At 45.5% G+C, this 121896-nt stretch overlaps 1 protein-coding gene across 2 annotated transcripts; it reads left to right on the forward strand.

Annotated features, from left to right (window-relative positions):
• Positions 1 to 58775: 58775 nt before the first annotated feature.
• LIFR (LIF receptor subunit alpha) lies at positions 58776 to 116646 on the forward strand. 2 transcript variants are annotated; one of them, XM_058680145.1, is made up of 20 exons: positions 58776 to 58891; positions 80336 to 80496; positions 82801 to 82915; positions 85235 to 85374; positions 89582 to 89745; positions 92377 to 92551; positions 94576 to 94830; positions 95542 to 95671; positions 96059 to 96228; positions 98377 to 98522; positions 99642 to 99804; positions 101748 to 101818; positions 103579 to 103792; positions 106166 to 106345; positions 108922 to 109023; positions 109592 to 109759; positions 112213 to 112374; positions 113213 to 113306; positions 114718 to 114796; positions 115614 to 116646. In XM_058680145.1, exons 1-20 carry the CDS (start codon positions 58791 to 58793, stop codon positions 116238 to 116240), a joined length of 3417 nt encoding a protein of 1138 aa, XP_058536128.1. In that variant the 5' UTR covers positions 58776 to 58790; the 3' UTR covers positions 116241 to 116646. The 2 variants fall into 2 exon arrangements, with proteins under 2 accessions (XP_058536128.1, XP_058536129.1); XM_058680146.1 differs by lacking the exon at positions 58776 to 58891 and adding an exon at positions 59330 to 59653.
• The last annotated feature ends 5250 nt before the right edge of the window (positions 116647 to 121896 follow it).

The following is a 121896-nucleotide window of genomic DNA, read 5'->3' on the forward strand; positions in this document are numbered from 1 at the left end:
AGCTTGTTGGCTGTTTCCACGTCGGGTGGAGTGAGTGAAAGAAAAGACAACAGGATCCTATAAATTCTCCCCGGGAGCTCATGTGTGTAGATCAAAGTAGGCACAAAACCCGTCCCACCGGTTTCTAAGGTCCTGGGGCTGGCAGAGGCCTACTGCAGGCCTAGCTCCAGTTCCTTGTCTTGATCTAAACCTGTGTGTCCTTGGTAAAGATCAATAATGCCAGACCACGTGTACTGTAAAGGCACATCTCTGGGATCCAGAGCTGCCTGTGTTCCTACTGCTACACTTGGTACTAAAATGTCGAGGTGCAGGACACCTGGGTACCTCAGAGCTCCCGCATCAGCATGTGCGGCTGTGTCAGCATGCAAGTGCAGAAAGGACTGCTTTAAAGGATTTTTGAATATGCTTTGTAGGTGCATGTAAACAGGCCGGCATGAGTGAAAACAGGACAGTGCTCAAGTGCTTTGAAGACTATCGCCAAAATACCAGAAAATTCCAATCCCTCACAAGATGTTTTTGCCTCTGTGATTATGTGCTCCACCATGTTTGAATTAGCCAGATAAGTGGCACACTTCCTTGGACTTACTGTCCGGGAGCAAAGAGCATTGAATCGATTTGATTGACTACAGCTTTGAATTTCAGGTTTGTCTTTCGCCTATTGAACAGGCTGTGAGCAAGAACTGTACAGTCCGAGTAGAGCAGTTATTTCTTGTCTCTGGTTTGGTTTGTTTGGATATTTTTGGCAGTGAACACTTGCATTTGTTTGCATATTTATCAAGAGTCCTTTATTTCACCCTGTGTGAACTTGACATTTCACTTTTAATACAAATAAATTGCAAATAGCACAGTAGTTATTTAACCCCACTGCCAGCCAGGGGGCTCATGACAAAAACTGAATCTAGAAGCTTCCAAGTGATCTGCTTTTGTTGAAGTGACAACCTCCCTAAAGTAGCATAGAGGGAAATGGTTCAAGGAAATGGCAAAAGACAATGGTTTTTTCAGTTTCCTATTCATTGCAACAAGTGGTTCACAGTAACAGCTATCAAGCCAATTTTGGCATCTCAGCTTTGTTCAATGAGTTTAATGACAAAAGGCCGAGTGTTCCTGGTTCTGACCTTTAACACTGGCAACGACTCGGATCCTTTCGCGCTCTCCCTCCCTTTCCTCCTCCGCTTCAGGAAACACAGCATGCTACCTGTATGCCCTTGTGCAGGTGGCCTCAAGTTTTGGAGAGGTTTTTTAGCTGTGAAATGTTGCTAATAGTGCTCTTGTAGCATTGTGAAGACACAGTGCGTTGGGGATGTGTGTGCACAGTATCTGGATTCCACTATATGTCCCTGACACGGGGCATCCGTGCTTCCTCTAATCTGAAGGGCTGACTTCATGGGCATGTGGTGTGAAGCCAGTTAGGGCCCCTTGCAAAGAAAGAGTCCCACTCCTAGCTTATGCCCAGCTGTCATTTTCCTGAAATTCTTAGAATTTTTTTAAAAGGACCATTTTTTTTTAACTTTTTGTGCTAGGCTTTCTGAATTATGTAACTATTCTTATTGTTATTTATGCTTACTGCTTTTTTTCACAGTTTTTGAGCCAAACAGATATCCTCTTATTTAGCTGGACCAGTCATTCAACTAATTGTCTACAGGATCAGAACAGTAATTTTTTTTTAAGATTTATTTGCTTTTATTGGAAAGTCAGATTTACAGAAAGATCTTCCATCTGGTGGTTCACTCCTTAAGCGACCGCAATGGCCAGAGCTGAGCTTATCCGAAGCCAGGAACCAGGAGATTCTGCTGGATCTCCCACGTGGGTGCAGGGTCCCAAGGTTTTAAGCCATCTTTTACTGCTTTCCCAGGCCACAAGCAGGGAGCTGGAAGGGAAGTGGAGTAACCCGGATTAGAACCAACGCCAGCCCGGGAGCAGTTATCTTGACAGAGCTCCATGTTCTTGACTACCTCCTGCAGTGTTATCACCAGGCTTCTGCCTAAGGTACCTGTTAACTGATGAAGAAGTAGCTTTAAACTGTTAAGGCTTCTGTTTTCTTAAAAGAATCAGGTGGCAAAAAAAAAAAAAAAAGATAATAAAAATTGCCCCTAACTTCTAGCTGACTTAATACAAAAATGGTATAAAGAGACCCCGACAGCAACCTGCTTGTAAGCCTAGGGCACTAAGCCCTTATTGAACTTGGCTTCCCTGTTGTGTTCCCAGGTTTTCACCGTCTAGAGAAGAGACAGTTTTTCATGAGGCTGAAGCTTATGTAACTTAGGAACTATCTGTAGAAAAGCACAGCATTGCAAGTACACCGATACCTGAAAGTTTAGTGTGTTGAAGAAAATGTCTCCGCTTTCCCCCTAACCGAATCAGACTGTTATCTGTAATACAAGATTAGGACCTAACTCATCCAAAAGGTATCTAATACGTGCTCATTGATATCATTAAATATCAAAAAGCACTTTTGAATGTTTTTATCTGCTGTATCTTTTTATCCCCAACTACTTGACAATTTTTTTATATTAGTGTAATCTTGGCAATGCAGTTGCTCTTTCTTTGAATTTTCCTTTTGTAATGAGAATTCTTAGCAAATATTGATTAGTTGATAAAGATGATACCGTGTCTGTCATGTACCACATTCCCACAGTTTATGCCGGGATAGAAACTGGGGGATTTCATTTTAAGGAGGGTTGTCAAACCCACTGCTTGCCTGCAAATTCCTAAATGTACAAGGAATCGTACTTTTCGCTTCTTACCTCTTCCTCTTTTATTAAATAAGACTTATTTATTTCTATTGGAAAGTCAGATATACAGAGAGGAGGAGACACAGAGAGGAAGATCTTCCATCCGATGATTCACTCCCCAAGCGGCCTCAACGGCTGGAGCTGAGCCAATCCAAAGCCAAGAGCCAGGAGCTCTTCCAGGTCTCCCACGCTGGTGCAGGGTCCCAATGCATTGGGCCGTCCTCTCCTGCTTTCCCAGGCCACAAGCAGGGAGCTGGATGGGAAGCGGCCTGCTGGGATTAGAACCGGTGCCCATATAGGATCCCAGCGCATGCGAGGCAAAGACTTTAACCACTACGCTATCGTGCCAGGCCCTTGCCTCTTCCTCTTACTGATGGAGAAGCAACCCAGAGAAGCTAACTGACTTTAAATCAGCAGTATCACCTGGAGTAGAATTTGGGCTTCTCAGTCTTGAGTCCAGTGATTATCTTGCTATTGCATGTGAAGTGTGTGGCTAAAGAATTGAAGAAAAAAATACAAGTTAGATTGTATTGGCTTCAGCTACAGAGAGTTTAATGAGATTCCTGAGCTTTGAAAAGTATTTTTACTGTATCATTCTCATCAGTAAAAGCAGGGTAATGATTCCAAGGTTAATGCTACATTAATTTGTCTTGTTAAGACTCCATTGTGTAGAAACAAGGAGGAAATGTACAGATTTAGAGTGGTCATATTTCATGGAGACAGTGTTTATGATTTATGATACTATCCCATTATTTTTAATCAGCCATAATCTATCTCCAAGCTTTGATTTAGGGCTGGCTTATCTCCCTGAAGGAGGAAAGCAGCACTTTCTTTTTTTAACCCTAGAGAAAATAAGTAGCTCATGTGGAGTCCTTGATTATGAAGATTTTATTTTTTATTTGACCCCTTTTCTGATTTTGATAAACATTCTTTCTTTTTTATAAAGATTTGTTTTACTTTTGTTTGAAGTCAGAATAACACAGAGAAAGGACAGGGTTGGAGGGAGAGGAGAGAGAAAGAGAGAGGGAGAGAGCTCTTCCATACCTTGGTTAACTTCCCAGATAGTCAAAATAGCCAGAGCTTAGCTGACCCAAAGCCTGAATCCAGGAGCATCTTTCAGGTCTCCCGTGCAGGTTGTAGAAACCTAAGGACTTGAGCCATCTCTCACTGCTTTCTTGGGGGCCATAAGCATGGCCTGTTTCAAAAATGGAGCAGACAGGACTCAAACCAGCGCCCATATGGGATGCCAATGCCACAGGTAGAGGCTTAGCCTACTGTACCATGGCACTGCCCTTGATAAACATTCTTAATTTCTATATAATATTAAACATAAACTCCAGTTCAACATACATGAAGACTTTGACAATGGGCATCAAATAATCTAGTTGCCCAGACAACCAGGTTAACCACACAGGTAAGAGAGCTTTGACTTGACTTTGGATGAAGGAGCCATGCTGGGCAGTAGAAGGTGCTCCCCGCAGAGACTTTGTGAAGAGATAAGATGCTGCTGCCTGACCTTTGACCAAGGCTGGTAGAGGCAGGGCATGGGCTGAGAGGGGGTGTGGGGGCCACTTTGAAAGGACTAAAGCGTCATGTTTGGGTCGGACTGTTGGAGACAGCCAGTGAGAAGGTGCTGTGCCTGACATGGTGGGACATTAAGTCAGTGGAACAAAAGAAGTGCAGACTTTGCTTTGAAATCTCCCCGACTTTTACTTAAGGCTCTCATTACTGTCTCATTAGTCATAGGTATTAAAGGGAGACCTTGAAAGCTGTGGAGCACTTCCTCCTGCTCCCATAAATCTAGCTATATTTACCCACGCCATTCTCTCTCCTTAGATAAAAGAGGGAAAGAGGGGAGAGAGGATAAGAGGGAGCAATTTCCAAAGCTCATGCGATTAATCCTGACTCCGCGGTTGAAATCCCATAAGTCTACCATTTAGGCTTAGAAGGGACCTGGCTCTGTTCTGCCCTGGGTTTTTCCGTGCCGTTCTCCGCCACAAAAGTGAGGACTGAGCATCACTACAGTGTGAAAGGGAGTTATGGCCTTGGGCTAAAAAGAAATGAAGGTTCATTTTAATACACACATACAACAAATACTTGGAAGCAAATAAAAACAATGCTGAAACACTTCCAGAGTTGTTTCCTGTAATTCACCACTCTTGCTCTCAGAGATCTGTTGGCTTCAAAGCAGAGAATGGTCTTGGAGGCTGTCTGACATGAACCTGAAGGAAAACTCAGAGTGACGAGATTGGCGCGTTACCCAATTCCACCTTAGAAACACATCTGGTTGGGCCCAGCGCTGCAGCCTAGTGGCTAAAGTCCTCGCCTTGCGTGTGTTGGTTCATGTCCCAGCTGCTCCATTCCCCTTCCAGCTCTCTGCCTGTGGCCTGGGAAACCAGTGGAGGATGGCCCGAAACCTTGGGACCCTGCACCCACATGGGAGACACAGAGGAAGCTCCTAGTTCCTGGCTTCGGATCAGCTCGTCTCCAACTGCTGTGGCCAATTGGGGAATGAACCAGCGGATGGAAGATCTTTGTCTCTCCTCTGTAAATCTGACTTTCCAATATAAATAAATAAATAAATAAATAAAACTTTTTAGAAACTAAAAAAGAAACACAGCTGGATGGCTCTGAAGAAGGTCCAATGATGGTAGGGCTCCCCAGTAAGAAAAAATTCAGCAAGCTTCTTGTCTCCCCTACTGACAAGGCTAGCTACCAAGTTACCAGAGCTTCTCCGATCACTTTGGAAATGTACTGTGACTTCAGCATCTTGAAGTGCTTCAGTGGAAATACACCGATGGCCACTTGGAAAAGTTGCTGCGATGCGTCTGGACGGCCATGCCCTGAGGTTTCCCTGGTGGCGTTCCAGCTCTCCTATCAGGTTGCACACAGGCTGCTTTTAGCCGAGCTCGGCTTTCAAGTTCTTTTTTTTTAAGGTCATGGAAGCTGAAGGTTGGGAAAGCAAACATAAAATTAAAAAAAAAAAGACCCATATTTCCTTCAGCTTAGAGATAAGCAGGAAACCCAAAGAACACGCTCTAAACAATGAGACCGCAGTGCTAAGACTGAATAGAAACCCAATCATGTGGAGTTGACAGGAGCCCAGGCAGACATCCAGAAGGTTCTGTGCTGAGCTGCCGACTCATGGCCCCTCTGCGTCCTTTTCCTCATCTGCACACTGGTGGAGTGAACCATGAGGCTGTATCTCTGAAAGCGTGATCTCATTTGTCCATATTTCTACAAATGCTTCCAGATCTACAGAGCGTTTCCTCAAGCAGCATCCTCTTAGAAGTATGGTTGATATGTAAACCCAGGATTTTGAGGGGGGATGGAGAAACCTCAAACACTTTATCATAATCACCTCTAAACTGATCCCAGATGCATAGCCCTTTTCTGTTACTCTTCTCCAAGTAACCAACCCTATGCACTTGGCCTTCCTTGACCTCAGACAAGCCTGCTTGAGTGACATTGGGGACTGTGATTTGCCCTCTCTGGGCACTGCTTCCCATGCCTGTCGCTCAGAGATGGGTAGTGGGTCATCCATAGCACTCAAGCTTGAACATTCCATGGCCAAGATTCCATGACCGTAGTGGACAGACCTGCTGTTGCATTCCCCTTGTATCTGCTAGAAGTAAGAATATGTAAGAATTTGCCATAGGGTCGGGTGAAAGGAAAGGCTGTGTGAGTGTGTGTGAATGTGAGTGTGCATGCGTAATAAACAGCAAGGGGGATGGGGGAATGTGGAGCTTGAGAAAGCTGTGTTGGATATGGAAACACCTGTTTTCAGAGAAAATCCTGACGGGTGAAGATACTGCGCACACACAGAAATTTCAGCCGTTGGCCCCTACTCTGATACATGGATCTGTTGAGGTGCTGGATGCACAAGCAGCATTACGAGGCCCTAAGTTAGACAAGGATGTGAGGCCCAGTAAGACTCTTGGCTCTGTTCACACAGAGGCTGAAACTCTGACCTGGAAGTGCTGCCAGCAGCCTTTCACCAGGAACAATCCTTGCATTCGAAGCATAAGTATTTGTAGGGGGCTAGCATTGTGGCAATGCAAGTTAAGACACTTCTTGTAACAATGGCATCCTGTATGGGTGCCAGTTTGAGTCCTGCTTACTCTGCTTCCAATCCAGCTGCTTACTAATGTGCCTGGGAACATAACAAAGGATGGCCTTGATACTTGGGCCCCTGCTGCCTACGTGGGAGACCTAATTAGAATTCCAGACTTCTAACTTTGTCCGGGCTCAGCTCTGGCCATTGTGGATATTTGCGGGAATGACCCAGCAGATGGAAATTCTGTCTGTCTCTTTCTCTCTTTGTCCCTCCTTGTCATAATGCCTTTCATACAAATAAAATAAATATTTTTTTTAAAGATTTATTCATTTTTTTATTACAGCCAGATATACACAGAGGAGGAGAGACAGAGAGGAAGATCTTCCGTCCGATGATTCACTCCCCAAGTGAGCCGCAACGTGCCGATGCGCGCCGATCCGATGCCGGGAACCTGGAACCTCTTCCAGGTCTCCCACGCGGGTGCAGGGTCCCAAAGCATTGGGCCGTCCTCAACTGCTTTCCCAGGCCACAAGCAGGGAGCTGGATGGGAAGTGGAGCTGCCGGGATTAGAACCGGCGCCCATATGGGATCCCGGGGTTTTCAAGGTGAGGACTTTAGCCGCTAGGCCACGCCGTCGGGCCCTGTGCCTTCTTTTGATTACTTGACACTTAGCCAGACATTTTTAAAAATATTTATTTTAGGGCCCGGCGGCGTGGTCTAGCGGCTAAAGTCCTCGCCTTGAAAGCCCCGGGATCCCATATGGGCGCCGGTTCTAATCCCGGCAGCTCCACTTCCCATCCAGCTCCCTGCTTGTGGCCTGGGAAAGCAGTCGAGGACGGCCCAATGCTTTGGGACCCTGCACCCGCGTGGGAGACCTGGAAGAGGTTCCAGGTTCCCGGCATCGGATCGGCGCGCATCGGCACGTTGCGGCTCACTTGGGGAGTGAATCATCGGACGGAAGATCTTCCTCTCTGTCTCTCCTCCTCTGTGTATATCTGGCTGTAATAAAATGAATAAATCTTTAAAAAAAAAAGAAGGCACAAAACTGTAAAAAGTATGGTGTCATGTCTACATATTATTTTAAAATTTATGTTTATATATATATACCAGGTAAATTTTGAAATATTTTACAGCAGTTTTGGGGAAGTGGGACTAGTAGGGATGGAGGTGGAGAAAAAAAGAGATTTCTGGTTCATTGTTATAGGTAAAGAAAAAAATTGAGTGTCAATTTAACTTTCCTGCCAAAAATACTAGTTAATTCTGGACATACCAGTTGCATAGGATATGAACTGTGTGATCTAAATGATTTGTGAACCACTTCCTGACCAGTACTTATGGAAAAAAACTGGGTTGCCTCTAAACTGAATTTCCCCCTTGGAGAAAATGTCACTTGGTGGAAAAGGAGTGGACTTGGCAGTGGGACAGAGGTGTGCCTGAAGCCTGGCTCCATCACCTTATGGACAGCTGTGTAGCTATGAACACACTACCCTCTAGGCCTGTTTATACCATGAAACACAAAAACCACACCCACATTGTAATTTGTTTTGAGCATAGATCATAATAGAAGTAGTAGATTTTGTTACCATTTTTATGTTTTTTTTAATTACTTTTTTCGAGTGACAGAGAAGCCAAAAAGTGATATTACCATCCACTGGTAATGCCCAAATGCCCACAGTAGTCATGCATGGTCCAGGCTGAAACCAAGAGCAGGAAACTCAGTCCAGGTCTCCCAAGTGGGTGGCAGGGATCCAAGTACTTGAGCCATCATTTGCTGCCTCCCAGTGTCTGCATTACCAGGAAACTGGAACTAGGAGCTAGAGCTGGAGCCAGGAAAAGAACCCAGGTATTTTGTTGTGGGGTATAGGTATCTTCACCAATATCTTTTTTTTTTTTATGGAAGAAAGAAACATCTTTAATATTTTTTTCTTTTTTTTCATGCATTTGCTTTTTTTCTATTCATTTATTCATTAATTACATTGTATTACATGACACAATTTCATAGGTACTGGGATTCTCCCCCCTTCACCCCAAACCCCTCCCCCATGGTGAGTTCCTTCACCTTGATGCATAACCACAGCTCAAGTTCCGTTGAGATTCCCTAATTACAAGCTCACACCATACAGAGTCCAGCATCCCACTTGTCCAGTCAAGTTCAACGGCCTCTTAGGGAGGCCCTCTCAGGTTTGAGGGCAGAGCCAGCAGAGCGTCAACTCGATCAATTAGAAGCTCCAACATATCATCAGCAACAATCCAGGTACGATAAGACTGGTGCAGAGTCCACTGATTGACATAGTCCATCTTAGAATTTCCCCTTGTCCAGTTTTTCGCTGCAAACATATAGCTGAGGTGGTTGATTGATCTACTCCATCTTCTATCTTTTCTTGGTTAATGTTTTGATTCCTCCATTTTGTTCAGGGGAATCCCCAAAGAAACTTTGAGGTGTTCCCAGTCCAGGCTCCTACATGCACTACTAGTAAGCACAGTGCCTGCCACAGTCCATCACTCCGATCAGCTGGTGGTTGTAATCCCTGGGTTGGTTCTATTCTGAGCCCCGACCTCCATTGGAACCAATGAGTATTGCAGCTCTTCCCGGCTCTACCCATCACACACTCGTCCCTCATCTAAACCAGTGGGAGGTGTGCTGGTTGGGTGCTGCATTCCCTATTGGCACAGGCCATTTCACCTTGGCATTTGGTGTTTTGTACTGTTTTTATCGCAACCAAACCTGGCCAGGCCCCCAACCAATATCTTAACTGCTGAGCTAGATGTCTGACCCTGCTACTAGTTTAAGAAGTAGATGCCGATAAACAGATAATTTGTGCTACCTGATCATTACCCATTGTCTTCTTGTGGTTCTGCCTCAATACACAAACTAAAGGTGACTGATTCCATCCACTCTCACGTTGCACTTGCTGCATGTCAGGCAGTCTTTGAAAATCCACCTTACAAAATAGCAATAACAAAAAATAGTAATAACTCATTTCATTCTCATGAGGCTCCTAGGAAGTAGTCACAATCCTCTTTTATAGTTGAGGAAACGGAAGCACACAGAGATCAAACAGTATACCCAGTCACAGAACCAGCAAGCTGTGCCGCTAAGATTCCAGCCGAGACATGGTATACAGTGCTTGCCCTTCGCCTTAATGTGATGCTAGAGAAATATGAGTTCCTCAGAAAGCCTGTGAACAATCCGTACTTGGGGAAAACTACAAAGTATGTTGCTCCAAAATAAACTTATAGACATGTTTCTGTAGGTCTTTAAAGTAAGCAGTCTCACTGAGTCAGAGATGATGCCCCACCGCTTTCTCCTGTCTGCGAGCTTGAAAGTTAAATAGGAGCTGGTTAGTTCACTTTCTTCTGGGTGCAGCATTGAAGAATCAGCCTCCGAAACTGCCATAATGCTCACAGAGCCTCCAAACCCTGTGACCTCGTTGGCATTTCTGTAGTCACAAAGCCAGAGGAAGTCATCAGTGATGCCTGTGTTTACTGCATTCTCTAAACAGTTGTTGAGCACCCACTATGTGCTTAGGATTTTTGGCGCCCATAAGAGAACCATGTCAATGACCAGAGAAGTCCCAGTTATTGTGATTGGAGAGGACTGGGACACAACCAGGAAGACAAAGGCAACAGCAGGACAATGGAGTGATGGTGTCAAATGAATATGGGATATGATTCATCAGTGGGGAAGGCCGGGTCAAAGTTGGGTCTGACCACAGGAATGAATATGAGAAAAGAACATCCTGGAAGACTTGACCTTCTTTTCATAATAGAACCTTTGGATATGCACATGAGATCCCCTGCATGTATTAGGAAAATAGGGAGTTTCCCTGCTGAGGACTCAATCAGTGAAGGCATCCAATATAAATGATGGAGATCAACTCCCCTAGGAATACAAAGAACTCTGGGGTCTGCGTTAGCCTCTTCTCTCTTTCTCTACATCGCTTTTGCCTGGGCACATCTCCACTATTACCTGCTGCCCATCTGTTGAAAGAATCTGCTTAAGGGTCTTTCCTGATCTAGGATTTGCAAAGATGGCATCAAACCAGAAAGATTTCCTGGAGTTCATGTATATGGTGAAGAGGCAGGAAACCGTCCATTCTCATTTGAAGGATACCTTTTAATAACTCATAGGACTCACATTCAGAGGAATGCAGTTTTAGAAGTGCTGGGCTAGCAGTGGAGCAAAGAGAAATCTTTAGACAAGGCTTGCCTAGGGAATTCAGAATTCAGTGACAGAAGAAACTCACCAAGGAGTCACGATTCAGTTCCTAGATGACAGTCTGGTACAAGGGCTGCAGGAGGAGAGGCGCACCAAAAAGAAGCAAAAACCCCAGGAAGGGTTCAAAGGGAAGCTGATTCAGGGGCTGGGTCATGTAGGGCTTGTCCACCAGGATCTTCCTTAGCGAGCAGATAGGGCCAAAGACACACACTTGGGGAAGGGTGGAGTCTGCTCAGGAGACAGCTGTTGGTTCTAGCTGAACTCTAAGGAACTACCAGGAAAATGTCTGTAGGTGAGCCTAGGGAGAGAAAACAGAAGGTCAGTAAAGGAGTTGTATATCAAATGTTGTGCTTGTTATCTGGTAATGACCAGTGGGAAGTCATTGAGCCCTATGGTAAGACTATCAGCTTCCTTTGGCCTACTGATTCCGCACGCCATACCAGAGAACAGGGTTTCTACCTCTGAGTCTGACGTCCTGCTGATGTAGACCCTGGAGGCAGCAGCACAGGCTCAAGTACGTGAGTTCCTGCCACCCCCCATGGGAGACCTGGCTATTGTAGGCATTGGAGAAGTAAATCAACAGTTAGGAAATGATGCTCTTGTTTCTCTCTCTTGCCTCTCTCTCTCTCTTTATCTCAAGCAAAGCAATCAATCACAAAATTTTAAAAAGCAATTTTCCATTTTAAGAAAAGAAATTGTAGAATGGGATGGAGGGGATCCAATGTTATAGCCTTGCAGGTTAAGTCACCTGAGACACTGACACTAAAAAATCCTTCCAGAACACCAGTTGAGTCCCAGATGTTCCACCTCTGAGTTGGTTCCCTCCTAATGCACTTGGGAAGAGAACAGAAAATGACCCAAGTACTCGGACACTTGCTACCCACGTGGTAGGCCTGAATGGAGTTACAGGCTCTCAGTTTCAGTCTGGCCCAGCCATGGCCATTGTCATTTAGGGAGTGAAGTGAAAAACTGAAGATCTTCCTCTACCCATCTGTGTATCACTTTACCTTTCAAATAAGTCAAAATTATTTTCTAGATAAAAAGAATAGCATGGTGAGCTGATGCTCAGAAATTTTCTGCGCTATCCAGATAAATGATGATAAAGGGGAACCAGGAAATTGAGAAAGACAAATGTGAACAAAATTCACAGGTGGTTTAAAGGAAAAATAGGACTTAAAGATGGAGAAAAGTAGATGAGGCAGAGATGACACTGTGGTTTGGTTTGGGTGACCGGACAGAAAGTTCCACTGAAAGAAGTCAGGGGCAGAACAGTCAGTGTGGAGAAGAGAAGACTGGCTTCTGCTTGCGGTTCGTTGCATTTTAAAATTTTATAGCATCTGTAGGGAGACCTATAGGTCTGCAGTTTAGGCTGGAGATATAGAGTTGATAGCTGCCAACCTAAAAATAGTATCTTGGGCCACAGGGATGGATGAGATCACCCACAAACGTGAAAAAGGAAGTGCAAGGAAGTGAGCCAAGTGCAGAACCCTGGAGAACAAAAGTCAAGTGAACCCAGAGGAAGGAGCCAAAAAGGTCCCAGTGGGAGGCCCTGCTGAAGTCTCATGGAACTGTGGTCTGGAAATCTGAATGTATGCATTATTCCTGACCCTATAAGCAGTATGAAAGAGCAATGGGGAGAATTCAAGGTCCAGGAGAGAGTCCTGAAGTGGCAGCAGGGCTACTTGCACCTAGCATGTCTCCCTCCTCCCGTCTTGCTCCAGTCCTTCAAGTGTGGGACATGACCCATCCCTTGGCTTAGCTCAGCATGCTGAAGCAGGACACCACAGACTAGGTAGATTACAGGACAAGCATTTTTATTTCTCATAGCTCTAGGGGATGTGAAGTTCAAGGCCAAGACGCAGCAGGTGAGGTACTAGTGAGGACCTGCTTTCTGCTTCATAGATGGCAGTCTTCCTGCAGTGTGCAGATGATTGAGAGGAAGCAAGCTCTCTCAGGGTTCATATGAGGATTCTCTTGCCCTGTTCATGTGGGATTCACCATCGTGACCCTGTCTCACCTTAGAAACCCTCCAAAGACCTCACCTCTCAATGCCATCGTGATAACGGGTACAGATCAACATGTGAACTGGGCAAAGAGGCACAAGTATTCTAGTCATAACAACCTTTTAAGGTTGGTTTTGCCCTTGAATTCCCTGCCATAACCTTGTCCTTATATATACTCCATCAGATGAATGTTGGCTTCCAGCCTCAACCTTGGGTTACTGGCCACTTTGTTAAAGGGTAGCCTGGAACTCAGCTTTCTCCCCAGTTGCAGAGGCCCCACACCATAAGGAAAGACAGTAAGGCTGGAGTCTTTGGAATTCATCATCACAGCTTCTGGAGCTGAGACCTGGATGAGGTTGTAGAGATGTAATCTGGAAGCGGAAAGGAGAGGGGCAAAGAGAAAAGTGGGCTTTCCTGGGACTGAGAGGAAGAGGAACCAGTGAGGGATGCCGTAAGAAAAAAAAAAAAAAGAGAGAGAGACTCTCAAACTGTGCCATGAGTCCAGCTACCAGATGCAGCTTTTCTGTAAGCTTTTTGATTTTGAAATTTAGCAAATTTCAAAGTTTTATTATATTCATTTTATATGTAGATATGATGTACATACACAGATAAACATGCACACACAATCACATTTTTTAAAACCGAGATGTTAATATCACAAAGTAGGGATTCAGGATAATGATCATAACAGCAAAGCAGAGTATTTTATCATGTACATGGGATGAGTTGGTATTTATATACTAAATGATATACCCATGTAATTTTTATACTAAATGATATGGTACCCATGTAATTTTTATACTCTATATTAACTTCCATGAATAAGGTAGTTATCTTTCTGGGTCTGGCTTATTTCCTCAGCATAACAATTTCCAGATGCAGTCATTTGGCTGTAAAGATTGGGATTTCATTCTTTCTTATGGCTGAATAATATTCCATAGTGTAAACATTCCGCACTTTTTCTGGTCATTGGCACATTGGGGATTTCCACCACAATGATCGTTAGACCCTAAGAATCCTATAACTAACAGGTGGCCAGTTGAGCCATGATGTCAGAACACCTGACATTGAATCAGGGACCACTATATCAAAACTGCTTATTAGCTCTAGAACTTTCACAGTTTACAAACCTGGAAAGTGCCTTTGATTTATCCCCTAGAAAGCAGAAAGTAAGACCAAATATTTAGAAAGCCCTTGTCCACAACTCGCTTTCTGTCCTTACTTTGCTTTTTTTTTTTCCTGTGATGTTTTTCAGTTACTCTCTTCCTGCTGGACACACAGCTCCTGGGAGAAGCCTGCTCATTCTGCCTCTTCGACCACAGGTCTGAGCCAGGCTTAGGACCGGGGAGGAGGCCTGGAAGAAGGTCACACTCCTTCCTCCCCCAAGCAATCCATGCACTTTTTTGTAAGCCATGGATGATATCAGTGCTGTCTTCTGTGGAGACTAAGAAGATGACATGAGACAGTGAGTGCAAATTTTCCCATGCTTTTAGCAAATATATATGTAAGGAACAGTATGCACCAGCCGTGTGCCAGGCAAAGATGGCTGCGTAAGAGGGCCTTGTGGATAAGCAGGTGAATTATTGGAGCACTCTCTCTCTTACTCTCGCCCCCTCACTCTTGTTCTACCTCTCAACAACAGCAAACTACAAAGTTGTTCATACCATCTCGTGAGGGCCAAGAGAAGCCAGTCTTGAACCCTGAAGGTTCTGCCCCTGATGAATTCTTAGGATGGTCCTGTCCTGTGAGTCCCACATGCAAGCTGGGAAAAACTGTTGAATCTGCAATCTAACCTAGCTCAGTGTTCTCAACCTTTTCTTCACTAGCACCTCCCCAAGGGGACTTTGTAGGAATTAACCCCCCTAATTGCCCTGTGGTTTCTTAGGAAATGTGGACATTGCAGGCTTGCAGGCTGCGTGCATGGCTGTGCTGTATGCATAAGTGGGTTGTTTTCCCTGCCTTCACCCTAACTTAAGAATGAATGTTTACCTCAGGAGAAACAGCAGAAGATGGGAAGGCCCAGATCTGACAAGTAACTGCCTGGTGCCTCCTTGTTCATTGCCACACCTAGTCCCCAGCCTGTCATTCATAAATGCCCCAGCTGGACAGCCCTTTTTTCAAGCAGGACAGCCTCAGTGGCCTGTGCCCTCCCTCAGATGCAAGTGGCACTCTCCACTCAGCTGTGACCACCAGGGCTGTCTCCAGACGCCACCAAAGTCCCTGATGAAAGCCACCAGGCTCTGGTTCTTTGCCTCCTGCAGGGCTGTAGTGGCAGCTCTGATAACCCATTGCTCATCCTCAGATAGCACTGCTGGGCTGGAGGAGGGAGGGAAGTGGGGAAGGGAGAGCTTGCCCCTTGCGTTGCAATCCTCACCCTCCACTCCTTGCATCTGTGTCACTTCTTTATGCCAGACTGATCTCTCCCAGTTCCAAGCTGATCATCTCATTGCCACTAATCCTGTTTACCGCCATTCTCTTGGCAGAACAATCTTGCCCAGTGGGCTGATGGCTCCATTGTTCCCAGGGGCTGTGGCCTGGCTGTGCACAAGCTTTCATTGATAGGGTTTATCCTGTTTACAGGGAGTCTGCAGAAGGACCTCATCAAATACTTCCATCCTTTCCTTCAGAAAATGACTCCCTTTGATGTGGGCAAGGCAAAATAGTGCTTATCAGAAGCGGGGCTTCCTCTGGCTAATGATGGGGACATCCTGTCCCAGAAAAGCCTCCCCAAAATAACACTTTCTGAGTTTCAGAATATTTTCAAGTTTCTCTCTAGTTTTTTTTTCCACAATGTCTCTTGGGGCAAACAAGGAAAGGGGCTGATTTTAGATTTTGAAGCCCAGTATTTGACACCAGGTTGAACAGTCACGGCCCAACACCAGCAAAGGACGGGGCTGATGACAATATAAACACTTGGAATCAGAACAATATACAAGATTAGGGTTAAGCAGGTGAAATCCCTTTTGTATTGTCGATTTAAAACTGCAAGTTATCTAACCAGGTGAAAAAAAGGTCATGGGTTTAGTCATCTGAGTAACAGTGTGGTAGAAACAAGTTTAATTTTGCAAATGAGCATGAAGTGGGATTTTTATATTTTTTGAGCTTTCAAGATGTTACCAGGTACAGAGAAATTCTATCTACAGCAGTGGTCTCAAAATGCAGTCCCTAGGACAGCGGTGCCACTTGAGAACTTATTAGAAATGTACATTCTCAGATGGCTCCCCAGATACAAAATTGGAAGCCATAGCAGGTGGGAGCTGGGAAGCTACATAGATGCTGACAAGCTATCCAAGTGTTTGTATTGCACAGTGGAGCATTGAGAATCTTCCAGCTTCCATATATAGAACCACAAGTCACTTTGAAAGCACAGATAATGCAAGTTCCAGGACCCAATTCATAAAACACAGATTGACTTGGTACAAGGCACATCCAGCCAGGGAGGTCTGCGTAGTAAACAAGCATCTCCACGTGATTTGGGTGCAGGTAGTCCAAGGCCGAGCCCAGCAGTAGCAGGAATTTTCCACCTGGCTTTCTTCCTGTTCTGGAGATTCCTTTCCTGGCTAAGCTCAAGCTGCTGTTGCCACTCAGATGCCCTTCCCAGTCATTCTGGGAAGCTGACTGCTAAGGTTACCTATTGTGGCAGGTGGTTCTTTTCAGGATTACTCGAATACTAGAAGGTTGCTTTCACCCTGACGTCTGAAGCACATTACTAACTCCTACCCTGGGCAGGGCTCACACTGCTGGCCAGGAAGCAAGAGTTCTTTATCCCATTATAAGTTCCTTGAACCATCATCCAAGACAAGCTTGGTTTTCCCAGGAGTTTTGTTTTGCACGGCTGACGCATTCCAGTCGTTGTTGGGATGAGTTTCCCTTCTCTCCTTTCCCTCCTGCCTCTGCGCTACACCCTCAGTGCGTATATAGCCTTGCACTGTGGACTTGCTTAGGTCCTAGCCCTCTTAGCCAGAACTGTATCCCCTGCTGGGCCTGGGGTCCTTGCTCTGGGGAACTGCTCTCAGCAAGAACAGCAGCAACTGTGACCTGTTGTCACCTTTGAGGTAGAGTATTACTTAGTTTGCTTCTTTTCCTCCTGGCTCTTTGTTTGATGTCCCTGTATAGCCTTCGATCCAAGTCTGAGGGTCTCCCAGGGCTCTGACCTTGGCTCTTCGTTCTCGTTCTCAGGAGTTTACAGAGATGTTCGCTTGCCCGTATTCATTAACCAATCCTGTCTAGATGATCTTTCTTTGTTATCAGTTACTATAACCACCCCAGCCTGGTCTGGAATCCCACAGATGGTACCTTGCAAGGCCATTGCATAAGGGTGTGGTTTGTGCAATGCACAGAGACACCTGAGAAGGGGGGTGAGGGAGACAAAGATCTAGCATCTGCTTACCAAGTGAGTGTCTGGCGCTGTGCTGTGGACACCTGGAGAAGGGTGCACTGCTTTGGTTTTGTTACATGACAAATAGCATTCAAGTATTTGCATTTGCAACATAAAATTGCATTAGATTATCAGCTAATAAGAGATTACAATGTTTTATTCTTGTGTCATTGATGTTGCAAAAATGTAGACCTTTAGAGTGCCTGAAAATATTATGGGAAATAGTTAAACCAGCGTCCTTTGTGTTTTTCATTAATATGAGTACTTAAGGTAATTTTAGGTTTAAAAAATGGATTAGTAATTGCATAGTTCTGTGTACTCCTGCCCAATTCTTTGTCAACCCTACCCAACTTCCCCTTTTATTAACATCTTGCCTGAGTGTATACTTTTCTTTCAGATGAGTCAATATTGATAGATTATTAGGAACAAGAGTCTATGGAAAATAATAGGGTTCAGTCTTTTTGTTGTAAATTCTGAGTTTTGACAAATGCGTGATGACATATGTACCATTAAAATGTCATGCAGAATACTCTTACTGCCCTAAAATCATTTACCTATCCCTTTCTCCTTTTCAAACCTCCTCAGTGCCCCTCACCACTCCAACCCATCCCACAAATCTCCATTGTTTGGTGGCAGGCACAGTTTTTTTTTTTTGCACCAATCGGCCAAAACCACAGCAATGCTTCTATCCAGCAGGGCATGATTTTCCAAAAATTGCGCATACGTTTTACAGCTGTTGGCAAATGCCTTGAGGGCAAGATCTAACCCAATTCAGAATCTTGCCCTAATTCACTTTATTGTATGCATTTATTTCTTTGTCCTTACAGAGTTTCTTGTAAACATTTCTGACTTGGTCTATTTGAGTTGTATGACACAAATCTCATAGCCAAGCTAATTCTAAAGAACAGAAATTTATTTTCCACAATTCTGGGGGTCAGGAACTTGGAACTACACAAATATTCAGTCAGCAGCAGTTACCTATGCTCCCCTCCCATCCATCACCCATTCAACCATTTATCTACCTAAGCATTCCTTATCTGCTTATCCATCCACACCTACCCATCCATCATCCATCCATCCATCCATCTCTTCTCCTCCTCTGACTCATCTTTTGTGTCAGTGTTGTCCAAAAGAACTTTTGGCAAAAATAAAAATAGTCTACATTCATGTAATCCAATAAAATTGCCACCAGTTGCATGTGACTTACATAACAGTGGAACTCAACTTTCAATTGTATTTCACTTTAAGTATTTCAAATAGTCTCATAAAGCAAGTGGCTATGAAATTGAATAACATAGGTTGAAGTTTTTCTCTGCACTAGAATCTCCATTCTGATAGAATCAGTAAACTTTCCCTCCAACTTCATTCCTCTTCCCCCCGCCAAGTATTGGGATATCTCTTTATCCTTTTTTTTTTTTTTTTTGAAGGTTTATTTGTTTTTATTGGAAAGTCAGATATTCAGAGAGGAGGAGAGACAGAGAGGAAGATCTTCCATCCGATGATTCACTCTCCAAGCGGCCGCAACGGCTGGAGCTGAGCCAATCCAAAGCCAAGAGCCAGGAGCTCTTCCAGGTCTTCCATGCGGGTGCAGGGTCCCAAGGCTTTGGGTCGTCCTAAACTGCTTTCCCAGGCCACAAGCAGGGAGCTGGATGGGAAGCGGCCAGCAGGGATTAGAATGGGATGCCCATTCTAATGGGTGTGCATATGGGATCCCAGCGCATGCAAGGCGAGGACTTTAACCACTACGCTATCATACCAGGCCCATCTCTTTATCCTTTTTAAAAATAATTTTAGTTGTTTTCATTTTATTAGACAGAAAGAAAAGAAATATCTCCCATCCACTAGTGTACTCCCCAAAGCTGGAACAGGCAAGCCTAGAATTAAGCCTAGAACTCCATGAGGTCATGAATAGGAACTCTAGTACATGAGATTTCATCCACTGCCTCCAGGTGTGCACTGGCAAGAAACTGGATCGGAAGTAGAGCAGTTGGGACTCAAATTTGGCACATGCGATGGATCAATGCGAGCGGCTTCCTGGTCACTGCACCCAAGTCTACCCTTGAATTCTTGACATCATCCCCTTTTCATCAAATCTTTCCCGACTAGATGGGAAAAAAAGATCCTCCTCGTATCACTATTGAAATAATACCCAGTCTGTGATGTTGATCTCCATCAAACGTGTACATTTGCTGTTGTTTCAGTTAATATCAATGTGTCGTATAAAATTGCTTTAATGTATAATGCTATGCCATGCTGATTGTTCCTGATTTTAAAGTTTCCCTCTGTCAAAACTTTGCTGTTTTAAACTGTTTCTTCTCAGAAAACAGAGTTGAGTAGCATAACTAATGCTTAATTTGGCAATAATCCCAAAGCCGTCATGGGCTAATAATTTCCCTTGAAGATGACTATGGCATTGAGGCATGAAAAGGGCAGAAGAGAAAAATCTGACATCAAAAGAAACTGAGAGTTTTAGTCAAATACTCAGCCTGGAGAACTTAGGAGCTCTAGGTGTAGAGCTCAGAACTGGTTCTAAGCTCATCTGAGCCGTCAGCGAGTCCATACCCATGGCCATGTCACTTGATCACTCAACAACTCAGCTTTATTGTTCACAGAATGCCCAGTTCTGCTCAGACACCACAGTCGAAGGTGTCTTTCAGATTTCAGTGCTCCTAAGGAGCTATTCCTTGTAGTCTTAGGGCTACAAGGAACGTTGAAACAAACTTTTGTCACACTGACAGTTTTACACAACCACCTCCAACACTCTTCGCTTCTACCCAGCAGTGTTTGTGATGAAAACAACGTCTCTGAGGACAAGACCAAAACAATATTTGAAGAAGCAACAAAACTCATTTGTGAGTGAGTCACTTGTCCTGACTACGGTTGGCTAAACTGACCACAAAAGTTTTTGAATCATCTATATGGTGTTCTGAACACATCTGCCCAAAGCTTTTATTTTCAGAGCTTTGAACAGAAATAAACATGGTTGTTAAGCTAAATTCTACACTCCTCAAAGCTGATGAACAGTTAAAGTATAACTTCAAGTCCAAAGCCCAAGTGTGGACTCGCTGGCTGCACATCTCTTGCCCGCATGCCCCTATGTGTGGTCAGTTAAATGCCTGGCCTCTGTTATGTAACTAGGAGGAAATCTTGGCCAATTAAAAAGTGTACGTTGGGCTGAAGTGAACAATCAGTGTCCTGAGACTCTGGATGTGCACACAGTTGCCTCTTGCACTTGCTAGCTAATGATTCATAATGGCAGTAAAGCTGTGGCATATCCCAGGGTGAAATATTGATTCATTACTTTGGAGGATCTAAGCCAAGTGCCTAAATAGTTATCCTCTCACTGCTGAAACTTTGCCTATGTGTCCCAGTCTAAAACAGGAATCGAGTCATTGTAAAATATAAATAAAACCAGAGCATGTCCCTAGATGCTGTCCTGGAGCTGCAGATTCTTGGCACCACTACAATTATACATTTGTTTCCGTCCTCCTTTGGCTCTGTCTCTCACGGCTGGATTGTAAGTCCAGAAGGACAGGAGTTATGTCAATGTTTGCTCAGATTTTCTTTCCTGCCTCATCTAGAGTCCAAAGGAGAGTAGCAAGTCAACAAAAATCTTTGAAAGAAACATGTTTACCTTTTAGCAGTCCCTGGTATCAAACCCCTGGTTTTGCACCCTATCTCCTCTGATAAGCCACTTTCCTGGTTATGCCTTAGTTTCTTTCTCTGTGTGTCCCTCTCTCTCTGTAACTCTGCCTTTCAAATATTTTTTAAGTGGGGGTGTTAATGGTATCCATCTGATTGAGCTGTGGTAGAAACTTACTAAGAGCTCATAATGCTGCTGTGTGATGATGGCTAAGTAAATGTTAGTACATTTTGGTGATAATGATGATGATGGTGATGATGGGAGGGGTTGGAAATATCCTAAATACTCCATAAGTGAAAATTCTCTTTGTGATTTGCTACCATGACTGAAAGTGTACTTTCCTTGCAAAGCATTCGTTCCATGAAGACCTACAGTTACATACTCTATAACAGGAACACTGCTTAACCTTGTTGTGTTGTGCCAGGGACACAGGAGAAAAGCACTGCTTTTCTTTTTAAAATTTGTTTTTAAAAAGATGTATTTACTTATTTAAGAGTCATAGCTATAGATAAAGGGTAAGAAAGAGAAAGGTCTTCCACCCACTGGTTTCACCATCAGATGGCTTCAGTCGCCAGGGCTGAATCTGGCTGAAGCCAGAAGCTTCTCCAACCTTGTGTCAAAGACCCTAGCACTGGGACCATTCTCTGCTGCTTTTCCCAGGCATTAGCAAGGAGCTGGATTGTAGTGGAACAGCTAGAAATTGAACTGGCATCTATATGGGATGCCAGCATTGCAGGTGGAGACTTTAGTCACTACACCATAATATCAATCTCTCCATTTTTAAATTAAAAATTAATCATATTCACTTTATTTGAAACAGATAAAGACAGAGACAGCTGAAGAAAGCTCTTTCATCCATTGGTTAACTCTGCAGTTGCCTACAACAGTCAGGACTGGTTTAGGCCCAGGAGCCCAACAAAGTCCTAATTGCTTGGACCATCCTTTGTGTTCTCCCAGAAAGTACTGCAAGCTGCATAGGAAGCTGCAGAGATTAGAATGCACTCCAATATGGGATACAAACATCCGAAGTGATGACTACTGCTGTGGCAAACACCTGCCCCAGATGCAATACTTCAAGGCAATTTCCAAATGATATTAACAGTGGAACATGGGTCTTTCGGGTGAAAGCACCTGCTCACTTTCATCCCTCTCTTAGCTCCCAGGACCCCATCCTTGTGATTGTTCTGGTAAAACGGCCAACCCTCTCTGCAAGTCCCCAGCTTGTAAATCAACCTCCCCTGCAAGATCTGTTTCTTTTCATCTCAAAGAAGGCAATGTGTTAGTCATTTGTCACCTTGTGGTACAGTTAGTTAATCTGCCACTTGCATTGCCAGTATCCCATATAAAAGAACTGGTTCCAGTTCCAGCTGCTCCACTTTGGATCCAGTTTCCTGCTAAAGGACTTGGGAAAGCATAGGAAAATGGTCCAATTACTTGTACCCCTCACATTCATGTGGGAGAGCAGAATGGTTCCTTTAGGCTTGGTGCAGCGCTGGCTATTGTAGCCATCTGGGGAGTGAACCAACAACTGGAGGATCCCTCTCTGTCTTTCCCTCCTTTGCTCTCTGTGTCACACTGCCTTTTAAGTAAATAAAACTTTTAAAATAACAAAAAAAAAATGTTGATACAAGGTACATGATCAAACGCTATATTCTATTTATATATTGGGGGCAAAAGAGAAAATCAGGAAAAAAGACTAATTCTAATCCCTGTGTTTAATAAGTCACCTCTTCTAGATTACATGCTGAATTGTGTCTTGGAATAAGTTTCGGTTAGAAAGACTATGCATATGTGCGATATCTGCTGGGCTTGTGAGAATTCAATGAGACAAATATGTAAAGGATCTAGTTCCGATGAACACAAAGAGTTTCTAAACTTTGAAAAGCAGGTTTTGCCAATGCTATCCTTGCAATTCAAGCAATTCCATGTTTCCCAACTGATTGGGGAGAATTAGCAAGCTTCTTCCCTTCTTTAGAATTCTATTTTTAAGTGATATGGCTGTCTCCTACCTCAAGACAAAGGACAGGGAGAAAGGACACACACACACAGATACACACACACGGATACACACACACAAACACACATACACACTGATACACACACACAAACACACATCCGCGTGGATACACACACACACACATACACACGGATACACACACATACACACACTTGCTTTCCTTTCATTGCCTTCTGACCCCCTTGGTATTTCTACCCTAATCTATTGATAAAATTTTAATAGTGCTGTAATTCCATTTCAGCATTTTTCATATAATGTCTTTTGAGGGAATCAGGTTATCAGATGTTAGCCGTAACTGCTGTCTCATTTTTTTAAATTTAATGACACCAAGTTTGAATTTTATAACATTTCCTGGAACAGGTTTTAATATGTTGAAATAGAATAATTTGCGATTCAATTTCATTTATTTGAGAATTGACTGTTGTAAAGTTGAATTATTTATGTATAACAGGAAGCACTTTGATCCATTGTATTCTTTGCTTTATAATTAAGGAACACTCACCTCAATATCCATAGGTCCTTGAAGTATAACACTATGCATTACTATTTCTTGTTTAAACACAAGATTAATAATATGTGAAAAAAGGAGGGCAGGGCTAGCACCACCCTTAGCAAAGGCAGTATACCAAAGAGTATAATTTTTAAAAATGATGTCAGGATCATAGAACTCAACAGTGTTAAAGGATAAGACGCTAGAAATATATGCACAATTTGATAAATATTCTGATGGGCAGAATGTACGGAGGTATTGCTAACCTGTAGACAGATGTTTTGAAGGAAAATATAAAGAACTGAAAACATTTGTAGGGGTTCATAGAGTAAATCTAAGTCTAAACAAAAAGTTTTCAGACAAGTTCTTAAGTTCAGATGTTATCATGCCTTTGAATTTATGCTTTTGACTCTATTCCTTTTCTAAACATTGAGAGGATAAGGTCTGGGAGATGCTTGATTAATCCATAGGGTTCAAAGATTTGTCTGTCTAGCAATCCATTCATTTTAGAGGCAGAAAGACGAGAGAAAAAAATGAGAGAAAGAGGGAGAGAGAAGTAGAGAGACACAGATTTCCCATTTGTTGTTGCCTCTTGACATGCTGGTAATCGCCAGAGCTGAGCTGAAGCCAGAGCTAGGAGCCTGTATCTCCATCCAGGTGCTCTGTGTGCATGGGAGGAACCGAACTACTTCAACCACCACTGCCTCACCCAAAGATTTGTATTAACAGGAAGCTGGAATCACAAGCCAGAGCCATGATGCCCACCCAGCAAGTCTGATGTGGGACAAAGACACATTAACCACTAGCTTAGATGCCTGCCCTGTAAGCTTTAACAAAGGTATCCAAAAGCCTAAGAAAGTGTAGCTTTTGAGTTTATAAATTATTTCCTATTTATTTGTCTGTCAAATACATCCTACTAACAACTCTAAGTAGTAGAATAACTTATAATCCCTAAAAAGAAAAGTAGGGAAGAAAAATGGGGCTTAATGAGAAGTTTCCTTCCTTTTATTGCATTGGGTTTTTAACAGTGAGGTCAGTTATAAGTATTGGAAGCCATCGGGAAAGGCTGAGCAGTCTCCTGTCATCTGTAAACTGTTTTTCGTGTTATGTTAAAGCCATTTCCCCAAACCCCTTCCCCTTCTCCTCTGTTCTTGCTCTCTTGACCCCCTGCTAGGACTGAGCACTTGATCCAAGGAGTGCTGGTTGACTGTCGTCCAGAGTTTGGTTTCCTAGAGGACAGACTCTGGCCTCTCCAATCCAGAATTTTCTATCTGTGAAACCTTGGGTTAATGGCTTAATTCTTGAAATCGCTAAGTCTACTCATCTTCAATGGGAAACCCACTTCATGTGTAAATGTTGCTGCCACCAAATCAGGCACTGGGAACACTGCGGGCAGGAGGTCAAACTCACCACTCCCAGCCACACTTGACTCTGCTTTAGCATGATGCTGTATAGCTCAAAAAACCAAACTTGAACCTCAAAACATGTATAAAGTGGATGGAGTGAGAAAGAATATGACCAGTTCTTACAGAACACAAGGCACACAGTCATGCAAACTGTGCTGAACATGGCCCCAGTTCACAGCAAGTACTAATAGCATGTGTTTGTGGATGGTCCTTAGATGGATTTTTCAGTGGGAAGACACCTGACTGGAATGAAGCTGATAGACGTAGAAGATGGTTAAGAGCAAAAGATGGAAGTGAAGCCACTGGTTCAAATTCCAGCTTTCAGAGCCTTCAGGCAAAACAACTTGATTTCTCCAAATATGAATTTTAATGATTATTTCTCTTTCTTCATTTTCCACCCCACACACTCACCTGAAACTGGACTTATCACCATAACCATCTTCAACGGCTTTGCGCTGCTTTAGGGTAAGTCCCCAACACAGCCCCCAAGATCTAGTCCCTGCCTGTCTCTTCCGCCTTACCTTTCAGAAGTTCTCTTGGCCCCAGATGGAACGATCTTTAGTTCTTCACGAGTGCTGCCTGATGCGTTCCTGACCCTGTCCTGCTCAAGGACACCTTGTCTCCTCTGCCCAGGACAATTTTCTCCCCAGCCTCAGTGTTGCCTCGCTCTGTGCCATAAGGACCCTCCGTGTCCAGGCCTTCCTCCCATGCTGATCTAGGTTGGTGTCCTTGTTCCATGTTCCTAAGCTTCGCTCCTCTTTTGCACTCACTGTGTTAAAATCTCTCTTTCCCCCTCAGACTCCACAAGATGCCCGAGTCTTTGTAGAGAGAAAGGTTGAGACAGGCTGGGGAGAATGACGTCTGCTTTGTTCACTACTGAGTTCCCAGAGTCTAGCCCCATGGCTTCTCATCAACCTCAGTAAATGGACAAGTGGAGGACTTAGTATCAGGAGACTAATACCTACCTGGTGAAAGCTAAGGCAGGAGAGTTGTCTAGTTTTTAACCTCATTCTTGGCACATAATAAATATCTCAATCAGTGGATAGCAGTATGCACATAGAAGTGATGAATTTGATTCATTGCTAAATTCTTTGGTGGGAAATGTTACAAATTTTGTAAAAAATCTAACACAGAAAGGTTAATTGGTAAGGATTCTTGGTGATAAAAGACTTTTCATGAGTCCACAAATGGAAGACTTGAAATAAGACAAGTAAACCTCCATTTTTGTCCCCGTTCTTCCAAACCCTGTTTGAGAGCTTTCAAGCAGAATGAGATGAAACAACGTGCCAAACCCCAAATTGGAGCCAGGACAGAAATAGACTTTGATGTGGTGGATCTGCGTAATTATATGTTTGCATGGGTCGCAGGTCTGGCTGTGCTCCAGCTACAAGAACCCATAACTCAGTCCGTCAATCAGATGTTACCAATTTAGAGAGGGACTTTTGTTCATTTGCTTTGTTTTAAGCAGAAGTATGAATTATGCCTATAGGAATCTACTTTTAGCACTTAGGAAGTGGCTGCAGTGAATATCATATAAAAACAATTTGCAAATGATGATTTTAAAATCCACATGAAAGGCTTATATTTGAATTTCTTATTTGAATAATAAAAACTGAATAGTGTATCTACATTGGAAATCTAAGATGGGATTTTTATATTTTTAAAATGGAGACCAAGTTATGTCAACCTTAGTGTAACAGAGTCGTATCTTCTTTTAGTAAAAATTTCAAACAAGTGTGAGATTTTTTTTTCATCTGGCTAGATCTCCCCAGTTACAAATTTTTCTGAAAATCTAACAGAGGCAAGATAATTAGTGTTAAAAGCGTTTTCATGAGTTAAGGGAATTGACTCATAATGTTGGAATGTTATAAGTCAGGGCTAATTTTATAATGGAGGCTTTTAATTACCTTTTAAAGCTGCCCCAAAATTGCATGAGAAGGGGGTGATAAAAGGACATTTGATGAAGGAAATAAAATCCAAGTACCTTTTACCTCCACTAAACTATTATCCTTCTACAATGAGTAGCCTGAGACTGGCTTGCTTCAGGGCATCATTAATTGTGCTTCCATCAACACATTTGTTGAAGCAGTTAGGGAAGTGTTTGGCTGCAAGTAAGGAAAAACATAAACAGTGGTGGCTGTATCCCATAGAAGACACCAACGGTTGCTGGCAATGCCCAGAATCCACAGTGGCATGAGGGACCTTGTTTATCCTTCTACTGTGCCACCAAGATGTTTTCCTGTAATCCAGGTATCACATCTGCTTTGGAAGCTGGAAGAAAAAGGTATCCCTCTCCCTTTTATCAAAAGAAATCAGGAAATCAAAAGCTTGTACCAGAACCCCCAGGCAAACATGTGTTCATGTCTCAGAGGCTGGAAAGCAATTATTTAACCAGACAAGTGTGTGGTGAGGAAAAGAGCAGTGGATGTTGGGTGAGTGACTAACAGTGATGCTTAGCTGTTCATACTCTCCAGGCTACTAGTGGGAAGGAGGGTGGGGCTGACTAATCTGAATGATCATTCGTGGTCTCTTTAGTCGGGGAGTAGATACATCAGAGAAGATTTGACAGTTTATTTCTACCAGCTTTCAAATCCATAATAACTTCACTGGCAAGAAGACTCACTGACAATAATTTGATATTAACTTATAGTTTTAAATTCATGTTATTTTGAAAAGGAGCTGAGCTAGATCTTCGCTGTGTGATACAAGATGAGCAGCTAGGCAGCCATTTGCTGTGACTCACATGTGACTATATGACTTTGTGTCCCCACACTTTGGAAATAGCTGTGGCTGTGATGTCCAGAAGTGGGCATACGTTTTCACTGGTTTGGAAAGAGATCTGACACCCCCTCTTCTCTCCCATGGCACAAACTACCCCAGTATTGCTTCGTCTGACCCTAATGGAAAGCACATGGAAAGCGTGGAACACTGAAGCTCTGCTGTGCTCCAATTAGGTTTTTGAAGAAAAGGCCATGATAAAGCACCGTGCAAACATGACCCTGGCAGAAGTCAGGAGGCTTGCTTATTCTGGCCATGTTCCTGATGCAGCCCAAGATTCTGGGAAGATTTGCTTTAATTACTATCTCTTTTGCCTTCTCCCTCTCTCCCGCTGACATTCGTGTTCTCTTACATAACATGCACAGTGACCAAAGCTGAAATTTTCATTCTTGATGTAATTCAATGGGCATAATTTGTACTTGGCTCCTTTTCTCTTAGAATATCTGGTTGAATTCCTATGTGGTTCTGTTTTTCTAAGGCGCATATTGTGGTCTGAGTGAAGCTTTCTCTTTCTTAGGACTGAGATAGTAACACAATTTATGGAGTCTTCTATACACTGTCCTGTGAAGAATGTTTCTCTTAAAGGTATATTCTTTTGTGAAAAACATGTGTGATTATAAATGGGAGTGTTTGAGAATGCCAAGGTAAATATCAGTGCCGCAATGATTACTATAAGGGAGCTAATTAAGATACCACTTCACGATTTGCATATGTGTGTGTACGTTAGTGACAGGAGCAGCTAACATGTACTTATCGAACAAAAATTCCTAATATAATACAGTTTTGGTGACTACAGTTCTCATGTCATGTATTAGTTCTCTACACTTATTGAATCTACACATCTGCTATCCAATATCCCTGGACCTACATCTCTGTTTTCTTTTCTCTTTATCTACCTTGTTCATGGCTGTTAATGCGTGTTGATCACACACACACATACACACACACACATACACACACTCACGCACATGCACTGAGGATCTTCAAAAAGTTCATAAAATATCTATAATCTGTTCATTTCATTTTCCATGAACTTTTTGACATATGCATGTATGTGTGTTGCTTCTATTTTCTTTATTCATTCATCAAGGGACACTGAGGTTGTTTCCTTATCTTGGCTGGTGCGAGTGCTGGTGCAGTGCTCACAGTGGCGCATGTATCTTCATGAGGTGAGGATTTCATCTTATTGGATACACACCCAGAAAAGGTCATGTGGTAGGTTCTGCTTGTACTTTCCACACTGCTCCCCACAATTGCTGTACCCATCTACATTCCCACCACCAGGGTGCTTGGCTTCTTCTCTCTACACACTTTCCCGTATTTGTTATCTTTCATGAAATTCTATTTCTTTATTGATAACAACCATCATGCTGGGGGAGTGGTTTCTCATGCCGGTTTTAACATGCATTCCAAGATGTTTCATGATAGAGAGCACAGATTTGTCTTTTTAATTAGATTTTCTAAAAACTTATTTGAAAGGGAAAGAAAGAGAGAGAGATTGATCTTACATCCGCTGGTTCACTCTCCAAATGGCCCCAATGGCCAGAGCGGGGCCAGTCCACAGTCAGCAATCAGGAGCATCTTCCAGGTCTTACCTGTGGATGCTGGGGCCCAAATACTTAGACCACTCTCCACTGCTTTCCCAGCAGGGAGGTGGATCAGAATCGGAGCATCCAGGACTCAAACTGATGCCTCTATGGGTTGTTGCCATCACAGGTGGTATCTTTACCTGCTGTGGCACAACACTGGGCCCATATTTGTCTTCTTTGGAGAAATAACTGTCAGTTGCTTTGCCCATTTTTTAATTTGATGATTTGTTTTTATACAATTGACTTTATAGATTTTTAATATTAAATTCTGATCAGATGAGTTACTTGTAAATTTTTTCCCAGTCCGTACATTGCCTTTTTGTTTTGTTAATTACTTCTTTTGCTGTACGGAAAATTTTAGTTATGTATAATTTTACTTGTTTACTTTTTTTTTAAAGATTTATTTTATTTTTATTACAAAGTCAGATATACTGAGAGGAGGAGAGATAGAGAGGAAGTGGAGCTGCCGGGATTAGAACCAGCGGCCATATGGGATCAAGGCGAGGACCTTAGCCACTAGGCCACACTGCCGAGCATTGTTTACTTTTTATTTTGCAGTCTGAGTTTCTGATATAGAAGTTGTTCCCTAATATGTACTAATAAGTTCTCATGAGAATTAATTCATTTCAAAAACAGGTCTGCATGGAGCATGCATTTGAAAATTAGCATTAATTAGCATAATATATTAGCACTAGAAATAGTTATGTTAGTACTAGAAATATGTCATCTCCATGAATTATGAAAATATACATTAGAATACTCAGATCAAAGAAGTATTTTAAATTGTACTATAGTACTGATCCCAAAATTTTTATTCATAATTTTGCCTTTAGTTAAATAACAGCTCAGTGTCACAAACAATAATTCATTAATTTGGTCTGCATGTAAAGAGGAAATCTACATCCAGTGCCTCCTCTCAAGGGATTCTGTTAAGAAGATACAAATAAATACAGCTGCTCTTCAACTTACATACTGATGAACTCATCGTAAGCTAAAAATATCAAGCTGAAGCTGTGTTTCATGTCCTTGGCCTACTGTATACCCAAGCCTAGCAGCACAGCACCCTGAAGAGTCTCAGGGGTTTCCCCCTCGTGATCCCTGACTACCTGAGAGCTGTCCTGGATCCACAGCCTAGCTTCTTGAGAGAGCATCATATCACATATCAGTGACTCAGGAAGAAGATCCAACTTCAAAAATCGAAGAGCAATTCCTATGAAATGTATATCAGTTTAGAACAGTTACAGTGTAGAAGAATCCTAAGTTGAATCATCAGAGCCAGGGAACACCTGTGATGGGATCAAATAAAAACAATGAGAGAAAGTGATGGGGTGGGGCAGCTGACACATTGGTGTAGTGTGTTAAGCCTCCACCCAAGACACTGACATACCATATGGATGTCAGTTCGAGTCCCAGCTGCTCCACTTGCAATCCAGCTCCCTGATCATGGCCTGGAAAAATCTCAGAGAACGAGCAAAAGTCCTCGGGCTCCTGTATCATATGGGTGACCTGGAAGAAACTCCTGGCTTCAGACCAGCTCAGCTCGGCTGTTGCAACCATTTGGGGAGTAAACCAGGAGATGGAAGATCTCTCTGTCTCTCCTTCTCTCTCTGTGATTCTTTCTTTCCAATAAAAATAAATCTTTAAGAAGTTACACAGGAACAAGATTTAACTCTGTTGGGAGATAGTGAAGAGAGAGCATCACAGGAAGTTCGGAAGCAAGATGGTGTCTGATGAGCCATTCCTAATTGGAGTGAAGGGCTGAGCGTGCGGCAGGAGGGCATGCTGCACAGAGGAAAACCAATGAAAGGGAACTGAAAAAGATCAAGAGTTGCAAAGACCGAATTAAGGTTGTGCCAGCAAGGAGCTAGCGGGAGCCAAATCTGTAATACTCTAGAAGTAAAATTGAGTAAACCTGACTCAGCACCTTTCCATAAGGTATCAAAAATGAAACGGAACATGCTCCAAGATAATGTTGCTGGTGCTTCTGTTTTAATAGATCACCAGATTTGAATCAAAGTTTCAATAAACACTTACTTGATCTGTTTGCATCTGAATGTTATGTAGATATAAAACACCACAAATATTTTTTTCAAGTTATAGCTTCTTGGTCCATAACAACAGGTTGAAAGCAAAATAAGAAAAAATGACCTAAGTATTGGATTGGCATGAAGGAAATAAAGCAAACTGGTTTTCTTACTGGTTTTCCCATCTCTCTTCTATCTGCATAAGGCAGTGACTTGACTACCAATCCTTGGTGGTCAGCAGAAAAACCTCCTCAGCCTGAGAAATACCAGGTAGCAAACTGCCTCATTCATTTATTCTGTTGACATGGTCTCAGATGCTGGGAACCAGGCATTAAAAAAAGGTGCTTATTCCCAACAAGGTATGGAGAGAGAGCACAGGATCCTCTTTAAAAAGTGTGATGAGTACTCAGCTAGGTATGGGGCCACAGTGCCAAGAGAAGTGAGAGAACTCTGCTTGGTGGCAATAGGACAGCTTCCAAGGAGTGAAAACAAAGCATGGAAGGTGTTGGGGAACTGGAAGAAGGAGGCTCAGTTGATAACATTTCAAATACTGGAGACTGTGGGATGTGATGTTGTTGCTAATCATTTGGTCCATTTTCCAGGTTTCTATTTTCCTGCCTCCGTTAACATCAAGCTTGACCTCCTTGTGACTTCTTAGAGAAATAAAATGTTAATAAAATATCTTGTGCTGCTTCTGAGCAAAATTGTTTTTCTATTTTAAAGATTTTATTGATTTTTATTGGAAAGATTTACAGACAGAAGGAGAGACAGAGAGAAAAATCTTCCATCCCCTGGTTCTCTTCCCCAGCTGGCTGGAGAGCTGAGCCGATCTGAAGCTAAGAGCCAGAGCTGTTTCTGCCACATGGATGCAGGGTCCCAAGGCTTTGGGCCATCCTCAGCTGGTTTCCCAGGCCACAAGCAGGGAGCTGGATGGGAAATGGAGCAGCCGGGACACAAACCGGTGCCCACATGGGATCCTGGCACATTCAAGGCAAGTACCTCAGCCACTAGGCTATCATGCCGGGCCCTCTGAGCAAAATTTTTAAGACCTGTTACAGCACTCCAGTATTTCTCTTCTCCTGCTGCTGCATAACAAGCCCATTTCCTGAAAGGGGTGTGGCTGAGCCAAGGGTGCAGTGTAAAAAGTCTCACTGAGGATGTCTGAAGCCTACACAGAACCAGCATGGAATGGGAGCAAGCAGTCAGCCTGTGTTGTTGCAGATCACAGAGCCACGGGCCAGTTGTGGCAACAGCATGCATGAGGGAGGCTGGCTGCCCCCCAGAGGAGATGCAGCAACATGGAACCATAGGAGAGCATGAGATGCTCTCCTGTGAGAGGTATGGGGAGCAGTAGCAAATGACCTAGAGTGTAGATTCAGTGTTAAGCCTAGGACACAGGCATCCAGAAATGTCACTTGGGAACAGATTTTCAAAGGGTCCTAAATGGCCTGCTAAGAGAGGTTGAACAGATGCAAGTCATGAGTGGAAACAGAATATAAAAGTACAGGTTTCAAGAGAATGGAGAATATTGTTTGGAATGCATTCATTTGGTGGCAGATACGAGGCACCACATGGAAAAGACTTGCTGATGATTAAAATCTGATACTGTAGCCTAGGAGTAATGTGGGTTGGAGACAGACCCAAGTGGGACAGAAGGCCGAGAGTGGATTAATGCATCCTGGTAGAAAAGGAGAGAAGGGTAGAAATTGAAAGAACTCCAAGACAGAAATCGGAATATCTCCAGTATTTAAGGAGTAGATCTTGGAGGAGAAGCCAGGGAAATCTCAGTGGAGAGCCAGTCATGAAGGAGAGAAGGGCATCAGAGAAGAAAAGGATGGCTTTTTAAAAAGATGATTAGCACCACTGACTCAACTGCAAGAACCAGGAGGTGGGCGGGGCTACCTCTGCCCGTGGCTTCTCCCAGCCATCGTGACGCTGACAAATAAGAAACTCCACTCAGGCAGCAGCGTGGACACTGGGCTTCGTGAGCGCCCCAGTCGAGGAGGTGCAAAGGTGCATTTGGGTGGAGACAACGTAGAAAAATGACCTTCCCCAAAGATGGCTCTCAGATCCCTGAGGACTTTGCTGCTATTGGTAGTTGTAGACCTGCTTATGAACTTTGAAAATGACAGGAGGCCATAAATGGGGAAAATGTGCATTGCTTCAGTTTACAGGAATTGCCTAATTCCAAACATGGTAATGAGAAGAATTTAAAAGTGAAATCTTTTCTGAAACACTCCCTTACCTGGAAGAACCGGCTTTTTACAGTCACGACTTCTGTGCTCTCTATTAACACTATTAATTTTCAACCGACTGTAACAAGTTAGAATAATGCTCAGCATAGTTCCATAGACTTCTCCAGGTGTGTGTTTTTTTAATGATGATGATCTAATTGAATAGCAGAACTTTTTAATATACAAAGAGCTTTCAGCCACCCTGAGTTTATTATGCAGTATTCTGCAAGAAATATCCTCCATATGTGATTTATTGTAGGAGAAAACCCTGTTTTGTCTGTAATGCAAATCAATTCTTTGGCTGGTACACCACAACCTACTGAGCCGTGTTGAGATAGTATTTTAAAAGTGTTCCACGGATGTAAAGCTTGAAAATTAGAGCTAAACAATGTTAAGGGTTTGTTTGTTTGTTGTGTTCTGTTTCTCCATTGCAGGATTTCTAAGAGCCTTTAAAATGCTGGTTTACATTGAATAGCCCTAGAGATGGGTGCAACATTTCTGTCTATACATATCCCTCTGTTTTGTTGTTGCTGTTGTTTGTTTTTCTCAAGAGCACCTGACCTAGTTTACTGAATGTTCATATGGTAGATTATATTTATGTTCAAAATGCTTTCTTCTCCTGCCTGTGAATTTTTTCCTTCCTGTGGCAGCGTTATTCTTCTCTACTCCACTGAACACAGGAGTGCTCTTGTGGCCTTTTCATCAAACGTGATGTGGCTGTGGGTACCACATGTCACGCTTGGCAGATCCCTTCAGAACCAGCTGGCTGCAGTTACCTGTTCTTTTAACCTTCTGTCCCAAGACCGACATTTTCAGAGTAAGTTTGCTCTGACATCATGGAGCATCCTATTGTGGAAATGGAATGAGTTAAGAAAAACCTTTGAAATCATAAATGATTAATGCTGCTGTAATTTAGCTGAGGCTGACTAATACATCCTTACCTCTCAACATTTCGAAATGAAGTGGAACTTCTACATGTTTTGTAGGTGCACTCATTCTGTCTTAATTTTCTAAAAATTTTTGTAAGTATTCTTTAGGCTAGGACAATGACTTGAATGTGGGCCAAAAATATACATCAAACATGACTTACAACACTAACATTAGGGGCTGCTGTTGTGGTATAAGTAATAAAGGGGCCTCCTGTGGTGATGGCACTCCCTATAGGTGCCAGGTCATGTTCTGGTTGCTCCACTCACATCCAGCATCCCGCTAATGGCCTGGCAATGACAATGGAAGATGGTGCGAATGTTTGGGTCCCTGCCACCTGTGTGAGGGACCCAGATGAAGCTCCTGGCTCCTGGCTTCTGCCTGACCCAGCCCTGGACATCACAACCATCTAGGGAGTAAACTAGTAGATAAGATCTCTCTCTCTCCCGCTCCCTATTTCTCTCTCTTTACTCTGATTTTTAAATAAATATTTTTACATGACATGTAAATGCTTATATACCTAGAAGTTACCCAAAATGCCAAAATGCAGCACTCCTTAGCACAAATCCTGGAGGTTCTGGTCCAGTAGGCCCAAAGAATCAGCATTTTAAGCCAGATACAATGCAGTAGAGATATTACCAAGGCAGGCAGTTTGTCTACATTTCCTTGGGAAGGTTACTCTGATGTTACTCATTTGATTATCATGCAATAACATGCATTTCAATAAATGCCATTTCAGTTTAAAAAGGCACCCTGGAGAGTCCTCTTCTGCATTATTGGAGTTAATAAATCAATTTCATTACATTTTAGTTTATAATTATTATATTTGGTATAGAATGACACTTTCATGCTTAAATGCAGTCTTATCCAAAAATCCAAGCTATAAATGACTTTCCTCCCCAAATCAATCTGCTTTAAGAAGATTAAATTCTGTTGTCAATGAAGATCAAGGGTTTTGCAGTTGCAAGTGACAGAAACCTAGTTCAAACTGCCATTAGCAAAACAAATTTATTGGTTACACAACTAAAATGACCATGGTTCTCAAGAGCATGAAGTTAGTTCCTGGTTGAGTGGGCAGGACATTTTAGCCCTGGAGACAAGAGGCACCTGTAGAGAAGGTGTATGCTATGGTCATTTGCGCAGGGCAAAAATGGGGTACAAGTCTCATGGGAGGGAACCAGGCAAGCAAGGCACTAGCTGGCTGCTCTGGGAACAGGTGAGAGAGCAGGTAAGCAGGTGGTCTGTAGCAGGGAGGTTTTACTAGGTATGGTCTGTGGAAGTCCTGACAACTGGGTCACAAATGAACAGACAGAAAATACAGAGCAGGCAGGTGGAACAGAGTGAGGACTCTGGGCTTTACCTCTACCTGAATCAAGATACTCCACAGAGAATTTCAGACATGTTCCTTCCATCACTCTCCTCCACGTTAACTTCATTCTCAGCCAAACTCTCCCAAGATCTGTATAATCCAGGTCCCACTCGTCTGGTTTATGGCAGGGACCATCTTTGACCCAATCAAGGAAGCGAGGCCATGTGCTCATGCCTGGAGACACAGAGGAGGTTGTAGCCATGCGGATCACCAAGGTTTCCTAAAGGAAAACTGGAGCCCTTTGCTAGCAGAAGGAGGTTAACAGGCCCAAGTCAGTCTTGTGTGTCCTGGATTCTGACACTTGTGTCCGGATCAACAATCACACAGAAAATGCACACACTGAATTTTTTTTTCTCAAGGGGATTTTCTCTCAAGTGCGTAACAAGCAATTTTATTACAAAATGTTTGAGACAATCAATCTGTCCTCCTTTTTTGCAGAAATATCAGAGAGGAATTCAGTATTAATTACAGATTAGAGTTGGGTCTCCTAACTGCCATTATTAGGATCTATTTTCTACCTCAAGGTTGTCTGTTAATAACTGTTCTCAATATGTTGATCCTACACACCTGTTAATCTTGATTTAAATTCACAACTATTTGCTTTGCATGAAAGCCAGATACTCTGCAAATGCATAAAGGTTAAGGAGAAAAATGTTGGCAATGTTCTGTCCTTTTAAACTAATTATTAAAGGTCATAATCAGAGCCATCGCTACAAAGAGTTCTCAAAATATCCCAGACAAAGGCAGTTCCGTCTTATGATATCTGCACACTCACTCAGGATCTTTCAGCAAGATATTCTATATCAAATCTCTTTACAGAAGAAGATTTTGGATTCTGTTCTGGTATATTTATAACTCATAATTTCACTTATTTATTATCATGAAAAAATTTAGAATAAAGAGTTGTTTTTCCATTGATCTAGTCTTTTTTACCTAAACAAAGCAGCTTCTTCCTGCCACCCTGGTAGAATTAGGACTCCTCGCTAGTATATTTTGCTTGTATACTATACTAGCATGGTGCCTGGTACACAACAGGTGTTCAATAAATGTTTATTAACTAATGGCCCAACTCAGGAGCCACAAATTTTGCATAATGCCACCATTCACGGAGGCACCGTGGAGCCATTCTACAGACAGCCTGGACCTCTGTTAAGGTCACGGTATTTGGGTATTTTACCATGAACTTGGGAAATTCCAAAAACGAGATTTTTCTAAAAGTGGCTTTTAAAACAACAAAAAAAATCAAAACACAACAGTTACTTTAATTTCTTAATGCTCAAAATACAAAGTGGAGCACCATGAATAAAATAAGTTTATTTAGGCAGATGATGAAACTCTGGTTCCCTGAGGCTGACAGTTTTGGCTCTCAGGGTTCAATAGTTGACAGTACAGGACAATAAGTCCAATGTGTGGAGTCTAACAATTTGTGTGATCATGCGGACTGGGCCCTTTCTGCCCATTTTCTCTTTACATTGTGTCTCTGCAGAGCTGGTTATGCTAAGAGTGTGTTTATCATCTTTGAACCATTGTAAAAAAAAATTGCAGAGCCAGTGGGAAGTCAGGAAGCTGGCCCCAAGTTCCTCCCCGCCCCCTCGAATCCCCAGCCTACTGGCCATCTTGGAGGTGATAAATGACTGCCATCCTGCATAACATTCAGGGCCTGAAAAGGTCAAGGACATGGAAGGCTTATCTGTGTCAGCTACTTTGTTTGGTAGCTTGGAGAAAAACTGTCAGGATGGGAAAAAAGAAGAGGGAGAAGAATAACTTGGCTGGATACCATGGCCAGATGTCCAGAAACTATAGCATAATAGTAGACTTTTCAACTAGAGTGCTTGAATACCTTCAGGTTTGAATGCAGTTCTTACAGCCTTAAATATTTCTTTATGTCTTCAGTGTCAATTCAAATAAGATTCACTAATATCTTTATAATGATCTTCAGTTTTATCTTAGACAAACGCACCATGGTTCAATCAATAGCTTCGCTTTGTGTTAGCATATTGGGGTTGTGTCCATGAATCTCTATTTTGCGTATTTATCTATTCATTTGTTTGCTTGTTTGAAAGGCAGTGAAAATGAGACAGAGAGAGAAAGAGAGAGAGAGAGTATGCTTGTTCACTTCCTAAATGCCCACAAAGGTTGGGACTAGGCAGGGCTAGGCTAGAAACCAGGAACTCAATCTGAGTCTAATATGAGGATGCCAGGAGCTCAACTTGAGCCATCGTCTGCTGTCTCTGCTGTTGTACATCATCACAAAGTCAGAATCAGGAACACAGCAAAGCCAGGACTCAAAGCCAAGCTCCTTACTATGAGATATGGCATCTCTCAAACAGTACCTTAATCCCTGCACCCAAGGCCCATCTCTCTAGATCTATTTCTATTAAAAATTGCATTTCAAGGCCTGCTGCAGCAGCTTAGCAGCTAATGTCCTTGCCTTGCACGCACCAGGATCCTATATGGGTGCCAACTTGTGTCCCAGGGGCCCTGCTTCCCAACCAGCTCCCTGCTTGTGGCCTGGGAAAGCAGTCGAGGACGGCCCAAAGCCTTGGGATCCTGCACCCACGTGGGAGACCTGGAAGAGGCTCGAGGCTCCTGGCTTTAGATTGGCACAGCCACTTGGGGAGTTAATCGATGGATAGAAGATCTTCCTCTCTCTCTCTCCTCATCTCTGTATATCTGACTTTCCAATAAAAATAAAATAACTCTTAAAATTGCATTTCAGAATGCTGCCTTACCAATTTTTAGATGTTACTGTATTTTTAATATATCTGGATTTTGCCCCATCGCCCTCCCACAACAAACATACAGGAAAATCTGAGATAGAAATAGAATGTGCTTGATTACTTGATTCTTCCTTATCATGGGCAGCTGACTACTGTAAGCAGATAAGTCTTTGCTGACACTATTATGAGACTTGCCAAAGGAACTGTCTAATGTCACGTTAGCACTTTAAAATTGATGACCAACCCAGACTCCAAACCTTTTTTCCCCACAGACTCTAACGGCACGTTGACTCTTGGCATTCACAGTTGTTTGCTTGTTGAACAGGGTCATGTTTCTATGGTTCCGAGTGCTGGCTCGAGTTACAGTCAAGTGGAAGCACGAAGACTCGGGCAAGTTCTTCGTGGAAAGCTAGGCCTGCCCTAATTTCAGAGTTCTTGCTAGTTGAACAGAGGAAAGGGAGATGTAATCTCTCCCAACTTTTCCCCGGTTTTGTCACAAGGAAGTTGAGTTGGGGATGGAGTGGGTCATATGAGAAGTAGAGATTAGTCCAGCCTCTGTCTTCTGGGAGACAGTGAGTTGGGTGCTGTGGATAGCAGGGGAGACATGAAAACTGTTTGCAGGCCCAGTGTGGGGAAAGACAGGTAGTAGAGAGTCTGGGAATAAGAAGGTGGCAGTCAGACAGGCGATCTGCTTCAGAAGAATAGAGAAGGTCGCAACAGGTGGACATGACCTTGGAGTGGTGTACTTGTAACCAAGAGCACCATTTAATCGAAGCCTTATCATTTGGGGTTTAGACCCTGGTGTGTGTGTGTGTATAGCAGGGGGAGCTAATGATTATTAGAACAGTGAGATGAAATCTAAGTGATAACATTCTGAAGCAGGGGCCCTGCTTCCCATCCAGCTCTCTGCTTGTGGCCTGGGAAGGCAGCCGAGAACGGCCCAAAGCCTTGGGACCTTTCACCCACATGGGAGACTTGAAGGAAACTCCTAGCTCCTGGCTTAATATCAGCTCAACTCTAGCTGTTACAGCCACTTGGGAAGTGAATCAGTGGATAGAAGATCTTTCTCTGTCTCCCCCCTTCTCTCTGTAAATCTGACTTTCTGATAAAAACAAGTCTTGAAGAGAGAAAGAGAAGAAATTATCCAAGTTTAATATTTATTTTTATTTCTTCTGAAAGAGAGATAGGGAGACAGAGACACAGGAATCTTCTATCCATGGTGCATTTTCCAAATGTCCACAACATTTAGTGCCAGGCAGAGGCAAAGCCAGAGGTCAGGTCTTCTGCATGGGTAGCACTCAGGTAATTGACCTATCATCTGTGCCTCCCAGAATGCACATTAAGAGGAAACTTTATGAGAAGCAGAGAGCCAGAACTTGAATTAGGCACTCTGTGCTAGGGATGCAGGTGCCACGTGTGCTATTTCAAAGCTGTATTCTTCCCTCCACCTGTCACCTTCATTGTGCTTTTCTTCTTTATCAAAGTACAAGCAGGACCAGCAACAAAGGTATAAAACCTGCCCAGAAAGATGAAAGGAGTAGGTGTAACATGCTTTTGTCCCCAACCTATAGTTCATTCCGTGTATCTGCGCTACCCTAGCTGAAACTGGATTTTCTAAACTCACCTTTTAAATTTCTTCTAAGGACAGGGTTGGCCCCAAAATCTGGAACAAGAGTCGGTGTTTACATAGGATCACAGAGTCCTTCTGGGTGGATAGGTAAGAAGTAGGGAACCCATCTCCCTTTGCTAGACCATCACACTCATAAGCAGGTGGCTGTGGTTTGAATATGATTTCAGTGTTTCCTCCTACCACCGCCCTCCACAAGGCTTCATGTGTTACAATTGATCCCCATCAAAGATATGAGGAAGGTAGAAGATTAATCCAACTATGATGCTTAGAAGTAGGGCCTTGAAAGAAGATTATAATAAGTCCATTAGAATGGAGTTTCCATGATTGGCAATTTTATAAGAAGAGACCAGAAGACACCCACCCACCCCAACACACGTACATGTCAGCACTCCTGTGCTCTTGCTGCATGATGTCATGTGTCCTTAGGCCTTGCATCTCCAGAACTGTGAGACAAAATATCTCTCTTTCCTTTAGAAAATCGTCTGCTCAAGAATTCTGTTCAATAGTAAGAAACAGACATTAAGACACCTGTGTTTGTTAATTTGCTCCTCTCACCATTGTACCCTTGGTTGGCCGTGCACTGACCAAGCACAGTTACTGATGAATTCCTGACAGCCTACGGCAGGCAGCCCTGCAGTCCTTGCATTTGTCATAATCTAGGCTTGAAGCAACTCAGAGCGGCTGTTCTATGCACAGGAAGCGCGTTCTGGACAAATGGGGGTAGCTAGCACCTCAGATGGTGGTGTTAGATTTCAAGCTGACCTCTGTACACTGAAGCTGTCAGAAGCAAACGTATGAAATTATTTTGCATAACCTTTCACGTAAGTATAGGTACATTAAAGTGTACATATCATAAATGTATTGTTGATGAATTTTTACAAGCCAAGTACCAATTATAGTAGGATTAAGAAACAGAACATTATTAGTGCCCAGAAAGTACCCCACTCACTGTTCCAATCACTCTGCCTCCAGTGGAAGCCACAATCCTGAGTCTTAATACCATGAACTAGCTCTGCCAGCAATTGAGTTCTTCACAGAGGGAACCACATAGAACACGCTTGACCTCTTTCTCACAATTCTGTGTTTGTGAGATCCATCCATTGTATCGATGTGTAAAGTTGTAGGGCATTTATTCTCATTGTTATGCCATTGTGTGAATATAAAACAGCAGATGCATTTTGCTTGTATGGGCATTTGGATCACTTCCTGTTTGGGGTTAATAGGAACAGTGTTGTTATGACAATTCCAGTCCACCAGCATTGGTGAGCGCTCATAGAGTTGTTCCTTTGTATCTGTGGGTTCTACAGCCCCAGAAGCAAGCAACCACTGATCAGAAATATTCAGAAAAAAAATTGCGACTGTACCAAGCATGCACAGACTTTTATGCTTATTACCATTTTCTAAACAATGCACTTTTTTTGTAGCACCTACATTGCATTAGAATTTTTTCATTTATTATTTTTAATTCATTAATTACATTGTATTATGTGACACAGTTTCATAGGTACTTGGATTCTCCCCACCCCTCCCCAAACCCTCCCCCCATGGTGGATTCCTCCACCTTGTTGCATAACCACAGTTCAAGTTCAGTTGAGATTCCCCCATTGCAAGCATATACCAAACCTAGAGTCCAGCATCTTATTGTCCAGTCAAGTTCAACGGCCTCTTAGGGAGGCCCTCTCAGGTCTGAAGGCAGAGCCAGCAGAGTATCATCCCAGTCAATTAAAAGCTCCAACATACCATCAGCAAAAATTTACATCATTATGGAATTAATTGACATAGTAATGAGTAACCAATATGTTAAAAGTAAATGCATTGCATTAGAATTAGAATTAATCTAGAGATGATTTAAAGCCTAAAGGCGCGTGTGTAATTTGAAACACTACTTGGTATGAACAACTTGAGTGTCCACAGAGGGTCTTGGATGTAACTTGCCCCCTAGACACCCAGAGTACACATTTCTATTTGGTACATAGAAAAGAGTGGAATTGTAGAGCTGCAGGGGAAAAAAAGATGTTTTGATAGGATGAAATATAGCATATTATAGTCAACAATAGAACAATGTGTGGATCTCTGAAAGAGAAGGCTTGGACAGGTCCAAGAAGTAAAAGTCCGGAATTCAGACTAGAAAGATTGTGTGAAGAGCCAAGATGGGGTGTAGTTAAAGGAAAGATGGTGTGTGGTGGCAGTGAGGGGCAGTAAAGGGCTCTGGCCAGGAGTCAGAAGGCTTGAGTTTGCAGCTTGCTCTGGATGAGTTGACAGCTCAAAGCCCTGATCTTTCATCACAGAAAGTGAGAGTTGTCGAGAAGACTCACTGCATTTACTGATGAACTGTGAGCTGAAAACCTGTCCGTCTGTAGAACACCTGGGAAGGGAAGGGAGCGCATCCTTACCTTCCTTGGCTTGACTAGAAAGGAACACAGGAAACACAAATCATTTCATTGTACTTATTGTAAATTCACGGAAGGCACCTGACCAGTGTAAGGGATCTGTAAGGCGTCTCTTAGGCCAAGTAGACAGGAGCCAGGCCAAAAGTTGGAGGTGAGAAATTCCAGGCAGATGAAAAAGCACGAGGGCCATCTGAGGAGGGCGGGGCTCGGCATGTGTGAGAAGAGGAGGCAGTGAGTGCGGCTGAAACCAAAGTTGCAAAGCCTGGGGGGCACTACGTGACGGGGGCGGGGTAGGCAGCGTCTAGGTGGTGAGCTTTGCCTTAATTGCTTTTTAAGCATTGTATGCTGGAGATAGGGAGGGGGAATGATTGGGGTAGGAGTGGCTGCAAAATCAGACTGGTGCAGATATAAGTTAATTTGTGAATTTTCATTTTAGTCTTCATCCATGTAATAGTATATGGAAAGAAGGGATTCAAGTGAATTCGGTAATGTCTGAAATTGTTTTGGGTGCCAGTAACCACTGGGTGGATGTTGTCATCAATAGTGATGTGCAAGCTAGCACAACTTTCAAAGAATTATGTTTACTTCCCATGGTTCTTTGAGTTGAGTTCCATTCCGGTAGCTAGTATTTATTGAGTATTTTGCAGCAAAGTCTATTCTAAACAATTTGTAATAAGTATAACCTCTCATTTAATACTCATAACAACAGTCTGGGGAGGGTTTATTATTATCCCCATTTTACTGCTGGGGAAATAGACATTGGAAAATATCCTGATCCGTTGGCCGAAGAGCATGCAGTTTATATGCACGGATTCAGGATTTACAGTCCGACTCCATGTCGCAAGTACCCAGTGATAACTGCAGCTTTCAGAAAATGTCAGACGGGCAACACAAACATTGGTTTCATAGAATTATTCCACTTGTCATTTTCAATTAATAATTGTGTGTTTCACATTCTTTTCTTGTGAGTTGATTAGTCTAACTTGATTCTCTAGGGTTACTTCTTTTTTAAAAGATTTTATTATTTTATTTTTATTTGAAAGGCAGATTTTACAGAGAGGAGATACAAAGATCACCTGTCTGCTGGATCACTCCCCAAGTGGCTACAAAAGCCAGAACTGAGCAGATCTGAAGCCAGGAGCCAGGAGCCAGGAGCCTCTTCCAGGTCTCCCACATGGTTGCTGGGTCCCAAGGCTTTGGCCATCCTCCTCTGCTTTCCCAGGCCACAAGCAGAGAGCTGGAAGGGAAGTGGAGCAGTCGGGACATGCACTGGTGCTCATAGGGGATCCCGGAGCATGCAAGGCAAGCATTTAGCCACTGAGCCATTACACTGGGCCCTACGTTTACTTCTGATGAGCTGGTTAGGCTGAGCTTCCAAACTTGAAAATGTAGCTACTGATCAATGGCTGGATCATAGGAGAGTGACAGAAATAGTGATTAGAGGGAATAGCAGGGGTCAAGTCTTGCAACATTTATGGGCCAGGAAAATAATGTGCATAGAGAAGGGAACAATGTGGTTATAGTGATTTGAATGACAGATTGTAAGGCCTTGAGCCAGTGAGCGTGTGGCTGCAATGGAGATGAAACGAGAAGTTTTAACTCAAAGTCCTCACAAGGTGCCTAGCCACCCAGCAGTCACACTGTAAGGAGCAGCTGCTGTTGACAGAATGGCCCACCGCTTTGGTCACAGACCAACTGTCCCTGAGTAGGAACTCCTGCTCACAGAGTGGTGCTGGGAAGGGTACTGAAGTCTCAGGCCTGAATGGAAAGAATGCGACCACAGATTGGAGACATCTGCCACGAAGCGTGGATAAATCACACGCATAGAGAAGTGTTTCTAGTAATGATTTGCAAGCAAAACCAAGATTCTTTCACAGATTGATATGAGTCATTTCCCCCCAAAACAACATATAAAATGGTTCAGTAAGCTTCAACCACAGCAGGAAAAAGCATACAGATAAAAGGAAGGTAATTGTAGCAGTTAAGATGGATGTTAGCTCCAGCTTTACGTGCAATGCTTGCTTCCTGTAGATGGACACATGGAGGCACCAGGTGATGGCTCCAGCACATGGGTTCTTGCCATCCATGCGAAACCTGGACTGAGTTCTGGGTAATGGCCTTACTTGGCCCAGCTCTGGCTGTCGGGGGTATTTTGAAAGTAAACCAGTATATGAAAAATATGTTTGTCTCTGTCTTTAAATAAAGCTAGCAATTCAATGTAAAAGCAAAATTGTAAGCTTACTGAATTGACCCTGGATTTGGAAGTAAACATAGACAATATCTTGAAAACAAATGGTGGGCCAGTACTGCGGCGTAGCTGGTTAAGCTGCCATCTGCCACGCTGACCTTCCCATGGGCTGTGGTTCATGTCCTGCCACTGCACTTAAGTTCTCTCCCTCTTCCTATTTCTTAACTCTTCCTTTCAAATAAATATATATATATATTTGAAACAAAATGACAGAAAACTAAGAGTTTTGCAGCCAGTAGCTTGATTTGATCTGATGCTTTGTTTCCCTCAGAGTCAGGATACAAATTAGCATAATAAAGATTTAAAGAAATAAACACAAAAAGAAACCTCTCTGATTTTGTTTAATCCCCACATTGTCATTTCCGTTTGAACATGCAGTTTTTTTCACCTGACACTTATTAATATCCTATAGAAACACAATCGTATGCCCGGTGCTGTAGCCTAGTAGCTAAAGTCCTCACCTTGCATGCACCAGGATCCCATAAGGGTGCCGGTTCATATCCCAGCTGCCCCACTTCCCTTCCGGCTCCCTGCTTGTGGCCTGGGAAATCAGCCAAGGACTGTCCAAAGCCTTGGGACCCTGCCCCCATGTGAGGGACCCAGAAGAAGCTCCTGGCTCCTGGCTTTGGATTGGCTCAGTTCTGCTTGTTGCAGCTACTTGGGGAGTGAACTAGCGGATGGTTTCCTTCTCTCTGTAAATCTGCTTTTCTAATAAAAATAAAAAAATCTTTAAAAAATAGTACCTGTACTGTTATGAGTTTATAATAACATACTACTATGCAATGAAATTTGCAGTGCCATCTTTTTGAGTTCTATATTTTGTAGGACCCAATTAGGTAATTAGGAATTAGGAAGAGAGAGAAGATGACCGCTAAAAAGCAATGAATGACCATTGGTTATACATAGGGCAACTTGGCTCTGAATCCAAACACTGATTTTGGGACTAATATTTAATCTTTGACTAATGAAGATCAATTCCTGTCCTGAACCCTTGCTCCAAAGTTGCTTGAGCTTGGACTAGCCAATGCACACAGACTGTACAAAAATGCGCCAATTCCAGAACACTGGACCTTATTCACTGAAAAAGTTTCCAACCATTAGTTCAGTGGTTGGAACACAAAAGCCACCCCACAAACATCTCTGGAGTAAATGAAAGAATACAGAACTGGATAAATAATTATGGTAACTATTTGTCCTCATAAAAAAGGTAATTTTAAGACCAGTAGGTATTGGCCAAATCTATAATACAATTTTAAGGAAAACACTAAATTTTGGAAATAAGCAAGATTTCTTTTTTTGTTGTTGTTCTAGGTCTATTTTTGTCTGGATTATACATGTTGGCAAAAAAAAAAAAAAGCCTGAGTCATGTTACTGAGCAATTTTGTCTTTTGGTAACTGGGATATGTTTGTGTGAATTAGGCGACTTGCCTAATTTCTCTGTTCTTCTGTCTCCTGGACAAGAAAGGTAATTGGGTTTTCATTTAGAACTGTGAATCTATTCGCTTATAAATACACTGTTTTCTGTATTTTTTGCTTCCATCACTGGGAAAGTACATAATCTTCATTATAAAATCAGGTCTCATTGTGGATTGAAAGAACCCGAGAAGGCACAGAATTCCAGCCGTTTTGCAAAAATATCTTGACTCATTAGAAGAATGTCCTGAGAGGAAAACAAAGATTCTGTGAAGAAGCTTTGCTATGATGTTGTTGCACAAGGGCCCAGCCGCAAAGCTCTGAGTTCAACAAGCGCCACATATTCCAGTAGGGCACCTCGAGTGTGGCCATTTTGATGAACACCTGCCCCTGAAGGGACTGTGACATGAGCAAGTCTTCCAATGACTTCCAGGTATCATCAGCCAGTGCTTATGTGTCCTTACGGGGTAGGCATTGTTTTCTTTTTTTTTTTTTTTTTAATTTTATTTTACTTTTATTGGAAAGTCAGATATACAGAGAGGAGAAGAGAGAGAGAGGAAGATCTTCCATCCAATGGTTCACTCCTTAACTGGCCACAACGGCTGGAGCTGAGCTGATCCAGAAGCCCAGAGACTCTTCTGGGTCTCCCATGTGGGTGCAGGGTCCCAAGGCTTTGGGCCATCCTTGACTGCTTTCCCAGGCCACAAGCAGGGACCTGGATGGGAAGAGAGATAGCCGGGATTAGAAACAGCATCCATATGAAATCCCGGCGCATTCAAGGCGAGGACTTTAACTGCTAGGCTACTGTGCTGAGCCCAAGGCACTGTTTTCAATACTCTACCCCAGGAGCTGGTTGCTGAATGAGCCACATTTTGCAGATGGGCAAGTGGAGGTATAATGTCTGTGCTTTGCTCAGGGTTAGTGAACCCAGGCATGGGACAGCCAAATTTGAATTCAGACAGTTTGGATCTGGTATCCTTTCCCTGGACCACCCTGCTGTCCCGCCACTTCAGTATAGCATATATCCATGAACAAAAGCTGAAATGCAAGGGAATATCAAAAAGGTTGTGACAGTTTAAGGATGGGTGTTTGCTGCAGTGGGTCCTGTGCTCACAACCCACACTGGAGTGTCTGGATTCAAGTCCTGGCTGTACTTCCTGTTCTGGCTTCCTGGTAATAAATACATGGTTTGGGAGACTTGAATAATTGATTTCCTGCCACACACATGGAAGATACGGATTGAACCTCTGACTCCTGGTTTTGGTATGGTTCAGCTCTGTCGGTTGCAGGCATTTGGGGTCTGAAGCAGTAGATGGAAGACTTCTATTTTCTGTATTTCTCTTATTTGAGATTATTTATTTAAAATGTTAATCTATTTCAAAAAAATGAAATCCATGCATAGAAAAGAATTTTTTGATATGGAAAACATATGTGAAAAAATTTTTCTTGGCACAAAAATAAGCTGGTTTTAAATTTCCATTTCTCTTTTATTATTTATAAGGCAGAGTGAGACAGAGTGACAGAGAAAGACAGGAGAGAAAGATCTTCTTTCTGTTGGCTTGCTCCCCACCTGCTCACAAAAGCCTGGGTTTGACCCAGGTCAAAGCTAGGCTAGAACTCTATTTGGGTAGCAAGGACCTCAAGTACTTGAACCATCACCTGCTGCCTCCGAGTATACCAGTTAGCAGGATGCTGAATTGGAAGCAAAGAACCCAGGACTTGAACCATGCTCTCTGATATAGGGTACAGACACCCTAAGTCGCATCTTAACCTCTGTGCCAAATGCCTGCCCCACCTTGCAACTTTAAACAACAATGTAGGTTTTAGGGTGTGCCATATAGCCTGTCTGCCAGATTTGAAAACCATGCATTGAGCCGATGTCGCCTCACTGGAAATAGCATGATGGACTGCGGTTGAAGCAGCAGGAGTGAAAAATTAAATCATTCTGAAAAAATAAATGTAGGAAGGATAAGTGACAGTTGAAAAAACAGTGATATTATAAGTGCTGTTTTATGTGTCCAGATCTCCTGCCCAGGAATAAAGGAGTTCTATAATAACTTATTATCCAAGGTACAGATAATGCTGCCAACACAAAGGCCTGAGCTGGCAACTCCTTCCCATTAGACCCTGCCCTCTTCCTGGGGTGGTGGCAAATCAGTGACGGATCATTGATGGGAGCCTGGAGCTCTTATCACTCAGCACAGCTCCGGACAGCAGTACACAGTCATCCTAGCTAGATCACAACTCCCTGTGTGGCAGCCGAACTTCCTTCTCTGCCCAGCTCTGGCTTCCTTCCCTGCTTTGTAACACTTGATCTAAGTCTTAGCCTTGGCATCCTAGGAAATACAACCTGCTTGCTCTGGCTTTCTGAGGAAATACAACTGCAGCTGAGGGTTTATGTAGGAATGATACAACTGAAGGCAGGAAGTCAAAGTGACAGCCTCCAGGGCAGCTAGGACTATGATCTGTGGCAGCATAGGCTGTCCCGCAAATGTCTGTGTTAGGGCCATCAGTAGCTTCCCTGTTCCCCTTCTTGATCGCTACAGTCCCCACACAGACCAGAGGCTGTGCTCCAAACCCTCCCATTCTACACAGAAGAGAATGAGAATCAAAGCCTTTCTTACACTGAGAGTGTTCCGTTTCATCCAGCCTTCTTCGGGGTTCCTGTGTTCCAGCCACCCTGTCCTCCGTGCGATTTTGGAATAGGCAACAAGATGCCTTTTCCCCAAGATGTTCCCATGACTCCTCTGATTTCAGATAATCCTCTCTTCTCAAATTTCCCTAAGAAGGACTTCTACTGCTTCTCCATTTAGAATAGCAGTTCATGTCATTCTCTATTCAAAGCATTTGGTCTTCTCAAAGCACTTATTAGAAACTCAGACTCAACTTGACATTGACATACTACTTACCTATGTGTTCATGTGTTGTCTGTTTATCAGTCTAGAATGGGAGCTCCTGGAAGGTGGGAAGTTGGCCTTTTTCACTGTAGTTATCTCTGATTTAATGAAAATTAGACTTAGAAGTGTGTGTGCAAGGGGCAAATATGTTCTAAAAATATGTCTTATGGAACTCTTTCTAAATAGCCTTGACAACCATGATAGCAGATTTTAGAGGAAAGTTATCTGTCCAAGTTTCTAGGTGCATATGGAGAAGAAGTTCTTCAGAGTTTTCTCTGCCCTGTCAAGTGTACAGGGGAGAATGAGATGGAATGCAAGTTCCCAGGTTGTTCTGAGGAATATTAGCTTTGTGAAGGGCTCTTTGGGTTGGAGCATAGCATGATTATATCTTTTCAGTGAGGCAAAAACCATTTAAACAGATAGTAAAAGAAGAATTACTATCTAAGCAAAGAAGGAAAAGACAAGGGGATGGGGAGAAAGAAAAGAGGAGATGGAAGGAAGACAACGTATTGGCTCTTGCAACTGCCATGCAAGGCCTGGAGCTGCAGGCTGTACTGGATATGGGGACTTAGACAGTGGCCCAGAACTGAGTTATTCTCCATCTCTCAGTTCTGTTCTTCTCTTCTTTGAGGCAGCTGAGTTCTCAGCCAGGCTCTGTCAAGAACCATTTGTTCTCTTTGAACACATTGAACAGAATGGGTTCTATTTACGCCCTATCAGCAAAACCTAGTGAAAGGTGTTACCCCTTCCAGGACAATTACAAAAAGAATTAAAGTCAGGGCTCAGGAGCTGATCTGGCCTTGAGTCATGACCCTAAAGGGATAGATTGATTCCTTTGGTCTGAGTCACACCTGTGGTCTTCCCCAAGGCTTTCTCCCCGGAACTGATGGGATGCTGGTGTCACTAACTCTCCAGCCCATGCTTTCACTGTGACAGCTTGAAATGGGCCATGATGGGAGCCTTTACATGATGGGAACCGGCAAATGCTATAAACCAAAATATGTTCCTGCAGACTTCAGAGACTGAAAATGGGGGAGAAGTGGCTCCTCAAAGGACAATGAGGATATTGTTACTAAAAGGAGAATGTATGTTGACGCATCTATCCTCCTATATATATTTTATATATAGAGAGAGAGACAGTGTATATATATATTATACTGTCATAGCACATCATAGTATATTGTATTATAATTGAGTAGCCTCCAGGAACTAAAGTTAAAACTAAAGAAGGCCTGTAACTTATAGTCACTTTCATTTATTAATCAGCATTACCCAATCCTCATTGATTAGAGAACCCCCCTTTTTTGATGAAACTCAGATTACTTTCCCAAAGCCTCAGAACATAATAATACAAAGAAAGGAACTAGAAATAAACAGCTAACGTGCAGATCTATTATTGTGTTAGTGGCTTAGGGGAGAAAATCCATTCCTTTATGTCCCTCTCTGGAATAAGAATTAGAAAGTACATAAAATGAAGTGAATGTTCATTTTTTTAAAGATTTATTCATTTCTTTTGGAAAGTCAGATATACAGAGAGGAGAGACAGAGAAGATTTTCCATTGTTCACTCCCCAAGTGGCCACAGTGACTGGAGCTGAGCCGATGCAAAGCCAGCAGCCAGGAGCCAGGAGCTTCTTCAGGGTCTCCCACTGGGTACAGGATCCCAAGGGTTTGGGCCATCTTTAGCTGCTTTCTCAGTCCACAAACAGGGATCTAGATGGGAAGTAGGGCCACTGGGATACGAACTGGCACCTATATGGGATCCTGGTGTGTGCGAGGTGAGGACTTTAGTCTCTGGGCTACTATGCCAGGCCCGTGAATGTTCATTTTAAACCCACAGATAGGTCTGCAAATCGCAATATCGAAAAGAGTTAAGTATAAGACCAAGAGACATTTCTTCCTTTGGACTAAATAATATATATTAATTTCTAATACTTCCAGTTGTTATTAACCTGAGGTCATTAAAATATCAGATGTTCAAGTATATTTAGGTCCAAAACTGCATCAAGTGCGATGAGGGCAGCAATCAATCAATTAGCCAATCAATAAAAGACAGGGATCTATAGAAAACTGCTTTAAAACAGTCCCCTTCTTTCTTGTTTTCAGAAACTTGGGCTAATGGATTGTGACCTTACTTTTTTTTCAAAGAGTCTTACCATGAGAATAACAGCTCTGTTTTGCCTCTCATTGTACCCTTAGCATTTACATGGCATTGGTACACAATAAATCGTTGTTGAAATTTAAAACCTAATAAAGTTGGCAGAGGGCTACTGTTCTGTTTTTATGCTTCCTTGTAAAAATCATCTGATTTGTTTTTTCTGTAGAGATAGGAACGCATTACCTGCTCATCACACTATTATTCATGTGGAGATCTATTTAGGATTTTTCACTATTTTTCATGGTCTAGCCCCTTTTCGTTTTTTTTCTAAATCATGAGAACTGGATTTCTACCAGCTGTGGGAAAGGAATCTGGATTGAATAACCTTCCCTGCTGTCTGTTATAGAAGTACTGAAAATTACATTAATGGGATACTGATAGGCTTTGTTCTTCAGCTTAAAGCTCTTATTTTTAAAGATGAACTGATCTATTAAAAATCCAGGACTCAGTAATTGAATCTAAGTTTAAAAAACTCTTTCCTGAGCTGCTCTGTGGAAAATCAAGATGCTGCAAGGCACAAGCAACCAGAATATTCACTATCCCAGTAGCAGCATCTGGAGATGCTCCTGGCTCTTGGCGGCTGCATATATTGACACTTGCAAGTTGATAATAGGAATACCTGGCCAAAGGTGAATGGCCAGAATGGTGTAAGAATCCATCTTTGGGGATGGAAAGCGAGAAGCCTGAGGGAGGTGGAGAGGAGGCTGCAATATTGAACTCCAACTACACGGACGAATCCTCTTCTCAGGGAGCAGTCAAACCTACAACAGGAACGTTGAAGAGAGACTTCAGTCCATCCCAAGAGACCAAGGAAAAGAGCAAATCACACCAAGATGGCAAAGAATTCAGAGCATGCCCTTCCAGCAGAGAGAGCCTTGGCGTAGTGTTCAGTCAAAAGTCAGTGTGGCTAGGGTCTCACCTGCATCAGCAAGTTGAAGGTAAAATCCTATGACGTTCCTGAAACTAGAAGGGACAGGAGAGGTATAAGTGACAGTGCTGGCAGTGCAGTGTGGCCCAGGAGGAGTGTGAACTTGTGGTCAGATGGTGCTGGCTTGGATACCCGTGTTGGGAATAGTGTATGACCTCTGGGTAGTTAACCCTTACTTGTGGATAGAGATGCCAACCCACCCTATACTTGTTATAAGGAGGTGGGATGGGTTAGCACACAGCTCCTGGAATACCCTTACTGTTTAATAAATGTTCATTGATGCTAGCTGGGGACTTTGTGTTCTGGATCCTACCTTTAGCCAATGCCTTCCAAGTCTGTAAGTTAAAGTAACTTCATAGAAGGAATTGAACAGACTAGTCTGTTCACATCTCGCTGAGTTTACTTCCTGCTTCCTTGAGTATCTGATCTCCTTATTTGTAGAGAAGGACTGTCATCTCCAAGCTGAGGAAAGTGCCCAGCAGGGGCACCATTTGCATTAATAACCAGGTTATACACTCATTTGTTAACCTGGTCACCTGTACAACTCTGCTCATCTCTCCTAGACAAGGGGACATGTCATGTGGCTGGGCTAATTGATACAGTCCAGGTGAGTAGAGTGGAATGCTGCTATACATGGAGTTGGAATCGGACAACACGCTGATTTGGGTGGTGTCAAGGTCTCTATCAGCTTTTTGGCCTTAAGATTCTGTGTTTAGATAATAGTCCGAAGGCCGGATGTCCTGATCACGAGGCGAAAAAGGAATTCCAGGTTGCAGTCTTGTCATCTGAGCTTGTTGTCCTTGGTCGCCTCGGCAGCAGCATCCCTGTTGACCAGAGCCTCCATGGGGAAGGCCACTTCTGTTTTCCCACCAGAGACCCAGGCGGTGTCACTGATTAGGTGCCTGAAGGAAACCCTGGGGACGTGAATGCTACTCAAATTAATTATTGAACTGACTTGCTATTTTTTAAGCTCCTCACCGTTTCAGGGACATTGAATCATGCCTGTTGGCAAATGTGTAACCATCAAAAACTCTGTGCAGCCAGAAACTGAAACAAAACCTCACTGTGTTGCAGTTTTAGGATTTGGGGGTTTTGCACAGAATACTGAAGGGTGTGGATTAAGTGCATTAGTTAGAATAATATATTCAAGGATTTAAGGAATTGGGGTCCAATTTCAAACCATCCCACTACCTCTGGCTGGCCCTCAGCTCAAGCCCTTAATCTTTTGGCTCCTTTGTCCATTTGCACAAGATGCCTCTGGCAGTGCACTGAGTGCAGTAGCTGTAGGAATAAATTAAATAATGCCCTTAATATCACCACTGAGAATGGAGTAAATTGCTCTTCTGTGGGATCCATTAGCTCAACTGAGAATATTAGCACAGGATTCTGGGTCCGTGATGGACCATAAGAAATAAGGTAGCTTCATTTTAATGTTTCTGCTTTGCCCTTAAATGGCTCTGAACAACCAGATAAGGAGGGGAGGGAACGGGAGCAGGGATGGTGGCCACCGTGCTGGGCAAATCAAGAGGAGGAGGAGAGGCAGAGCAGTGCAGGACAGGAGATAAGCAGTGTGCACTGGCTGGAAGGGAAAAGAATGCAGTTACCAAGGGGAAGAGCCAGAATGAGAAACCAGGGTCCAACCTCACAAGTTCATTGGAGGTAAAGAGAGGCACAGAGCAGAGGGGATGGCGATGATGGCCAGGGGTCACCCCAGGTCAGAGTATGCTAGGGCTCCACATCTCCCTGTCTGCCTTCAATAGCTCCTCCACATGGCAGATGCTCTGGAACCCACCACAGGCTCTGGCTCAAGGAGTGGGTTAGAATTAACCATGCGATGCACTTTACCTCCCAGAAGACAGGCAGCTGAGAAAGTTCACAGGGGAAAAAAATGGAAGTAAAAGTTTATTTTGGTGCAAAAAATAGGAAATCCGTGCATAGCTTTTTTCATCCTACCCATCTTCAACAAACTTTTTGAAGACCCTTGTCTAGGAAACAGGGTAAGATCCTTGAGGGTTGACTGGGCAGTTAAGTAAATGTTGGTCTGCGGGTGACAGTTCTCTTAGTCATTGTTCCTGAAATCTAACAATTCAGTAACTAAGTCATAGAAGGAAGTGTGATGGCAAACAGTGCAAGGCAACAAAGACTATTTTCTGTGTTTACCAGTGATGCCCCTGACTCCCATAATCCTCTCCGGTGATAACTGAACCTCCTAACCACCCCAGCCCTGCCCGGAGGGAGGTGCATGTATTCGCTCTGAGATTTAGGAATGACAATAGAAAGCATACGAACAAGAACATGCATGGAGAATATTTACTGCTTGCTTTGAGTCAGGCATAAATCCTTGGGCTCCTGCAAACATGTTGGAAACCCAGAGGAAGCTCCTGGCTCCTAGCTTCAGGCTGGCCCATGTGGGAAGTGAACCAGCAAGTGAAAGATCTCTCCTTCTTGCTCTTTGTAACTTTACCTTTTAAATCAATTCTTAAAAACTTAAAAAAAACCTGGTAAGATGAGGAAAAATATTTATACCCCTCTTCTGAGGAAAATGAGGGCAAATTTGACACAGCAATAAATGACTTTACAGAACATAGCTCATTTTATTCTTCCATAACTGTATCAGGTAAATTATTTCTTTTTCAAATAGCATGATTTTTTAAAAAAGGTTTACTTGTTTATTTGAAAGGTAGAGAGAAGAGAAAGAATTCTTCATTCTCTCCACAAATGTTTGCAACATTGTAGGGCCAGGACATGCCAAAGCCAGGAGCCAAGAACTCCATCCAGGCATCCAGTTGGTTGGCAAGGGCCCAAGCACTTGGACCACCACCTGCTGCCTCCTGGGTTAGCAGGAGACTGGATCAGAAGTCGAGCAACCAGGACTAGAATTAGTGTTCCCATATGGGGTGGAGCCTTCCCAAATTGGGACTTGATACATTGTGCCACAATGCCCACCTGAGCTCACTACTTTTTATTTACCCTTTTTCTATAGAAGAAAACTAACTTAAAATGTGATATTATTATATCCTGGGTGTTATAAAATAATAACTGTAGGAGTTTTGGCAACTTAATTTTAACAGTAGCAATTTCAAAGTCACTCACCAGAAAAAGAAATACACTAGCTGTGCTTGCCACCAAGGGATGGCCCAACTGCTGTAGTCCCTCTTAACAGAGGCATCCCTTCCATAATGTCCCTTCCGACAAATTCCTATCCCGGCCTGGGCCAGGAAAAACTTTCTCGTAAGTGAAACTCCTTGCACTTGACAGTGAGACTTGTAAAAACCTTCACTTCCCTATTTCACTGCTATGAGGAAGCTGGGAATTAAGTTTTGTGCTCAAAGAGCATTGTTTGTGTTAGCCAGTTTTTTTTTAAATTTGGGGGGGTTGTAAATATTTGTCTTTCGTTGTAAACTACCTTAAGTCTCTTTTGGAAAAAGGCACAGTATAAATAAACAAGAAACAAACAAAACACAGTCCTGTTGGGGCCATGCTCAAGATGTAATAAGTTAACCCCCAAATACTTTATGTAACACTCCTGAAGTCCTTTTATCTGAACAGGAATATTCTAGACAGAATTCTGAGCAGATACTATCTTTCATGGTGTTTATCATATTTATCACATTTTTTCATGTTCCTCAAACAGCATTCCCAGCCACTCTGGGTAAAGAACATCAAGTCTTTGAGAAAATTAGCTGATTGTTCTCATATGTCTTCTTGTTACAGGATCTAATTAAAGGTCTGAATCATGTCCAAACTTGTGCTCTGAAATAAATCAATTGAAATCTACGTTTATCAGTTAGGGTTAAAACGAAGAACAATTTCACCCGTTTCAACCCTTGACCAGTTAATATATGCTTAATTTGCAGATTTGTTTGCAGTTCCAAAATTTCTTCCAGGAACACAGCCATATCATGCCCTGCTGACGGATAAACACTGTACACATGAGCTCATGCATCCACAGAAGCCCGTCTGAGGGCTGCGAGGTTAGTAATTGAATCATCAGACCCCTCTCGTCTCAAGTCTGCCGCTTTGGAGATGGCTCCTTTGAAGAGCACAGCGTTTTATTTCTACAACTTTGATTACAGAGGTGATGCTGCATTTTGTTTCACTTAGCATTATTTTGTAGTTCAGCATTTATGAAATCTTACAAAAAGAAAAGAAATGCCAAAACATAAAATTTGGGAGAATAACCAATAGCTCGGAAGAGGAGTGCAAAATAATTAACAAAGAAGCCAGTCCTGCTGACCCAGCAAGTACTCACAGCCCAGCGTCTTGCTGTTTCATTCCCATTGTATTTCAGCCTTGTTCTAGAATCCACACTTTGACTTCTAGCTATGGGCCTTGCTGTTTCGTTATTTTATTGGTTTGACAAACATTTCTGGAGACTCACTGTTTGGCAGCCTCTGTATTACATAAGCATCAGAAGGAACATTCCAGAGATACTTATCTTACAATCTCTCATGAAATTATAAGCAGTAAATATTATGTAAAATAGCATTTATAAATAGATGGGTCAGTGGCAAAGTAAATATAAATGGTATCAGTCCATAGCAGTTGGAATTGAGCTGAAATTTCGTGCAGAATCCAAAGTGGCTAACTCCTATTTCATGCAATAGATAAGGAAAATGTGTTCTTGACAATGCAGACAATAGACCATATCCAGTAACTTAAACTGGGTTATGCTGCAAACACTGGTAACATATAAAGTTCTTGTTTTATACAATGTAAAAATCTACTATTTTATGGAAATATGAAATCCATTATTTCTCCTAACAAGGTGTATTTGCCACAGCTTTTTGATGTGCGTAACATGTGTTCCTGAAAAGCTAAAGCAAATTACTAAGCGTCCTACCTATGGGGGATTATCTATTGGGGGCAGGTTTCCTCTGAAGCCCAGTACCTTCCAGACAGTCTGGCTGTAGACCACCATCCAAGACCCTGGCAGGAGCCTTCGCAGGGCACTCACAGGGTCTTGTACAACTGTCACCATGGGCAGCTGAGATCTCTATCCAGTGGGACTTCGTTTTCTCTTATATTCGGGCTTGCTGGAGCCGTTTGGGCATGCTTTATGTATTTGTTTTTAAAGAGGACCAGGTGTGAGAGCGGTACCTATTGCACAGGTGTGTTGTGGTGTTTAAAAGAGCGGCTGGAAAACAGACACAGTCTGCCATGTGTGTATCCAGTGGATGCTAGCCATTTTTCTCCTTGTTCGTCTTCTTTCTCTGTCTCTGTCTCTCTCTCTCTTCCTTTACACTGTCCCCAACTACACAGTGGCAGGTTTGTGTTTAAAAAATTTGCAGAACATCAAAATACAAATCCACGAATTTTAATTTTTTTGCACTAAAACCATCTTTCAATTCCAATTTTTCTCAAATCTTTTGAAATACACTGTTATATATATGTATATACGATACAGAAGTCAGTATTTTATGTTATATCCTGAAAACTGAATTTTTTTCCCCATGGAAAGCTATTCCTTCACCCTGAGCAACACAACAGCCGCATGATTTACTTGGGTCATAGGTAAGCTGCTTTTTTCATTAGAAAGTTTTTTAAATTACATTTTACAGTTGTGTTAGGGGGCGAGATTTGGTGCAGCCACTTTGGATCTGGCCTCCTGGGAATGCTCACTCGGGGAGGCAGCATGTGATAAGATGATGGTTCAAGGTCATGGGTCCCTGCCACCTACACTGCATTAGTACTAAGCCATAGGACTTATGAGCTGTGCCTAACAGGCTTCTCAGTAGGGGAATATAGATAGATATCCCAAACCATGAAGGAGTCAGCGGGGGAGTAAACAGAAAGCAGTGTACATCTTAAAAGGGATCCAAGTGCCCATAATACAAACATGTTTTCCAAACAAGGTCTTGGGATGACAGGAAGCTGAAGTTTCAGCATCCCCAGCATGCCCATATGGGACTGGACCATTTAGTATGGCACCGATGGCTCCTCTTTTGCTACCAAAAAACCGTACTGTCCTCCAGGGAATCCACTTTTCCATGTCCCTTCAGGTGTTTGGCAGCCCGGTTTAGGTCATCAAGAAGGGAAAGTTCTTTAGAAAACCAGTTTCATTTCGCCAATTAACAAATGGTTTTGGAATCACATGCAAGCTGGTTTTTTTTTTCGTTTTTTTTTTTTTTTTTGTCAAAACCACGTCGTTGGCTCTTGTGCTGATGCATCCACTAAATCACAGGTAAAACAAACAAGCTGTTTCCCATGGAAGGTGTGTCTGCCGAGTCCTGTGCCTCTGCGTGCCAGCGACCGTCTCTGGCACATTTCTGAACTTCGCACAATTAATTGTGCTGAAGAGAACACCATCAAACGCGTCCGGCACGGGGCGTAAACATCTCTAAACCCCGTGTCCGCGCCATCAAACACTCTCCAGCTAATTTCATTTGGTGCATTACTCTGCAAGAACACCCAGGCCAAGTGAAACTGCGGAAATGGGAACAATGCACCGGGAGTAAAAGAATCTCACCCCATTAAGGGATCCGTTTTTTTTTTTTTTCTCTGCACAAATAAGCCCACCACGCCTTGGAGGCAAGACTGGATGGCTCCAGGATATTGTCAGGATGCCCCCGCAGGCCTCTGGGGCTCCGGGAGAGGGAAAGTGACCCCTGCCACAGCTCCTCCGCCTTGCGGGCAGTTCAGGTAAACTTTGCAAAATCTACGAATGTAAGCAATCGCCCACCACCCCGCATCCTGAGCGTAGACGCTCGGCTCTGGGGTGCGTTGACCAGGGCGGCTGTAACGTTTGCAGCGCGCACCAGACCCAGCTTTCCGCAGGGCCGCCGCGCACTCAGGACCCGCCTAGGGCCAGGATCTGCCCAGGCCCGGCCGCCACGCTCGCCCAGGCTCCGGCACGACCTTGGCGAGCTTGACAAGGCGACCGGAGTCTCGGCAGAGGCGTCACCCTCAGCGCACGGGACCCGCGCGCGGCTGGGCGGCTCCGACTCCTCGGGGCTGGCCCGCGGGCGCGCAGCCGGGCCGGGGGCGCGCGCCGGCGGCTTCCGGCGGGGGCGCGCGGGGCGCGGGCGGGGCCGGGGGCGGGGCCGGGCCGCGTTGCCCCCAGCCGAGCGGCGTGCAGGCGCCGCCCCCGCGCGCCGCAGTCCCGGCTGGAGCGTCTCCGGCGCGGCGGCCGCGGCTGTTCCCGTTGCCTCGCGGCAGCTGTGGCGGCGGCGGCGGCGGCTGCGGCTTCTGGGGTTCGCGGAGGTCAGCGGGCGGCCCATCGCCGGTGGCCTCCTGGAGCAGCCCAGCGCTGGGACAGACCGGGCTTCCGACGAGGAGGCGGCGGCGGCGGCGAGTTGTGCCCGGCCCCCCTCCTCCGCGGCTCCAGCCCGAGGCGTCTGCGGACTCCGGGCAGCCCCGGGGCGGCGGCCGAGGCGACGGCGGGGCATGGCGAGATAGCGGCTGGTGAGTGCCGGGGCGCGGGTGGGCGCGGCACGGGGACCAACCGGGGGGTCTCGGAGCCCGGAGCGGAGTCCCGGGGGCGCGCGGAGGCGCGAGCGCCCGCGGCCCGGGCCGAGTGGGGGCCTCGCTGCGGCCACTTGGCCGGGTCCTGGGCTCTGGGCAGCTCTGCCGCGGGTCGCGTCGCTCTCTGTGCCAGCCTAAGGGGCCGGTGGGCGCCAACTTCTTCCCTTGCTGGGGCGGTGCGCCCCGTAGCCAGAGAGTACCTGGGGGATGGGAAGGATCCTTAACAGTTTGTACCCTTCGGAGCTGGGACCAGCCTAGTGGCCCCTTACTTCAATTAGTGCCTCGTCCCGGCTGTTTTTCTGATACGGCTCACCTGAGTTTTTAATGTGCTTACACCTGAAGGCGCTATAATGGTTAAGCTCCAAGTGTCGGCGTGCCAAGTTAGGCTTTGGAGAACGGTGCTATTTCTGATACGTGGTTTGGAAACACCGAGCTGGACACCCCCGCACGCACACCAGGGGGTGGTGAGCACGCGCGCGTGGGCTTGAGTAATGAGATTCTGGTCCCCACCTATGGTTACCAAAATTACGTACGTGTGTGTGTGTTTTAAATTTGCAGTGGAATGTCTTGGTGTTCCGTGTGTTTGCGTGTGTGTGTGTTTAATGCAGTCACATATTGAAATAATGCCCTTTGTTGTGTCGAATTGCGTGTATAGGAAAACACAGTTCTTGGCATTTCTTTTTGAACGTGTTCTTTTAAAGAGACGTTTGGTTTTCACCAGGAGCTTCAGTTTAAAGTTTATCTCCCCAGTTGTTTGTCCTTCAGGTTCAGATTTGTCTTTGTAAAATCTTTGCTTGGAGGAAGATTCATGGGTCATTTCGTCAGGGGTCCAGAAAGGATCCCGAAATAGAAGCAAAGCGCCCTCCCGACAAATGCAAAGCCCAAGTGCTTGGGAGGTACGAGTGCTGCCTGTCCCTCTGCCTCAGTGGTTATTTGGCTGCAAAGCTGAAGTTCTGTTTTGCTAATATCAGAAGGTGGGGAAGGGAACCCGAGAAGAATTTGTTTTTATCCACAAGAGACTGGTCGTCTTGTTTCTTGGGTGGATGTTGCCTGCTGCAGCAGGTGGAAACAGCCCCTTGCGTGTCTGTGCTAGGAGGCTGCGGCGGGGGTCGACGGCAGCTGTGTGTCAAGGTGAGCCCAGCAGCTGTGTGTTCTCCCAGATCCGACCCGAGGCACACAGTGGCCGATCCCCAGCGTGCCCCCCTCTTTGGCAGAGCCTTGCATCCTCATTTGGGAGATGAGAAATAGCATCACTGAAGGGATCCCGCTTCTGTGGGTTTTGCACTGAAGGGTGGTCCTGGATGAGTGTGTTGGTGAGACTCTAAATTATTTATGTCAATTTATGGGAAGGGGAGAGGGGGGAAGGCGGTGTGCTCAGCCTGGAGAAGAGTCGGTAGGTGGATGAGAGAACAGCAAGGGAGCTCTGCGACTCCCAGCCCTGGTGGCCCGGAGCCAGGGGTCCCAGGCTCTTGGTGTCTCTTTCCAGACACAGCCTGATGCTTGGACAAACAGCCTGTATGTGTTCCTTGTTTGTCTTTCTGTCAAGGAGGATGCCCTGCCTATAGGCTCTGCACCAGCTCCCCTCCCCCAGTACTGTAGCCCTCTAGCAGCGCCTAGGAGAGCTGTCTCATGCTCTCTCAGCCACTGAGAACGCCATTAAGGATGCGCCATAATTTATTTAACCTCTCTTTTATGGAGACCCACGCTGCTCGTTTCTGTTGTTTTACTCTGAAAGTATGGTAAAGCATTGTCTTTGAGGCTTCTAAGTGGATCCCAGCAACTCCCAGCAGCCCAGAGGCAGAGGGGTAGCTTGTCTCTGATCATCCCATCCCGAGAAATACCACCCCCAGGGACCACCCCCTCCCTGGGCGACGCTGTGTGTTCTCTGACTTCCAGTGCATGGCAGCACCTTTGGGCGTCGTTGCTGTGGAGTGAGAGCCACTGTGGTCAGGAGCTGAAGTCTTCGCTCTTTCTTTCAACAAAGGAGGGAGATGAGTACAAAAGGTAATCACACTCAGAAGAGTTTCAGTATTTTTGAAAAATGGAGCGAAGGCTGAGGCTTGTCCGTCATTGGCCCCGGGAGTGGCTTGCGATCCGTGCACTTGTTTGCACTCAAAGCCCTCCCTTCTGTGGGTGAACCAACAGTATGGCTCAGTGTGTCTACAAGATGCTTACAGCTTTTAAGAGGGGAGAGCATGCTTTTGAAAACATTTGGCTTTTGAGTTTTTTTTTTTATGAAAATTTGGAATCTAAGTACTTTTGAAGCAAAATATAGTAGTAATGCTTATGGGAGATTTGGAACCTAGCATGGCAGAGTTTGAATGTAGGCTGATGTTGAGCTCTAGTGTTTTCATTAGCTTGCTTTTGATGGTTGTAAGCTATGATCTTTTGAAGAGTTAAAGAGCTTTTTTTTTAAAAAAAAGACTTATTTTCATTACAAAGTCAGATATACAGAGAGGAGGAGATCCGAAGCCAGGAGCCAGGAACTTCTTCCTGGTCTCCCACACAGGTGCAGGGTCCTAAGGCTTTGGGCCGTCCTCAACTGCTTTCCCAGGCTACAAGCAGGGAGCTGAATGGGAAGTGGAGTAGCCGGGATTAGAACCGGTGTCCATATGGGATCCCAGCACGTTTAAGGCGAAGACTTTAGCTTCTAGGCCACGGCACCGGGCCTTTGAAGAGTTAAATCTATTAGCTTTTAAAGCATTCTCTTTTTCCTTTGTTACTTGCTGCCTGTCACTTTGGTACTGTCTACATTTTTATGTATGTTTTTATGTATTATATATTTTTATGTATTAGAAATTTGTATAATATTGTGCATTTTTCATTGATAATTCTTTGTTGAATAACTGATCCTTTTCCTGGCAGCTTGCTAGAGACGAAGATAAAGCTGTGCACAGGCTCAGTGGACAGTCTGCATGAGTTACTGTCCTAGTGAGAGAAAGGGATGAAAAGCCGGAGGAGTGCTTAGGGGGGTGTTACCAGTCCTGGATGGTCGGACAGTGGGCTTCCCAGGGTTGGGAGGGCCAAGGTGGGGGCTGCTGTTTCAGGTTGAGTGGCTCCAGAAGATTGGAGGACTCTGCTCTGAATTGTGCCCACGGGGCCCTGATCCTTGATTTTGCCTGATCTGTTCCACTGCTGACACTTTCTCCAATTGTTGCTTTAAATCAGTTACACTTGGTTGCTCTTCCATGAAATTGAAGTAGGAAACCTTAAAGACACACCTTTTCCAGTAAATTACAGTGATCTCTAAGGGATTTAGTCAGCACTTTAACCTTTGCTTTCAGGAGAGTAGCCATTTGCTTAAGTGCAAAGTTTTCAAAGATGCCTATGCTGTGTATCGACTGTTTTAATTCCCCTGGCCAGCCGACAGACCGTCAGGAGCGGTTCAAGGTCTGTGCGGTGGGCAGGTACTTCTAGTCTCACGGGAGGACTGTGTGCGTGCTCTATTTTAGGGAGTTTCAGGAACTGGGGTATTTCCTCTTCCCAACTTCTACTCTGTTTCTAAATATATGTTCCTTTATATTAATTGAAACCTTGGGAAACGAGTTTGAGGCCAAGCAGTTGGTATGGCTGTCTGGTAGGAACCTGCTCTCCCCTGGTGGATCACCCCTGGTCTGACTGCTATCAGGAATGCTATGATCTTGCACAGTTGGGGGCTTTAGGTTTTTTTTTTTTAAATCATCGTTATTACTTCCTATTCTAATTGGTTGGTATTTGGATGCTGTAAGTTGTTTGCGTGAAAAATAATTTTATCTTTCAGCTTTCCCTCCTGGCTCTGTGCGGACTCTGGTTAGTGGATGGGTTCTTGAAAGTCTCAATCTTGGGTAAAATAGCCTTACCTTTTTGTAATCTTGCTTGTGGTGGACACTGCCAGTACATGGCAAAAGTGTGTCACTTGTTGCTGTAAATCTAATGGTGTAGATATTTATGTTAAACGCACATGTATCAAGCATTTTAAAGGAAAGGAATGAAACTTTAAATATCCTTTTGTGAACAGTAAAAATTCAGGAATTGCAAATTTGTCTTAGATTGTCTTAAGTGATAGCAAACATGAGGTTTTTCCTGGTTGTATGTTGTGTTGGTGCTGCTCAAGGGAGCAGGGCTGGTGTTTGTGGGAGTGGAGGGAAAACTCCTAGGGGATTTATGAAACAGATGCAAAGGAAAAAATTGTAGTGACTGCATGTGTGGAGTTGAGAATTGTGTGTGTCAGTATTGTTAGGTGGCAGAGTTCGGGAAGGCCACAGGAGGGCTACTACTTCTGGGGAGAGAGAGAGGGGGGCGGGGAGAGAGAGAGAGAGAGAGAGAGAGAGAGAGAGTGTGTGTGTGTGTGTGTGTGTGTGTAACTGTTCCCTGAGTAGTGGGAACCGCATGAGCCCTCCTCTGCCTTCCTCTCACTGTTTCTCCAGGGAGGCTCTGGACCCAGGACCAGTCGAAGTGGTGGTGGCAGGAACATCTGGGAAATCATAAGCGGTCACAAAAGCTTGGTGTCCGTTTCTGGCATTAGTGCCAATAGGCCAGTGAGCTGAGAACACGCTCTAGACAGAATTTTGTGTGCCTGTTATGTTTGAGACTAGAAGTAAGCCAGAGAGAGGAGAATCCCTGACCAGGAGTTCAGGCCAGGGGCCTGAGGATGACGGTCACTGCGACATGATGGCGTGGAGCGTGATGTGGGGCTGAGTCTCTGAGCTGGTAGCACAGGACCAGCTGCCAGCTGTCCCTGGGCAAGAGACTAGGAGACACACGGCTGTACAGTGTGTCATGCTTTAGTGTTGCAGTGCTGTATGGAGGTAAAGAAGATGGGAACATGTTCAGAACCTCTCCAAAGACAACTGTATGTCATTGAGGTTGGCCTTATCCTGCCTGGCCTCCTTGGGAGGGACCTGTTTGGGCGGGGAGCCTGGCTCTGATGGTGCTAAAGACCTTTACAGAGCTCAAAATGCAAAAAGCTCTTGTAAATGATGGAAAATTGAAAATCCATCTGACTCTGATGCTCTGGAGCATCCTGTTGGCCTCGGAGACCTGGAGGTGTTAGGATGTGAGCAGAGTCCAGCAGATCTGACCAGCCTGCGGCCGCCGTTTGTCAGGTCACGGCAGGCATGTGAGCGCCCTCTGGACAGCAACTACTCGAAGGCAGGAACTTGTAAAAGAATTTTGAGAACTTAGCTTTACCTGATACCTGTAAAATTTCATTGAGTGTACTGCCTCAGGATTTTTCTTACTTAGAAAAAAAATAGCACATGTTGCTGCTAAAACCCAAACTCTGAAGTCAGGCAAGCAAGTGAAGCGGCGGAGTTTTCTTCTAGTGTGGTGCTGGCTTTTCTCAGCCTGGCCCTGTGAGGTTTCTGTCCTGGTAAAATGATCATCCTGTTAAGTCCAGTCTGTTGACATTCTCTGTCACTGACATTTTATAATTTGTTATATAATATGTGTGAGGACATATCAAAAAGTTTATGAAAAGATAATTCAAAGATTAGCTTAATTTGGTGCAAAAATTTGAAACCTATACCTGGTGTTTTCATAATACAGGTTTATTGTGGACTTCTTGAAGACCCCGGTATACTTTTAGAATCTGTCATTTGTCACCAGGCTTGTTTGCTGTGTTTCTAGATGGGTTTTTAGCAATAGTCTCACTATTTTTAAAACTCATGACCATATAGGGAATTGGTTCTTTAAAGACAAATCCAGCCAACTGGAGGATTTTTGGAAATTGTCACTTTGAAATGGGCTGGTGGGTGTTTCAATTGTTTTAACTTTCCAGGAGGGCAATTTTGTATTACTCATCAAAAGCCTCAAAAATGTGCCCTGTCCGTTTAGTCAGGCATTCCCACCACTAGGAATTTAAAGAAAAAAAGAACCAGTGCTCTATACAGAGACCAACCTATGGCTGTGGCTGCAGCCTGCCTGCTGTGTGCATGTGTGTCCTGATTCCCAGCAGCGCTTCCTCCTGCACGGTGATTCTGAGCTTGTTGGGCACTCCACGCTTGGGGTGTCGGAGGGCAGGAGGGGACCTCTGGCTCACCTCCAGGTGCTGCTTCCTCAGCAGTGTACACACATTGGAACAACCTGATTGGCAAAAGTGATTTTTGTGATTTTCTTATGAGTGGTTACAAACTAGAAGCGACTTACATGCCTAGTAACAGGAAAAGGGAGTGAGTGAACTGGGGCCCCATACAGGTCCGTCACAGTGAGGTAGGAAGTATTTAGTGAGGTGCAGGACATGCAGAATTTGTGGTTGCAGAAGCCTGCTGCAGAGCGAGAAATGTCAGTTGACTTGAGTGTCACTGCTCTGGCTTTAGTTTTCAAAGACTGTGTGTTTGGAACATGGTTTTCTACATGTGAGGTGGGAGGATTCCCGAGTATAGTGTGCGAAATGTTAGCTGATTGTCCTGCTTTCCTTTCCTGTTTGCAGAGGGGGAGGGACCAGATCCAGGCCGGTTCTTGGGTGTGTGCGTTTGAGCTGACGCTGTCTTCTGCCTTACCTGCGAAATGGGAAGAACGGGTTGAGCTCCCAGTGCCTGCAGCTGGTGCTTGCACCGTGCCTGTTACCATGCCCTCGCTGATCTCATATGATGCTTGAGGCCAGTATATTCTTAGTAACACAAGATTTCTAAACTGAACAGTTTTGTTTTATAACACATGACATCACACTGTCATGAAAAGCGTTTCGGGACATTCTGACAGTATTTTGTTGCTTCTGGTCACTAGGAAGCATTTTGTTGTTTTTATTTTCTTGAAACCTGAAAAGCTTTTTTGTTGCCACCGAATTTGACTTTGAGGTGGTGGCATGTTTTTCTTCTTCTGTGGCCTTGTGTGTTCCCGTGAACGTTCTGGAAGGTGAGGTTCCAGTCTGTCTTTCCTTCTTAAGCAGTGTTGTCCTGAAATGTGACTCGTTACCTGGTTATTGTCAAGTGCCAGTTCTCTGCCAGGCACTGGTCAGGCATCTGATCAATATGCAGTGGTACCCCTGCCCTTGAGGGACATGGGGGGGGGCTACCAGAACAATTCAGAATGGTGGGTGCTGCAGTCCACAATTGATTAATCTTCACATCCTGTCCAGCAATTGCAGTGAACACAACATTGCCTCTTACTCAGCCAAGGACATGAGCAACAGCTAGGTTATTTCACCTTGTTGACATTCACAGATGACTTAATGATGACTTACAGTAAACACCTGTGAGAGTAGCCAGTAGGCTTAAAATTGCTAGTATGTGCCTTCTGAGAAAGGACTCTTGAAGCTTAGCTTAACCAGAAAGTAGTGCCTGCTTAAGACTGTCTTCCCTAAAACAGTTGAGAATCTGTTCCTCCTAGTAAAACTAGGAAGCATGGAAAAGTCGTAGATATGACACATGAGAAACTAGCACATGGTTGTCCTGGGAGAGGAGAGCAGGAAGCTTGTAGTGTAAAACACCCCCATCAGACAAGCTGTACAACCGCTTTGGTTTTGTCAAAGTCAGCAACAGTTGTAATGATCCACGACTTGTGCAGGTGTCATTGTGTACACACCAAGCTGCAGGGATATCAAGTACAACTGTGGTAGTCATAAAAGATGGGTCAAAGAACTGTCCTAGCACATACTGACCTTGCCTTTTATTTCCCAGTGACTACTAACTGCAAGAAGACAGTTTCACCTTTCCTCACTGTGTAGAATTCATTGAAGCTAATGCAGGTCACAGGTTGAAGCCACTGATATGTTGAACCATCTCTTCTTTATGTGTCTCACATTTTTTTTTTGTCCATACCATTGCTCCCTGTAACTCCACTGGACTTCTCCTGCCTCCCCTAGGTGCACTTTGTTTTGGGGCAAGGGGTTACTTTTCACAAAAAAACAAAAAACAGCACTTGGTCTCGTTCAGTGAGGTCTGCTGAGGGTGTGAGGTGGATGGTGACAGAGCCACGTGGCTGCAGCCGTCAGCTGTTGGCGAGCCCTTTTCCGGAGGCCCCGGGTATGCTCCCGGCGATGATGGGAACTCTTCTGCTCAGACGCGGAAGGGCAGGAGTGCGCTGTCTTCCTGCGTGCCAGGGACCCTGCTGCTGAGAGCCAGACAAGATGCACAAGGGCCCGTAGCCTGCCGAGGCGGGCCTCGCCTGCCTTTGGTCATTACGTTGTTGACACAGGTCATAGAAACGTTTTCACTTTCTTGTAGAGAGAAAGTAGTAATGCTCTGAAAGGTGAATGGCAGCTGAACCTTGCCTTGATTTGGGGACTGACAAGGAAAGGTGAGAACTTTCTCTTCTCTGGTTTGATTTTTGTCTTGTGGATTTTGAACTTTAGATCCTCTGTTTTGGAATAATGGCAGATAAATCTGTTTGGTTTTGGCTAGCATATGGTTTAAGTAAAATGCGTGAACTGTGGTGTTTGATTTCCTTGTCCGCTTCTCCTTCTCTTCACAGAGTGGAGCCTTGCTGCCTATTCGGTTCCCACTTTTTTCCAATTAGCATTTTTACCAGTTCTTTACTATGTCTGTAAAGTCACATTCAAGGAATAAACCATAACTGGAACATTTATATTTTAATTTATAAATTCATAGCTAAAGCACAGTCTTTGGGCCTAAGTCTTCTCCCTCTTTTTTTTTCTTCCACTAAGTTTTACATCAGTTCCTTAAAATTCATTTGCTGAATCAAAATGTCAAATGTTGTTAACAATTTTGGTGTGTATTTTGCATCATTTTATTCCATAGATGCAATATGGAAAATATGTGGTTATTGTTATTTTGTTATTTCTCAACTTTACAGTGTATATTTTAAAGTATTTTTAAGAACTGTAAAAGTAAAAATGCTTGTTGTAGAGTAGGTAAGAGAACTCAGATGCTCTAAGTTGAAAAAAAAAATCAATCCTAGCGCTCGGCGGCAACGCCAGATGCCATTCTGGATTGATTCCTGTACCCCTGAGAGGTTCATACGTTTATTGTCTCTGTACGTCAGGTGGTGGTGGTGTCTCTGCATACTCTCTGTATCTTGATTTCACATTTTAAATTTTTTTTTTAAAGACTTTATTATTATTGGAAAGCTGGATATACAGAGAGGAGGAGAGACAGAGAGGAAGATCTTCCATCCGATGTTTCACTCCCCAAGTGAGCCGCAACGGGCCGGTGCGCGCCGATCCGAAGCCGGGAACCAGGAACCTCTTCCGGGTCTCCCACGCGGGTGCAGTGTCCCAATGCATTGGGCCGTCCTCAACTGCTTTCCCAGGCCACAAGCAGGGAGCTGGATGGGAAGTGGAGCTGCCGGGATTAGAACCGGCGCCCATATGGGATTCCGGGGCGTTCAAGGCGAGGACTTTAGCCGCTAGGCCACGCCGCCGGGCCCGTTTCACATTTTAAATTAATTACCTTCTGTGGTATGTAATTACATGTTGTATTCAAATCATAAGCTCATGTGCTGAGTTTGTTCAGCAGATACTGCCCTCCCACGTGCTTGGTGCCAGCCAGTTGCTCCAGCTGCTGGGGGGTACAGTGCTGCAGTGTGGGGGGCAGGAAGCAGCCCAGTGTGCAGAGGGCCTTCGGAGACTGAGAGGGGCTCCGAAGGTGATAGACCAGGACGCTGGGATGAACAGTGAGTGCTGTGTATGGTGGGCTTGGAGTGGAGGGTGTCATGGGCAGGGGATGGCCCTGTTCCCCAGCGTGATGAGGAGCAGCCTTTCTGAGGAAGTGTCCACTTGGATTTGAAGAATAGCACCCAAGGTGGGGCGAGACAGGAAGGAGGCCCCAAGTGGAAGGAATGGCAGGTGCACAGGGCAAGAAACAGGATTGATGTGTGTGAGCAGCTAAAGGCAGCTGCCTTGTGGCCACTTGGGGAATGGATCAACAGATGGAAGATCTATCTTTCTGTCTCTCCTCCTCTCTGAATATCTGACTTTGCAATAAAGTAAATAAATCTAAAAGAAAAAAAAGCCAAGGTGGAAGGAGAAAGGTGTGTGCAAAGGGTATGGAAGGGGGCAGCAGGGCTGGGCAGGATACAGGAGAGAGTGGGGTGTGCTGATGAGAATCGGGTGGCAGTAGCTGATGGATGTGTGGGTTTGTGCAGAATGTTGTGTGGGAAGCAAGAAAGGAGGCCAGGACCACTGGCAGGCTGTTGGAGGAGCTGTGCAGGCAGGAGAGGCTGGGAACCCTTAACAGTGAGCAGTGAGGATTTAGGATGTGTGTGACCTCACATGCTGCTGTGCTGTGATCTGGTAGGGAACTGGTGGGGGCAAGAAGTGTGCGTCTAGAGAGAAATGGGGTGGAAAGGAGTGTATCGATTTGAGGAGAAGTTGGGATCAAGATACATTTGAACATCACCAGCTATAGATTTTTTAATTACCATTTTTTTAAAAAAAGACTTGCTTATTTTAAAGGGAAGGAGCAAGACAGAGAAAAAATGCAGTGAGCAAACTTCCACCCTCTAAATGCCTGCAGCAACAAGGGCTAGCCCAGGTTGAAGGCAGGAGCGAGGAACTCCAGGCTGGTCTCCCTCACGGGTGGGTGGCAGGAGCCCAAGGACTTGGGTCGTACAGGAGCAGCAAGCTGCATTAGAAGTGGAGCTGAGCCTAGAGCCACGCATTCCAGTACGGGGTGCAGGCATCCCACCACAGCCCTGGGCCCGCTGTGATTGTCTGAGGAATGAGAAATACAGGATGATCAGTAACCTGCAGGTTCCATCTTCCTTCATCAATCCCTAAATGGATGGGCATTGACGGGATTTGTTTTCATGTTTGGTCTGTGGATTGCGGTCAGTGAACATCACATTTGCAGTCTTATATCCTGTATCTGGAGGGAAAAATTGCTGGAAATGAATTCTAAATGGCTTGTGAAATGCTTGCCACACAGCCTGCCTACCACAGTTAGTGAGTGCAGCTTTGGGATTATCTTCCTCTTCCTCCTCATCGTCATCGCAGCTGCTAGTTAGACCAGCTCTGAAGCCATCATTGCAAGCCTGGGTTCAGATTCTGGCTTCGCTCCTTGGGAGTTGCAATGTTTTGGGTCAGTCCTTCACTTGCTTCCTCATGTACGGCATGCAGACACACCGCTGGAGTTCATCTCTTAGAATCGTCACTGTGGCAGCCTTTGTGTTTGCCAATTTGCCAATTCTTTCTCACCGACGAATCCGAATGACTGTGATGCTGGACCTTGAGTTTAGCAATGGGAACGCCAGCAGTGTACTCCGCCACGCCTGTGCTTGTGAGTTTTGTCCAGGGTGATGTCTACCACCCATCAATGTGTTCGAGTAAGATTGATCACAGGCAGGGTGCAGACGGCACCTTCCCGTGCCTTACGCAGTCTGAATGTTTTCATCTCGGCTCCTAACCATCTTTCTCGTAGTAGGAAAGATTTGGTTCACGCTGAGGTAATGTTTTGTTGTGATCATCTTTTCTCAGTTCAGCAGCTCGCCAGGTAAGCAGGGAAGGCCCCATCAGTAACACCAGTCTAGAATGCCTTTCTTGGTAATGTCCGTAGTCTGGCCGCTGGGCTGTAGAATATGTGTCTTCCCCACAGGTGTTTTGCCACATGCCGGTTACTGCAGCTTCCATTTCCCTCTGCTCCGCTCTTAGTGTTTTAGAAGACAGATGGGTGGAGGGAAAGGGACATGGTGCTGCCACCTGCTCTAAGTCTTGCCTTGATGGCTCTAAAGGTGATGATGTTCTGGTTCTTAGCATTTATAATCTAAAATGATTCTTAGGATTTTTAAAATCTGAGACTAAATAAAACCATAAAGGAAAACAGTATTCTTCAATTTCTTTTGGAGAACATTCAGAGTCTGAGCCCCAAAGAATGCTAGGGAGATTCAGGCATACTGTGGTCAGTATCTGTACATGGAAATGACTCTGAGTCTTTAAATCAGTTTAGATTCTGCTACCATTTCAGCAGCAAGGCAGGTTTTTTTTTTAAATGCTAATGTACTTTGAAACTGGTTATTAACTGGCATCCTAAGAACGGTGTTTGGCCTGCTTATAGGTTTTGTTTGGGCTTCATTTTTTTAAATTGGGAGTAGTTACTAGCATTTAGAGGTAAGGAGACTTTACGTTGACAATGTAGAGGATCCCTCCTCCTACGTGTGTTGTTGTATTGCAGAGGTGGAAACCAGCGAGCATCTCACATGCCCTGAGATGACGGTTTCTACCCTACTGACAGAACTCTGTTCGTCTCTTTTCTGCTGGGTCTGCAAAAATTAGAGCTAAAACAGAGCCCCCCCCCAAAAAAAGATAAATATAGCAACATTTTGAAAAACTGAAAGCTCTGTGACTGCTGGCTCCAGCCCCTGGGTGATACAGAATAGACCTAGGAGTCCTGTTCATTCGCGGTCACATGGCCCACTTCACTAACTTTGTGTGGCTGTTTCTAGGGAGTGTGCTTGAGCTTGCACCTGCTGCATTCAGGGTTTAACCAGTTAAAAGTGGACTTGGAGTTGAGAAGAGTAAGGAGGAGTAGTTATTTATTGGTTTCTAAACATGCACTATCGGATGTGGATCATGGCAGTTTTTGAAAACCTTTTAGAAAAGGCAGCTGGTGTTCTCCCACTGACAGTAGCAGCGCACGTAGACTAGGGCGGAGTAGCATTCCTGCGAGCAAGGTGTCCTGGAGATAAAGCCCATGGAAATGTTGTGTCGTGTGATGTTGGGTGAGTAAGCAGCAGGTCATAGCTGGAGAGCTATGACCCCAGATCATGGGAGAGCTAAGACCCCAGATGCTGGCTGATTTGTCCGAGGTGCTGGAGGGAGGGACTGGAGCCCAGAATCCCTGCCTGGGGCAGAGACTGCAGGCTCTGCATTTCCCTGGTCAGTGTGATGGTGCAGTGTGGAGACTGGGGGGTCAGAGCTGGATTCTCACCCCGCACCTCCACCCTGCCTGTCCCTCACTGTGTGAGCTTCCTGTGCCCGCGTTTTCTGCTTATAAAGACAGAATAATACTAATAAACGTCATAGGATTGTTTTGGTGATTGAATCCCGTTTCACATTTGCAGAGCTTAGCAGAGCACCTGTGCCTTAATAAACAATGCATAAGTAATTGTGAGCCCTGAACACTTACTTTAGTTCTGTACTGTGTGGGAGAAGTGGCTAAACTGCATGAAGTGATTAGTGGCTTTCTCTCCTGAAAGGGCTGTTATTAGTGTTTCCATGGGCTTAAAACAAAAACTGATGATTTCAGTTAGTATTCAGTTTTCTACATAAAGCAGGTGTGCTCAAAAGGATATTGCCCAGCTTTGTTTTCAGAACATGAGAACACATTTTACATCCTCTCCAAGAGCTCCATTCAAGTGGATTTGCTTAACTTACCCTATTTTGGATACCTAATGGGAACAAAGCCCTCCTAGATGCAAACTTCTTCTTGCCTAGCGTGATGGGACAAGTTGCTTGAGTGGCATCACTGCGCAGTGAGGGCGTCAGCAGTGCTGGCTCAGCCCAGCGGTGAGGAGTGGGGAGAGCTGCAAGGTGCAGGTGCAGCCAGGAGACAGGGGGAGCAGAAGGCAGAGGTTGGTCACAGTTTCTAATCTGCTGCAGTTATTTGTCTTGGAGGTTGGAAGCTAAAGGTTAGAGATACAGGCACAATTTATTTATTTAAGGATTCATTCATTTGTTTACTTAAAGATTTATTTGTGAGTTTACAGAAGAGGGAAGGAAGGAAAGAACAAATTGTCTCTCCGAGTGTCCATGATGACTGGACTGGGCCCGCCTGAAGCTAGGAGCCAGGGCTGCTTTTGTGTCTTCCATGTGGGTGCTAGGACCCAAGTACCTGGACATTGCTCTGCTGCTTTTCCTAGGCACACCAACAGGGAGCTGGATTGGAGGTGGAGCAGCAGGAACTTGAATCTATGGGATGCTGGCATTGCAGGTCGCAGCTTTACCTGCTGTGTCACATTCCCAGCCCCTGGAGGTGTGATTTAAAGCCGTGCAGCTCATTGTGGAAGAGAGTGACTGTGAGGCCCTCACCCTGGGTCAGGAGGCCAAGCAGCAGTTTGAATTCCACTGTGCTGGAGGTGACAAGGGCCTGAGCCAGAGCAGTGGAGATGGACACAGGAGTAGGGATCAGGGAGAACCAAGACTTTGGATGTACATTTGGGGCACCTGCTGTGTAGGTAAACCGAAAGGATCTTGGGCATGGACGTGGGACAGTGGAGCTGGAGGGGAGAGTGAGTTTAATTTTGCCCAAGCGGAATTTTTGAGGAATCTGTGCAGTGTCCAGCTGGATCATCCCTGAAGGCCCCTCCCTTGAATGCATCCATATAGAACAGCAAGAAAATGGCTGGTGAATGGCTAGTGTGCAACGGCAGTCCAGGAAAAAGGCTGAGAAGTCCTTAGCAGGTGACTGAGAGAAGGTTAAAGCCACAGAGAGGGAATGCAGGGCAGAAGGAAACCTCTGCTGGGGTCAGCTCCAGGCAAGTGGAGAAAGAATGGTGCCTTATGGCAGCTGCATTGGGGTTGGGAGGGCAGTGAGGAAAGGAGTGTGTTGTATGCTGCATGCCCTTGGGGGAGACAGCAACCAGTGGGGTTGGGGAGGGCATTGTAGGTTCCTGACTCATACTGTATACCGAAACTAATTTCTGTGGATTAAAGCTTGCGTGTTAAAAAGCCCTTGTATGCACTTGAAGGCAGTATAGTATAATTTTGACATGAGGCAACCTTTTTGGTTGGAAACCATGAAGAACACAATTGATAGTCAAGATAGGAGAGTGACAACTTTGTTGAAAAGTATGAAAACAACTAGGAAATAGATTTTCAATGTTTAAATACTTAGCAGGCATTTGATGTTTCTTTCTTATCGAGCAGTGAAGAAAAGATTAATAACCAATGAGAGAAACGGCAAAGATAGAACAAGCAGCTTACAAATAAAGCATTGCAAATTGCCAATAAATACATAAAAACATGTTTTGACTTCTGTAACCAAAGGCCGTCTGTGCTGCGAAATGTAGGAGACAGGGTTGTTGTTAAGGTAAGCCTTGGTGTGGGTGAGAAACACAGAAAATGCAGCTGTTCCAGATGTTGGCAGGTGTTGCTACATATTAGCAATCTCTTGGAGAGATTCTGTTTGGATGATTTAGTGATGGGAGTGTTTCACTCTTGTCACTGAAGCTGTCAGACACCTGTTCATTTGCCTGGTGTTACTAGTATTTGCTAGGGGCTGGCTATTATGTGCTAGTCAGCCTTACTATCCGTTGAGGTATGAGATGAGTAAAAAGGTATTCTGTGGTGTGTCAGAGAGTCCCACAAGTCCTGAAGCTTGGGGAAGAATTGGGGGTAGAAAGGACCTGCGAGGAACATTGCCTAGAGGTGGTGGCTGGGGGCAGTCTTGAGGCAGTGGGAGCGGGACCTGTTTGGGGAACCGTGTTCAAGGCTTTGCTGTGTAGACATGGACCTTTCTGTTGAAGCAGTGGGCACCTTCAGAGGATTTTGAGGTTGGCAGTGGCACATGTAAACTCATTCTGACTGACGTCCGTAATGACCAGGCTCTTGGGTTAGCAGAGAAGAAGGCTTCAGTGAAAAATGACCAAAAGTGACATGCATGGTCTCCAAATGCAAACTGACAAGATGATGTATTTTAAACATTTCTAGGAAGTGAAAAGAAATTAAGACAAACATTGGCAGAGTACTTTTGTTTTTTGGAAGTATAGATGGAGAAGTTCTTTTGGATATTAGATGTCCTACAGTGTCAGAAGTGGTAGCTACATTTTTGTAATGTATCAAAACTCAACTTTTGATAGTGTTTTGCTTGCAGAGTGTCAGTTGAAATGGGTGTGGTGGGTTCCCCAGGCAGTCATGCCAGCCTCTGGTTCAGCCCACCTTGCCACAGCATCTTGCTGATGTGTTCAGGGTGCCCCCAGTTGCAGGAATGTGACTTTGTTCGTTTTAGGAAGTGGTTGTTCCTCTGTATCTGCTGCTCCGTTGGGATCCACACCCTCAGCAGGTGGCCTAAACAGTCCAATGCCTCATCTGTGAATCTCCAGACTAAACCTGCTGGCTTCATACCTGGCCTGTTTCAGCTTACTACAGTAACAGAAAGCTACTAATGCAGCCATCCTCATTCTGTTTCAGCATTGACTTTGGAGTGGTTCTCCTGGTTCATCCTAGCAGCCACTGGTCCTACCATGTCTAAAAGTACAAGGTTGCTTGTGGAAAGGAATAAAGCATGACCAAGTGTGCAGCTGCCAAGGACGTTGAGCTCAAGGTTCTCACAGTAGTGGACAGAGGTCACTTGGTTGCTGCGGATGGTGAAGATGTCCCGTGATGGCCCTGTCACTTTGTTGGGATGTAGGTTCCGGTACTTGGATTAGAACTTGCAGCCTCTCAGCGTATCCTGGGTGGGTGTAATCCTTTGTGCCCTGGTGTGTGTGCCTGCCGCTTGGTGTTTTCCCCATGTCTGCACTATACCTAGTAGCGCTCCTGGCGAGAGCTGAGAAAGCCCAGTTGTGTTTGCTGCCCAGGCTCTGGCTGCGTGTGCATCTGCAGAGCCTGTGAGTAGATGGGATTAGGAGGACAGATAACATTCGCGGATTTAAACAGGACTTTATGTGTCCTTGGGGGAAGTGATGACGAATTGGGCACTAAGGAGTGTAAACCGGCAGTGCAGATCCCGTCCCGTTAGCTCCGCCCTGGACTTCCCTTGCCTGGGGTGGACTCCAGCGGCTTGTCTCCTGTGGGTTTGGTGACCTCATCCGTTTATGTTGCTGCGGAGCCGGTCCAAGGCTCCTCTGCCTGCAGTGCTGCTGCTCAGTGTTTAGTTTATTTGGTAATTTACAACTAGGGAGTTACCTCCCCCGTGGTGGCAGAAGATAAGGCTGCTGAGGTAAAGGGCTGTGCTCTTGGGATCTCTCCCTGCTCCTCTGACTCAGCAGCTCTTTCCCGAGCCCCGTGCTCCTGTCCACAGGCGCTTGGCTCAGTTCCCCCAGCTCTGCATCCACCTGTCCTCCCTCTCGGCACCCATACCAGAAAAAGAGAAGAGGAGTCAGACTAAACAAAACACCCAGGGCCACAGTTTCTGACCTCTGGCTTTCCTGTCTCCTCTCCAGTTATCCTCAGCAGAGAAGTCCCCAGCCTCACGTGTGCTGGGATCAGCATGGTGAGAACTGAGGGAGAGCAGGCCAGCCTCATGTGTGCTGGCATCAGTGTTCTCAGACTCAGGCCGTGGGGCCCAGAGGCCTCGGTAGTGGACGGGAGGGGGGCTTTGGCACAGAGGCTCAGACCCAGGTTTCGCCCCAACTTCACAGCCCCCCCATGATGACAGTAATGCTTACGGCAGGAAACCTGTACAGTCTGCAGGCATATGTTTAGGATGTTGCAAAAGTATGAATTATTTGCTCAGTAATTAGTTGCTTACAAATGTTGCTACTTTGTACAAACCCCAGATCTCTGCCTTGTTTTGAAAGATCGAACATTTAGCAAAACAAAGGCCAGGAAGCTGCTGTGCGGAGCCGGGGCAAGGGGGCTACAGCTTGTTCCCACCTGCTCTGCTTTTCTGGGCCTTTGCACTCTGCCGCTGCACCAAGGGACAGCTGTGCTAGTGATGAGGGTTAGCTGTGGGATTGCTGCTGTAAGAAGTGGTTCTCCAGGAAAGAAGGCCCTGGGTCAGGGGTGGGGGATCAGTCCCCACAGTTTCCGAGTGTCTCACAGGCGCGTTCTTTTCCTGGGGTCACGTAGGAAGGTTGTGTTCACACATGGTTCCGCTCCTCGAAGAAGTCCACTTGACAGCTCTGTATGGTAGGGATGTTCATGCCATTATCAGTGTAAGGTTACACTGCATGGGCCCAGCGTGGTAACCTAGTGGCTAAAGTCCTCACCTTGCATGAATCGGGATCCCATTTAGGTACTGGTTCATGTCCTTGCTGCTCTACTTTCCTTCCAGCCCCTTGCTTGTTGCCTGGAAAAGCAGTATAGGACAGCCCAAAGCCTTGGGACCCTGAACCCACGTGGGAGACCTGGAGGAGGCTCCTGGTTTCTGATTGGCTCAGCTCCAGCTGTTGTGGTCACTTGGAGAGTGAACCAGCAGACAGAAGATCTTTGTCTCTGTCTCTCCTTCTCTCTATAAATCTGACATTCCATTAAAAATAAATAAATCTTAAAAAAAAATTATGTTGCCTACAACACTTGCTCAGAACTTCCTATGTTGGTATTAGACAAAATGAAGTCATCATCATTATCCTGTTTTGGGGATGCACGCCTCCTTGTAGCGTCCATTGACAGGTGGCCATGGGTGGTGCTCATTCGCTGCTGCCTGCTGGTGCTTGGGCTGGCATGGATGTGGGGTTACAGCCTTTCTCTGCCTGGAGCTTACCTGCTGCTCTGGGTGAGGCTGAAGCTGGGAGGGATTAAGTGATTTGCCAATAGTCGTAGGGCTAATTAGTAATGGATTCCAGATTAGAGGTGTAAGTCTGGCCACGTCTGTTGCTCGTGTCCTGATCGCCTGCCGCCTCTGTCCTCCTCTTGCCCCTTCTGAGTGGTTTGGCCGTCAGGCCTGCGGTTCTTCTAGAATGTCTGTGAACTCAGCGAGATGTTGTCCCCGATTCCCTCAATCAGGTCTGCTGCTTGTCTCTGCCCACATTTCCTCTTTCATTGCTTTCTTAAAGTTATTCGTTGTTCTTTCCCAGTGGTATTTGATAGCAGGGCCTGTGTATTGAGCTTCTCGGAGTGGTTTTCATTTCTGCCCACTCCTCCTTTCATCGAGTCCTCCTTTTGTTCTGATGGCTGTGCTGTGTTTGGGGAGAAAATTTAGAGATTTGGGGGTTTTCTTTTTTCCTTTAAAATTTTCTTGGTTTCTGTGTTATCTGTTTCCTCTGAGTGTTGATTTTAGTTTCCTGTTGGTCATGCTGTTTCTGCCGACTTTGCTTTAAAGCATTGAGCTTTGCGGGAGTGTTCCGGGGTCTTCGGTTCTCTGTGCCGGTGTAAGCACTCAGGCCGGCTTGGGTCCCACGGAGTTCTCAGTGCATTCGCAGGCCCCAGGTGGGGATCTCCCAAGTGCTGAGCATGGAAGGCTTTCCTCCTGGCAGCCGTGTGTGTGTGAGCTGCCCCCTCTCCAGGGAATGTGTCTCCGCTTGGAGCAGCCAGTGAAGGCATGCAAACGGGTCTTCACATCGCTCTGCCCCAGTTCCTACCTCCCTGTCCCCAGAGAGGATTCAGAGGGCACTGCCATCCAGCCCTGGTTGATGAGCCACCAAACATGGCAGCTGTCCTTGTCTCCTTTCATCTCTCTCTGTGCCTCCTACAACATCCACAGGTGCAGGCCTTACCAAGGGATTGGCCCTGTTCCAAGGGCTGTACATATATTTCCTCACTTGGTGATCCCAATAAACTTACGAGCAAAATACTGTTGCCACTCTCACCTGATGGATGAGGGAACTGAGGCTCTGCCGGGATTGGGTCTCCCCGTAAGTGTCCTAGGATGTATCTGGGGTCACATAGTAAGTAGCATGGCCATATGGTCAACTGCCGCATTATACTGGCTCGGAACCCACAGACCCTCAGTCCCCAGCCCTGCCCTTCACCCCCGGGAGCCGGTCCTTGTGTTGGAGTTCCACTGGCCCGTGACCTCCAAGTGCCTCTGTCCTTGAGCAGCAGCTGGAGAACTTCTGGCATAGTACACACCGGAGCGTGGGCATCTGCCGATGAATCACTCCAGGTCTTGTCCTCTTGACTGACCGCCTGAAACTTGACGTCTTCATGGCCAAGAGACGGCCTGTGACCCAGCAGCCTGCTTTTCTGAACCTTCCCTCCCCCTGCTGCCATCTGTGCCCCACCTGTCGGGTGGGCGTGGCCTCAGCCTCTGGCTGTTGCCTTTGGTGTCTCCCTCCTTGTGGGTGGGCACCTTCATCCTGGGGCAGGCATGGCACTCCAACATTCACCCCAAAATGCAGCCCCTCACGAGCACACCGGAGCACCCGAGGTCTCTTACTTGTTGGTGTTTGTCTCTCCAAAGCTACAGGGTCAGTCCCTTATGGGTGCCACAGGGCCTGGCTGAGGACTGGTGCCTGGTGGACTGTGCCTGGGAACTTGGTAATGGCTTGCCACAGCTGCCCCTGGTGTGGCCCTGTCCACCTCCTCTCCACCCCCCAACAAGCAGTTGCTGCTGCTTCTTGGGTTTACAATTTCCAAGCTGGGTGCCCTGGAGTCTGATCTGCTGGGGGTCCGTTTCTCATCATAGCTGCTCCAGTGGCTCTTAGAGCACAGCCATATCTGGGCCAGTGTCAGTGTTTTTGGTGCATCTGCCATCTTCCCGCACACTATTATTTACGCTCTCTTTTTTTCTCTATAAATTATTAAGTTTATATGAAAGGGAAGCTTTATATTACAATGTAAGTTGAAAAGCAAAGCAGTATTATTATGAATGAATAACTGTGGGTGTTAGCATGTATTAATTAAAGTCGACCCATGTGTCATTAGGAATCATCAGAGTTTGATTTGATGCATGCCTCTGGTGCTCCTGGAGGGGAGAATGAGCAGTGGGGACATTGGGCTCGTCGTGAACTGAAGCCAAGAATGGGAAGGCAGTTGCTGTGGTGGGTAGCTATGCCCAGACATTGGTGCTGGGCAGAGCGGGGCATCAGCAGTGTGGATCTATCAGTCTCAGAGCCTGCCAGTGTGGCTTTCCACGTCTGTGTGCCCAGGGGCCGGGGGTGTGGCCACAGCCGTGGGCTCTGTCTGAAATCCCTCTCTTGGTTTAGGACCAACTCCATCGCACTCATCATGGATGTCCGCCTGGCGTTGAGATGGCCGCCCTGGGGGATGAGCAAGAAAAGAATGAAGCCCCCCGCGAGTGTCCGGTGGCTGCTGTCGACACTTGCTCTCTGCTACCTAATGAATCAAGCAGATGGCCAGAAGAGGGGTAAGTGCATGAGCCTCATAGAGAAGCAGCAAGTTGCAGTTTTATTTCCGTTTTGACCATGAAGTGATTATTTAGCTTTCTTGAACACTTCCCCAGCTTTAGGCACTTAAAAATAAATTTTTCTATAACTTTTTTTCCTATATACTTTCAGATTTTCCCCCAACCCCCATGAAGTTGTTCATGTATAATCTGTATTCAGTAGAGTTTACCCATTAGGATCTGTTTCTGTAATTTTGGTAGCTCGCACAAGAAATGGCCCCCAGCACAGTCAGAACACGCTCGGGTCAGAGCATCCCTGTGCCCGTGCAGGTGCTATGGTCCGCCCTGCTCCCAGCCAGCGCTGCTGCGTCCTTCTGTTTGTGTCGTACAAATAAAATCTCAGTGCCTTCTGGTGTGTGTGCTCTCGTGTGACGTAACTGTATACTAAGAATGGTTTTGTAGATCCTTACCTGACGTACATCTGTAAAGGATGTCATTATGCTGCTGTCTCTTGGTTTAGTTTTTATATTTTCTTCCACAATTAAAACAGTTCTCTCTTATTTCCCCAAGGTCATTAATTTAAATAGCCATATTATATGACTGCTGATTTTAATGTGACTGCTTCCAGCTCAGTGTTGCTGCTTTCTGTCTTATGTAAATACTTTATCATTTATTTCTGCTATTGGTATTATCCTAACATTGTATAAAAATGCAAGAAAAAGCCCATTTTCATTAGCATTCACAGAGAATATAGGCTAGAGTACTTTCCACCCAGCAGTGGTTTTTTCCTGCCTTCCCCCCATTTCCTGGCCCTTCGCTCCTCTTCCTCTTCTCTCGTCTGCCCTCCTTCCCTCTTTCCTTCCGGGGTAATCTTGTTCTGCACTGCTCATACAGTCTACTCATTATGTCATGATTTTTCACAGATGTAGGCATTAGCAGGATTATGAGTTTTTTACAGATTTATTTTATTTTTATTGAAAAGTCAGATATATGGAGAGGAGGAGAGACAGGAAGATCTTCCGTTCGATGATTCACTCCCCAAGTGGCCAAAACGGCCGGAGCTGTGTCGATCCAAAGCCAGGACCCTGGAGCCTCCTCTGGGTCTCCCACGCAGGTGCAGGATCCCAAGGCTTTGGGCCATCCTCAACTGCTTTCCCAGGCCACAAGCAGGGAGCTAGATGGGAGGCGGAGCTGCCGGGATACAAACTGGCATCCATATGAGATCTTGACACGGGCGAGGCAAGGGTTTAAGCTACTGGGCTACTGTGCTGGGCCCAGAATTGTAATTTTTTTAAATCTATTTTTATTGGAAAGAGAGGGAAGGAGAGATGAAGAAGGTCTTCCATCTGCTGGTTCACTCCCCAAATGGCCACAAAACAGCCAAGTTAAGCCAATCTGAAGCCAGGAGTTTCTTCCTGGTCTCCCATGCGAGTGTTAGGTCCCAAGACTTTGAACCATCCTCTACTGCCTTCCCAGGCCACAGCAGTGAGATGGAAGGGAAGTGGAACAGCCAGGACACGAACCAGTGCCCATATGGGATGCCGGTACCACAGGGTGGAAGATATAACACCAGCCCCCGCAGTCTTCTGATTTTGGTGTTCAGTTGTTCAGGCTCACACCACCTACTAGTAGGAACTCAGTACTATTTTACTGGCAACCTGAAGGTCAGCAGTGGGTTTTCTGTGTCAGATAGCAGCAGTGAAGTGCAGTGAGCATCAGCGGGGCTGCAGTGGACATCAGGGAGGCCACAGTGGGCAACAGTGGACACCAGGCTGCAGGGGGAAAAGTGAGGTCATAGTAACTAGGGTGCGTGGAGCTGGATAGGAGTGTATGAGACACATTGTTTTTTTCCTCCTCCTCCCTCCCTCCCTGCCTTCTTTCTTTCCTTCCTTTTTCCCTCTCTCCTCCTTTCTGTTCCTTCCTCCCTTCCTGTCTTTCTCTCTCTGTTCCTGCCCCCTCTTCCTTTCCATTCCATAAATGGCGCTGTGGGAGGAGCGAGCAGAGGTGCTCAAGTTCCCCAGCCTGTGCCGGCCTTATCATTGAATCTGCATCTTTAGTCTCTCCTTCCATTAGCTTCCTGGAAGCAGAGTCTTTGCTGGAACCTAAATTTCAGATTGGTCCAGCAGCTGGCTGACTTTCATCCTGTTACTCTCTAGCATTCTTGAGTTTATGCTAGAAATCAAGATACCTGAGACTGCAGGATCCTCTCTGACCAGAGACCGTGGCCCTACAGCTCAATGTCATGCTGAGAGCTGGGCACGGTGCGGGTGCCGCTGGCTTAGCCATTGCTCCTTGGGTGGTAAACACATGTTCCTTCCTCTGCAGGGTCCCCTCGGGAGCTGAAGTGTGTGACTAACAATTTTGACATATGGGACTGTTCCTGGAAGATGCCCTCTGGAACAAGTCACGGGACCCAGTACGAAATCTGCATTGAAGACAGGTAATGGAAGTTCTTTCATGAATTTACAGCTACAACCAAGAGTGTCTCTGGGCCCTGATTTTAGAATGCAGAGGTTTTATTCTGGAATCTAAAAACATAAAATTCTGACTCCTAGCTCTCTGTTTCTTGAATCTTGTTCTTTGGGTCTGATATCAGTCAAGGTGGAAACAGAGCTTTGGTCCTTTGCATAACAGTGCGCCACACGCCTCCAGTACACCTGTGCCCTGGGGGAGTGTGCTGGTCTGCCCTAGCCAGGACCACCCATGAAAGCTGGGCCTGCCCCTGGTTGTGCCTGCCAGGAAAGGCATCTCAGCACATGGGCATTCACTGTCTGACCTAAGGTCTAGGGCAAGCGCAGAGGCTGGATGGCATGTTGGCTATAGCCATAGAGGCCCAGTTCCTACTTTTTGCTTCCCTGCCATCTCAGCTGTGTGATCTCACAGATCAAGGGGTGCTGGGGGAGCCATGTCATGTCTGCATCCCAAGAAGCAAGAAGGAACAAGAAAGGATGCTTTTCTTTAAGGGACTTGCTCATTTCAATGGTCAGAACCCAGTCTGATGCCCAAAGCCAGTTAACCAGAGGCTGGGAAATCCATCTTGCTAGCTGGTGGAGGCAGTGTGCCCAGGAAACCCTGGGTTGGGTTCCATGTTACTAGGGAAAAGGAAAGGGGAGTGACCGTTAGGAGGTGGCTGGCAGGCTCCATCACGCCACCTTGCCCTCTCCTCCCAAGTCATCTTAGGTTAGAAGCTTCTGAGCCTAGAGTGGAGCCCTGGGGCTTGCTTGTTCTCTGGACCAGTTCCTGTTGGCTTTTCCCCTAATTCCTTTCTGCACGCCCTGGGTTGCCTAGCAGTGCCAGAGGCGTTCAGCTTGGCTCTCCCAGCTGGTTTGCTGATGAATGGTCCTAAGGTAGAAGTGATCCATGTACATTTAAATCCGTCAGATCCCGCCCCACTCAGTATGTCTTTATGTAGCATCATTCTTAACACCAGGGCAGTGTATTGGCCAAGGGTCGAGCTGGCTTGTGTTGCAGAAACAACCTTCAGAGCCTGGCCATTTCCTGCTGTGTCCCATGTCTGGGGGAGGTCAGCCAGGATCCATGCCCGGGTCTCTCTCTTGGAACACCAGATCTTAGCAGGCTGGTGGTAGAGGAAAGACAAGGGAATCAGCTGCACTGGCTTTGAAAGCTTCCTTCCTGGACTGATGGACTCAGTGGTCGCTTTACTTTCTGTGGCCCTGTGTTGCTCCAGAAGGCCTGAGTGCAGAAGGGGGAAAGCCTGAGACTGGGTAAATAGCGCAGGTGCCCACCACAAGCCACCCTGAGAAAGAAGTTAGTCTGCAGCAAATAGAATGGGAGGCTCAGGTGCTGGCCGGGGAAGTTAGGTGAGAGGGGTCAAGGGAAGTGCCGATCAGAGAAGCCAGCTAAGCAGGGCAGTCGGGGATCTGCACGTTTCATTTTCTCAGCCGTTAGAAGGGCGTGAGGATGCCCCAGCCTGGGCAGGTACTGGGTACTGGTACTTGCACATGTACTGTAGAACGATTTGAAGAATTTCGGTGCTTTCGGGTTGTTGGTGCCTAAGCTGTGTGAGTCGAGATGCGGCTGAGCCAGCCCTGCCAGGGCCCATTGCTGGTGCTGAGGCCTGTACTGGTGGTGGGTCGGGTTAGGGATACAAAGCACCGGCATTCCCTTTGCCCCAGGGAGAGCTTCCTTGAAAAATTAGAAGCCAACATGAGTAATCCTACAAGGAATGTAAACCTGTCCTATAGAAATACAAAGGGCTGTGGGACAAGACAGGAAAATATTGTTTTGTCTACGAGGCACTGACTGGAGCACTGGGAGTGTTTGGAAAGTGGCACCAGTATGGATGTTTTAGTCACCCATGACCCAAGGCAGAGGAGCAGGCCATTGCGGAGGTGTTTAGCAAGGTGACAGGTGGGCATTCTGCCGCTTTCCTGAGCAGCCCCCAGTCCCCCTCAGCCTGAGGATCTGTGTTGGGGCTGATGTCCCAGGGTCAGTGCTCACGGGGGCAGGTGGCCAGGGAAGGCTGAGGGGCACCAGAGTAGCTACACTCCCAAAGTCCGGGCCGTCCCCTTTGTGTTTAGTTGCTTTACTTTTTGGTACAAGCCATAGTTACTCTTGCTGCCACCCCACTGGCAAAATTACTGTTAACCTCTCTTTGTTCAGTCTTAAAGTACAATTCTACCTGCGTGATTTTGTGTCTAAAGCAGTCTAAGGTATTTTCATTGTGTGTTGTGTTAGATTTTTATGAAAATTGCACTAGTCATTTCATCTGATTAAAATTTGATTTATTATATTGCAGGTCCCATTCTTGTTATCACTCCGAGAAAGCGAATGTTAAAATCCCAGCTCTTTCAACTGGTGATCACATATTAACCATTAGTTCTCATAGCGATTTGGAGAGTTCTAGAAGCAGATTCACACTAAATGAAAAAGATGTTTGTAAGTATTTGGAAAGAAGCTTTTAAGAGTGAACAGTGCTGCTATTAGTATTATGTTGCTGTGTAGCTGGCAGAAGCTTCCTGTTCTTTGAATTTTCATTTGTTACACTAATTCTTTCATTTTCCTAGCAACCTCATTATGGGTTGAGAGGAAGGAAGCCGACTGGGTTTCTGGTCAACCAAAACAGACACCCTCCCCCCCGAGCATTTGAGGTCCCTCCACCCCCACCCCCCGGTCAGTACTCTGCCTTTGGCCTCCTTGAGTCCCGTGTGTGAGCTCCAGGATTTCTCAGGCGTCCCTCGCTCTGACAGTACTCACTGAGCACCCATGCCAAAGGAGCTTCTGTCCTTGAGCGTCATGTCAGCTGTGCACCTCTGGGGACACAGTCTATCCAGTAGCTGTGTGCTGAGTGTCTCCTTCAGGAGGAGGGCAGGGCTCTGTCTCCCACACTGAGCACTGGGTATAGTGCTGCACACAGGGCAAGCATGCATTACAAACCTGTTAATGGGGTGTCTAGATCCAAGGCCATGGAAGATTGGGATTGCACGGTCAACCCAGGCTGACCAAGATGGGCGTTTTGCTCTGCAGCAAGACCCAAGCAGTCTTGACCTTTGTCAGCTGTGGACTGTTGTCGTGGAGTGGCATTGTAGTGATGTCATTGACAAGTTCTGACAGGGTGACTGGCTTTGAAGCCAGGGAAAGACAAGACAGCTGGCTTGGTGCTTTGTCTAATTGTGTGAACAGGATGTCTGTGTGAGGTGGTCTGTGTCTGTTAATCCTTAAATGGATTTTCCCTGTTTATTACAGGGTTCAGAGTTCTTTGCAACCTGCAAAATGTAATAGGTTTTTTCAAATTTCTATGCAAATCTACATTATTTAATTTTTAAGTTCTCATTTGAAAGGCAGAGTTACAGAAAGAGAAGGGAGAAAAGAGAGAAGAGATTCACTCCCTAAGTGGGCACAATGGCCGAAACCAGGAGCCAGGAGCTTCTTCCAGGTCTCCCGTGTGGGTGTAGGGACCCCAAGTACTTGGGCCATCTTCCTCTGCTTTTCCAGGTGCCTTAGCAGGCTGCTGGAGTCCAAGTGGAGCAGCCAGGACACAAACTGGTGCCCTGTTTGTATGGGATGCAGCCACTGCAGGTTGGTGCCCGCCCTTTGCCACAGTGCCAGTCCCCATGTATTTACTCAGTGGATAGATAGTATCCCACCAAATGATGATAGCAGAATTATTTAAAGGAATCTATTATAATGATTTTATTTCCAGTTTTAAAATATCATAACCTGTGCTTTAATGAACATCTGTTGCACATACATGTTTATGGATTTGTTCGAGTTACCTAAACTAAATTTCTAGAATCAAAATCTAGGTTGAAAACATTCCCTGTCTCAGATACGATTGTGAAACAGTTCTCCAAAGACTTTTGTCTTCATATTCCATGAACATCGCATCGATGTGCCTGTTTTCCCACATTATTATCAAGACCAGGCAGTACCCGTCTCTGTTTTTCTTGCGTTTCTAATATGTTGGCCCCAAGTTGTATCACTGTTGCCTTTCTTTTTTTCATTCCTGTGACGCCTTGGAAGCCTCGCTCATCAGCAGTATTTGTCTTTCATAAAGTTTTTCTCGTGTTACTCAGCATTTCCCTCATCAGCTCCCAGGCGATCTCTCCGTATTATGATTACTGTCATATTTGCTGCCAATGTTTTTCTTTTGGTTTATAGTTTTTAAAAGTGATACTTTCATTCCTCTAGTTTGCGTTTTTGTGTAATAGAATCTCTTGCCATTTTTATTCATGTGTTTGTGATTTTGCTATCATGTTTGATTTAAATCTTTCTGCCATCTGGAATTATTTTGTAATTTTGTGATGAAAATATGAGGATATAATGTAATTTTAATGCAAATTCTGAAAATTCCTGGCATCTGTCAAGAGTGCCAGTTTGTGTTGCCTGATCGTTTTAGTAGGTAACGAAAGTTCTTGTCTAGGAAGTTATTTGAAAAATGGTAGTGTTAGATTAAAAAAATAAAAGTGAAGGCAAATCAAGACAGATTCTGGGAGAGGGGCGGTTAAAAGATGCTTGTTTTTCATACAGCAGGTAGTTTACAGGTAGCATTTTAAAGAATAACAGTGAGTCAGAAAGGGAGGGTGGGTGCCTGTCTCAGTCTCTTGATTCCTTCAGGTGGATCCTAAGTTAAACAGAGGCTGGGGAGACTGCTCCTGTGCAGAGGGCCGGCAGTCAGGCCTCTCCGGCAGGGCGCAGACTCAGGCCCTAGGCCCCTCCCACAGGCCCCATCCTTCCCACTGTGGCCCTGGGGTCCAAGGTGCAGTGAATGAATTTAGGAGGGCATGGCCTTCAGACCCTAGCAGGGCATCAGCCCCTCTTGGAGCACTGATGATGTGTGGGGGAAGCACTTTGGTACTGCGGTGCCATCGCTGTGCAGTAGAGGGGCCGGGCTTGCTGACATTTGCTCCTAAATGCAAGTAGGAGAATCTGTTTTCTCTAGATCTGCAGGCAACTTCAGAAGTGTACATATAAAGCAAAGGTTTTATCAGCACACACATTGTAAATATTCAGTGCGCCAAGGGAAAGTATGGAAAGAAAAAAAAACCTAAGACCTACAATGTCCAAGTTTCTTAAAATAACCTGAAAATTTGGATCACTGTGAGGCAGAATAAATAATGTAGGTCCTATTTAAAAAAAAAAAAAAAGAGTCCAGGGAAGGCTCCTCTCTCCTGTTATTCTAAGGAAGGGAGACCATGTAAATTACAGATGAAGCTTCACTAGCTTAGCAATCGCTAACTAAATGCCTTTCCTACCCAGAGCTCTGCGTTCTTAGGAAGCTAGCTTGCAGCACTGTCCTCAGATGTCGGTTTTGAAAAGAAACGCAGATGGCTGTGTAGAAAGGAGTAGAGCAGTGGTTTTTTAAAAATCAGTTGTAATGAAGGCTGTTAGTGTCATTAGTTTGAAAGGTTGGCTAGGACTTGTATTTATTTATTTTTTTAATAATGATTACATGGTTGATCAGGGTGGGAAGGATCGATGTTTAGGGAAAATTGGGTGAATTCATTGCTTCCAAATATGCTATTTCTTCTTGTTTCTGGGAGAAGAGGAGAGACAGAGGGGGAACCACTCATGACTTTCCACATGTCCCAGTACCCAGGGATGAGGAACCGTCACCTCACATCAACCCAGAGTCTCAGTGTACATAGTCCGAGGGGTCTGTCCAAGTGGCGTGGATAGTTCTGAAGTGCTACCAATTTCACCGATCCAAGGATGATGTCACCCTGCCAATGTCTGTTGGCTCCATTCACTGAGATTTTTTGTTGTCATCATTTGGAGTTGTTGTCCAGTTAGTTCTGTTCTTCTTTTGCTATAGCACCAAATGTGCTGCCATCTTCTGCTTTTACAACAGGATCTGTGCCCACTACTCTGCCTTTTTTATTAACTAAGGCATGTTCTCGCAGGTGAGTCCAAATACCTGGGCCAGGTGTCCCAAGCATCGCTGAATCCCCCTACCCTGGAGCTCACAAACCTGACAAATGCACCTTCTTGAAGCACTTTTTGTATTCTGCCATCTCTGCAGTGACTTAATCATTGAGACAGTCTGGGTTTTTCATTTATTTGAAAAGCATGTTTACAGAGAAGGCAGGGAGAGATTCTTCACTACTCTGATCCGCTGGTTCAGCCCTAGGTCAGCACAGCTGCTAGAGCTGAGCTGATCTGGAGCCAAGAGTTTCCTCCAGGTCTCCCACTTGGGTGCGAGGAACCAAGGATCTGGGCCATGTTCCCACTGCTGTCCCAGTTCACAGATAGGGGAAGTGGAGCAGCCAAGACAAAAAACAGTGTCCATAAGGGATGCTGGCGCCACAGGGTGCAGGAGTAGCCTGTTGAGCTGTGGCGCTGGCCCCACACGTTGAGAAAGTCTTGCCGTTGTCGTAAGGCCTGGCCTGCAGCCGGCCAGAAGGTCCCCAGCCTGAGGACATTAGAGTATGGTAAGAACTCGGGTGCCGTTTGTGTTAGAGAATGTCTGGTCAGTGATTTTCTCAAGTTGGCCTAATTAATCTTTGGGAGCCACCTAATAGAGATGTTTTCCATTTGTTTCAAGAATTCACTTTTAATTCATGATTGTTCTTAAGAAGGCATAGTTGAAAGTTAATCTGGAAAAAAACTGTTTTAACTAATTTTTCTATTTCCTTTTTTTTTAAAGCCTTAATTCCAGATCCCCCCGAGATCTTGAATGTGTCTGCAGATTTCTCAACCTCCACATTATCTCTGCAATGGAATGACAGGGGCTCCACCACTCCCCGCCGCTCAGCTGTCACCTGGGAGATTAAAGTGCTCCGTAAGGAGAGTATGGAGCTTGTCAAATCAGTAAGTTCTAACAAACGTAGGAATTTTTTTCCCTATGCCATTTAAATAATAAAAACAATAATTGTTGGGCCAGGCGGCGTGGCCTAGCGGCTAAAGTCCTCACCTTGAACGCCACGGGATCCCATATGGGCGCCGGTTCTAATCCCGGAAGCTCCACTTCCCATCCAGCTCCCTGCTTGTGGCCTGGGAAAGCAGTTGAGGACGGCCCAAAGCTTTGGGACCCTGCACCCGTGTGGGAGACCTGGAGGAAGAGGTTCCTGGTTCCCGGCTTCAGATCGGCGCGCATCGGCCCGTTGCAGCTCACTTGGGGAGTGAATCATCGGACGGAAGATCTTCCTCTCTGTCTCTCCTCCTCTCTGTATATCTGACTTTGTAATAAACTGAATAAATCTTTAAAAAAAAAAAATAACTGTTAAAAACATTTGAAAGGCTATGTCAAACGAGCTTTTGAATTATTCAGAGAGTAATCAGATGTGATTTGAAAATCACTTGTTAATTATGTATTATGGTAATGCACCACTATTATTAAAGTTTCAGGAAATTAAGGGAAGGATAAGCCACTTCAACACAGTATTTTTTTTTCTTTGTGTATCTGGCCCAGTCCTTGAACAGATTATTCATTTGAGAGACAGAGAACTCCCCAGGATGGGGAGGTGAAAAAATTTTATATAAATCTGTGAACCTAAGTGTAAGAACCTGAAATAATGTTCTTGAGTTTAGTGCGTGCTTTTCCCTCTCAGATGCTCAGACCCTGTGAGTGCATAGTTGCCTGATGAGCTGCGTGCAGTATGCTCCTACTCTAAGGGATGCTGAGGAGCAGTGTCGCCAAGTTTGACATCTGGTCCAGAGCAATTTTGCCTTCAGCTTTTCATTCATCTTCCCTCATAGATGTGGAGTAGGCATCATTATAAGAGCATCTCAGATTTTACAGTTTATTTCCCTGATTATATACTTAGATAAGATAGTAAATACAATTATTTTCTGCCTAGAGTCATTACTGTTTGTCCTTTTTAGCAATGTAGGTGTATTTTTCCTAGAACAGCAACCATCATTGCAGTTTATTACAGTTTTCTACAGTTTTTGGTCATCGTAATTGTTGCTATTATTTCAACTGAGAGTTTCTTTAAAAATAGGGAAAATCTTATTGGAACCATGGTTCACCTCGGTGGAACTTGTTGCTTTTCGGCTTCTGTAGAGGGTGGTTAGGCTGGGCCTTCTAGGTGGAGCACTCCTGAAGTATTTTAGGTGTTCTCTGCCCTGTTCACTGGCCCCAGACAAGTTTATTTGGTGGTAGGAATCTGGCTACCAGGGTCCCAGAAGCTGAGTGGGGAAGGGGCAGGGATGTCCCCGTATAGCTCAGCAGTCCCCTAGGTTTGCAAGGTGGTCTCCATCCTCAGCTCCTCTGAAGAGTGTTCAGTCCACAGGTGTTCGGCTTCAGTTTTCCAGGACCCCAGTCTCCATTCTTCTGCCAAGGTGAACATGGGCACTCTCGTAGCAGCATGGGGTGTACAAGATGTGCTGTCCACCAGCAGCTTTAGGAAAGGCCGTCTTTGCGTTGAGCAGTCCTTCGGCCTGCATTTCCAGGATATCCTGGGACAGCTAGTGCTCAACTCCTTGGTGTCTCCATCTTAGAAGCCAGGTCATATCCTAGCTTTTCACACCAGAGGCCTCAGTCAGCGTTCTCAGATTGTCAGCGTGGGTTCCCCTTGGCCGTCCTGCTTTCAGGTTTCTGAAATTTTCATGTTTCTTCAACCCCTGAGTTTTGTGCTTGAGCGTCGATATGGATTTCCTAGAGATCATTTGTCGTTGGTTTCGAGGGTAGCGGATAGAGACAGGGAAGCACGTTTGTGGATTGTCTTTAACCAAATGTCCCGAAATATTTTCTTGCCTGTTTCTCACAATTGAGATTAATACTTTATATTCATTGTAAGTTGTATATTTTAAAATAAAGTTAAAAATATAGGATGCTTATGTAGAAAACAATTTTGCTGAAATTGTCCTCCTGTCTTTGACTTTGACTCTCGGAAATACAAACCCCTGATTTTTTTTTTAAACCATGAAAAAAGGATATCAGACAGTGTCACATTTTGTTGTATGCTACATTTTTTAATCAGTCTTTATTTTCATTTTATTTGAAACCAGACAGAGGGAGCTCTCCAAATTTCTCCAAGCTACTAAGGCTAAACCAACCCAAAACCAGGAGCCCAGGACCCCACCTGAGTCTCTCACATGGGTGGCAGGAAAGGACTAGGGGTAACACCTGCTGCTTCCCAGAGAGCTCATTGACAGGAAGCTGGATTGGATGTGCAATACTCAGGACTTGAACCAGGCACTGCACTGTGGGATGTGGGAATCCCAAGCGGAAACCTTTGCATTGAGCCAAGCACCACCCTTTACAATATTTAATATTTTGAAGACCCTCATCATCTTACGTGCTAATACATATGTAATAGGACCTACCTCTGTAGTGAACATGAATGAATCCTGTTAGGCATTAAAGAAAACGTGTTTACAAAAGGACAAAGCTTTAACTTAGCCGATAATTGTATAGTTTACTATTTCCTGGTTCTTAATGAAAGCTGAACAAACTAGCATTTGGATATTTGGTTTTATGTTTGTATTCACTTCTAGGCAACCTACAACACAACCCTAAGTGGTAGAGATAAACTTCATCATTGGAATTGGACCTCAGACATGCCGTTGGAGTGCGTCACTCACTTTGTGACAATCAGACGCTACATTGATGACCTTCACTTCTCTGGTCACAAAGAATGGAGTGATTGGAGCCCAGTGAAGAACGTTTCTGGTAAGCTTGTATTAGAGATTTGTGTGTGTGTGGTAAATGAATTACTATTGTTTACAGGTATGGTTTAATTTAATCCTCTGCTTTCTAAGCTGCTGTTGGCTGCCTGAGGATCACCTCGGTCACTGCCACGCCCACCCTGCCAGGAGGCGTTGATTTAAGTAGTTGAGGTAGACTGCACAAGTCTGTCTTTGAAGAACTGAGTAACTGGGTATATATCCAAGTTGGGAAATCACTGTGGTGGGCACTGGAGAATAACCAAAAATTGTATGTGTATGGTAATGAGATAAAATCTGCTTTAAAATGATTATAAGAGGTGAACATTTAGCAGGTAATCCAGTTGGAGTGCTGGAGTCCAACATTGCAGTGCCTGGCTTTGGCTTCTGGCTGTGTGCCCTGGTGCAGCTTCTAGCTGATGGGGACCTTGGGAGGCAGTGACTGAAGTAACTGGATTCTTGCCACCCATTTGGAAGACCCAGGTTGAGCTCCTGGCCCGGCTCTGGGTTTTGCGTGTACTGAGGGAGTGAACCGGCAAAGAACATCTCTGTGCCTGTCTGCCTTGCTCTCTGCCTCTCAAAAAAAAAAAATAATAATCTTCAATTTCTGGTTCACAATACAGACCTGAGAGGCTGCCAGACGTATTGGTAGACCTGGCAGTCCACACACACACACACACACACACACACACACAAGGCATCATCTGTGCATTAAATAAAAGCCACAGGTAGCATGTCAGCAGTGTAGGGGAAGGACAGGGACAGTCATGGACAGTCAAATGAAGTCCTGAAAGAGATTGGTCACTGCCTTAGGGAGACCACTATCATGACCGTCCCAAGAAATGAGGGAGGGCCTGGAAGCAGGTGGATCACTAAGGAAAGCGCACCGGCAGTGAGATGAGAACGTGCAGTGAGCTGGAGTCATCAGCCGGGACTGTTTGACAAGACAGGAGTAGAACCAAGGCAGCTGGCTGCTGGCCGCTGGCCGCGTTCACTGAGACTGACAATATGAACCCCCAGGCAGAAAGGGGAATCTTCTGTTTGTCATGTGGAAGTGACTGGGCAGTGAGGCTTAGAGGGAGCTGGTGGCGGAACAGGGCCTCCAGGTGAGGAACTGTGCTGCCGGTGTGGACTTGGGGGTCCTCCACGGTACAGGTGTATGACATGGCATTCCCTTCATCCTGAGGTCGTAATGTGTGGAGAGAGGTATGGGGGCCAAGGACAGTCATTAGAACTATCGATGGTTAAGGACAGGGTGGAAGGGAGACCCATAGCCAGAGGGTTACAGGAGCCCAGGGAAGTTTCTAAACTTCCCAGAGAGGAGGAATTTTAGAAAAGACAACTTCCCATCGAAGGGGAAAGTTCCGAAGAAGCAGCCATGGAGTTGAGCTGTCTGGGTAGAGTGTTGGAAGAAGCCAGGTGGCAATAGAGTGCATGCGTGAAAGGAAAATAGAAATAATGGGAAAGATTGGCTTTTGACAGGAACTGCAGAAGGTGTGACCTTAAACTGTAGTAAAGAGTAAGAAGTACAGAAAGTAAGGAGTACAGAAAAATTGCTTTTGGAGATAGTAGAGTACTTGAACATCTGTTTACACCAATGGAAAATTAGGAATCTTCTCTAAAATGTGGAATAATTAGAAGGAATTGAATTGTTTAACGAGTGCTTCTTTCTGGTGTGGGTATTTTTCACATGTGTCTATAAGTACATGAACCGGAACCTTGAGAATCACAGGCTTTAACCTGTGGCCTTAGAAGGTGGCCCAGGATGCACTGCTGCTCCCCAGCCATCACTCCTTCACAGACAGGTGGAAACACACACACTTCTGTTTCTCGTGTGTGATTTACTGCTTTGAAATCTTGGGGACGTATTCCAACTTTTGGGGAGCCGTTTGTTAGGAGGTATCTGACAGTGTGTCGGGCATTTCCTGGGCTTTTTTTTTTTTTTAAATAATGTTATGAGAAATTCTATCTGTGGAGGCTGTTTTACATGAAAGACTCTAAAATATTTATGATGCCGTTTGTTATTTCCAGGGATCTCTGATTCCCCTACCAAGGTTTTCCCTCAAGACAGAGTGGTACTGATAGGCTCAGATGTAACGTTTTGTTGTGTAAGTAAAGAAAAAGTGTTGTCAGCACAGATCGGCCAAACAATTTGTCCCCTAATTCATCTTGATGGGGAAAACGTTGCTATCAAGATCCATAATATTTCTGCTTCTGCAAACAGTGGAACTAACGTGGTCTTCACAACAGAAGATAACATATTTGGAACCGTGATTTTTGCAGGATGTAAGTATAGAGTTTTCGAGAGAGGGTTCCTATTAACCTATTTTGTCCTCTGTGAGAATGTTCTTCTCATTCATTGGTTTTGGTAGTTGGTTCTGTTTCTTTCTTAGTTCTTTGTCCTGTCACATATACAGTGGTAGACAAAGGCCTCCCACTTCCGCATGTTGTAGCATGACCGTCAAGCTTGTTTTCTGCCTATCTCTGTGTAACTTCTGTGAATTTTGTGAAGGTTTCGAAACTCCAGCTGCTAATGTTTAAGTTCTTACTTCAAGGCATTTGTTGGGTCAGAGGTAGTTAGTCTAACATTCCTTCATCCAGAGTGTTTTGGGAATTGTGCAGATTGGTTTCCCACCTAAATAAGATAAGCCTTCTTCAGTAATGAAAGAATTGTATTGATTTTACACAAAATCTCTGAATAGCACAATGGATCTTCACCTGTTAAATAATAAATGTAAGGGTAGTGGGTCTTTGAAGATGCTGTTGGAGGTTGCCATAGGAGCTGCAAGTCGCTTTCTGGTTTGTTGTAATTCCTCATTTCTGATGCCATGGGACCTCTGATGAAACGCGCTTGAAAGTTTGACAAGCCTTGCGTCGTTCCAAAGTAAAACGCACATGGTTTATTACATCTTGTTTTAAGGAACATTGTGCCAGTGGTAATGTTTTGAGGGAGAATGTTTGTGATCCTGGCCTCATTGTTTTCCTTTTTCCCGTTAGATCCACCCGATGTTCCTCAGAAACTGAATTGTGAGACACACGACCTAAGGGAGATCGCCTGCACCTGGAGTCCGGGAAGAGCGACGTCACTGGTGGGCCCTCGGAACACCAGCTACACCTTGTCTGAAAGGTACGGGGGCGGGCAGGGAGAACCAGGCACAAGAAGCCATGTTGAATGACAGGGAGATCTAGTCTAGTCTGTTTCTAAGAGAAATATAAAATACTGAAACATAGTACATGAAACTGGACATGCTGCCGGTGCTGTGTGTGGGTGCGGTGGGCCGTGTGCTGCCCTTCGCAGCCGTGCAGGCTGCAAGCCGTCTGTGTCTGGCTGGGTGACCTGTGACAGCATCCTCTGCCTGCTGTACTGTGTGCATTTTCTTGTCTGAGGATGTCACACATCAGTCATCAGAAATACAAACTTTGTACAAAGACTAATTATTACGACTCTGCCCACTCACTTTTTCCTGCTAGTTTAATCTCCTGTCATTTTGAAATTATTTTCCTTTTAATTCAGTTTTTCAGGAAAGTATGTCAAATTTAAAAGAGTTGAAGCGCCTATAAATGAAAGCTATCAGTTGTTATTTCAAGTGGTTCCAAGTCAGGAGATCTACAACTTCACCTTGAAGGCTCGCAACCCCCTGGGGCGGTCAGAGACGGCGCTCTCCCTCAACATCACCGAGAGAGGTAGGCACTGGGGAAACCAGCGTCTTGGAAATGCCCCGGGAATGTGCAGTGATTTCAGGAATTACTTTGTGTTGATTGCTTTCTTTACAGTTACTATTAATTCCATGAATCTTATTTTAAAGGCTTTGAAATGTGTAATTTCAAGTTTTAACATTTTAAAAAGCTTAAATGCAAATTTGAATCAGTCGTTTTACCTGGAAACAGTAAGTGGTTTTATCTCACTACTGGTGTTTGATTTCTGCAATGTTTGTGGCCCATTTGTAACATTTTCATGCGTGTTGAAGTAGTTGCAGACACCCTGGTAGTTGCAGAAATGGTAACTTAGAGCTCATCAGCCATTGCCCTGGTTTCCCTGTTGGGGACATTTTATGTAACGTGAATACAGACCAAAAGCAGAAATACCAGGAAACGCACGCTGGTACAGTACTGCTAGCCAGACCGCTGCGCCAGATGCGTGGCCTTGCTGGGTTTGTGTGTGTGCATATGCACGTAGTGTTAGGCGGAATACCACACACGCAGGCTCTGTAACCCCGCATAACAGCCCAGACGGGGAGCTGCTCCGGCACCTCATAGGAACTTCCTCATGTTGTCCTCTCTGTGCTTGCTTGTGCACGTGTGTACACACACACACACATACCCCTGTCCATTGACCACAAGTAACTTTTCCTTGTCACTGTTGCTTTGTCTTTTTGAGAACATTGTACTAAGGAAGTGGGATAATAGGCAACAATTAGAGGTTGGCATTTTTAGGAATAAGGCTCTGGAAAACCATTCAAGTCGTCATATGAATAGTCTCTTCCTTTCTATTACTGATTCTCATTCTTTTCACCAGCCTGTTGCTAAATGTCTTAAAGCAGTAACATGTTGATCCTTTCAGCCTTCACTCACACAGGGCCGCAGTGACCGCGTGGGTGCCAGCCCCATGCCTGGCTCTGCAGCCCAAAGGGAAGTGGCACTGCAGTCTTCTCCGAGGTTGGAGTGGGCGAGCTTCTTTCTACCAAAGGCTGTGTGGATATTTGTAACATCACTTGCTGGCCATGCCAAAAATCAGCTTGAAAATTAGCCTGCTGTAGCTGAACTGGGTTTCATGTCCCGCCTGGACCGAATGGTTTTGTAGGCTTTGTGTGGCCTGTGGGCTGGGTGTGCACCACCTGGTTCCCCACCCACAGGGAGGGGTGAGACAAGAGAGCTCTTCCATCGTTTGGTTTACTCTCCAAATGGTTGCAATGGCCAGGACTTTACCAAGCTGATGTCAGGATCGTCATCCAAGTCTGTCACTTGGGTGGCAGGGGCCCATACAGCTGAGCCATCTTCTGGTGCTTTTTCTCAGGCTGTTAGCAAGGAGCTGGGTTGGCAGTGGAGCAGCCAGGACAGGAACCAGCATCCATATGGGATGTTGGGGTCCCTGGTGGTGGTGGCTCTGCTTGCTATCCCACAACACTGATCCTTCCCCTCCTGTTGTTGAGACTCACAGTTACGGGGAGAAAAGGCTGACACTCCTGGGCTTTACCATCCAGCCTGGCAAGTGGTAACTGAATGATCTGGTTGCTCTAATTATAAGTAGAAGTCAGTTTCATCAATTATTGCGTCCTGTCATCTTTGTTATTTTGTGACGGTTTTTCCTTCAGGTTAGACAGCTGCCTTTTGTACTTGAATGATCTGGGGTGTGTGTGTTCGTTCATCTGTTAGTTCCTAATCTAAAGTACTTTGTACATCCATGGTACTTATTTTAGTCTAAGTTTGTCCTAAGTTCCATTGTCATTGAGCAGACACCTGCCACTGTGCTGAGGTTTAAATGCGTTCAGTGTAGAATATCTGCACCATGCCTGCAGAATGGCACGTGCTTCCCCCGGCTCCTGTTCTGTCCAGTGTTCCCTGAGTGCGTTACGAGTCCTTAAACACAGAGGCTGACCTGGCTCCCTTTCAGTGCTCCCAGCACCGTACAAGGACCAGGAGCCTGGCTTGTTCTCACCAACTGTGGGTGCAATGCTGCCAGTAAAAACTTGGATTCTGTAAAGATTGGGTAGGTCTGCACTCCGGTTTTCTCCTGTCTTTTTATTTTCTTTCATTCTGGTTTATCATATTAGATGACAGCTTTTGGCAAGTAAATATTTAAAGCAATTAATCTTTGAACAATTGTATTTGCAGTACATCCTCACACACCTACTTCATTCAAAGTGAAGGATGTGAACTCCACAGCTGTGCGGCTTACTTGGCGATTGCCTGGCAGCTTTGCAAAAATCAATCTGTTATGTCAAGTCAAAATTAACAAACCCAACTCAGTACAAGAATTGGTGAGTGGGATTCTGCTGCAAAGTTCTTTTGTACCTGTTTTATGTAACACTGGGTTTTCAATAAATGTTAAACATGAGCTCTCAGTGTAGTAACAGCATTTCATCCAGTGTATTGAGTATTGTAGATGGGTAATAATACTGAGGATTATAGATGGGTAAGGCTGACTCTGTGCAGAAGGTTTCAGGTCTGGTGTAGTACCTGACACTTCGCTGGTGCGTGATAAATTTGTGAGTGAAGGAGCAGTCTTTTCTGTAACCTTCAGCATCAGTGAATGGACTAATTGGCACCAAGTCTTAGAGTGATCTTTAAAACTGCAAAGTGCAGCAGTGGGAGTCAGTTCTGCTTGGTAATTAGAAGTCAAAACATGACTTTTTAATACATCTAAAGTATTTAGGTTGGCTTTTACAACACCATATTGTAATCTGTGGTATATCCAAAATAAATTATATTGTACTTAAATATTCATTTGGAAATGTACCGATTTCTAGCAAGTTAGTCAAAATTGAAAAAACAATTTGAAACACTGCTTTGTCATAAGTTATTGGGAGCTCAGGTTTTCCAGAGAAAATGTAGATTTGCTGTTTTGTTTAGAATTGCTTTTTAAAAATTTTGTTGGATTAATTGAAGTGATCATTTGTTGACCATTTACTTCTCATTTAGCACCAAAAAGCTAGAGGTTCTAAAAGACATTTTAACAAGAAGACATAAAAATGAATGCCTTCTCTGAGGGACTGATACAACTGTTTAACCCTCAGGATCTTCTTGGGTTGATAAATTATAGTAAAGGCTTATTGCATCACATCGCCAGTTGATTATCATAATTATATCATTCTCTGCACAATATAATTAACCATTAATAATTAGAGCCTATATGTGGATTAAAAAGACATACCAGTTTTTTTATTTCTAAACATGATTTCACAACTAGGCATGTATGTGTAAGTTAAAATACTACAGTGGTTGAAGTATTTTTGTTATTACAACTGCAAACTTATATGGATGTCTGGTTAATTTATGATACAAGTGTAAGAGACTTTCTGACCAAGAATGTGCATATGTAAGTATTCACACATTCATGATATACACTCGTATGTATATACATGTCTGTTTTCTAACAGCGGAATGTCAAAATCAAAGGAGTAGAAAACTCGAGTTACCTTGTTGTTGTGGACAATTTAAATCCATATACAATATATTCTTTTTGGATTCGTTGTTCTACTGAAACTTTCTGGAAATGGAGCAAATGGAGCAATGAAAAACAGCATTTAACTACTGAAGCCAGTAAGTTGCCAAAGGATTTATGGCCCATTGTACACTGTATCCTGAAGTTTTACAACTTTTCTTTAAAGAAAATGTGTTGGCAGTGCTTAGTAGATGGGTGCTTAGGTGAATTTAGGAATATCTGCAAATACCATGCTGACAGTTTAAATGAGTTTTAGTTTTGTGATACTACAAAAAAACATTTGACACAAGCTCTAGGAAGGGACTGCAACCCCCTGTCTGAAGTGTCAGTGTGACAGTGCTGCAGAGTGCATGGGAACTCAGACTCGAAACCATGGCGACATTACAGGGTGACCCTCCCCCCTCCTTCTTTCTTCTGGGATTTCAATAAAGCCTCTTACTTAGATTGCCTTTATTTTTTGTTTTTGGAAATAATTAGTAACAGAAAAAAGCTTGTTAGAATTTTTATTTGCGGTCTAGAGGTCAGAAATGCTGTGAGCTCCAGTGTTTGTGGTGTGACGACAGACAGCTGGCTTACTTAGGGTGATCATTCGAAAGGCTAGTCTAAGCCTTAAGAGCCGTTACAGCAAAACTCTTACTTGTACTATGTAGTGTAGTAAATGTAAAACTTCTCTCCCCACAGTTACAAAGGAAAAATGGTAATGTAGCTTTTGTTTTTTTGTGTGAAGAATAGACATGAGGCACTTTTTGGTATCTATGTATCTATAAGAATTTATTTGTAGAATCAGAAGTGAAACCAGTGCATGGCAACCAGGGATGGGATATAGTGTTGATTTCCTGTTGCTGTGTGGCATTTTATCCTCCAGTGTAGTGGCTCAAAGCAGCCAGCTTCTGCGATCTCGCAGTGTGTATGGGTCAACTGGTGGGCTCTGGCTGGGAGTCCCCTGAGGCTGCAGACAGGATATGGGTGGGGCCTGGAGGATCCCACCTGGATGGGGTCCACTTGGCTCAGCAGGAGGCCTTGACATCTCCCCATAGGTTGTTTCTGTATCCTTGGGACATGTCCAGTTAGGGTGAGCTAGGGGAACTCTGTAGCGCCTGTTATGATGTGAAATTGGAAGTGGCATGACCGTCCTGTCGGCTGCATGCCTCTGCCACCTAGGGCAGCGCTGGTTCTGAGTGAAAGGGGAGCATGGGAAGGCACAGGTGCCAGGACCAGTAGCTGTTGTGGAGACTGGCTGCTACGGAAACCCTGGCTCGGTGAATGAGCTGTGGCTGCCCAGAGCTGTCTTATTTACGCCTCGCTGAGAGGACAGCATTATTCCATGAATAAATGGTTCTCATAAGCACTCACTGTGTGTGAAGAATTGTTCTGGTCACCAGAGATACAGCAATGAATAAAACAGAGCTCTCTGCCTTATGACGTCTATAGAGCACAGGGTGATGAGTAAATCAATTGTTTGTAAGTAAGATATATGAGTATATGCATAAGAAATACGTACGTTACAGCATGTCAGGTGGTGATGCCATGGAGGAAAAATAAACCCCAGGAAGGGGGCATGGGAATGAGGTCTGGGTAATCAGGTGAAAGGAACCGCAGGTTTCAACAGGGCAGCCAGGCAGGAGAGTACCACCAAGGTGGGGTTTCAGCTGATACCAAGGCAGTGGATCCAGGGGAGGAGAGCGTGGGCAGAGTAGGGAGGGCACAGGTAGTGCCACGAGCCTGAGATCTCCTTGGCGTGTCTGAGAAACGGTTGGGTGCCAGAGTGAGAGCAGAGCCATATGACTCCGAGAAGACAGGATGGGGGACAGGCAGTGGGGGACCAGTCGGAGGGCCACAAGAGTGCTCAGCTGTCCCGAGGAGCAGCATGTGTGCAGGGCGTGGGAACTTAGCTCTCCTGTCGCCTCATTTTCCAAGTGGGAGCCCCTGAGTGGCTTCAGGTGCCCTGGGAAGGAGGGGTCGAGCACCACCATCTCGGTTGAGTGTTCTGTGGGCGTGCGTGGCATCTGCACCTCGCAAAACTTTCACATCTCCTTCCTAGTTCCTTCAAAGGGGCCAGACACTTGGAGAGAGTGGAGTTCTGATGGAAAGAATCTGATCATCTATTGGAAGGTAGGTACCTCACTTTTCCTTGTGTTATGCTAAACTGGTGACTTTACATGGGGAGTTGGAGCATCAAGGGCCAGGGATTGCCCAGACTGGCTCAGGTTGTGGTGCGGTGTTGAAAATGCTGCCTGGCTCCTAAAATCCCCACATTCCTCTGCACTGCTGCTGATTCTGTCATTGTAATGAGGCTCATCTGTCTCCACGTTCTTGCATTTGATTTTATGAGGCCTATAAAAGACCAGAGGAATTCCTTCTCCCTCCCTGTTGAAGCGCAGTCAGAAATCCACTTCCAGAGAGAATGCCAACATTTTCCTACAGTTTTTCTTCTAAGAATGGATCACTGGGTCTCACACAGTGTCATATAAATTGGGGTTAATTGTCTTAAAAAGGCAGTTTACCTGTCTAAGTTTGAAGACTCATTTCCTTTTATCCAGTGAATTCACTTGGGAGAACCCATGTTAAGGAATTGATCCCAGTTATTATGAACAAGAAAAAAATGGGCACAGGTTCACCAAAATTCTTTTAGTATTGTGAAAAAAATGAGTACAACTTAGATTTCATTTATTTATGGACTACTCATAAAATGTCTATGAAATACAAAGCCACTAAAATGTTTATGTCGCCAGATAAAATTATATGAAAAATGAGAAGAAATACAAAATTGTGTAGTGTATTAAGCTAATGTTAAAAAAAAAAAATCTGGGGCCGGCAGTGTATAGTGGGTTAAGCCATTAGCTGCCTATGACGCCAGTATCCCATATGGCCGCCAGTTCGGCCTAGCTCCTCCACTTGTGATCCAGCTCCCTGCTACTGGTCTGGGAAAACACCAGAAAATGACCCAGTGCCTGGCCCTGCGTCCACTTGGGAGACCCAGGTGAGGCTCACGGCTTCAGGAGCCCATGCCCAGGCCGTTGCCCCCATCTGTGCCCCCTCGCCCACACTCCATAACTCTGCCTTTGAAATAAATAAATCTTCAAAAAAAAAAAAAATCTACCCCCCAACCAGGAGAGTTGAAAGAAATACCAAAATGCAGAAGTATTTCAGAAGTGATAATATGGGAGATTTTTACTCATTTTCTTTCAAAATTTTGTATATTTCCTACTTCTCATTAATGGATATATACTACCTTAAGACCGCTCACTAAATCTTTTCTGGGGGAAAAAAATACACCACAGTTGTGTGATTTGTTTTGCATGGTTGTGGTGAAGCAGAACAATGCTTCTGACCATTTTTGACAAATTTGCTTTGGGGCCAGCATTATGGCATAGTCAACATCCCATTTGGGTTCTAGGTCCTGTCTAGTCTGCTCCACTTCCAACCCACCTGTTCACTTCCTACTAATATGTGCAGGAAGTCAGTGGAACATGGAAGTCCCAGGTGAAGCTCTCATGGCCACCTGGGGAGTGAGCCAACTGATGAAAGAGCTTTTGTCTCCTCTCTCTCTCACTCACTTTCAAATAAGCAAGTGTGTCTTTTTAAAAATATATATCAATCTTCTAAAATTTTGCTTCTGAAGCTTAAGAGAAACAGTTTGCCTTTCAGCCTTGAATTTCTTTGCCCTCTTGTAGCAGGCATATTTTCAGTGTCACCTCCCTCTCTGTGGGTTTTTAGAATGTCCGTGTTTCCCACTGCCGGTGACTTCACTTTCTCCATGCTCACCTCGTCCCTGGGAACGGCTCATTTCATAGGTGGAATAGCTTTGCCTAGCTTTGCAGTCTCTTTTTGCACCTTTGTTATAAGACCATGTATTTTTCTGCTTTTGATAGCCTTTGCCCATTAATGAAGCTAATGGGAAAATACTCTCCTATAACGTATCCTGTTCGTCCGAGGAAGAAACCCAGTCCCTCTCGGAGATCCCTGACCCCCAGCACAAAGCAGAAATGCAGCTTGGCAGACACGACTACATCATCAGTGTGGTGGCCAGGAATTCTGTGGGCTCGTCCCCGCCTTCCCGAATAGCCAGCATGGAACTCCCGCATGGTGAGTGCCTGCGGCCATTGGTGCTGGAAGCTCAAGTGAAGGCTGGTGTCATGTGCTCTTCCGTACTGCTCTCGTCCTCCTGTGTGCTCTGCTGCAGGCCCGTGTGGGGTGGGACAAGGAGCTGATCGTGCAGTACTCAGCGACTGGTAGAATGCGCCCTGGGCCACAGGGCTATTGTAGGCAGGTACTTGTCACAGAATGCAGGAGAGTAACTTCTACGAAGGAATATCTTTGTTTATTCAAATACCATTTTGGAATACTCTCCAAGGCTGTGCGAATTTGTGCCATGTCCGCCAGTCTATTGCCAGGTGTCAGGCAGGAAAAAAAATCATTTGAGTTGGCAGTTTTGTTGATAGAAAATTCTGCATTAATAAGAGTTCTTTGTTGGTCACCGTGTCTCCTCAGAGTCTGAAGGAGAACTTGAGTCTCAGCTTTGCTAGAGTCACGGTATAATTTAAGAGTGGCGCACCAGTGTCTGGGCCCTTCCCTGTGCTTCCGCTGGGATGCCGTGCAGCCTGTGGGCCGCAGCCACCTCAGTCACCTGTGCCTTCATTGCCTGCTCCCACTCGGCTGTCCCAGCCCTGTAAGGGTGTACCTTTCTGTGCCATCCATCCCTCAGGGGAGGAGTAATCCTGCCTGGGTCCTCTGAATACCTTTTCGCTCTTGTCTGCACCAGTTTCTCATTGCTTTTCTTTGTACTGGCTCATTGTTCTGCTAGAGATGGCCGTTGGAGCCTCCAGAGGAAGGAATGGGCCAAGTGCCATCCATTTCAGTCATGGAGCGCTGCCCAGAGCCCACATGGCAGTTCCTGGCAGAGAGGCCCTGGGGGCAGTGGTTTGGCAGGTGCCAGGAGCGGGGGGGTCGAGCAAGGCGTACTAATGGACCTGGTCTGGCCAGAAAAAACCAGTGAGCATGCACAGGAAACTAATCTGACGCAATGAAGTGCCTCACTGCTGTCCCAGTGCTAGGCAGTAGCTGTCTCGTGCTACTCACCTATCGTATTGGAAAGGAAGGGACCAAGAACTCCCGTCTGCCGGCTCATTGCCCAGGTGTCTGTGGGCAGGGCCAAAGCCAGAACCTGGGAACTCAGTCCAGCTGCCCCACACAGGTGGCAAGGACACCTGACCTTGAGCCATCATCTGCCACCCCCCCGGAACAGGAGCAGAACCCAGGTACTCCTAAGTGGGGTGCCTGCATCCTGAGTGGACAGTTAAACAGCACACCCAGTGTCTGTCCTGCAATTTTAAGAACCACAAGCCTCCCTTTTCTGTGTGTCGCTCTGAGGGGATCACTCCCAGAGCCCCCCACGGGGCCCCTAGTCAGCAGCATCCAGCCCCTGATGGCCCAGGCCCCATGGCGTTCCTCAGCGCTGCTCCCATCGGAGGCTCCGTGGCCTTGGCGCCTGTTTGCACTGTGGCTTTTTCATCCCCCTCGGCCAAGATGCTGTTTTCTGTCTGTTAGTCTTCAGTGTGCTCTGCCAGATTGTTGTCTTGTGTTCAGTAGCAGTTGCTTTATGAATGCAAATTTTGTTTTTAAAAAAATCCTTTCTGTGACTTTTTACTGAACCCTTAAATATAAACCAGTCTCAGCAGTTGCTGCTTCTTCCCAGTGACTGCGGGCCATTCCCCTTGCCCTGGTGGGCGCCCTCAGCCGCCTCACTGTGGTTGCTCCACAGCAGTCTCGGAGGCCTGGGCAGTGCTTTGCAGCACAGCAGTCTGGCGGGATGGGGCAGCAGGTTCTGCCTCTCATAGCCCTGCACTGGGCACACCCCACCGTATCCCATATCACCAGGCTGGCTGCCACCTGCCTGAGCTCCCTTCCCATTCTGCTCTCCCGCAGCCTCTCTGAAAGAGGCTGGTGTGTGCGTGTTTACTGTGTGCCCAGGCCACCTACTCTGCCAGGAGCTGGGGTTCCAGACACAAGCCTGCTGTTGTGGCCTTCATAGGTGCAATATGTGCTCCGGTGGCCCCCAGTCCCCCCACACATGTGGCCACGTCCCCTCTGGTGCCCTGGCCCTCGCTCTCCCTATCCTGGACACAGTATGTCACTGCCTGATCCCAGGTGCTCCTTAAGCTCTATGTACAAACCCTGTAAGTTAATATAAAACAACAGAGCCATATTTCAGAACCTTGCTAAATGTTTCTCTGGGTTGATTTTTTAAAATGGATTTGGCAGTTTCAGTGTTTTGGAATAGACTGAAAAGGATACATTAGCTGCTCTTTCAGTGTCCTCAAATTCAGAGGACAAAGCATGAGCCTCATCTTCTCGCTGCCACGTAGTGAAGTACTCTCTGTCGTTCTAGCCCGTTTGTGTGAGATGTGCCATTTGTGGTTGTTTCTAACGCCGGTAACATATCCTTCCTTCTTGTTGAAGACAATCTCCAAGTTGAGCAGGCTGTTGGGATGGGCGGGAGAATATTCCTCACATGGCGCCAGGACCCCAGTGTGACGTGCGATTATGTCATCAAATGGTGCAACTCCTCCCGCTCTCAGCCTTGCCTCATGGACTGGAAGAAAGTGCCTTCCGCCAACAACGAGACCGTGATTGAATCTGGTGAGCTGAATTAGAATTTTCAAAGGCTGTGCCCCGCCGCCACCCCCTACACACACACACACACACACACACACACTCTCTCTCTCTCTCTCTCTCTCTCTCTCTCTGTCTGTCTCTCTGTCTCTCTCTCTCTCTCTCTCTCTCCCCCCCCCCCTCCCTGGGTGGCAGCACGGGCTGTGGAAGGACTCTCATCCCTTGTTCTAGTTACTGCCTGTCAAGGAATTCACACCAAGATGCAACCAGAAGGAAAAAGATTTCATCTAAGAACATTCCCCAAGAATTAGTGGTAATCAGGAAAAGATGGCAAACACTTCAAGCAGCATGGTGCACCTGTGCCAGTGGGCAGTTCAGGAGTGGTAAGACGCAGCAGAGATGGAGCTGAGATGGGGTGCTCCTGAGAAAAACCTCAGGATTGCACACGGCCCTTCCTTGGCCCAGGGAGAGACTGAGCATCAATGCTCTGTAGCTGTTACCGCTGAGGACGGGGCAGGCTGGCCTTGCCAGGGCTCGGCCCCTGCTCTGAGCGGGGAGCGTCACCTCTGAGGGCTGCTCACTCAGCCTGTGGATGCACCTGCCTCAGTCTGCAACCAGAGGAGCAGTGATGCTTCCTGAGTCCTTCCCTGCCACCACCTCCCGCTCCTTGAAGAGAACAAGGTATCCAGGGCCTTGATGCCGTAGGCTCCAGCCACAACTTCCTCTTGCATGGGGCACGGGCCTGGTTCACCAGCTTCCAGCCCCGACACAGAGAGGTGGGCAGTGAGGCAGAGGACAGCAGGCAGCCTGCTGATTGCAACTCACCCGGGATGCTCTTTGCACCTGCCAGGTGGTGTGAGGACCAGTGCCATTCATGGGCTTACCACATGTGGGCTCAGGCGATCGTCCAGGGCTGCACCGAGTACAGAGATGACTGGGCGAAGCTGGGAGTCGGTCCCTTTCTGTGTTCCGCCAGCGCCCTCACTAATCCAGGTGCCCTTCCTGCCTGCCTTGTGCAACTCCAGCCTGTTCTCTCTCACCCACACTGGGGAAGGGCAGAGGGCCATCGATGGTGTAGCCAGAGTTGCAGGTTGTGGCTGAGACACAGGGGCACAAGGAGAAGCAGGCCCTGTCGTGACTGAAGGAGAATGTTCTGTGCCAGTGCGGACAGGGAGAGGAAACCCAAGTGCGGAAAAGTTTGGCAACTTTCCCAGAGTCACAAAATCAGTGTGTCACAGCACCAGAATCCAAATTTGCAGCTACTCAGAGCCTCCCGAGGTGCTAAGTTTGTTCCTGGCTGCTGAGCCCCCAAAGCAGCGAGTGGCGCACAGGAGATGGCTCGGGCTCGTGTAGCCCAGCGCCCATTCAGCCCTTTGCTGCCTTTCATGACCTTGGCATAGTTTGAGATTTTCCTTAATATTTACTTAGTACTTTGCTAGCACATAGCAAATGTGTAAGGAAAAACATAACAGGGAGAAAAGTTAAAATTGAGACAAGTTTTTGCAGCTTTTCTTTGGTTAGAGATTGCTGGTCTGTTGTGGTCCACGGGCCCGTGAGTGGAGAGGTGATGCTGCAGCCACACGAGAATGGTTTTGCCCTTGCCCAGCTCTGCCCTCCTCTCTGCACCGGGGCCCAACGTTGGTGATGCAGCCCCACACCCAGTGCAGGAGGAAGTTGTCACGGCCGGAGCGTAAAGGGCCCGGACACTTTTTTCTCTTCAAGACAGTGTCCTCTTGTAGCAGTCACCTATCTCTTCATTACAGCAGAAGCACATTTAATTGTTCAGTTCACTGTGAATGTTGACCAGTTTTGAAAATGTACCTAATTGGGCCCGGCGGCGTGGCCTAGCGGCTTAAGTCCTCGTCTTGAACGCCCCGGGATCCCATATGGGTGCCGGTTCTAATCCCGGCAGCTCCACTTCCCATCCAGCTCCCTGCTTGTGGCCTGGGAAAGCAGTTGAGGACGGCCCAATGCATTGGGACCCTGCACCCGCGTGGAAGACCCGGAAGAGGTTCCTGGTTCCCGGCATCGGATCGGCGCGCACCGGCCCGTTGTGGCTCACTTGGGGAGTGAAACATCGGATGGAAGATCTTCCTCTCTGTCTCTCCTCCTCTCTGTATATCTGGCTTTCCAATAATAATAAAATCTTTAAAAAAAAAAAAAAAAAAGAAAATGTACCTAATTATTCATTTTTTTAAAAGTTACTTATTTGAAAGGCGCAGTTACAGGGGTTGGACAGAGATCTGCCCACTGGTTCACTCCCTAAGTGACCAATGCTGAGCTGGGCTGTAGCCAGGAGCTGGCTGGGGAGACTTGCACACCGGTGGCAAGAGTCCAAGGACTTGGGCGTCTTCTGCTGCCTTCCCCAACAGCAGGATCGGAAGTGGAACAGCCAAGCCAGCAGACAGCACCCATAGGCGATGCTGGCTCTGCAGCCATGACTGAATCCAGTGTGCTGCAGCACTAGGCCTCCACAGTTGTAATTTTTAAAAAATCGGTTTAGTTGATTTTGGAAGTTGCTGAGAAAGCTAAAAATATTTATTTCTAAAGCATATAGTATAGTATACTGTGCATTAATGAAATTCACTGTGTTCATCTTCTAGACCAATTTCGGCCAGGTGTGAGATATAATTTCTTCCTATATGGATGCAAAAATCAAGGATACCAGTTGCTACGTTCAATAATCGGATATGTAGAAGAATTAGGTGAGTTTTTGTTTTTTTTTTTTTTTTTTTTGCGTTCAAGGTAACATGAAAAATTGTAAGTCAGTAACTTTAAGATTCAATTCTATACACAAGATTCAGAGGTCTGGTTCTAGCAAGGCAAAGTAATTTGCATGATAAATTTAAAATTATGTATTTGTTAATTTTGCTAATGGATATTCTACTGTCAGAGAAAATAATGATGACTCAAGTGTCAAGAATATTTCATTTCCCCTTAAATGTGTTTAAAATAACTGCTTATTTGGGACTGTCAGTGAAGAGGGAAAACACAGTGAAGCACTAAGGACCCATGAGTAGGCGACCCTCCCAGATGTGGGGTTTGGGCTAACACTTTGAAGTTCTACCTTCACGCCTGGAGCTGCTTTTCCAGGCGACATGTGAATTAGTTTCATTGCCAAAGAGTGTTAGATAATATGGCTGAAGGTTTATGACTAGATAGGGGACAACATTTTTTATTCTCATTTAAGTTCTTTGTAGAGCCCAGAAATGTTACAGTGACCCCATCTGCGTCTGTCAGCCCTCCTTGAGCCGTTGGCCTTGTCCTTCACAGCTCCCATCGTTGCACCAAATTTTACCGTGGAGGACACTTCTGCAGACTCAATATTAGTGAAATGGGAAGATATTCCTGTGGAAGAACTTAGAGGCTTCTTAAGAGGATATTTATTTTACTTTGAAAAAGGGGAGAGAGACACATCCAAAATGAGGAGTTTGGAATCAGGTAAGCAAATTGCTAGTGTGCGAATCGTGTTTCTTAGAAGCATCACAAAATAAAGGGCAAAGAGGGTCCTGCCGAAACTGTCCAAAAATAGCCAAAGGAACAGTCATGTCGGAATGTAGGAGCCTTCAGATGTGCTGTCTGCGGCATGGCATGTGTGGTCTTATAGAAATCATCTGAGGAGTTGATTTTGAAATCAACTTCTTCTTGTGAAATCCCATAGCACAGATGCCATCTCTGGCTAGCCCTGCAGGAGCCCTAGCAAGCCTTTTAAAATGTAGTTTTTAAAAAGTCATCTTGTATACCTGTGCCTAGAGGAGAAAACTCGGGGATCGGACAGACGGGCTTCATGAGCTGGGAAGTTTAACTGAATTGGAGACACGTGTATCCGTTAAGCCTCAAAAAGTACAGTTAGTCCTTGTCACTCAGTAAACGTGTATCCAAAGCCCACAGAGTTCTGAGATGTACAAATTACAGAAATGTTTATTCAGGTTTTTGGCTCTTCCTTCAATGGTTGTTGTTGCTCGGAGTCCACTGTGTCTTTTTGGGAGCTGCGCAACATGAGCGGATCATCCTCACGTCTGAGAGCTTTCCTTCCCCCAGTGGCCTCTCCTTGGAAAGAAGCAGGGATGGTTATTTAGTGCCCAACACCAGAGAACAGCCTGCACCAGAATGCTGACCTGGGGGAGCAGCCTGTGCAAGACACGTGGCTTCCCAGGCTGCTGAGTTCATGTTTTCTTAAGCTTAAGGGTTCAGAGGAAAACCCTCAGCTCTCCAGGGCCCACGGGATTGTCTTCAAGTGCTTGGAAAGGTTACCCATGAACCAGTTAACACATGGTGGGTTAGTCACTCACGTTAGAGTCCAGGGAAAGCAATTTCTCATAAAGCCACAAGGAGGACGACGATGGGAGAGGCAAGAGATGATCAGAAATGAAGTGAGTGTGGAGGTAGAACTGAAGGAAAAGACTCAGAAGCGTGGGGGCCGGGGGTGGCGGTACAGAGTGGAAGTGGATAGTCAGATGTCCTAGAGGAGTGACTCGAACGGGCATGTGGGACTAGTGTGAGCAGCAAGTGCTTAAGATGGATCTGGGCGAATAGAGGGGTTGATGGAAAGCAGTGTCCCAGAAGGGAAGGATCTGAGAGCGTGGAGTGGAAGTGCTCGCTAGGCACACGGCACAAAGTGTCATGAGTTCTCAGAATGCCTGAAGTATACAAAAGGATTAGAGAGAGTCGGGGCCTGCCTGCAAGGGGAGAACGGCAGCAGAGTGGCACTGGGACTCGGGTACCAGCAGGGTCTTGCCTGTTGGCTAGAAATGGTTTTCAGACTAAAATGCACTCTGCCAGCCTACCGCCCACTAGGAGAGCAGAAGGGAGACCTGTTCAGCTGGGCAAGTCTGAACGACTGCTGCCCTCTGCCTTTCACAGAAGGCTCTTGGAGGAGTGCCTCACCTGTGGGAATGGAGTGGGCAGGGACAAGGAGCTCCAGGAAGGTGGCAGCCTGGAAGGTTCCAGGGTAGTGCAGGATGCGGGGCACGGGAACTGGCATGTTACGTTTGCCTCCATGGAAAACTGTTGAGAAATCACTGGAAGAATTAGGAATTGGTCCCGACCGGGCATTTGAATCAGCAGGTGAGCAAGAAGGTAACTGATGACACCCAGCAGTGTGTGTTAGCAGTGGTGCACACTCGCAGGACAACCCTGTGAACACGGGGTTCCCTGAAGGTGAGGATGGCTCTGTATGGGTGCAGTGGGGGGTGGGCCAGGGGTCATGTCCCAGAGCTGACCCTTCGTCTCCCCTTCCAGCACTCAACTCTACTGTCTGAATTTTCACAGGCAGTAACCAGCAGACTCATATTTTGTTACTTGCAGTATGGATATTAGTAATCAAAGAGATGCCTAACATAGTTGGACAGTGACAGTAGAGGTGAGAAGAGGGGCTGGTAGGCAGTTGGCTGCTTTCTGTTAGTAACGATTAGCCATTCAGTATTCCCTAATTATTTTAACCATTGCCCTTTTCGGGCTACAATTTCTGAGACTAGAATCCTATATAATTGAGCATTGTCCCAGGAGGTCTGTGGTCTTCCCTTTGGTCTGTGCCCCTGCGCCCCCTGGAGCAGCTGGAGTGGAGTTTGTGCCCTGGCTATTGCCAGGCTTTTAAACACTGAGGGAAGGGGTGTGAACTGCCTGCTGTCCTCAGGACCTTTCCCTGGAAGGTGTGCGCACTGGGCACAGCCGGGAGGCAGGTCATGCATGATACTTTGCTCTCCATGTGACCTCAGTGTGACTGCTGACTGGCACAGGTGGAATTTGAACATGGCTCTGACCAGCTCTAGGTCCTTGGCTGGAGTTGGCTGGCAGCCAGACTCATTCTAAGAGAGGGTTTGGCCTGACAGGTGTCAGTAACCAAGCATTTAAAAATGACGTAGAAATTAACATCTTTATTCTTTTAAAAATAGGTCGTTCTGACATAAAAGTTAAGAATATTACTGACCTGTCACAGAAGACGTTAAGAATTGCTGATCTTCAGGGAAAAACAAGTTACCATCTGGTCTTGCGAGCCTACACCGATGGCGGGATGGGCCCAGAGAAGAGCATGTATGTGGTGACAAAGGAGAATTGTAAGTTCCATGTTGCCTTTGTGATGTGTTCCGTGCTGAAATGCATGCACAGCGTTCCTCGTGGCTTTATCTGATGCAGGGAACCTCCCCATTTCATTTACTACAGGGCCTTGGCCTGGCCTCCTGTTCGTTCTTGGTAGTGGAAGCTACTTTCAGATGCCTACCTAGAAATGACTTAGGGACTTACCCAATGTCTAGGGGGGTCTAAATTCACGTTGAATTTATAAAACTCAGCTGCCTTAAAATGTTTTTCACTCAGCTATTCCCATGATTTAAAAAAAAGTTCCAGTGAAAGTTACGAAAAAGGATGGAAGTCAGTGCTGTGCTTGGCTGCCTCCCAACAGTGAAGCCCTCGAGCCTGACCTCTGACCTTGCCTTCCACCCTGACTCGAAACCCATGCACAGCTCTTCCAGAGCGAACCGTAATGATGCGCCTGCCTCCCATGCTGGCCCTCAGGGACCCTTGGCAATTTTTAGTGACCCCTTTGGTCGTCCTAGCTCCACCTAATATGTAATGGTTCAGAGCCGCAGGTGCTGCTGGACTTCCCGCAGTGCCAGGCCCTTCGCTCCGGCCCAGGCCAGGGGAGGACCGGCCTGAGCGTCGAGTGTGTTAGGCCCGAGGAACGCTGCTCTCAAGAACTCGGGTTTTGTTTTTTTTTTTTTTAATATATGCAAAACTTACAGTACCTGAAAGGTTATACACATTCACTGTGCCAGCGTCCCTGAGCAGTTTGTTTTACATGCAAGTCTGTCACCTTCAAAATCCTGTACCAGAGATGTACTGTCCTTCCCACTAGGAACATGATGATCTGTAACCTGTGCAACGATTTTTTTGCAGCCGTGGGCTTGATTATCGCCATCCTCATCCCCGTCGCAGTGGCCGTCTCCGTGGGAGTGGTGACCAGTGTCCTTTGCTACCGGAAGCGAGAATGGTAATGGCGCCGTCGGTGCACTGCTGTGTGGCCAAGGGCGGATGTGTCAGAGTCAGTACATCTTTTGAGGTAGAATGAGTTAGTAAAATATTTTTAATCAGAAGTAGAGATGACTTTCACATTAGGCAAAACATTAACAGAATGTGGAGCAGAGTGGAAGCATAACATTTTCCCTCTAGTTTGTACTAATAACTTATGGCAGCTAACAGTTGTAGTTAAAGTATTCATAGGCATAAATATGGCCATAGATAGCTACAAGGATAAACATGGCTAAATGGTTACATCCCTACTGCTCGTTGTGACCGCTTTGGAAGAATCCTCCCCTTTGGGCTGGTTACTCATGGACTCAGTGGCTGTGAACGGCCGCTGCCCTGGGGAGGGGATGCCATGTGGTGAATCGGAGAACATTCAGCTGGCAGCTCCGCTAAGCCTGTGTGTGCAGTAACTCCCAGGAACGAGGGGGCAGGTTCCTCAAGGAAACGAGAAGTAGGGCCAGGTCCAGGGAGGTGGTCAGCCTGGCTGCTCTGTGGGCATCCCCAGAGGGAGAAGGACGGGGAGAGGGGAGCTGGTGTGAGGTCCCCTGCTGGCCCTTCTCCTGGAACAAGGAGAGCAGGCGGAGGCAGGCTGGTTAGGGCTGAAGGGCAGGAGCTGTCCTGGGACCAACACTGGGCCTCGCTGGCCTTCAACATGGCCCCGTTAATGCCGGAGAAGGGAAGTAGCTCAGCAGTCCTGCTGGCAAAAAGTTTCCAGAAGGCACTACTCCAGCAGTACAAGTATCAGCGCATTTTGACAACACCTGCCTTAAGGAAGGACTTTAATGTTCCAGATTCACATTAATGTTCTTTTTTTGCAGGAATTTTAGAAGTTTTTATTATTACCTGTAATATAAAATAGGGAAATCTCATTTTGTTCACATTAAGTTTTGTTCAAGATAAACTGCCCTTTTTTAAAAAAAATTTAGCACCACAAATAAGGTGCCTAGCATGCTGTGTGGCTGTAACCTTGGTTCCCCCATGCTTTGTAAGCACTGCGGTAAAACAGCATCCTTGCACCATGGCTGTTAAGAGCAAACGAGAACCAGACACTCAGAAGTACTAAGTCACGGGCCATGCTTAATCCACTTCATACTTTGAAAACTTTATTTAGGCCTGTGTTTGACTTTAAACTTGATTCCGCAATTGCCATTTTCGTAAGATACATAGGCATTGCAGTTTTAGAAATGGAATTAGTCTGGCTGGTGTTCAGGTTGGAATTGCACCATTGCATAGAAAGCTTTTAGGGAAGGATCGCAATCCAGAGGGTGCATGTGTGTCCAAGGTGGTCGCTCAAGTTCACAGGAAGCATCAAATTAAGTCTGCCTGTTGCCTGAGTGCTAGAGCAATTGCTAAATGTACTTTGTCATTCTTTAAAGGATTAAAGAAACCTTCTATCCTGATATTCCAAATCCAGAAAATTGTAAAGCACTACAGTTTCAAAAGAGCATCTGTGAGGTAATCCTTTATTTTCTTCCATTTGTCTTTGAACAATTTCATTTATGTCTATTGTGAAAAGTGTTTAACATGGAAATGTCTAAGTGAAGCTTGAGAAAGGCATTCTTCAGAACAGTAACGAACCCAGCGGGCATGAGAGATTGACTTCTCTGCAAGGCAGAGGGGCCAGGGCAGCATTCCCATTTGCTGGTTCATTCCTCAAATGCCTGTACCTGGGCCAGTGAAGGCCAGCACTGCATCCCAGCCTGGGTACCTGAGCACTCATCTGCTCCCTTCCCCGGCACCCTGACAGGGAGCTGGCTGGGAAGTGGAGTGACCTTGATTGGTCCACCTTAGTCTACTGTGTCACAAGGTTTATTCCCTTTTAAATATGTTTGACATTTTCAGGGGCGGGGGAGCGGAGCCGATTTTCTACTCGTTTACTCCCTGAAATCCCACAGCAGTGGGGACGGGGCCGTGTGTAGGTCGGAAGCCAGGCCCTGCAGCCTGCTCTCCTACAGGAACCATTCCCTGCTGGTCGACAGGTGCAGGACAGAAGGAAGCTGGAATCCCGGTGGGAACTGAAACCCCTCCCAGGCCACAGTGGAACACCTGTGCCTGGCGAAATTCTAAAATTATTAAATTGTTTCCACAGTACTCTCGTTTCTACTACTGTCAGCAGCAAGAACAGTGGTGGGAGGAAAGTTACTTTTCTCCGAGCAGTAAAATCAAATATTTACAACCAGATGGGAAAACTAAAATTTCCCTTTTGTAACAAGGGCCATTCCCAGTAGCATTTAGTACCATCTTTCATTGATGTTTTACAATCCAATTCTAGGGAAGCAGTGCCTTAAAAACATTGGAAATGAATCCTTGCACCCCAAATAACATCGAGGTTCTGGAAAGTCGATCCACGATCCCTAAAATAGAAGACACAGAGATAATTTCTCCAGTGGCAGAGCGCACTGAGGAGAGCTCGGAGGCAGAACCGGAAAACCACGTGGTCGTGTCCTACTGTCCACCCATCATTGAGGAGGACATCCCGACCCCGGCGGCAGAGGAGGCCGGAGGGCCCGCGCAGGTCATCTACATCGACGTGCAGTCCATGTATCAGCCCCAGGCCAGGCCTGAGGAAGGACCGGACGCCGAACCCGCGCCACCGGGGGCAGGCTACAAGCCGCAAATGCGGCTGCCTGTGAGCCCGGCCGTGGGAGAGCTGGTTCTGGAAGGGGACTTGGACAAGACCGCAGGTTACAGACCCCAGGCCAGCGTGAACACCTGGAATCTGGTCTCCCCGGACTCTCCGAGATCCACAGACAGTACCAGCGAGGTGGTGTCCTTCGGAAGCCCATGCTCCATCAATTCCCGTCAGTTTCTGATCCCTCCCAAAGACGAAGACTCTCCCAAGTCCGGAGGAGGAGGGTGGTCCTTCACAAACTTTTTCCAGAACAAACCAAATGATTAGCAGCATTGCCCCATTACCTGGGTCTGTCTGCCATCTCAATAAGCTCTTCCTGCTGGTGTCGGCACGCTGGCACTGGGCATGCTGGGAGGGATCCTGTGCGGCGTCCTCCACGAGGCCAGCTTCCACTAAAGTCTTCATCTGCTTGTCCTGTAGTCTAAAAGCCAAAGCATAGCAAGTCAGAACCCTCCGTCCGCTAAGCTCGAGATGTTGGAGCGTTGGTGAGTGAGCCAAAGAACTGACACGCCGCCATCGTCCAGAAGCGATTTCGGGCTGAATCCATCCAGTGCGTCCATGGCAACCATTCTGTGCTGCTGGTCACGGTTTTCTGCTGGGTGGAGCCCTGGAGTTGCCAGCGATGTTCAGGCAAGGGGGCCCAGTGTCCCAGGCACACACTGCTCAGTGGCCTGACACTCCATCCTTGAGGAAAACCAAGCACAGATTTTACAACCTGTAAGATGATGATTCTCCAGCCACCGCATTTACAAAAATTAATTATTTTTAACATGGTGATAGCTTTATTTTTTAGCTTTGTTTCATCAAGTATGCTGATTTCTGTGCCTACTGTATAATGGTTACCAAACAAGTGTCTCAGGGGTGCAAACTTGGAAAATGAGTGTCACACTGTCCAGCCCAAATTGGAATCACATTTTCTTGCTTTGCTAAGCTGTGTCAAACCTTCTCTGTTTTTTAAGATTTCAGGCTAGCTTCTGTTAGTGCAATTCATTGCCCTGGTATTTGAAATTTAAACTTCTAGGTCTGACTATCCAGTTTATTTTTTAATCCATTGTTTTTATGATAGTTCCTCAATCAGCATGTTAGTTTACTCTGAGATGACTACTAAGCACTAGCGAGCGACATCAGCTGCCCGCATTACTGACTGGCTTCGGTTCCTCCTGAGAAGACTGTGCCACTGAGCCTGGTCCCCGGGCTCTTTGACCCTCCAGTCAGGTGCATCTGAGCACCTCCGCACCTCCTGCCTTTCAGATGATCGTTAGTTAAAAACCCACCTAAAACTGAAGTAGAGGGGAGAAGGCTTTTCAGGAAGTTACTCAAGGGCTGTTTCATAGCGCATGGCCTACACCCCTACATCGAGCACCTGGCTATGTTAGTGGAAGATTCTCCGGCCACCAGGGAAAGGACACCTCAGCTGATTATAGACAGGAATTTAGATGGCCTTTATTCCAGGAAACCGCCGTCACGGCTGCAAAGGGGAGAAAAGCCAGGCAGAGCCGTGCAGGGGGTTCGAAACTCCCCTTGACACGAGGTTGGGGGCGAGGGGGTGACCCCTGCCTCATGGGCCCCACCAGAATTTAGCGCCAGCCCCGCCCTCCTCTGTTTACGGGGTCATCGCGGGGCTCTAGGAGATAGTCCGCACCTCTCGTGCCCACCCTTCTGGCTTGTTCCTCAAGTTTTGAAAAGTACAGTGAAAACCTAAACAATATAGCCTTTCATGATCCCCTCCTCAGGTTGTCTACTTTTTTGATAGTTAAAAATGCTTAAAATTTTGAAATAATCTAAGCACTGTAAGTGGGATCTATCCTCCCTGCCACCCCCAGCTTGTACTGTGTCATTAAAAACCGTATTTAGAGAAAAATGGTAGGGTGGCAAGGGATACAGTCTGGTCGGGTACTCGGCGTATGGACCCGTTCTCTCTGCGAGGATTCACCTATGTTTCCAGGCTTTGGGATACAAGGATCTGTGCTGTGAATAAAATTACGATTTGTTCTAACTGCATAATCCCGCAGACGGTCCCAGGACTGAGGAGTCCAGCACAGCAGAGCCGTCCCTTCCTTGGGCTTTGGCCACAGCGCTCAGAGCCGGGCTGCCCTCCCCCTGCCAAAGCATGCCACTGTCAGTCTGCTTGCCCTCAGTTCTTGCCCTGTTCCCTGCTGAAACTCAAATCCCACACTTCATCTGTAGGGTCAGGATGACCACAGGAGCCACACCAAGCAAGCGAGCACCCTGCTGTCCGACCCTGGCAGTCCTAGTGGAGCAGGTGCCTGGCTGACCACCAGAACAGCGGGCAGACGGGATTATCCGCAACCCGCCCACTCGCCCGCCCTCGGAGTTCCGCACACAGGGATCCCTGGGTTAATGAGGTGTGGAGTCACAGTCGTTCTGAGCCAACTCCTTACAACTTGCTTCAAGCTCTGAAGAATGAAACTTAGACCTGAGGCCAAAGCAAATTTCCTCACCTTTCCCCCTTGACTCGATGGTAGCCAGAGACCTCGGCGACCTCTCCGCTGCACCTGGGTCCGTCTGGGGCGCTCACCCCCAGGGCACGGGAAGCAAGATCCTTTGTCACAAATCCAGGTGTCCAGAACAGTGCTGGGTGCACCGTTGTCAGTGCATGGCCATCGAAGGGTCCCAGCCCGTCAGAGTCCCCTCAAGGGAGGAGGAGCTAGTTAGGGACCCAGGAGAGCGGATGGAGGCCGAACATGTCCCTCCCAAATACGGTGATTTTCCTATAAAATACATGAACTCTGTTCTCTCTATATTAATGCAAATTTTTTAAAGAAAATTTCCCTCTAGCCCTTTCTGCCTGAGAACGTAATGAGGAAATCCCTCAACAAAACCACTGATTGGGACATTCTAAATGTCTAAAAAAGCCCCATGTCCATCCAGCAGCCTTAGGACACAGGATCCCTGCTCTTAGAGCCCAATTCACTTACAAGTCAACTAATCACATTCTCCCTGTGAGGAATGCAGATTCTGGGGCCGGGGCCGGTGACGACACCTTTTCTGAGGACTCAACTTTTTTTTTTTTACTGTAAATATTCTCTTGAAGACTTTTTTGTTTTTCTAACTGAGTTCTGCAGAGCTGAGCACACTTGCGCAGTCCCGGCATTCTGTGTGAACCTGCCGAGCCCTGGCTTTGGGACTATAGCCCCCAGCATCCGGGACACTGCGTTTCTGTGCCCCTGTGACGGGGTGCTCACTCAGTCCCTACAGCTCGGCAACAAGCAGCCATTCCTGGGCGGTTTAGAGGAGCAGGTGTCCGCCTCACCCTCCACACCAGCATTCCTTGCATGGCTGCTGAGCGGAAACGTTACACACTCAGAAACAGCAGCTAGAGTCACTCGCCCAGCTTCACCCAGATTGTATTCCTGTCATTTCGCACTTGCCTTTGTACTGTCCATCTCTTAAAAACATCCCAGCCCTTGCTGGATTTTTGATAACATTAAGTGGAGTTCAGTGGAGACAGACACAGTGTCTTAACATTAAAGGAGTCCTTAACACAGCGTGGTCCCAAAGATGTCTCAAAGTGCTCTATTGCTCAGGCACATGCTCTGATAAAATTATTTTGTTGTTTAGGTTGCTATTTTCTACTTAGAATTATGTTACAATTTATGTGCCTTTTATAAAATGTCATTTGTCTTATTCTAAAAGTATAAAATTAGGCACATGAACAAACCAGAGGGTCATTAGCTACCAAGATGAAGTCGATAGTGACAGCTGAGTGACCAAGTTTTTGATGACTAAGACTTACCCCAGAGGGTGGCAGACTCAACCGGACTTTCCTGAGAGAAAATGCCGCGGTCCGGGAGTGTTGGTGCAGGATCCAGGTGTCCAGTGGGGAGGCAGCACGGCGCAGTGGAAGTCTGCAGGACTCCCTCGCCAGCTTCCCTCGGTAATGCCGAGTGTTCGCCGCTCGTGTCCATCTGCTGGGTGTGCACCGGGACGTGCTTGTACCAGCCAGCTTGTGTCCTGACACAGCGCTGCGCACTGTAATGGACAAGGTTAAGGACCCATTTTCTTGATAAAATACTCCTACAAAGCATTTCTTTTAAAATGATATTTTCTGTTGAAACAGGTTCATGGTATTAGGTCCATCTTGTCTTATATCCAGAGAGAAATTTTTTACAGAAAGGAATGATTTGTGGCCAAACTTAAAGGACAAGTATCTTTTAGACATAACCTTAGCATGTAATCGGAAATGACTTGGCTTGCCTTTGGTTCATTTTGCCCTTCATGAATTATGGACCAGGGCAGTTACTAATATTTAAAACTCATATTTCACTAGGAGGGCTAGGTTTAATCCCCCCTTTCAATTGGTACTTCTGTTTCAAGTGTTGCAGGATCGGACTGTGCTCATTACAATACTGAAGACCAATGTTTTAATGCTGTTTTAGAAGACTTAAGTACAACATGCAACTCATCAGCTTTGTTCTGTAGGGCACAATTTCAGGGGAGGTGAGCCAGGCCAGATCTTAACGATGCTGGCTTATGAGAGAATTCTGTTATTTTCACCCAAGAATTGTGTCCCCACCCCACCCCTGTATCAGGAATGTAAATGTTTTGGATTGAAATTCTCTAAGTTATGATTTACCTGCGCAAGACAGATTCTAACTGTGAAACACGTTTATGAAAATTGAAAGGTGTTTTATGAGAAAAGCCTTCTGAATGTTTCTGTTCCTCCCCTGTGCCTGGCTGGAGAGCCACCGTGGCTGCAGGTTCGCGGGGGTTTCTGGGTGTCAGCCACAACTCATTGAGCAGTGGCCCTGGACAGAGCAGCAAATACTGGCCCACCATCTGGTCGCTGGAACTGATACGCTAAAGACTACAAGAAGTGAATGAGAAAAAAAGATTAATTCCATCTGATAAAATGGCTTTTAAAAAATATATTTACATGTGTCTGCTAAGGTTGCCTTTGCAGTAAGTAACCAGTTAGAACTTTAAAAGCAAACTTGTAATTTAGACTACACTACACATAAGCCTAAAACACTTCGTACACCTACTTGAATGGCTCGTTTTAGTTTCCCTGTACCTTTCAAATGTTCTTCCCTGTAGAATGACTGTTTTAAATGAGTAACAGCTGATGAGGTTAGTATTTGTCCTAAGCATTCCAGGGCTGTGTTATAAAAGATGAAAAGATTTCTGAATTGTAGTTGCCATTACAACACAGGCAAGCTCTCCGTGCAGAGACCGCGCCTCGGCACAGTGGCTTTCTAGCCATTCCCCCAGTGTTTCTGAATGTTTCTGTTCATCTTGTTCTTCTTACAGAAGCTAGTGATTCCTTCCAGTTTTATTTTTTCCTTCCAACGTGGAATTTAGGAAAAATGTTAATGAAGTTGTGAATAGAGGACACCCAAGTGGAGGGGTGAAATACTACATGGTGCCCTGGGTTAGTTACGCTAAAACTCAAACACCAGTCCTTCTCAGACACGTTTCTTTTCAGAATTGCCTGAAAAATACAACCTGGTTAGGAAAATAGCTATCCTAAGTCGAAATGCAGGTGGTCAGTCCAGCTCTTGGTAAAATAATCAACTTCCCAGTATTAATGTTTTTAACCTTTTATTTGCTGCCTACAAGTCCCTCTAACACTAGGAAATTATGTTTTACTTTCAAAACTGCATTATAGTGAATTACTGTTTACAAAATACACATACTGTGAACAGATACAAGCTTTTGTCTTTTATACAGTTTGTAGAATGTGTGTTAAGGTGTTACGTTAATATTTTCAGGTTTTTTTTTAAATACTAGTAAATGTTTACTGCTTTTTGTTTGATCAGGTGTGTGTAAATGTAGCTCAAAGATAGGAAGAAACTGCCAGTTCCAGACCCTTCCATTTGCCTTCCTAGATGCAGAACAACTACAGAGCTTTCTAAACCCTGATTGGTCGGTTGTGATGCGCTGTGCTAAAATCAGGCCTCTT

This window comes from Ochotona princeps, chromosome 23, assembly GCF_030435755.1.
Source record: "Ochotona princeps isolate mOchPri1 chromosome 23, mOchPri1.hap1, whole genome shotgun sequence".
In the NCBI taxonomy this organism is placed as follows: Eukaryota; Metazoa; Chordata; class Mammalia; order Lagomorpha; family Ochotonidae; genus Ochotona; species Ochotona princeps.

Bases quoted from the DNA above. Each gene is read 5' to 3' on its own strand.
- LIFR (XM_058680145.1), top strand. From the start codon at position 58,791: ATGGCTCCAGGATATTGTCAGGATGCCCCCGCAGGCCTCTGGGGCTCC. The intron at 95,672-96,058 runs GTACGGGGGCGG...CTTTTAATTCAG, and splicing joins AGCTACACCTTGTCTGAAAG to TTTTTCAGGAAAGTATGTCA. The intron at 98,523-99,641 runs GTGAGTGGGATT...GTTTTCTAACAG, and splicing joins CCAACTCAGTACAAGAATTG to CGGAATGTCAAAATCAAAGG.